General features: G+C 55.2%; 5 protein-coding genes, 1 long non-coding RNA gene and 1 other non-coding gene across 9 annotated transcripts; 1 reads left to right on the forward strand and 6 right to left on the reverse strand.

Moving 5' to 3' along the window:
* Window positions 1-1,095: 1,095 nt before the first annotated feature.
* On the reverse strand, window positions 1,096-14,594 carry MRPL21 (mitochondrial ribosomal protein L21). 2 transcript variants are annotated; one of them, XM_020884048.2, is made up of 7 exons: window positions 14,458-14,594; window positions 10,615-10,672; window positions 5,019-5,104; window positions 4,243-4,406; window positions 2,723-2,775; window positions 2,270-2,373; window positions 1,096-1,210 (listed from the first exon to the last, which is right to left on the reverse strand). In XM_020884048.2, the coding sequence occupies exons 1-7, from the start codon at window positions 14,555-14,557 to the stop codon at window positions 1,146-1,148; spliced, it is 630 nt and encodes a 209-aa protein (XP_020739707.2). In that variant the 5' UTR covers window positions 14,558-14,594; the 3' UTR covers window positions 1,096-1,145. The 2 variants fall into 2 exon arrangements, with proteins under 2 accessions (XP_020739707.2, XP_020739708.1); XM_020884049.2 differs by lacking the exon at window positions 10,615-10,672 and having other exon boundaries at window positions 14,458-14,593.
* Window positions 14,595-14,610: 16 nt separating this feature from the next.
* IGHMBP2 (immunoglobulin mu DNA binding protein 2) lies at window positions 14,611-38,593 on the forward strand. The gene is made up of 15 exons (XM_020884052.2): window positions 14,611-14,781; window positions 16,424-16,593; window positions 19,216-19,399; window positions 19,971-20,068; window positions 23,553-23,716; window positions 24,722-24,922; window positions 26,787-26,934; window positions 30,541-30,715; window positions 32,229-32,411; window positions 32,673-32,791; window positions 33,202-33,296; window positions 34,145-34,268; window positions 34,867-35,673; window positions 36,956-37,128; window positions 37,570-38,593. The coding sequence occupies exons 1-15, from the start codon at window positions 14,696-14,698 to the stop codon at window positions 37,765-37,767; spliced, it is 2,925 nt and encodes a 974-aa protein (XP_020739711.2). The 5' UTR covers window positions 14,611-14,695; the 3' UTR covers window positions 37,768-38,593.
* An 18,725-nt stretch (window positions 38,594-57,318) lies between these two features.
* On the reverse strand, window positions 57,319-60,390 carry LOC139031750 (uncharacterized). Its single transcript, XR_011484225.1, has 2 exons — window positions 60,224-60,390; window positions 57,319-57,756 (listed from the first exon to the last, which is right to left on the reverse strand). It is a non-coding gene; the product is annotated as an uncharacterized lncRNA (long non-coding RNA).
* A 31-nt stretch (window positions 60,391-60,421) lies between these two features.
* LOC139031717 (mas-related G-protein coupled receptor member D-like) lies at window positions 60,422-61,947 on the reverse strand (the record flags this gene model as incomplete). The annotated part of the gene is made up of 2 exons (XM_070457089.1): window positions 61,887-61,947; window positions 60,422-61,188 (listed from the first exon to the last, which is right to left on the reverse strand). Coding segments are annotated over exons 1-2 (828 nt in total), but the record flags the coding sequence as incomplete, so codon positions are not given.
* A 24,285-nt stretch (window positions 61,948-86,232) lies between these two features.
* LOC110131428 (mas-related G-protein coupled receptor member D) lies at window positions 86,233-87,330 on the reverse strand. Its single transcript, XM_020884051.2, has one exon. It carries the CDS (start codon window positions 87,328-87,330, stop codon window positions 86,233-86,235), a length of 1,098 nt encoding a protein of 365 aa, XP_020739710.2.
* A 14,388-nt stretch (window positions 87,331-101,718) lies between these two features.
* MRGPRF (MAS related GPR family member F) lies at window positions 101,719-111,331 on the reverse strand. 2 transcript variants are annotated; one of them, XM_070457787.1, is made up of 3 exons: window positions 111,027-111,331; window positions 107,775-107,887; window positions 101,719-103,575 (listed from the first exon to the last, which is right to left on the reverse strand). In XM_070457787.1, the coding sequence occupies exons 2-3, from the start codon at window positions 107,820-107,822 to the stop codon at window positions 102,592-102,594; spliced, it is 1,032 nt and encodes a 343-aa protein (XP_070313888.1). In that variant the 5' UTR covers window positions 107,823-107,887; window positions 111,027-111,331; the 3' UTR covers window positions 101,719-102,591. The 2 variants fall into 2 exon arrangements, with proteins under 2 accessions (XP_070313888.1, XP_070313889.1); XM_070457788.1 differs by lacking the exon at window positions 111,027-111,331 and adding an exon at window positions 108,130-109,253.
* Window positions 111,332-119,876: 8,545 nt separating this feature from the next.
* On the reverse strand, window positions 119,877-119,949 carry TRNAG-CCC (transfer RNA glycine (anticodon CCC)). The gene has a single exon. It is a non-coding gene; the product is annotated as a tRNA-Gly (tRNA).
* Between the last annotated feature and the right edge of the window lie 12,783 nt (window positions 119,950-132,732).

Raw genomic sequence — 132,732 nt, forward strand, 5'->3', positions numbered from 1 at the left:
CTCTGCACGCCGAGGTGGGCCCCCGCCCCTCCAGGACGGCAGCCTGAACCGAGAGCCAGAATCCGGGCTCTCCACACGCAGAACTGCTGCCCCCTGCTGGACAGGGCGGGCACTGCAGCAGGGGCGGTGCCGCGGCCCCCAGGGCCGAGGGTGACCAGTACCTGGAGGGGGGCAGGGAGGAGGGGGGGTCCCGAGGACGGGCCTCAGCCTTTCTCAACCCCCTACCCCTCGTCACAGGGACGACCCCCCATGGATTTGCAAGGCAATCTTGCAGAATAAAGTATTAACTACATTTGATAAAAAGGCTTTTTGTGCTGCTTGAAAGTCCTAACTTTTCTCTTGGAGGAAAGCCCGGTTTCTGTGAAGGACCCAGAACCTGGGGTCTGGACTGTCTGGGAGCCCCCTCCACAGACCCTTCCAACTGCCCTCCGCCCTGGCCCCTTTGCACAGGGGTGAGCTGCCTGCCTGACCTGCCCCCAAACCGCCTGGGCAGCCCCACCCTCCCGGGATCCCGAAAGGCCACTGACAAGACCAAGTCTGGAACTGCCCTGGGCGCTCTGCTGCGTCCTTCACGCCCAGCTCCCAGAACGCGCTGTGGCTGCTGCCCTGGGGCTCCAGGCTGCCTGCCCACCAGCACCGCGACCCTCCTTCCCTGCTGGACACAGCGGAGCCTAAGGACGAGGGTGGAGGCTCAGCGCCCAGACCCTAGTTTGAATCCTGGCTTCTCAGAAAAGCAAATCACCAGGACCAGTCATTGGATTACCCGGAGATGGCACTTTGTTCATCTTCCCCAGAAGCAGAACGCGGATGGGGTTTCTCGCAGTCAGCTCCCGGCCCGAGCTGTGCCCCACATCACACCCCTGTGTGTGTGGGGGGGGTGGCCAGTAGCACCAGCCTGTCTTTACACAAGCGTCAGGGCTCCAGCCCCAGGAGGGCCACACTTGTGATTCTTCCTGAATTCCTGGCCTCTCTGGCTCAGGGAGGCTGTTGCTTACTAAGAATAAGCTCTCAGTCAGGGCGCTCAGTCTAGACCCACCCACAACAGGATTCAGCTTTTTGTATCAGAGTTTTCTACAGCAAAACATAGAAACCTGATCTCAGAAAACAGATTTATTTTTATATTTCTATAAATATCAGCTGGACGATCAACACAGACGGGGAGCAATCTCGATGGTGTTTATCCGGAGGATGGTCTGCGGGTTCACGATGACTGAGAGAGAGAAAAGAGCCGGGGCGTCAGCACAGACCCCGACGCTGTGAACGAGCTACCGTGAGACCAGCCACCGCCCGCTCGGCCCTCGGGGGTCGGACTCAGCGTGGTCCCGCCTGGTGTGTCCCTGGGGCGTGCAGACCGCCCGCCTCACCACTGACTCCCCAAGCCCCGTCAGATGCAGCAGGGGCTGCGACACCCCGGGAGCCCGTGCCGCGGCTCCTGGCCTCGCCCCTCCACGTGCCTGGAGCCCCTGCATGGCATGGTGAGGGGGGGTGGCATCTGGTGACCCGAGGCTCTTGGAGGAGAGCTTTCCTAATGACCTGACTCCAGGAAAGCGGAAGCCACGCCTCTGGTGCGTTTTGCCACCTGTGACTGTGGACTGGACTGATGTACATCTGTAGGGGCTGGGCTCCTGAGGATTCCAGCACCCAAGGAAGCTCAAGCCCCTCACACTAGATGGTGCAGTGTCTGCGTGTAATCTACACACTCCCTCCCGTACACGCTAAACCATCTCCAGATCACATGTACGGCCTAACACTCTGTAAACGCCCATGTGAATAGGTGGAGACACAAAGGAAATTCTATGTAAGCTGTTGTGATTCTGCCGGTCCCACTCCTCTTGTAGAAACGTGCCATCATGCATGTGCGTGTCTACATGTGTGGATGCGTGTGTGCCCGGCAGCACAAAGCTGAACTCCGCCCATCTCTGAGCTGTAAGGGGCGGTCTCGCCCTCACCCTCTAAGACCGTCCCCCTGGGTGGAGGTGGGCACTCCCCGCGCTCTGGGCAACATCTACTGACAGGGCATCCTCTGCCTGCCTGTCCATTTCCTGGGGGGACGCCGGATGTGCTGTGGGGTCTCAGCAGCCGCTGATGCTCCCGGCCGCGCCTCCCAGGGCCGCGCCCTCCAGTCGCGGCCTCTTCCCACCCCTGGTCAGAGCCAGGGCAGGGCTGCGCCCACCCGCCGGTCCCGCTGGTCTCCGGGCGCCGCAGAGGGCAGGACTCGGGGCAACACCCAGAGGACGGGAGCGTGGCAGCTCCGCTTTCCCCAACTTACTTCTCTTCCTTTTATAGTTTTTCCTTTTCTGAAATCTCATGTTGACTCTTGGCCACGATTCTGTCTTTTCGATGACCGTCGCTTCTACTCGGACAAGGTCCTTTCTAGAAGACAGGGGAATGAACAGTGATGCACCTTCTTATTTTTCCATTTTCCTGGTACTTTACACGTGAGAACTTCTAAAATAAAACTTCCTTTTCTGCTGGTTATCAATGTCCACCCCCCAACCATAGACACTACACGGTGAGGAACAGGGTCGTCTCACAGCCAGGCCTAAAAGGGCCAAACCACAGTGAGGCAGTAATAGGCCAGACAGGGGTGCAGAGGTCGGGACGCTCTGCACGTGGGGCATTAAGCGCCCACGGACCGCAGCATCCGCGCGCCGAGCTTGGGGCTGACCGGGTGTGATGGAGACCCCGCCCGCCCCCTGCCCGGCCGCCATGCGCACGTTACCCGAGCAGGGGTCTGCCGAGGAGTGTGAAGTCGTCGGCCCCAACCAGCAGGACCTGGAACCAAACAGGCGCGTCACCAACAGATAACACAGCCACAGAACACACAGTTGCCGGGACACTCAGACAGAGACAGGCTGGACAGGGAGACGGGCTCACGCACTTGCCCTGCCATCTCCCTAGGGGCACAGGCCCATCTGACTGGCACAGGGGGATGTGGGACCTGGTGGCACATCCGGTCAGCAGATCATCTCCTCCGAAAACGGACTGAAACCTTCTCACTGAAGTACACACATACAGGGAAAATGCAGAAACCAGACGGTGGGGGCCTTTAAGCAGTTGACAGTCCTGCAGATTCTGTGAAGATTTAGGTTCAAGGGTGTTCTTTCAATGACTGCAAAACCCTGCCCCCCCAGGCAGCGGGAGGGAAGCCACGTGGCCAGGGGAGGCCTCAGATCCGACAGTCCTGCGACCTGAGTGCAGGGGGTCTTATTAGACGCTGGGAGACTTGTCTGGAAGTTTACAGGTCAGAAGAAAATTCGATCACACTAAACCTAAATGTTGAAAGACAGAGCCTATTTTGTAACAACATCCATGGACTATGTATGTTAGGCAATGACAAAGAACCTTGTTTCACTCACTCTCAGTCCGACATGGTCTCTATTGCTGGGTTTCCTATATTATGAAAATCATCTTTACGGGGTGGGGCTTCCTATGCTTTTGTTACTGTGAAATGTTTCAAAATAACGCCTTTTAAGAAACCCTTACAAATACACTTCTGAAGTGTCTGATTTTAGACATAAGAAGTAAACATGCTCTTGTCCGTGAGCTCGTGATGGAGCCCCGGCGTCCCCACAGAGAAGGCGCTGTGCTGGCCGTGGGCGTCCCCACAGCGCCCTCGTTCAGCTCTGAGTCAAGCGGTCCTGCTCAGACCACAGGCTGTGGGAGGACCAGCCGAGAAACGGGGGCGAAGTGCTGCCCTCGGTGTGAATACACCAAGAATCTACGATCACAAAGGAGGAGTCTTAAGTACAAAGAAAACCATTTGTCACATTACATCAACAGGATCCGGTGCGGAATCTCATAGTTCATCTACAGTAGAACAGGCAAAACCCAGGCAGGCGCCTGAACACAGGAAACAGGATCCTAAGTGGAAGCAGACGCTCATGGCTAAGCAGAGCACAGACCACGGAGCGGTTCCGGAGGCCAGAACATGACCGGCGTCCGGGGAGACGGCTCGAGACCATGGCTCACTGTCTAGGACAGCAGCGGCCGCCACACCACACGTCAGGGGAAGTGTGTGTGAGACGCTCCTCCGTGGGGAAACGCGCCGAGCGTCTCCTTGTCGGGAGGGATCCTGCTGGGTCAGGGCCACACTCGGAGGCATCTCCCCGTGCCCCCAGGCTCCCCCGCGCCCGCCCAGCCAGCCTGCGCGTCCCAGGAAGGGCGCCGGCCTTCTTCATCAGAGCCGACCCGGGGAGCAGGGACCGAGTCTCAGATACACCGAGAAGCCCATGGTCTCACCTTCTCCAGCCGAATCCTCTCTCCGCAGGCAATGTCTAACTTGTTCTCAATTAGAATCAGGTCTTCAGAGGTGACCTTCCACTGGTGGCTGGCAAAGTGCACCACGGCGAAGAGCCTGCCATACTGGCCCCTGGCGATGAGCTCGTTCACCTTCTCCACGACCTCTGCGGGGAGAAGGGCGGTCAGGGTCACAGCTCCGCCCCTGCTCGCATGCCCGACGCCCCCCACAGCTGCATGACCCTGAGCATCCGTGGACTGGCAGCAGGGCGCATGCCGGGGGCTCCTGCCTGCTCTCCTACCACTGCTGTCAACCGGATCTAAAACCAGGAAGGGTCCACGCGTTGCTATGGATTTCCAGGTTTTGGAAACCGAGGACCCTCACTGCCTCCCAGCGCTGGCCGTGGCGGGCACACTGCCCTCCTCCGGACACCCGGATGGCCTCCCAGCACCCATGCTGCGGCCGCTTCAACCGATGAGCGTGTACCTTGTTCTCTTTCCCTGAACACCCACATTTCCACCAACAGTGGGGAGACTGGGCTGCACCAAGCCCTGCCGCCACCCGTGTCAGCTGCATGCAATTCAGCTGGCGCCCCAGGAGGGTTTGCTAAGTGAACGAGGGTTCTGAATTCTGGTGTTAAGTGAACTTGAGCGTTCCTGCCGTGCCGCATCCTGTGAACCGGAGGGCCCACATCGTGCCCGTCTCAGGCACTTAGAAACGTGACGCCCTTGTTCTGTAGCTAGGAGGCCACCCCACCCCCTCGCTTCTGCCCCCTTACCTGCGTGGTGCCTGGCCTCCTCCACGGGGTCTGGCAGAACAACTTCTGGCCAAGGTGGTGAACTCAGTGAGGTTTTAGGAATGTATCTGTAAAAATATGTTTTTGCATGCAGGTCACACACACGTGAGAAGACGGTCCCAAAGCTGTGAGCCATGGCTGTGCTCAATACACCAGAAAGGACAAGGATCCAGCATGTCTCCAACACCCGAGTGGCTGGTGGGGCAGTAGCCCCAGTCGTGGGGGAGCAAAACCTGCCCCCCAAATGTCTCTTAGGTGTGTGGATTACTTCAAGCTGAAAACAATCAAGGCTGAAGACTTAGGAAGAAACTCTGGCAGGAGGCAGGCAGGCAGGCCTGGGTCTGCACACAGCTGCCTGGAGATGGCAGGCCTGTCCTGCGACAGCGTCACCAGAAAGGATGCGGGAACACGCGGGCCGAGAGGACAGGGGCTGCTCCCTGTCTCATGGTCTCTGCAGGCCCAGCAAACATTGATCCACGAAACACTTGCTTTTCCACCTCCACGTGAACTGCCTTCTCCCCCAACATCCTCTCTTGTCTAGCTGAAGGAGCCGTTTCAGCAGAGGGCTTTAGTCGTCCTGGACAATGACTCATTTCTCCCAGGTCTCTCCCGTGTGTACAGGTTACTAACCTTGGGTCTGATTTTCTCCTGTTAACCTGTCTCACGTCAACTGAGCTCTTCGACCAGCCAGAAGACCCTGGAGAACTGGGGAAAGTGCTGCTTCCAGCACAGGCCCAGGACCCCGGCACCGTCACAGCAGCTGTGCCACACACAGATGGCCCTGCTGGAGCCAGCTGGCCCCCAAGTGAGGCTGTGCGTCCCGGCCGTGCACCGCGTCCGAGGCTCAGGACCCCGGGCGGCCCAGCAGCAGCCAGCCATGACAAGGGCAAAGCTGCGAGGGGGCCGGGGCAGCAGTGACCGCTCAGAGCAGCGGTGGGGGAAATCAGCCGGGCTCACGAAAGCGGCCCCTTACGGTTTCCGCCTCCAGCCTCATCCGGGGAGCCCACTGCTCCTTCAGGGAAGCAGCAGGCCCCGGGCCCCCTGCTGCTGAGACTCTCACTGCAGGAGAGCAGGCGGCTGTACTGAGAGCTTCCCAGCGCCAGGCGCTCACTGAAGCTCTTTGTTTAAGGAGTTTCTTTATCGAGGTGGAGCGGACTTACAGCGTTGTCAGCTTCTGCTGTACAGGAAAGTGACTCAGTCACACATGCACATATACACTTCTTCTTTCCTGATGATCAGTAACAGCATACTGAATATGGTTCCCTGGGCCAGACAGAGGGACCTCACAGTGTACCCGTGCCGCCTGTCACACATGGGACCTCACAGCGTACCCGTGCCGCCTGTCACACGGCGGGACCTCACAGCGTACCCGTGCCGCCTGTCACACGGCGGGACCTCACAGCGTACCCGTGCCGCCTGTCACACATGGGACCTCACAGCATACCCGTGCCGCCTGTCACACATGGGACCTCACAGTGTACCCGTGCCGCCTGTCACACATGGGACCTCACGGCGCACCCGTGCCGCCTGTCACACGGCGGGACCTCACGGCGCACCCGTGCTGCCTGTCACACATGGGACCTCACAGCATACCCGTGCCGCCTGTCACACGGCGGGACCTCACAGCGCACCCGTGCCGCCTGTCACACATGGGACCTCACGGCGTACCCGTGCTGCCTGTCACACATGGGACCTCACGGCGTACCCGTGCCGCCTGTCACACGGCGGGACCTCACAGTGTACCCGTGCCGCCTGTCACACGGCGGGACCTCACAGCGCACCCGTGCCGCCTGTCACACATGGGACCTCACAGCGTACCCGTGCCGCCTGTCACACGGAGGGACCTCACAGTGTACCCGTGCCGCCTGTCACACGGCGGGACCTCACAGCGCACCCGTGCCGCCTGTCACACATGGGACCTCACAGCGTACCCGTGCCGCCTGTCACACATGGGACCTCACAGCGTACCCGTGCCGCCTGTCACACATGGGACCTCACAGCGTACCCGTGCCGCCTGTCACACGGCGGGACCTCACAGCGTACCCGTGCCGCCTGTCACACATGGGACCTCACAGGGTACCCGTGCCGCCTGTCACACATGGGACCTCACAGCGTACCCGTGCCGCCTGTCACACGGCGGGACCTCACGGCGTACCCGTGCCGCCTGTCACACATGGGACCTCACGGCGTACCCGTGCCGCCTGTCACACATGGGACCTCACGGCGTACCCGTGCCGCCTGTCACACATGGGACCTCACGGCGTACCCGTGCCGCCTGTCACACGGCGGGACCTCACGGCGTACCCGTGCCGCCTGTCACACGGCGGGACCTCACGGCGTACCCGTGCCGCCTGTCACACATGGGACCTCACGGCGTACCCGTGCCGCCTGTCACACATGGGACCTCACGGCGTACCCGTGCCGCCTGTCACACGGCGGGACCTCACGGCGTACCCGTGCCGCCTGTCACACATGGGACCTCACGGCGCACCCGTGCCGCCTGTCACACGGCGGGACCTCACGGCGCACCCGTGCCGCCTGTCACACATGGGACCTCACGGCGCACCCGTGCCGCCTGTCACACATGGGACCTCACGGCGCACCCGTGCCGCCTGTCACACATGGGACCTCACAGCGCACCCGTGCCGCCTGTCACACATGGGACCTCACAGCGCACCCGTGCCGCCTGTCACACGGCGGGACCTCACAGCGCACCCGTGCCGCCTGTCACACGGCGGGACCTCACAGCGCACCCGTGCCGCCTGTCACACGGCGGGACCTCACAGCGCACCCGTGCCGTCTGTCACACATGGGACCTCACAGCGCACCCGTGCCGCCTGTCACACATGGGACCTCACAGCGCACCCGTGCCGCCTGTCACACATGGGACCTCACAGCGTACCCGTGCCGCCTGTCACACGGCGGGACCTCACAGCGTACCCGTGCCGCCTGTCACACATGGGACCTCACAGCGTACCCGTGCCGCCTGTCACACATGGGACCTCACAGCGTACCCGTGCCGCCTGTCACACGGCGGGACCTCACAGCGTACCCGTGCCGCCTGTCACACGGCGGGACCTCACAGGGTACCCGTGCCGCCTGTCACACATGGGACCTCACAGCGTACCCGTGCCGCCTGTCACACGGCGGGACCTCACGGCGTACCCGTGCCGCCTGTCACACATGGGACCTCACGGCGTACCCGTGCCGCCTGTCACACATGGGACCTCACGGCGTACCCGTGCCGCCTGTCACACATGGGACCTCACGGCGTACCCGTGCCGCCTGTCACACGGCGGGACCTCACGGCGTACCCGTGCCGCCTGTCACACGGCGGGACCTCACGGCGTACCCGTGCCGCCTGTCACACATGGGACCTCACGGCGTACCCGTGCCGCCTGTCACACATGGGACCTCACGGCGTACCCGTGCCGCCTGTCACACGGCGGGACCTCACGGCGTACCCGTGCCGCCTGTCACACATGGGACCTCACGGCGCACCCGTGCCGCCTGTCACACGGCGGGACCTCACGGCGCACCCGTGCCGCCTGTCACACATGGGACCTCACGGCGCACCCGTGCCGCCTGTCACACATGGGACCTCACGGCGCACCCGTGCCGCCTGTCACACATGGGACCTCACGGCGCACCCGTGCCGCCTGTCACACATGGGACCTCACAGCGCACCCGTGCCGCCTGTCACACATGGGACCTCACAGCGCACCCGTGCCGCCTGTCACACATGGGACCTCACAGCGCACCCGTGCCGCCTGTCACACGGCGGGACCTCACAGCGCACCCGTGCCGCCTGTCACACGGCGGGACCTCACAGCGCACCCGTGCCGCCTGTCACACGGCGGGACCTCACAGCGCACCCGTGCCGCCTGTCACACATGGGACCTCACAGCGCACCCGTGCCGCCTGTCACACATGGGACCTCACAGCGTACCCGTGCCGCCTGTCACACGGCGGGACCTCACAGCGCACCCGTGCCGCCTGTCACACATGGGACCTCACAGCGCACCCGTGCCGCCTGTCACACATGGGACCTCACAGCGCACCCGTGCCGCCTGTCACACATGGGACCTCACAGCGCACCCGTGCCGCCTGTCACACATGGGACCTCACAGCGCACCCGTGCCGCCTGTCACACATGGGACCTCACAGCGCACCCGTGCCGCCTGTCACACGGCGGGACCTCACAGCGCACCCGTGCCGCCTGTCACACGGCGGGACCTCACAGCGCACCCGTGCCGCCTGTCACACGGCGGGACCTCACAGCGCACCCGTGCCGTCTGTCACACATGGGACCTCACAGCGCACCCGTGCCGCCTGTCACACATGGGACCTCACAGCGCACCCGTGCCGCCTGTCACACATGGGACCTCACAGCGTACCCGTGCCGCCTGTCACACGGCGGGACCTCACAGCGTACCCGTGCCGCCTGTCACACATGGGACCTCACAGCGTACCCGTGCCGCCTGTCACACGGCGGGACCTCACAGCGTACCCGTGCCGCCTGTCACACGGTGGGACCTCACAGCGTACCCGTGCTGCCTGTCACACATGGGACCTCACAGCGTACCCGTGCCGCCTGTCACACGGCAGGACCTCACAGCGTACCCGTGCCGCCTGTCACACATGGGACCTCACAGCGCACCCGTGCCGCCTGTCACACGGCGGGACCTCACAGCGTACCCGTGCCGCCTGTCACACATGGGACCTCACAGCGTACCCGTGCCGCCTGTCACACATGGGACCTCACAGCGTACCCGTGCCGCCTGTCACACATGGGACCTCACAGCGTACCCGTGCCGCCTGTCACACATGGGACCTCACAGCGTACCCGTGCCGCCTGTCACACATGGGACCTCACAGTGTACCCGTGCCGCCTGTCACACATGGGACCTCACAGTGTACCCGTGCCGCCTGTCACACGGCGGGACCTCACAGCGTACCCGTGCCGCCTGTCACATGGCGGGACCTCACAGCGTACCCGTGCCGCCTGTCACATGGCAGGACCTCATGCTGTACGTAAGTTTGTACCTGGTAAATCCAATCTCCTAATCAACCCCTCCTTACTCCCCGCCCTTGGCAAGTCCTTCTAACAAGCTCTCTGGATGCAGAAATTCACTCGACTTTCATGAAAACCCACTGCGATGCAGACTGATGTATGGGACCCTGCATGTTTCTATTCAAGTGTGATTTTGCTGAATTTACCTTTTTTAGTTTATGTCTTTATGTTTTTTTTAATCTAAATATACAGTTTTAACACTAAACATGCTCTTTCAAATTACATAAGGCCCTCCAGAGAGTCCGTCCTGTGATTCAACCTTCCTGGTTAGAAATTCCCAATTAGGAGTTAAAAGCTTTTCCTTAAAAAGACACAGTCATGCAAGGCCCAGAACACCATTCTCTTTGGACTCTTTGAGGTTCTGTCTGTATTTCTACATGTTAGGGTCTGAGTAAAATATGGTCAAAACAGTTGAAATTCATATTCTTAAAAACCTAAATGTTCAAAGTTTTGCCTTTAGACAGGAAAGGAAGAGAGTCTGCATAGCCCACATTTCGATATTACCCTCGCGGAGACGAAGCGCTCTGCGAACTGAACCTCCGAGACGCGGACCACAGGGAAGCTGGGGGAACAAGAGAGACGCGCGTGGTTAGTAGCAGGAAACACAGGCTGCCCCTCGTGATGCTCAATGCACAAGTGCTGGTACCCGACTCAAACCACAACATCACGACGCATTGACAGAAAAATCTAGAAAGAAAACTAAAAGACCGTCACTCATAGTCGTTGGTGATTACCCTAAGCGTCAAGGGGCGTTCATCGCACCATCGAAAAGGGCCCGAAGCCGAATCACCTACCTGCTAACTCATTCCTCGACGCCAAGGGCCCACCAAGCTGAGGCCCCATTTGGCACCCAAGTGTGGGAGCAGCCTCCAGGACACCCCTTCTGGGGTTCTCACCCCGAATCCTGCCTCCAAGGGAGTGGCTTTCAGTGACAAAGAGCATGTGGCAGGAATAACAGGCCAGCACCTCTGAGAGCAGGTGGTCAGAGGGCAGCTGCTGGCCGGGCGTCCTCTCTGAGACAGGACCACTGTGCTGTGAGCAGCGCAGGGAGGCCCCTGGGATTCCACCTTCCCAGTTCAGGTCAGTGGCTCAGTCATGTCAGACTCTCTGCAACCCCATGGACTGCAGCATGCCAGGCTTCCCTGTCCGGGGAAGCCAGGAAGCAGCTTCTGCCGGTTCCGCTGACTCTTAACCTGAAACAGCCTGACTTGAATCTAACGAGACAGGGAGCCAGCTCAGCCCTACCTGCATCCTGACCTTCAGTGATGGGGTGACATGGTACACGTTAAGTTATCTTAAGCTTCTGGGTTTGGGGTGACTCAGGACACAGCATCAGATAACACACCTAGGGACAGAGGCACCCACAGCCTGCTGAGAAGGCCCAGGACAAACGCCCCGTGCTTGGGAGCGAGCAGCAGAGGACGGGTCTCTCAGCAACTACTATTGGTTTTTTTCAACTGAGCTATAATTTATATGCCATAAAGTTCACTCTTTTAAAGCTCACTCATTAGCAGCTGTTCCCAATTCCTGGTCTCCTGAGTTAGTTTCTCTTCCCCTCCATCTTGGTGTGCTTGTGGTCTAAACCTGGGTCTTTTTGTTTAGTGCTTAGTCGTGTCTGACTCTGTGGTTCCATGGACTGCAGCCTGTCAGGCTCCTCTGTCCATGGGATTCTCCAGGCAAGAAGACTAGAGTGGGTTGCCATAAAACCTGGGTCTTACCTCGCCTTTATTTATGGCCTTTCCTCTGGGATTGCATCTGCTTGAATGGATTTCAGCATCACCTGCACACCGGTGACTCCCACGTGGACACCTGCGGCCTGGACTCGGACACGACGGGCACCGGCCTGTCTGCTCGCATCCCCTGGTTGTCACCTGTCTCAGAACCTAACATCTGCTCCTGATCTGCCCCTTTCATCTGCTTCCCCCACACCCCTCCACATCTCACACAATGGTGACTTCATCCTTCCAGTTGCTCAGGCCAAAAATCTGAGTCATTTTTTACTTTTCCCTCTCACCCCTCAGCCCCCAACCTGTCAGCAAGTCCCCTGTCTCTCTGTGAGACATCCAGGCTCTGACCACTTCAATCACCCAAGCTACCTGGCTTGTAACTGATACCCTGCTCTCACCCTTGCCTCACTGCACAGCAGCTAAAGGGATCCTGTTAAAACTGTGGGTTCCTGGTGGTCAAGTGGCTAAGACTTCATGCTTCCACTGCAGGGGGCACAGGTTCGATCCCTGGTCAGGAAACTAAGATCCCTCATACCATGCGGTGTGGCCCCAAATCCCCCCAAAACCAGAAAAACAAAGTATGAGGACAGATCAGGTTACTGTTTAGTGCAACCCTCCAAGAGCGCCCCATTTCATTCTGAGAAAAAGGTAGTCTTCACAGTGGCTAGCAGGGCAGCGGGCAGTGTGACCCCGTCTCTCCGGGCCTTGCCTCATGAGCTTCCCCTTGTTCCCTGCACACAGGCCACTCGGGTTGCCTGGCTATTCCTGGAAGATGCCAAGTACAAGTGCCTATGCCTTGACTGCTCCTCCCCAGGACAACCCTGACCCCAGGAGGTCCCCCAGGCTAATCCCCTATTTCCTCTGGGTCTCCACTCAAACACCATCTCACTAGAGAAGGCTTCCCCAACCATCCTATTTAAAACTGAACACTTTCCTCCCAACTCGTGCTTTATCTTTCTCCATAAGACTTACCAGCTTTAAATCTGCTATGTAATTTGCTTCTTCTTATGCTTCGAACATACTATGTAATTTGCTTCTTCGTAAAATTGCTCATCTCTCTGCAAACCCCTCCCCCATCAGAATGTGAGTTCTGTAAAAACAGGGGTCTGTTTTATGATTATAACTGATGCATTTGCCATCCTAGACCAGAGTTTGACTTGTGATGGATGCCCAATAAATGGTGAATGAATGAATGAAATCTCTTCTAAGCCTCAAGTGAAGCCCCTGTGGAACACCCCATAGTTGGGAACTCACGAATGGCCTCTTGAAAGCCTGGTGGCTCAGTAGTAAAGAATCTGCCTGTCAGTGCAGGAGATGCAGGAGACTCGGGTTCAGCCCCTGGGTCAAGAAGATCCCCCAGAGGAGGAAATGGCAAGCCACTATGGTATTCTTGCCCGAAAACTCCCACAGAGAAGCCTGGCGGGCTACAGTTCATGGGGTCACAAAGAGTCAGATACACGCCTGAGAGCCATTTCACTGGTGAAAGCTCAGAAACTTTCTGCACCTGATCTGCTTCCCTGTAATTCCTGCCTATGGCCTTAGCTTAGCTCCGACCCCACCGGGAACAAATGTGCACCCTCCTCTCCCCCAGGGCCACCTTTCAATCCCTGAGAACTGTGATGGTGTCCATCCCGTTCCCTTCAGTCACTCTTCAAGATCCTGCCTGTTCACCATTTTGGTCATCCTCTCTTTACTCAGCTCACTTCACCCGTGTTTCTTTCTGAAAACGGGGGGTCGGGAATTGAGCACAGCATTCTAGAGGTAGCTTTATGTTGGTAGAACAAAGTCAGTCCCACCGCTTTTATAAAAACTTCCCTGCCTGCTTAAACCCATGTTTTATTATGGAAAATGACAAGCATACTAAAGTCAAGAGAGCAGGGAGTCCTCCTGTATCTCTTCCTAGACTCAACAGTCATCAACTCATGGCCAAGCCTGACTCATTCACAATACCTCTGCTCCAACTCTGGTGTGCTTTAAAGCAACTGTCAGTGTACTTTTATGAAAGAGAAAGCATCTTAAAAACAAACATAACCACAAGATCATTATCACACCTAAAAAACGGGAAACTTCTTTACATACATAAACATTCCTTCACACGAATATACACTCCAACCATTTTGAGGAGAGGTTTATAGTGGTTTTGACCAACAAAACCTTGCTGAACTTCATGACAACCCAGTGCCTAAAATACAGGTGTAGCTTTTGCTGGGCTGGTTACCTCTGGGCAAGGACATTCACCACCGTTTTCCAGATGAAGACAAGGAAGCTTAAAGACTGGCTTGCAGCCTAGGGAGTGATGGTTAAAGCACAGGCTTTGGAGCCGGACCAAGCTATCTGATTCAGTCCGCTCCCACTTCCCTGCTGTATGGCCAAGGGCAAGTTACCTAACCATTCTAGCCTCAGTTTGCTCCCCAACTTAAATGGAGCCTATATGGAAGTTGGAGAGCTATCACCAGTGTTTAAGCTATTAACTAAAGGAACCAGGGTCTGAACCCAGGGTTTCCACGACCGATAATCACCGCATCAAAAACAGCGATTAACACCGGTGGGACGCAGACACACGTGGCAGGGCGCCCCGTGTGCCCAGCTTCCTCCGTTCACCCCGTGGGGCGGGCCTCACCGGCTCCGGGTCCCGACGCTCTCAGGACGCTGCGGCTGCATGCAGACGCCAGCCGCCCGAAGGTGACCGGCAGGGCCCAGGTCGCCACGGCCGCAGCCATCTTCCCGCAGCCTCCGCCAAAAGCGGAAGCGGAAGTGGTGCGAGCCTGGTGCTTCGACGCACCGGGTCCGGCCGGGAGCAGCGCCGCGCGCGCGACAGCCGGACCTCAGCAGCTCTGGGCCCGGGCCGGACTGCAGCCATGGCCTTGACACCTGTGGAGAGCTTCGTGACCAAGCAGTTGGAACTGCTGGAGCTCGAGAGAGACGCGGAGGTCGAGGAGCGCAGGTAGGGCCGCCGGCCCGGGCCTCTCGGGGTCGGCCCGGCGTCTCCCCCAGGGCCCCCTCCTCTCCCAGCTGAGACCCCACAGATGAAGCCTCCGGGGGCTCGGCCTGACAAGCTTAGGGCCGGGATTTGCCCTCCTGACTGTGAAGGGGGCTCGGCCGCCTCCAAGGATGGAAGCCTTTTCACTCTCCGGGGCGGCCCGTTCCGTTTTGGGGGCCCCCTCGGAAGGGTCTTCTCCCCCTGAAGTGCCCCTCTGAACTTTGCCCCGTGGGCCCAGCCTGCCTCCCCAGTCCCATCCCCGTCGTGGTCTCCGCCCTCTTCCCTCCTCGTTCCCGCGTCAGTGTTTGCGCCTGTTCCGTGCCTGGCCCCGAATGGGACGGAGTCGTTGATACGGGCCCCGGGCGTCCGGTGTGAGCGGAAGGGGCCGGTGGGGGCGCGAACGGCCCGCTTCCAGCCTGACAGGTGCTGAGCTGCGGCGCAGGTCAAGTCCTGTGGAGGGGGAGGAAGGACCGCCGACCCTGCGGAGCCTTAGTGGAGGATGGCTTCCCGGAGGCGGTGGTGCCTGAACACAGCTTGCAGAAAAATAGGTGTTAAGAAGGATGCGGGGAGGAGCTTCCTGGAGGAGATGTGGGAAAGCAGCGCACCCCTGCAGCCAGAACTGGAGCCCTGAAAATGTCGGGCTTTCGCCCATAAGGCTGAAACTGAGAGCTGACATTTATTGAGGGGTGTAAAAGCACTCCACAGGCGTCAGTCTCTTTAAACCTCAAGTCAACTCTGCGAAATCGGATACTACGGTAACCGATTCTCATCTTTTGTCTAAGGAGGCTGGAACAGAGAGGTTAAGTCACTTGCCCCAGGTAACAGAGGGTGAGCCAGGATTTGAGGTCACGCAGGCTGATGCCAGAGTTTGTACTCAACCACTGTGCTGCCTAAGTGGAGAGGATTTGATTTAGAAGTTTTTAATTATGATAATTGAGGCTTTGGAGTCCTGTTGTCCTCAGTGGAATCCAGGCTCCATCATTTATGGCTGGTGCCTTTGCAGCCTTAGTCATTTTATCTGTAAAATGAGATGATCCTTACAGCAAACCAGCGAGGTGGGAACGCAGTGATCTAAAAGTCAAGGGCTCAGCACCGTTGGGAGTACAGAGTAAGCACCCATGGAAAGATACACAGAGGTCAGATTGAGAAGGACCTGGGGAAGAAGCTTGTATTATAGTCTTTTTTGTGTGTGTGTGATGAGCTGCACGTGGGATCTTAATCCCCCAAGTGGGGATCAAACCTGTGCCTCCTGAACTGGAAGCACAGTCTTCACTGCTGAATGGCCAGAGGCGTCCCTCTTATTTTATATTCTTGTGCAGAGGATGGCCCTCGGCAGTGAGGGTGCAGGGGTGGGTTCTGGGTACAAATGGGAGGGCCCTGGTGGGACTCAGTGACTCACAGGGCCCAGGAGAGAAGGCAGAGGTGAGCGAAGCTGCTGTCTTGGGGTGCTGCGAGGAGGGCATGGGGGGGGCTGTAGGAGGAACAGGTTTGAGAGGAGGCAGGTTTGGAGTTTCCCGTGCGTTGGCCTCCTCTGTTCCTCCTGCATGTTTGGATGTAAAAACTGGTAAAATACAAATACTGAAGTTTCAACACTGGGTGTTCCCAGATCCTGGCAAGAAAATGTCTCTCTGAAGGAACTCCAGAGCCGAGGCGTCTGTTTGCTGAAGCTGCAGGTATCCAGCCAGCGGACCGGGCTGTACGGACGGCTGCTCGTCACTTTCGAGCCCAGGAGATACGTGTCTGCCGCTGTACTTCCCAGTAACAGCTTTACTTCCGGTCTGTACATTGTTGACAGGGATGTGCTTTGAATATTGCAGTCTTCAGATGTGGGCTGCAAAGATCTGGTCACATAGGACCAGCTGGAGAATAAAGCATTGCAGTGGAGAACTCTCACTTAGAATTCCAGCAGTTATGAGGCTTTCTGGTAGTTTAGATCAGCACTGTCCAGACCAGCAGACACCAGCTGAACGCCTGAAATATGGCTAGTGATTCCTGCTCATGTAAAAGGCACAAGAGATTTTGAAGATTTAGTACTAAAAAAAAAAAAAAAGTAATTTCTATGACTACCAATTATGTTTTGAAATGAACATATTTTTCATATATTGGATTAAGTAAAATTACCTGTTTCTTTTTGGTTTTTTAATGTGGCTTCCCAGGTGACTCAGTGGTAAAGAACCGGCCTGCCAATGCAGGAGACATGGGTTCGATCCCTAGGTCAGGAAGATTCCCTGGAGAAGAAAATGGCAACCCATTCCAGTATCGTTGCCTGAGAAATCCCATGAACAGAGGAGCCTGGCAGGGTACAGTCCATGGGGTTGCAAAGAGTCAGACATGACTGAGTACACACAAATAACGACACACAAATGTAGCTACTAGAAAATGTAAGGTTACACATGACTCTCATTTCTTGTTTTTTTCCCCCACAGTATCACAGTACACATATTTATTTTTTTAATTTTATTTTTATTGGAGGGTAATTGCTTTCTAATGTCATGTTGCTTTCTGCCGTACATCAGTATGAATCAGCCGTAGGTATACATATGTCCCTTCCCTCTGGCATCTCCCTCTCCGCTTACTCCCCATAACCCTGGGCCAGATGGTTTGTTGTGCATAGCTGTGTAGTCCCAGACCTTCCTTGTACTAAGAATACTTTGGCTAAACTTGTGGCAGCCATGTTGGAAAGAAGGGGCAGTTCGAAGAAGCTTCTTAACCTCACACCTGGGACTCTTGTTTTCAATCAGACCTGGAAACAGAGAGTAGCACTGCCAAGCACTGCACTTTCTCTGGAAAAGTCTCTCGGCCCTGATTTGGTGATGACAGGGTTTGTTGGTTTCATATTTTGACTTTCTGGCCTCTTTCCCCCTCGCTTGTTGGAATCCTGGCTGCAGTTTGAGGCAGATGGGAGGAGGGGAAGCTGATGGTCGGAGTCAGATCTTTCACACTGTGTTGCTGAGGGGCCGGGAGTCAGTCATCTGTCCTCTGAAGACAGTCGAGCTTTCGGCCTTACCGTCAGGATTAAGTGGGCAGGACTGAATGTCCCTGCTGGGTGTTTGTAAACTCTGAAAACCAAAGGAAAAATGTATTATGCTCAGTTAGGAAGTGCTGTGGAGTGCAGGACCTTCGAGGTTGATGAATAACTGATAAAACAGGAAGTTGGAGGAAGGCGGTCCTTCAGGCGGAAAAGCACAGATCTGAAATCTGATGTGTTGCTACAGCTCCCGATCAGACATACGTGGGGTTGTTGTTAGGTTTCCATCTTCTGAGGAGCAGTTTTAAGGCTCTGGAGCTTAGAGATGTGAACTCAGGGTGGCTGTGGGGAAGGCAAAGTGGGGTCGGAGCCCCCAGCACTCAGCCCCGTGGAGACCCCGCACCCCATGCACAGAACCAGACCTTGAGCCCAGGGGAACTGCTGCCACCTTCTCTTTATCTTTAAAAGTTGAGGAGGGAGACAGCAAAGATTCAAGGTACAGATGAAACTCATTGCCTAGAAGGAAAATGGGTTAGGGCTGAAATCATGCCTGGTGCCTGGTGGATGTGTGGCTTGGACTTTGACTCAGAATAAATGGGGTGTGAGTACGAGGGGGCCTCTGGCTGAATCTCCATGTGGACTCTTGTTTGGTCAGAACTGTTGGTGTTCAAGGGACGGAAACCCTGAGCTAGGCGGGCTTGGACGGGAAGGGGGCGCGTGGGTTGTGATAACTGGAAAGTGGCTCTGGGGCTCAGAGGGGTCGCCTGGGCCTAGTCCTCTCTGGGTCTTGGCTCTGCCCTCTTCCGGGTTGGCTCCTTCTCAGGCCCCATGTGGTGGCAGCTCCAGCCTGTCCATCCTCTCTGGTTTCTGGTCTAGCGAGGAAGAGTGAGGGCCTCCAGCTTGCTGGGGCAAAAGTCTCAGCCTCTGATTGGCCCAAGGCTCATCCCCAAGGGGCGTGTGAAGCCCTGATTCGCTTGAGTGTGGGTCGAGTGTGGGCCTGCCCTGCTTACCTGTCTCCTTGCAGAGCGGCCCGTCCCACATGCCCTGCACTGACCCTGTCCTCACTCTGCCTTCTCACTGAAGCCCTTGGCACCGCCCCTGCGAGCTTGTTGTGTTTGCTCACCTCCTCCCAAGGTGAGGGCAGGGACTGTGATTTATTCCTGATACAGACCAGTGCCCGGAACAGTGCCAGGCTCAGAGGAAGACTTTAAATGTTTTGCTGACTGTCATGTTTGTGTTAAACAGTTCATTTCGTGCAAGTGAATTTAATTATGTAATGTGAGTTAGAAGTATTTATTGTTTGCTGCTACTGACTTCATTTCTAATGAAAGTAACAGTTCCAGTAGTTGAAATGTGCTGGCATTTGTTGAATGAAGTAATTCTCATTTAACTTTGTTCAGCATTTACGTAACTGGTCTTTGCTCCTGCAGGTGACATTGTGGGTCTGTATGACGAAGGCGGTCAGCTGGCCACTGGGATCCTGACCCGCATCACCCAGAAAGCGGTCACCGTGGCCTTTGACGAGTCCCACGATTCCCAGCTGAGCTTGGACCAAGAGCATTCCTACAGACTGTTGAAGCTTGCCAACGACGTGACTTATAAGCGACTGAAAAAGTAAGTGTACGTAACTGGAAATCACACGTACTGCTGCTGCTGCTAAGTCACTTCAATCATGTCCGACTCCATGCGACCCCATAGACGGCAGCCCACCAGGCTCCCCTGTCCCTGGGATTCTCCAGGCAAGAACACTGGAGTGGGTTGCCATTGCCTTCTGTGGAAATCACACGTACATTTCCCCTAAACATATCTGATTCCTGCTGGAGAAGATGGCAAGCACCTGCAGTCTGGGGTTGGTTTCATGCCCCTTGAGGGAGATGGTGGTTTTTCCTGGCTCAGACAGTAAAGAATCTGCCAGCAATGCAGGAGGCCTGGGTTCGATCCCTGAGTTGGGAAGAGCCCCTGGAGGAGGAAATGGCAACACTCCAGTATTCTTGCCTGGAGAATCCCCATGGACAGAGGAGCCTGGCGGGCTTCAGTCCATGGGGTCATAACGAGTTGGACATGACTGAGTGACTCAGCACACAGCTCTGCTGTGGAGATGGTTGGGCGCTGGCGGCAGTGGGCCTCAGGCACTGTGTTAATCCTACTTGTCCCTAAGCTCCTCATTTTCCCTGTCCCTTGGCAGAGCTCTGATTTCCCTAAAGAAGTATCACTCTGGCCCTGCGTCCTCGCTCATAGAGGTCCTCTTCGGCGCATCAGACCTCAGTCCTCCCAGTGAGATGCGTAAGAGCTTTTGGTTTTCCTTTCCTGATTGAAGTCACTATGGGTAGTATTGTGACCGGTGTGACCATGACCAGTGTGATCTTGGGCGATTTTAACAAGAGTTTCCGAATGCTCAGGGAGAAGTTTAATTTAGTGTCTTTTTATAAACTTCTTTATGTGACTTTCTTGAAAAAGTCAATTGCCTGCACAGAGTGTCAAAGAAGTACCTCATTCCATTGTTTTTTTTTTTTTTAAATAATGCTGCTTCTAATGTATCTGAATACTTTATTTTGAAGTGGGAGGATATTTTTTCTGTGTCAGTGACCTGAGAGAACAGAGGATAGCCGATCATATTGGGTTGACCGAAAGGTTCGTTTGAGTTTTTCCATAAGGTGTTACTCATTGACTATGCTAAAGCCTTTGACTGTGTGGATCACAGCAAGCTGTGTAATAAAAATTCCCACTCTTAAAGAGATGGGAATACCAGACTACCTTACATGCCCCCTGAGAAACCTGTATGCAGGACAAGAAGCTACACTTAGAACTGGACATGGAGCAACAGACTGGTTCAAATTTGGAAATGGAATATGTCAAGGCTGTATATTGTCACCCTGCTTATTTAATTTATATGAAGAGTACATCATGCTAAATGCTGGACTAGGTGAATCACAAGCTAAAATCAAGATTGCTGGGAGAAATATTAAGAACCTCAGATATGCAGATGATACCACTTTAATGGCAGAAAGTAATGGGGAACTTTACAGCCTCTTGATGAAAGTGAAAGAAGAGAGTGAAAAAGCTGGTTAAAATTGAGCATTCAAAAAATGAAGATCATGTCATCCAGTCCCATCACTTCATGGCAAATAGATGGGAAAACAATGGAAACAGTGTCAGACTTTATTTTTGGGGGGCTCCAAAATCACTGCAGATGGTGACTACAGCCATGAAATTAAGAGAGTCTTGCTCCTTGGATGAAAAGCTATGTCAGACGTAGACAGTGTTTTATAAAACAGAGACATCACTCTGCCAACAAAGGTCCATTTAGTCAAACATGTGGTTTTCCAGTAGTCATGTATGGATGTGAGAGTTGGACCACAAAGAAAGCTGAGTGTCAAAGAATTGATGCTTTTGAACTGTGATGTTGGAGAAGACCCTTGAGAGTCCCTTGGACTGAAAGGAGATCCAACCAGTCAATCCTGAAGGAAATCAACCCTGAATATTCACTGGAAGGACTGATGCTGAAGCTGAAGCTGAAGCTGAAGCTCTAGCTCTAGTACTTTGGCCACCTGATGCAAAGAGCCGACTCATTGGAAAAGACCATGATTCATGGAAAAATTGAGGGCAAGAGGAGAAGGGGGCAACAGAGGATAGGATGGTTGGATGGCATCACTGACTCAATGGACATGAGTTTGAGGGAACTCAGGAGATAGCGGAGGACAGAGGAGCCTGGCGTGCTGCAGTTCATGGGGTCGAAAGGAGTGGGACACGACTTAGCCACTGAACAACAGCAGCAGCAGCATACGGTGTTACGGAAAACGTGACACCCACAGGCTCCACCCTGAGCTGTCCACTGCAGAGGCGACCATGCTGACTCCGTGGGCCCAGGGTGCTGACCCGGACAGATTAGACTGAAACACGCCTGCATCGGAGCCTCAGAGCCAGAGCTCCTGCGTGTGTCCTGGTCCTCCACACCGCGTCCCTGCTCCGCTGGATGCCGGCTGCAACCAGGGCACCTTGTGTTCCCTGAGACAAAGCTGAGACGGTGCTCGTTTCCGTTAACACCTATAGGATGTTACAGAAAAATCTCAACAAACCTTTTGGCCAACCCAGTGCTTTATGCTTGATAGCATTTTTTTATGATTTGAAGAATCTCAGTCCTCAATACCTCTGATTATTTTTTCTGTGTCCTTCAAATTGAGGACAGCTTATATCTGATTGTAAGTGTGACGTGTGTTCGTCACAGAACATTTGGAAATAAAGTAGCATGTAAATAAGGGGAAGGAAATCACTAAAACACCTGTCACATAGAGTTAGCCTCACTGATGGGTGTGTGTATTCAGATAGCTGTTTCTCCATGGATAGTGTGTATCCATGTAGAACAGGGTGTCTCTTTCACTTAACACCCCCTCCCCCCACACACACCCACTGTTCTCACTCATGGTGGTCTGTGCACTCTCTCATCTCCTTCAATGTCTGGGAAAACCTCATTTTGAAAGGGGTTTGTTACCTTGTCAAGCAGCTGCCCTTCACTGAACAGTTCTCCAGACGTCGGACTTGCCGGTTTATACACCATCTCTTCAGTGGTTCTAACACAAGGGCCACCTCACACCCTTTTCTGGTCACCCTTGTGCTAATACCCTGGTGGTGCTGTCTCTGAGCTCAGGGTTGCTTCCTACGGGGTTGGCCAAAAAAGTTATTCAGGTTTTTCTGTAACATCTTACAAACTTATTGGCCAGCTCGACGCTTTCTCAAATTCTGAAAGCACATTTAAATGAGATTTTGTTTCTGGGCTTCCCTGGTAGCTCAGTGGTAAAGAATCTGCCTGCCAATGCAGGGGGTCTGGGTTCGATCCCTGGGTTGGGAAGGTCCCCTGGAGAAGGGAATGGCAGCCCACTCCAGTATCCTTGCATGGAGAATTCCATGGACAGAAGTGTGGAGGGCTGCAGTCCATGGGGTTGTGAAAGAGTGGGACACAACTTAGCAAGTGAACAACAACAAGAGCTACACATACACATTACACCCTGTCAGTTTTCTCAAAGAAGGTTTTATTTCCGCCACCCAGTTACTGAGAGGCTGCTCTGAGCACCATCCTTGCTGTGTTTCAAGCTGCGTAGTGTGCCCTGGTTGTATCTGGCATCCAGGGGAGCAGGGACGCGGTGTGAAGGGCCAGGATGCATGCAGGTGCTCTGACTCACAGGTTCCCATGCTTCCTGCAAGTGTGTCTCGGTCTCACCCTGAGCCTGCACGGTCAGCCAGCATAGTCGTCTCAGCAGTGGGCTCCGTGGGGTGGAGGCTGGACCCAGCGGTACCGGCTCTGAGCACAGAGCTTACGAGGCAGACCGTTGGTCTCATGGAAGATTCAGATTAGAAATACCGTCCTGGATCTGCTAGTGATTCTTTTTCATTGTTTGCTTTTGTTGTTTTATGGGCACATGAAAAGGAACACGAGGGTGGGAACAGATATGTTCCAAGAGACATTTACTTCCCAGGAGTCCGATTCTCTGGAGCATGAGTTGGCCGACTTGGTTAGTAATGGGACAGGTGGTGGACACTCCAGGCTGTGCTGGCCGCTGCAGCGGCGAGTGGCCAGGGTGGGGCACCCTGTGGATTCCTGTCCAGGGGAAGACTTTTGAAAGCGAAGCAGGTTGACTTTGTGTTTCTGCTGACCCAGGGGAGGGCCAGCTCTCTCCCCGTCACATGGCATCCTGTATTTCCATCAGGGTGGGGATGAAGGAATGGCACTGAGTCACGGGGAGCCCGAACCTCACTGTCACTTGTCCCGCAGCCCCGCTGACCTTCTGCAACCCCGCCCTGGACGCCTCCCAGCAGGAAGCGGTCCTGTTCGCGCTGTCCCAGAAGGAACTCGCCATCATCCATGGGCCCCCGGGAACGGGAAAGACCACCACCGTGGTGGAGATCATCCTTCAAGCTGTGAAACGGGGCTCAAAGGTGGGCGTGGGCGCCGAGTCCCCGCAGACACCCATCACTCGGGTCTGCTGTGCTCGCAGGCCCCTGGAGGGCCCCAGTCTGGGTTCTAGGACTCGTGTAGGGACGTTCCCACGCGCTTCCTGACTCACCATGAGGCTGCGCCCCTGTTGGTGTCTGACAGCCCGGGGGGTCTGGGCCTGAACTCGGGGCTCTGGGTCTGGACTGGGGAGGCCTGGGGCACTGTCCGCCAGGCCACAGTCCAGGAGCCACCTGCTCAGCACCCATGCTGTGTGCTCAGGCCCTGTTGGGCATGCAGGTGGCCGGGCCCGTCTGTGCCCTTCAGGAGAGGGCCCTGTGGCCGGATGGGAGACAGAGCTTTTTTGGTTAATTCGAGGGTCCCGTTAGTTGTGCAGATGGCAGGTTCCCAGTTCCTGAGATGTGGGCTGTGACGGTGTGTGTTACTGTTCATGTAGATTGTTAATGGTTGAGAGAGGCTCTTTCAACCTCAACACGAGTCATCATGGATTCCGAGCACATGAAATGCTTGTTAAGAAACCTTTCTGGGTCATAAATGTTGGATAAGGATAAGAACTGGAGCAGTGACAGTCAACATCTGTAGGTCGACGTTCCCTGGGTCCTTCTTACGAACCAGGCACCCGTCTAAGCCTTTGCAGCGTTTGCTCCTTCAGTCCTCACAGAGACGGGTGTCCCGGCCCTGACTGACCATCCCAGGACACTTCGAGGCCTTTCCTTCTGGTTTCTAGTCAACCTTTCTGGTCTTTGGGAGCCCAGTAGTTTCTTTTGACCTGAGGTCTAGAACCCAGATGTCGTGTCCGTGTGCAGCAGCATGTCCTTCAGGCCATCTGCACCGGTCCTTACAGCTGGACGTTTACACCGTAGCGTTACTAGCTGTACACGCTCCACCCTGCTCTCTTTAACTTTAGGACTTTCCACTTGTTCTAATGTAAACTGAGGTGATTCGTTTAGGAAGGAACCCCAGGCCGAGCTTGAGCTGTGTCCCCGCAGGTTCTGTGCTGCGCGCCCTCTAACATCGCTGTGGACAATCTCGTGGAGCGGCTGGCCCAGCGGAAGCAGAGGATTCTCCGCCTTGGCCACCCGGCGCGCCTCCTGGACTCCATCCAGCAGCACTCGCTGGACGCGGTCTTAGCGCGGAGCGACAGCGCCCGGATCATGGCCGACATCAGGAGGGACATTGACCAGGCCTGGGTGAGCAGATCTCGGCCGTGTCCACTCCTCATGTGGTTCTCTGGTCTGCGGTCTTTGCCAGGAGCGAGTGGGCATCCTCTGGTGTTTCTCTGGTCTTCACCAAGTCACAGACTGGGCTGAAACATTGGGCCTGCCCGTATCTGATGGAGACCTGTGCTCAGTACTGAATGGGGACTGACTGTCTTCAGGGTAGTTTTGTGAAGAGGCGAGCAGTTGTCTTGCAGGAAACATTGCTCTTAAGGGCTCCCTGTGTCTGTCATGTTGGCTGGATAGTAATGACAAGGGAAAAAAAAGCAGCCCAAAAGTAAAAACTCAGAAAATACGTGTCCTTCCTAAATTTTTAGTCCATTAATATAAAACACGATGTAGGGGCTTCCCTGCTGGTCCAGTGGTTAAGAATCTGCCTGCCAGTGCCGGGGATGCAGGTTTGACCCCTGACCCGGGAAGACCCCACGTGCTGCGGAGCAGTAAAGCCCGTGTGCTCCACAGCTGTTGAGCCTGTGTTCTTGAGCCCGGAGCTGTGCTCTCGAGCTCCTCAGCGAGAGAAGCCACCGCAATGAAAAGCCCACGCACAGCAATGAGGACCCAGCTTAGGCAGAAAGGAAAAAGAAAGCGGAATGTAATCCTGGTGAGAAAGAGCTTGGTAGGTGACGGGTCAGTGGGAAGCGGAGTTTTTAGAACTTTCACACTCTTTGGTTCCCTAGGTTACACGTCCCCCCAGCCCCTGAATCCCTCAGTTGCATGCCCGCCCTGTGTTTGCTCACCGCCAGCCCACCTCCTTGTGTCCCGGCATCACAGGGTCTGCGAGGAGACTCGGCCTTCCCCGAGGCCCGCAGGGTAGCGGGAACACTGGGGGCAGACGGGACGCTCGCAGGGTCCCTCACGGTTAAAGACGCTGGAGGACTCTGCACTGATGGGGCTCATGCCACCGCACGTGTGGATGGATTCGTTTTCTTGGTCCTGATTTTATTTTTTAATTTTTTGGCTGAGCTGTGAGGCATGTGGGATTTAGTTCCCCAACCAGGGATCAAACCCGTGCCCCCTGCACTGAAGTGAGTGCAGAGTCTTAACCACCGGACCACCACGGACATCCCCTTTGTTCCTTTTTCAACTCGTGCTTTTTAGGGTTCTCTTCTCTGTAAGGTAGGTGTCCCACTTGTCACTCCTACCGAAATACCTTCTCCAAGTAGAAACCACAGATAAGGAAGGGGTTACGTGTCTTTCGAGTGTGGAAGTAAGTCAAGGTCTAGGTGAACATTTAGGGGCTGCGGCAGATATTTCACTCTCGGGACGAGTGTGGGAAACGGAGAGGAGCTCAGCCCCGCTTTGTGTAAACCCCCGGAACCCAGCCCCGCAGCAGCAGGCGCTCTTTCTTCCCGAGCACTTCTGACGAGTGCGGGGCGGGGCTGGCTCGCCTGGGCTGTTTACTGTCCTCGGGGCCCCTCGCTCTCCCCCTGGCCTCCCCTTGCACCGCCGACAGTGGCTTTGAGGGCCCTGAGGCCAGTCAGGACGTCGCCTACGTGGATCTGTTGCTCTTTCAGGAAAGCCTTTTGACTTTTAAAAATATATATATAATGTATTTATTTATTTGGCTGCGCTGGGTCTTAGTTGAGGTACACAGGATCTTTAGTCGTGGCATGTGGACCCTAGTTCTCCCACCAGGGATCAAACCCAGGCCTGCTATACTGGGCGCACAGAGTCCTAGCCCCTGGACCACTAGGGAAGTCCCACGAATTTGACTTTTTATCACCTTCAAAGGACCTTAGGGAAGCGGATCAATTGATGATAAATAAAAGTGCTTTGTGAATTAGACCTAAAAAAAGCAAAGTTGAGTCAGAATTATTATCTTTCCTTTTCTTTGTAGGTGAAAAACAGGAAGACCCAGGATAAGAGAGAAAAGAGTAATTTTCGAGATGAAATCAAGCTGCTGCGGAAGGAACTGAAAGACAGGGAGGAGGCAGCAATGCTGGAGAGCCTGGCGGCAGCCAGTGTCATCCTCTCAACAAACACAGGTGAGGGGCCCAGCGTCCACCACCCCGCCTGCCTCGACGCCCTGCGCAGGGTTGGGGACGTGCCCGCTTCCTCCACTTTCTGGGAGCGTTTCACAGAGTTGTCTCTAAAATCTGGTAGAAAGCACCAGTGGAGCCCTTCTCGGTCTAGTGTTTTTCTCAGGAAGTTTTTAATTGCAAATTCAGTTTCTTTAATTGTCATAGAATATTCAGGGTGTCTCTCCTTAAGTGAGCTGTGTCTTTCAAGGAATTTGTCTGTTTAATCTAAGTTGTGGAGTTCTCAAGCATAAAATTGTTCACAGTAGCCCCTTTTCATTTAAAAAAAACATCTGTAGCATCTGTGACAGTGTTACCTCTTTCACTTCTGATATTGGTAACTTGTATCCTAATTTTTTTCCTCTGATCTTCTGGCAAGAGGGATATTAATTTTACTGATCTCCTCAAAGCACCAGCTTTTGGTGTCAGCAGTTTTCTCTGTAATTTTCCTGTTTTCTGTTTCATTGATCTCGGCATTGGTTCGTATGCTCTCCGGAATTAAATTCCTCTGAAATTAAATTAAGTTTCTCATTTAATTCCTCTCTGTCTGCGCACCTGGGTTTAGTTTGCTCTTAGTTTCCCTTTTCTTTGGGTGGAAGTGGAGCTCTCTGGTTCGCATTGCTTTGAGACCGTCGTCTTCTGTGCTGTAGGCGTTTAGTGTTACAAGTGTTGCCCCATGTGTTGTTTCCATGGCTTCCCGGAACCTCTGATGTGTCATGTTTACATCTTCATTCATTGTGAAATACCGTCTCACTTCCCTCTTCTTTTTCACCCATGGTTATTTAGAAGCATGTCATTCTCTTTCCACATATTTGGGGATTTTCCAGGTATCTTCCTATGGTTGATTTCTCACTTAATTCCACGTGGGCAGAGGACATACTGTGTACAACTTGGATCATTTCATCGAGACTTGTTTCATGGTCCAGAATATGGTCTTTGTGAGTGTCCTGTGCACACCTGAATGCGTTCCTTGGTTCTGTTGAAGTTTCCTGTCATGGTTGATACTGTGGTTCAAGTCAGTATCCTTACTGATTTCCTGTCTTCTTATCCTATCACTTACTGAGAGAGGGGTGTTGAAATCAACTGTAATTGTACATCTGTTTGTTTCTTCTTGGAGTTCTTCCAGTGTTTGCCCCATGTCCTTTGTAGCTCTCTTATTAGGGGCTTGAATGTTACGTATTCTTTATTAATTAACCAATTGTCATCCTGAAACGACCTTCTTTATCTCTAGTATGTTCTTTTTTTTTTTGAAATCTTATTTAGTTGTTCAGCTGTGTCCGACTCTGCAACCCCAGGAACTGTAGCCCACCAGGCTTCTCTGTCCGTGGGATTCTCCAGGCAGGTATGCCTGAGTGGGTTGCCGTGCCCTCCTCCGGAGTATCTTCCCGACCCGGGGATCGAACTTTGGTCTCTTGTGTCTTCTGCACTGCAGCAGATCCTTTACCCCTGAGCCCCCTGGGAAGGCTTCTGAAGTCTGCTTTGGTATAAAAACAGCCACTCCAGCTGGAAACCACGTTTGGCGGCTTTAGGCCTTTCTGATGGGGCCACTTGATCCTTAAAAGTCAGCGAGTAAGAAGAGTGTTGTAGTAAGATGGGTTACAGTTTTCGGTAACGTCACCACGACCTGAACCCCCCATCACCTTGGCCGTATTCTGTTGGCTTGAAGCAAGGCCTGGGTCTGACCCACACTTCAGGGAAGGGGCTACACGGGGTGTGGCTGCTAGGAGGCCAGGGTCAGGATTGGGTGGGCGGCCTTGAGGGTCTTCTGCCGCAGCCTCTCACAGGGGCTGCTCTCAGGAACAGAGCCCAGCTGCTGATTCACTCTGTAATTATTGCTTTGTCCAGTTTCTTTTAGATCAGACGGGACGAAAACAGAATCGCACAAAGGCTGTCGCGCTGCCTATCACACCTAGCTGTGTCATTGCCTTTGTTGGGGCCTTTGCTCCTTTTGTGAATCTGTGCTCCTCTCTAGGGTCCTTCATGCCACCCTGAAAGACTCTCTTTAGCATTTCTCCAAGGGCAGGCCTCAGCTTTTCTTTATCTTGGGGTACCTTTTCTCTCCTCTGTTTCGGAGTGACTGTTTGGTTGGAGGCATTGTTCTTGGTTGACAGCGCGGGTTGTATAAACGTGCCGCCCCTGCCCTCTGCCTCCATGGTTTCTCACGAGACAGCAATATCAGTCTCTCTGAGGATCCACTGCTTTCTTTGTCTTCCGGCAGCTTGACTGTGACGAGTCTCCCGTGACTCCCTCTGGGTTAGGCACGTGGAGTTTGTTGAGTCTCCTAGGTCTGTGCACTGTTTTTGGTCAGATTTGTGAAGCTTCCCAATTCCATTATTTTCCCAATACTCTTTGGCCCCTTTCTCTCTCCTTTCCTTCTCGGGCTCCTGTGATGTGCTTGTTGGCACCCTTGACGGTGTCCTATGGGGCTCTGAGGTGCTGGGCATTGCCCTTCATTATTTTTTTGTTCAGTTTCTCCGACTGAATAATTCAGCTGGCCTGACTTCGAGTTTGCTGGTTCCTCTGCCTGTTCAAATCTGCTGTTTAGCTCTTCCAGTGAATTTCACTTATCATACTTTTCAGCTGCAGAGTGTGTGATTTTTTTTAGTGGCTTAAATCATTTATTTTTTTCTTTCTATTTTATACCAGAGTATAACTGATTTATAACGTGAGTTTTGGTTGTTTTTTTTTAAGATAATTTCTGTCCCTTTATCGATAGTCTTGGATGGACATCATTCTCAGGCAGCCCTTTATCTCGTTAGACGAGGCTTCCTTCTTCTCTTTGTACACATCTAAAGTAGCTGATGTTAAAGTGTGTGTTTGGTAAGTTCGCCATCTGGGCCTTCTCAGGAATGGTTTCTGTTGATCGCTTTTCATCCGTGAGTGGGCCATACTTCATTTCCTCGTTGTAATTTTTTGTTGGAAACTGACCATTGTAAATGGTCCCGTGTGGGACGCTGGAGGGCAGGTCATCTTCCGTCCCCTGGTTTGTTTCTGCTCTGGAGTCGTTGTCTGTCCAGTAGTTTTCCCAGGCAACCCCTTGTCCTGGGCGCCGCTGCAGACCTGCTCCCTTAGCTCATGGCAGGTGATGGTTGGACGGAGGCCCCCAGGTCCTGGGACCCCCGAACCGCTCTGTGTCCAGGAAGGAGGAACTGGGTGTGGTGGTTTTGTGTCCTTGGGTACACGGTGATTTTCGCCCAGCAGTTAATTGTTCTGTGCATCCAGGAAAGCACCTAAAAAGAGAATTAACTAAGTTCTAAATTCAGAAAATGATAGAGAAGTAGTATTTAGAATTAAGGCAGCCTTCTTTGCGGTCCCAGCCCCAGAAGGGAGATTTACTTTGGTCAGTGAAGCGTTGGGCTGGCCCATGGCCAGGGCACACCACTTCACACTTAAACACAGGGGCTAGAACCACGAGCCCCGGCACGTCTTGCTGACCCTTATTCCAAGAGGCAAACCTATCACACAAGCTTTAGTGAGCAGTCAGACTGTGAACCGGTGGCTCGTTGAGTCTCGTCCGGGGTGACTGCAGCTGCCAGCACCTCTGTGAAGGTTCACAGCTTTGGTTCCCACCAGGCGCCTCTGCGGACGGCCCGCTGAAGCTGCTGCCCGATGGTCACTTCGATGTGGTGGTCATCGACGAGTGTGCCCAGGCCCTGGAAGCCAGCTGCTGGATACCCCTGCTGAAGGCCCGGAAGTGCGTCCTGGCTGGGGACCACAAGCAGCTGCCGCCCACCATCGTCTCCCACAAGTGAGACCCCCGCCCCTCACCTGCCGCCCCCCTGTGCGTCCCTCCAAGCCCGGCTCAGAAGCCCAGGCTCACCCAGAGGCCCTGGACTAGTGGGGAAGCCCGGCCCATGGACTGAGATAAGACTGTGGGGGGCAGGTGGCGCCCTCAGCATCCGAGCCCCCACTTAGGGGAAGGAAAACCCCGGGGTCATTTTGATTGAAGGTGCAGTTTCAGTTACACCCACACAGACCAAGTAGGGTCTCACAATGTGTGACTTAGAGGCCCCGGAGGTGGGGGTTCAGTGAGCAGGGGAGGGAGGTGGCTGGCCCGGGTCAGCAGCGGGCAGGGCTGGAGGGCAGGTGGCAGACCTGTCACAGGTGGTGGGGGCAGAGGTCACTAGCCTTTCCCCGGCTTCGGGCTCTATGGGGATTGTGGAAGGGGCCCTGGGTGAAGCAGCGCAGGAGCTGGCGGTGGGACCTCTGAGCTTAGGGCTTCTCTGGACACGCGGACACTGGTGTGAGCCGGTGGTCACACCGTGACGCCCCCGGGGCCGCGACTCCGGGAACAGAGCTGTTGCTCACCCCCCGGGGGTGCCGTCCACGCGTGCGCCCATGCTCGTTCCTGCAGACGACAGCTCGGCCAGACCCTGAGCTCCTTGAGGGTGGGTCACCTGGCGCCCATCCCATGGCCTCAGCCTGGCGTGTGCCCAGGCCCCGCCTGAGTGGGCATCCCCTAAGGTGTCAGGTGAAGGTGTGAGACTTGGGCGTGTGAGCGAGGCTGTCGGTGGAGCTGGCAAGAGGGGAGTGGGGACCCCAGAGAGCTGAGGGGCGTGCAGGTCAGGGTCCCACAGGGAGAGGGCGTCCAGTCACCGGGGGCTTCAGAGTGAGGATCTGGAGGGGACTTTGGGCTGGATAAAGGGGGGATGGGAGTGTGCTTTGGAGGATTGTCCTGTGGGAGCCAGATGTCCGGGTAGGGGTGGGCATGGACGCTGTCCAGGAGGAGGGCTCGGGGGCCTCGGCTCAGCGGCTGGCTCCTGAGGAGGCCTGAGGGGTCCTGTGAAGCCGGCCTCTGCGGGCCGCGTGCCCTCGGGGAGGCGCGCGGAGCTATGTCTCTGGGGGAAGTCGGGTGATTTGGGGGGACGTGTGGGGTGGGCTCATGCTGGGTGTTTCTGGGTTTGCGATTGGGATTGGGGTCCCTTCACCCCTCACACCCACAGCCCTGCTGTTGGTAGGCGCCTGTACTGAACAGCGGTAACCCAGGGAGGTTAGGAGGGAGCGCAGGGCCTGCGGCAGGCCCGGCACTGTCCCTCGGTGGGCCGAGGATGGCTCTGCGCCCAGCTGGGTCCTGGCTCCGCGGCTCAATGGTGGATGTGGGCACTTCCGGGGGGCCGTTCCCTTAGTTCTGGGAGGGATGTGGGCTGCGGTTTGAGGCCTGCCTTCTGCCCGGCCCCTGGTTCAGGCTGCACTCGGGACTCGGGCCCCTTTGAGGCCTGCCTCCCACCCAGCCCCTGGTTCAGGCTGCTCTCCCCGGGCAGGGCTGCGCTGGCAGGGCTGTCGCTCAGCCTGATGGAGCGCCTGGCGGAGCAGCACGGGGCCGGGGCTGTGCGGATGCTGACGGTGCAGTATCGCATGCACCAGGCCATCGCGCGCTGGGCCTCAGAGGCCCTGTACCACGGTCAGCTCACCGCTCACCCTTCCGTAGCCGGGCACCTCCTGAGGTGAGTGACTCAGCTGTACCCCGCCCTGTGTCCCCTGAACCGCATTCCGTAAAGATGTGGGTGTGAAGGTTGCCTCTGAGACCGGATTTCTGGCCAGAGCGCTGGGTCGGGCTCCTCCAGGATGAGGTCCTCCAATCACGATGACTGTGCTCCCCTCCCCCTGCTGTCCAGTGTGGGGTCAGGGCTGGGGAGGGGGCGGGAAGGGCGGCGGGGCCTGCCCCTCACCCGGGCCTCCTGTGTTTGGTGTTGGCCTGTGTGCAGGGACCTCCCGGGCGTGGCGGCCACCGAGGAGACGGGCCTGCCCCTGCTGCTGGTGGACACGGCCGGCTGCGGGCTTCTGGAGCTGGAGGAGGAGGACGAGCAGTCCAAAGGGAACCCCGGTGAGCAGGCTGGCTTGGGCCCCTCTCAGCAGCCGGCGTCAGAGAGGAGCCGCGGGGGGGCAGGGGCAGGGGCCCTGAGCCGGGCGCCCTGGGAGGCGCAGCGCCGTGGGCGTGCTTGACGGGCGGGCGGGCCGGGTCAAGGCAGAGGGGCCCAGGCAGTGACGGGCCTCCCTCGGGGCAGCCAGGTGGGCAGGGGGCACAGCTGCTCCTCCCCTGAAAGAGGAAGCCCTGTCCGCGGGGGGCCCTGGGCCTCGAGCGCAGGATCCGGCGTCCCCTCCCAGGAGGCCCCCGCAGGCCGAGTGTGAGAGCCGCCTGTCATCACAGCTGGAAAAGTGCTTAGAAAACCAGCTCTGGCGACGGGCATCCGTGGAGCATGCCCCTTGTGCTGAAGGGCCGTCCATCCCCCCCAGGTGAAGTGCGCCTTGTCAGCCTGCACGTCCAGGCGCTGGTGGACGCAGGTGTCCGGGCCGCCGACATTGCCGTCATCACGCCGTACAACCTGCAGGTGCGGGTCAGGGTGGCCCCCCACCAGAGGGGCCGGCGGGGCAGGGTGACCTCAGCAAGAGCCCCTGTCCGTCGTCCGTCCGTCCCCTGGCGGTGCCTTCCCCACCCTGTCCCGGGCTTCACTGGCTCCCTGTGCCAGCTGATTCTCGGGCCTGCCCTTGGGGGCCTGGCAGCCTTGGGCTGATGTCCTGCCACGTGCTCCCGGGGTGGCCTTACGGTGTACCCGTGGGAGCCTTGCCTTCGTCTCCAGTCTGGCTTAGGTTGGCCCATACCTGAGCTGGTGGCTGTGGCCAGTTGCCAGGTTCTTGCTCCCTCTCAAGTTGGCTCTCCAGCTCATGGAACACTGCAGGGCTGGGCGTCTCTGGAGGCTGCCTGGGGAAGGTCAGGAGCGCTGCCTGGAGAAGGGTGCAGTGGTGGGCAGCAGACGCCCTAGACGTCTATTCCCTTCTCTGGGACTTTTTTCCCATCTCCCCTCTCAGGGCCCATATGCTCACGAAGCAAAGCCTGTCTCCTTTGATAGGAAGAACGCATCTGCCTCACAGATCGTGAGGTCCATGGATCAGATGCCATCCTGGTTTAGAGGCGTCAGGCCTAGGGGTGTCTGAGCCAAAGCCGTGATGGCGTGAACATCCGTGTTGGGGTGTGGGTCACCCCTGCCACGTTTGTGTGCTGCTTTGTGGTTCATGCGCACGCCCGTGGGAAGCGAGGTGCTCAGAAGCCATCACCCCGAGGCGGCTGCGGCCCCCCTGGGCCGGGCGGCTGTGCAGGCCAAGCCTCTTCCTGGTTGCAGGGCAGCGCATTGGGCCGCCCGACCTGAGCTGTGTGGCAAGGCCTGGCTTGGTGTTGCAGGTGGACCTGCTCAGACAGAGCCTCGCGCACAGGCATCCGGAGCTTGAGATAAGGTCCGTCGACGGCTTCCAGGGCCGGGAGAAGGAGGCTGTGATCCTGTCCTTCGTCAGATCCAACAGGAAAGGTGCAGGGCTGGGGCTTCCCGGTAGTCTAGTGGTTAGGACTCAGTGTTTCTGCTGCCCAGGGCCCAGGTTTGATCCCTGGTTGCGGAACTGGGATCTCACGAGCCTCTCGAGGTGGTTGTGGAGGGGGGCCCCCGAGAGCCCAGAGCTCATCTCCTGGCCCCAAGGCCAGATTAGCCTCAGGGCCTGGTTTCTGCAGCCAGGGCTTGTGGATATTCCATCAGGTAAGAATTTTTTCCCCAGAAACAGTTGTTAGTGAATGGGCTCTGTCAGGTCAAAAACAGAGAAGGAGGGGGTAAACGGAGGCCAGGAGGAGTGCGCTAGAACGTCCCTCTTGTGCTCGCTGCGGCCCGGGCTGTGTCCTGGCTCTGGGCTCTGGCAGAGGACTCTGTACTACCTTGGGGACGAGCGGCAATCGTCACTGCCCGAGCCCCAGCCAGGACTAGAGAACCGTCCTAGACAGCAGCCGGGGGAGCCTGTGGACGGGACCCCACGCGCCGGACGGACAGAGCCTGGGCGGATCTGGGGGGGGCGGCGGCTGGGGGAGCCTGCCCTCCTGTCCCTTAGTCTCTGCTCTCTGCGCCCCGGGCTTGTGTTCAGGTGAGGTGGGCTTCCTCGCCGAGGACCGGCGCGTCAACGTGGCGGTCACCCGCGCACGGCGCCACGTGGCCGTGGTCTGCGACTCCCGCACCGTCAGCAACCATGCCTTCCTGAAGGCCCTGGTGGACTACCTCACAGAACACGGGGAGGTGCGCACGGCCTTTGAGTATCTCCACGACATCGTCCCTGAGAACTACTCCCACGAGGGCGCCCAGGCAGGCGGGAAGCCCCGGGGCTCGGCTGCGACGGGCAGGAGGGCCCCTGGGGGGGCCGGGCCGGGCCGGAAGAAGCCCAGCGGAACGCCCTTGGGCTCCTCTGAGGCGCAGCCTCAGCCCAGCCTGGATGGAGGCAGCCGGGAAGGCGCTGGGAGCACAGATGGCGCAGACGGCTTCAGGGCCGCGATCACGGAATTCGTGGCGAGCGAGAAGACGCAGCTGGAGTTCCCTGCCTCCCTGAACTCGCACGACAGGCTGCGGGTCCACCAGATCGCTGAGGAGTTCGGGCTGAGGCATGACAGCACCGGGAAGGGGAGGGAGCGCTTTGTCACAGTGAGCAAGAGGGTCCCGCCCGCCCCCGCAGCTCCGGCACCCCCTGCAGGGCCCGGCGACAGAGCCCCTCTGTGTCCCGAGACCCCCAGCTCCAAGCAGCCGGAGCCCCCCATCGGGGTGCCGAGCAGCCAGGACCAGCCGGACCTGAAGGCACTGCACCTGGAGAGACTGCAGAGGGCGGGGGCCCGGGAGGGGCCCCGGGCCCCGGGCCCTGCGCCCCGGAAGTTACCGGAAAAGAAGAAGAAGAAAGACGCGAGAGGTAAGCTGGTCGGCTCGAGGGAGCACAGGCATGGCATCCCTTCCACTGGGAGTGTGAGGCCCCCCCTGCCACCGTGAGGAAGCAGGACGCCTCCCGCGGGGCCCCTGCCTGGGTCCTGCATCTTGAGCCCCAAGCCCCTGCGGGCCACGCTGGCCTCGGCGGCCTCTGTTCCCTCATGCGGGGTCCCGCCGGGCCACCGGAGCTCCTCCTGCAGGGAGATGGCCGGGGGAGCAGCCGCGGTGGGCAGGGCCCGGGGGCGCAGAGGGTCACGGCGGCCACAGGCCGCGGCGCTCCTTCCGCGGGCTCGGGGGTCCCGGGCAGGGCCGTGCGCTCCGCCATCAGGGCCGCGCTGGCCTCCGCCAGGCGCCCACGGGCTGTTCGCTTCGCCCACCTCCCACCCCCACACAGTGTCACTAGGAGGCCGAGAGTCCAGGGCAGGGCCTGGCTCTTCTGGGCCCTTGTCACAGCCGCGTCCCTCTAAGCAAGGCGGTGGGGTTAGTCCTGTTCCCCGGGCCCCCGAGCCCCTGGGAGCACAGCCCAGAGCCGCCTCTCCGCCTCGGGCTTGTGTGCGCTCGCTCCGCGTCGTGAGCGGCCACTGTGTGCCGGGCTCTGCGCTGGGGGACGGGAGACGCCGTCCCTCCTGACGGGAGTGGACACCGCACTCCTGCCTCCACCACGCTCAGAACACGTGACTGCATGGGCGTGGCCGCCTGATGGCCCTCCCTTCAGAGGAGGGTGTGGGGCGTGGCCACCTGAGAACAGTGACCCAGGGAGACGGCCCATCTCAGTGGAGCTGACGCCCGGGGCTTCTTCAGGCCGCCGGAATTAAGACGTCATTTAGGAATTATAATCGTGTCTCCTTCACCCTTCTGAGCGTTTTCCTACAACTTTAAAGGATTTCCACACAATTGTCTGCTTACAGATGTTAGGTTTCCTTACAGGACTGTGAATGAATACACTGTTTCCCTGGATGGCAGGATTAGTTCCGGGATTTGAGTTTATAGTCAGCAACGTAAAGGATATCCTCATATTTAAATGCTCTTCTGGATTTATGCCAGTGAGCCTTGAGGAGTGTGCCCTGCCTGCCCACCCTCTCTGCAATCCCCCAGCTGCACCGTCCTGTGACGGTCACTGGCTGGTGAGGGACCCGCTCACGCATGGTGGCCCCGAGGGCAGGGGTTGGGCCAGGCTGCTCGACGGGCAGTTGCGGGCCCCGCGGGGAGTTCGAGTCCAACTTCCTTGCCCTCGCCTGTTGAGGTGACTGATGCCTGTCTCCCCCCAGGACCCGCGGCCATGGAGCTGCCTGCCGAGGAGGACTTTGACGCCCTGGTCTCCGCCGCCATCAGGGCGGACAACACCTGTGGCTTCGCCAAGTGCACAGCCAGCGTCGTGACCCTGGGCCAGCTCTGCCCTCACTGTGGCCACCGCTACTGCCTCGGCCACCACCTGCCCGAGGTCTGCGCCCCCCTGGAGAGCAGCAGGCTTTGTCTCCAGATCCTGGGCGGGTGGGCTGCAGGCAAACCATGGGCCTGTATGTGTGTGTGAGAGACCCGCATACAGGCTCTGGGCCTGTGTGCACGCTCACACACAACCTGTGGGCCTGTGCATGTGTGAGTGACCCCAGGTGGATCCCTCCCTGCCGGGGAGGTGCAGGAGCCCGCCGCCCTGCACTGCCGTCTGCTTGGAGGAGGGTCTGGGCTGAGCCCAGGGCAGGGGCGCAGGAAGGGTTTGGGGCTCCAGCCACCAGCCCTGCCAGGGCGTGGACCCTTCCTCCCCCGCCACCCCACACCGGGAGCCTGTGGGTGGGGCTTTGTGGCTCCTGAGCGCTGCGTTGGCAGAACTGGGGCCTCTTCTGGTTCCACTCCCGGCCCAGCACTGCCTGTTGTGTCCCCCCAGGTCCACGGTTGTGGCGAGAGGGCTCGCGCCCATGCTCGGCAGAGGATCAGCCAGGAAGGGGTCCTCTACCCCGGCAGTGGGACCAAGGACAGGTCCCTGGACCCCGCCAAGCGGGCCCAGCTGCAGAGGAAGCTGGACAAGAAGCTGGACGAGCTGACCAGCCAGAGGCGGAGCAAGAGGAAGGAGAAGGGGAAGTGAGGCGGGCCCTGCCGCCCCCTCGGCCTCTGGGTCTGGGACCAGCGGGACCCGCAGTGCCTTTCCCTTCCTGGTGGCGGCTCCTGGCGATTGCGTGGCAGCCGGCCGTGGGGCGAGGTGCTTGCTGAGGACCCAGCAATGAGCTGCTCTGACGAGCCGGGGCAAGGCAGAGAGGCTGGGCGACCTCAGCCCAGGCTGCTTCTCATGGGTGGGAGCCCTTGTGCCCCCCCCACCCCTGCCCCCGAGGGTCTCCTGCGGGCCCGCCATCCGGGGTGCGTCGTCGGCTGCTGCTGCCGGGGTGTGCGCTCCCCTGGACTTGGACCAGCGCTTGTGACCCCTTGAAGGTAATGGCCCCAGGGTCCAGGGCAGCAGCTCCTGGCCCTTCAGGTCAGATGGGCACAGGGGACATCTCAGAGCCAGTGCTGCTCCCAAACATCCCCATTCGCGGCTCGGACCACAGTGGGGCTGTGACCTCACCGGGGCTGGTTCCCGTCTGTCTTCCCTGGGGGCCGCAGTGACCCTGTCCTGACCCTGCTGGGCAACCGAGGTGACTCTGGCTGTTCTGGTGCCCTGGAGGTCAGAGGCCATGTCTGGGTGTGGTTTAGGCAGGCTTTCTGGCTGGTGCCTGCCCGCCCGCGGCACTGTGCACGGTGAAAGAGCACTGTAGAGCCCTGGCCTAGCCGAGGCTGCGGACCTGAAGGCCCTGGAGGGCTGCTCCAGGGTCCCTTCTCGAAGAGAGCCTCAGATGGATGTTTTATTTTATTCTCAGAGCTTTATTTGTTCCAAAGGAATATAAATTATTTAAAAATTAAACGAAAACACGCACACAGCCGCAGCATGTTTGTTTCGTGTCTCTGATGAACGTTCTGTTTTTTTCACTTTGGCCTGGTTTAGATGGGTTTACACCCCCTTTCCCAAGGGGGCTGAGAGCCTGGTGAGCCTGCAGGGCCTCCGGAGGAGGTGGGGAGCCCTTTTCCCAGGCACAGCTGACGAGGAGAAACCGTTCCTGTTCTGTTGGACGTTTCTACCAACCAGGAGGGAAGTTTCAGATTGGCACGTGTAGGGGTGTAACCTGGACAGGAACACGCGGGGCCCGGCTTGGAGGAAAGAGGCGAGGAGGAGGGCGGTTTGTCTGGAGCTGTGCCTGGGGGAGGAGAGGCCAGGCCGGCTTGCGGGGCGCTGCTCTTGGCTCATCTCCCTCCCCGCTACTGACCACGCCCCCCGCCACTGACCACGCCTCCCCGCCGCTGACCACTTTCCCCCGCCACCCCTCACCCCAACCCGGGGCCTGGGAGCGGCTGGTGGTCAGGTGTCTGTTCTGACCTCCGTCACCCTAGGAAGCCCGATTTGTTCTCTTTTTGTGCCGTCGAGCCCTGGAGGCCACTTACCCAGCACCTTCATGGATCCTGACCTCCCCCCAGGCCCACATGCTTGTCTGCCCTGCTTCTGACAGTGCTGGGCCCTGCCCCCAGCCTGGCGGCCCTCTCTGTGCCACCTCCTGTGGGGATGTGCCCCCTGCCAGGGCCAACGCCTCCCAGCACACGGCCCATCCTCCCCTTTCCCATGGATGCCCACCTGCACATGGCCGCTCCCCCTCCCCTTCCGTGGATGCCCACCTGTACATGGCCCCTCCTCCCCCTTCCGTGGATGCCCACCTGCACACGGCCCCTCCCCCTCCCCCTCCCGTGGATGCCCACCTGCACACGGCCCCTCCCCCTCCCCTTCCGTGGATGCCCACCTGCACATGGCCCCTCCTCCCCCTTCCGTGGATGCCCATCAGCACACGGCCCCTCCCCCTCCCATGGATGCCCACCTGCACACAGCCCCTCCCCCTCCCGTGGATGCCCACCTGCACACGGCCCCTCCCCCTCCCGTGGATGACCACCAGCACACAGCCCCTCCTTCTCGCGTGGATGACCACCAGCACACGGCCCCTCCCCCTCCCGTGGATGACCACCAGCACACGGCCCCTCCCTCTCGCGTGGATGCCCACCTGCACACGGCCCCTCCCCCTCCCCCTCCCATGGATGACCACCTGCACATGGCCCCTCCTCCCCCTTCCGTGGATGCCCACCTGCACACGGCCCCTCCCCCTCTCGTGGATGACCACCTGCACAGGGCCCCTCCCCCTCCCGTGGATGCCTTCCTCACTTGCTCTCATCCAGTGGCTTTAGGACTTGATTTTCTGGGAAGAGGAAGGAGGGTCTCCAGGGGCCACACGTAGTCCGAGGATGATCCAGGTCAGGACAGAGAGTGCTGCTGAATGCAGAGCCACCATTTCCACTGCTCAGGCGCCCTGGCTGCCAGGAAACCTGGACAGGGAGACAGGGTCACGAGGCGTCTGCGTCAGAAGCATCCTTTTGTAGTTGCTGAGGGCCCCGTGGCAGCTCTCTCCCCACAAAGGATGCTAATCCCTGCCTCTGTGTTAACAAGCCCTCATCCTCTCGCCGCAGGGGGGCTCTGGATCCTCGGCCGGATCAGAGAACACACCCGAATGGCCGCAACAGGGCCAGGTTTGGCGACGGGTTAGAACCCAAGCAAGGTCCCCCAGGATCTGCCCCCTGGGTCCACACACAGGTGCTGAAAGAAAGATGCTGGGTCTACCACAGGCAGCCGCCCCTCCTGCCATCTTGAGGAAGCCTGTCTGCAGGACAGAAGGAGGCCAACACAGAAGCAGAGTCAAACCTGGGCATGGGGGAGTAACTGGCTCACGATGGCTGAGCACCTGGATCCAGCCATACCTGATCCCCAGCCTGTTCTCAGTGCCTCAGACTAACACGTCCCCTTTTCTAGATGAGAAGATCTGCCGTGGGTTTCCATTCCTTGCAGCTAAAAGGATCTGCACTGATCCAGTTGTGCCCACAACTGTGTATCTTACTGGGTCTGTCCAGTCCTGGCACGGAGGTGGTGCCACGTTAGGGCCCCTCCCCTCATTAGGCAAAGGGGAAGCCCTGCACCTTCATCCGTGTGCTCCCCACTGGGCCAGCCCACTAGGAAGAGTTCCAAGCAGGGGTGGTGGGAGCCCCGGGCTGCGAGCCCTGAGTGTGGATCCAGCTCCGCTGGACTTGGCTTCGGCACGTGGCTCCACTTTGAGCCCGTCTGCTCCTCCGTCGCAGGGACCGGGGAATGGGCCACCTTCCCAGCTGTGCTGAGATGCCCACAGAGAGGCGGTGGGCAGTGTACTGCTGAGGCCTAGGTCACGCTACTGGGCTCCATGGCACTAAACCCCTGGCCCCACGTGGGGTCCTCGTCTCCACCACTGCCCTCCACTCAAGCCGGGTTTGATGTGTGGTTAAAATGTCATGAGTTGAAACAGCACAGAAGGTTTCCTTTTCTCACCCCAGAGAGACTTCGTTAAGAAAGTATTTGTATCTTAAAAAGTGCGGTGCAGTCCCCTGGTGGCTCAGATGGTAAAGACTCGCCTGCAAAGCAGGAGACCTGGGTTTGACCCCTGGCTCAGAATGATCCACTGGAGAAGGGAATGGCAACCCACTCCAGTATTCTTGCCTGGAGAATCCCGTGGACAGGGGAGCCTGGCGGACTACAGCCCATGGGGTTGCAAGGAGTCAGACAAGACTGAGTGACTAACCCTCAAGCTGGAAAGGGTAGCCCAACAAAGGAGAGAACAGCCCAAACCAGAGGAGCTGGCCTGCCGGCACCTGGGGGTTCAGGTTTCCTGAAGGAGCAGCGGGCGTTGGAGCCCTTCTGAGTGGTCGTGTGTCTTCTCCTCCATGGCAGGCACCCATGTGGGGGCCCTGCTGTCTTCTTCTTTTTGGTGTCGGGGGTGATACAATACAGGATGGAGCCCCGGGTTTAGAGCATGTCAGCCCTGGGGCACACGCTCAGATCTGCCTTGTACAGGCTGTGTGGCTGTGGGCCTCAGTTTCCTCATCTGTCAAATGGGGACATAACAGGACACCCCACAGGGTTGCTGTGAAGCTTTCAGGCTTTACACTCACGAGGCCCTTGGCACAGAGCTTCTGTGCTCAGGAAGTGTCTGCTGTCCTTGACATCTTGTTGCAGAGCTGAGACGGCATAGGTAGGCTTCTCCTCCAGATTCACCAAGTGGCATCTCCTGTGCTCGGCCAAGGCCAGGGTGCCCGGGGCCCCAGGAGCTTCCAGCCGACGTCGGTGTATGTGGAGCCCCACGCCTGGGTTGGGGGCGCATCTTGGGCTTCCTTCCATGCAACAGGGCGCACCCTCCTCCCCTGCTGGTGGGCTGTGGACGGCAGCGGGGCCAGCCCTGCCCTGCCCCGCCCTGTGTTTACCTGGGTTTGTTTGGAGCGTTACCAGGGGATCAGAGAGGGTTGACGGGCACCCGGCTGCTTTTGGGATGGTTTAGGCCTGACTTACAACCTGGCATTTAACAGGAACTGTGTTCCATGCCAGGAGCATTGCAAAAGCTGCAGCCTTATTTGGTCTGGAAACTTCTCTGCTCGGAGGAGAAGTGGAGCCAGGGAGCCGATCTGGACTCACCCTGGGCGGCCAGAGCCTTAGTGATGCCAGCTTGGGCTGTCCGGTTCGTGAATTCTTCTCATCTCTCACTTCTCTCTTTGTGGTGGGCTGCCTGCCCTTCGCAGCGACGGTTCCCCCCTTTCCACCAGAACGACCGCTCAGCTCTCTCTCCTCTGCCCACAGCTGCCGATGAGTTATTTTACTGCACAGCTTTAGTGAGGTGGGATGATCATGCCATCAAATCCACCCATTGCCAACGCACAACACAATGAATTCCAGTAAATGCTCAGGACTCTGCCACCCTTTACGCTGCCCCCCACTCATGTTCCCTAATGCAGTATTAGGACAGGAAGTTCCCTTCCAGCCTTAATTTTCTGGGAATTTTTGTTGATTTATTTATAAATTTTCATTAGCGGTTTTATTTTTAAATCACGAATGGCTTTGGACTTTGTCATACGTTTTCCTTGCCTATGAGGATGACCACGTGGGATTCATCCTTTATACATAGCTCTCTGGTGGTTGTTTGTCCTTTAGCTGCTAAGTCGTGTCCGACTCCTTGCTCCCCCATGGACTGCAGAATGCCAGGCTTCCCTGTCCTTCACTATCTCCCGGAGTTTGCCCAAACTCATGTCCATTGAGTTGGTGATGCCATCCAACCATCTCACATGGTAGATGGCGTGAATTGAATTTTGAATGTTAAACCGACCTTGAATTCCTAGGGTAAATCCCACTGGTCACAGCATACAATTTTTGTATATGTTGTCAATGGGAGTATGTGATCAGAAACATTTGGAAATCACTGTTTCAGCGTCTGTTGCAAATGAGAAGCAAGTCTCCTTAGGGCAGGGTCCCCAGTCTTCTTGGCGCCAGGGAACAGTTTCATGGAAGACAGTTTTTTCACTTGTGGGGGTGGGGGATGGTTTCAGGATGATTCAAGAGCCTTACATTTTCGGACGTTTTGATCTAATGGTGCCGCTGATCTGACAGGAGGACCGGCTGGTCAGTGGTCCAGAGGCTGGGGCCCGCTGCCTTAGGGGAAGTCGTACTTGGATGCTTTTCATGAACTGAGTTAGAGATTCCAGGACCCAGAGAGGTAGAAACCCAGCAGAGGGCTGCTCATGCCCGTCTTTCCCTCTCAAACATGTTCTGAGGTTGGCATGTCGCTCGTTTTAGCCTTCAGCCCCACAGATTCAGCCGTCAGAGGGGCCTGCCCGGGGGCTGGCCCGCTCACCTTCCTCGGGGGTGGATGGAAGTGGCTTTTGGGGTGAGTTGGGGGTTGAAACCCACCTGTGCCCAGCCTAACAAGCCTGGTGAAACCAGCTGTGGCCACTCAGAGGAAGGGCGTCCCGTTTTGCCTTTTTTTTGGCCGCGCTGTGCAACATGTGGGATCTTAGTTCCCCGACTAGGAATTGAACCCAGGCTCCGGGCAGTGAAAGCACGGAGTCCTAACCACTAGACCGTCAGGGAATTCCCTTTTTTTAAAATTTGCCCAGAGATGCTGCAGAGGCTGCTGGTGACCCTGGACAGACAGAGGCTGTGAGTGGGCATGCGGGGCTGCCCAGGTCTGGCTCTCAGAGCCAGACCAGGGCAGGGAACTTCTCGTTGATCCTCTTCAGTGAACGGAGCGTCCTGGTGTTTTTTACATCCTTTCCTGGAGTGCGAGGACAGAGGTTATGGCTTGCTGGGGAGCCTGCTCCCTGGGTTCAGCACGTGGAGCCCCAGCAAGCCCCATAGGGACTTCTGCCCCCTCTGTAAATGTCCGGGGAACACCCCTCCCTGTGGGAGCCACCAGGCCCCCGATCATCTGGGAATGAACTTGTCTCTTGCTCTCCCAGAACAGACAGCCCTCTTCCGGTCCTCGGCAAGCCTGGGGACAGTGGTCGTGCCTCTCTGTTCTTTACTCCCCCTGGGGAGACCCCACAGGGGTCCCCCGGCCTCCATCGTGAAGGGCGGGAGGTACAGAGCTCAAGCTTCTGGTCAAGACAGTGTCACAAGTTGTTGCTTTGGGGCAGGATCCTCACCCCTGATCCCTGACCCGATGCTCAGCAGTCCTAATAAAATGGAAAAAGGAATTCTAAACACATGGAGCCACCCTGACCCCCCAAAGATAAACATCCCCGTGTTCCAGAAAGCAGACAGAAACTGCGCAGTCAGAGGCGGGAAGCCACGGGCCTGTTGGGCTCCTGGTCTGGTTGGGACTTTCCTGTTCGTCAGAGGCAGAAAGGCTGCTCCCGTTGCTATGGCCACATAACAAATTTACCCAAAACTCTGTGGCATAAAACCACCGTTTATCCTGCTCCCTGTTCTGGGCTCAGGAATTTGGAGAGAACTCAGCAGGACCCAGAGAGTCGAGATGCTGGTCCGTGGCTCCAGGCGGGAGGACCCCGGTGAAACCGGCTCCCCGCATGTCAGGGTCAGGCTGATGCCTGTCTCCAGCTAAGACCTTCTCTTTGCTCAGCTTCCCCTAAGCCCACCCTGCGTCCTCACTCTCTTGCCCTGAGCAGCCATTCCCTGTAAGCCAGACTCCCGAGTCCTGAATCCCCCTGTGCTTCTGGGAGACGGGGCCTGAGCCACTCGGGACCTTAATGCCAATTACATACCAATCACATGCTGATGGCTCCCAAAGGATTATCTTCTCTACAATCTTCCCTAGCTCCAAATAGAAGTCTGCTCGCATCTGCCCTTGGGTATTTAGAGGCATCCCAAACTCAATGCGTCCCAATCTGAGGGCCTGATCAGCCCCTGGGCCGTGGGCTGGATGGTGGCCCCCAAAAGCTATGCCCACATCTCGATACCCAGAGCCTACGAATGAGATATTTTTGGATAAAGGGTATTTGTAGATGTAATTAAGGATCTCACAGGGGGATCGTCCTGGTGGCTCGTGGGCCCTCAAGCCAATGACAGGTGTCCTTGTAAGAGACAAAGTAGGACAGACGGAAGGGAAGAGGGGGAGGCCACGCGGAGGATGAGGCAGAGGCTGGAGGGATGTGGCCAGAATCCAGGAACACCTGGCGCCCCGGAAGCTGGGACAGGCAGGAAGGCTTCTTCCTCCCCTAGCGCCCTGGGACTGAGCGCAGCCCTGCTGACCCCTTGATTTTGGGCTTGCAGTCTCCAGAGCCAGGAGCAAACAAGTTTCTGTGGTTTCAAGGCGTCCCAGGACATGGACACGCCTTCTAAACCTGCAGCTGTGTCTTTGAGGTCACCCGCCCTGCACCCTCACAGTCATCCTGCTCACCTCTTTCTCACCCCCGCAGAGACCAGCCAGCAAGTCCGCTGCGCTCTGCCTTCAGACCGTGCTGGAATCTGCCCGCATCTCCCCATCTTCTGTGGCCGCCCTGGCCCCCACACAGCCTGTCTGCCTTGGATCCCAGCCCAGCCTCCTCCCTGTCTGCCCTGAGCTCCACCTTGGGACCCCCACCTGTTTCACAGAGTCTTTCCCCCTCACGTCCTCTTTTCTGTACTTCATTCTGTGATGCCAGGCTGATGCTCCACGAACCACATCCTTATCCTCCGGTCCTTTCGGGGCTGGGTCCCTCCTGTTCTCCCAGTGCTGTGGGTGACAGCTAGCTGCTCATTTCCTCTGCACAGCTGGAGTCCTGTATGCGATCCTTTTTCCTGACCAGAATCCACTGGCGCACTGGACTCCCAGTGTCCAGGCTTGCATCCACGAGCTGGTCTCAACAAAGCAGTTAGAGGGTGGGGGTGAGGGGTGGTCCTGACACGTACAGACAAGGGGGCAGGTTTGCTGGAGGGGAGAGGGCTCTGGGATTCCGGGTGAAGTTTCAGAGCTTTTAGCAAAATGGATCACAGGAGGACTTCCCTGGTGGTGCAGTGGATAAGAATCTGCCTGCCACTGCAGGGGACACGGGTTCCACCCCTGGCCCGGGAGGATTCCACACGCCGAGGAGCGGCCGAGCCACAACTGCCGAGCCCGAGCCCTAGAGCCTGCGAGCTGCAGCCGCTGAAGCCCGAGGGCCCTGGAGCCTGGGCTCTGTGACAGGAGAAGCGACCGCGAAGAGCAGCCCGCACGCCGCACCTGGAGAGAAGCCTGAGGGCCCTGGAGCCTGGGGTCTGCAACAGAAGCGACCCTGAAGAGCAGCCCGCACACCGCACCGGAGAGAAGCCCGAGGGCCCTGGAGCCTGGGCTCTGTGACAAGAGAAGCGACCGCGATGAGCAGCCCGCACGCCGCACCTGGAGAGAAGCCCGAGGGCCCTGGAGCCTGGGCTCTGTGACAGAAGCGACCGCGATGAGCAGCCCGCACACCGCACCGGAGAGAAGCCTGAGGGCCCTGGAGCCTGGGCTCTGCAACAGAAGCGACCGTGATGAGCAGCCCGCACACCGCACCTGGAGAGAAGCCTGCACAAAGCTACTGCACAAAACGAAGACCCAGCACAGCTGAGAAAAAGGAAAAGGAGAACAAACCAGGCTTTACTATTCACCCTGCACTCACAGTATCTGCTCCCTCCTCCAGCTGGGTTAGTGTTTTGTTTGTTCTTTTTTTTTTTTTTTCATTTATTTTTATTAGTTGGAGGCTAATTACTTTACAATATTGTAGTGGTTTTTGTCATACATTGACATGAATCAGTTTCTTCTTTTTTTAAAATGTATTCTTATTTTTCTAAGGTAGGTTCTTGATGGTTACCTATTTTAAATATAGTGGTGTGTACATGCCAACCCCAACTTCCCAGTCTGTCCTTAACCCCGTGCTCTTCCCCACGGGTAACCATGAATTCCTTCTCTGTGTCTGAGTCCGTTTCTGTTTTGTAAGTAAGTTCATTTATATCATTTTTTAAAAAAGATTCTGCTTATAAGGGGTATCACATGTTTGTCTTCCTCTGACTTACTTCACCTCTGATGATAATCTCTGGGTCCACCCACGTTGTTGCAAATGGCGCTGCTTCACTCTTTCTAATGGTTTATACAGGAAGTCCCCTACACACGAACGTGTTTGGTTCCAAGATCGAGTTCCTAAGTCCTATTTATTCATGAGTCCAACAAAGTTAGCCTCAGTACCAACTAATGCAGTCAGCCATATGGCACTGTACTGTAATAGGTTTATGATGTGGACCATTTTCTAAAAAGTCCGTCTTGAATTTGTTACAGTTTTGTTTCCGTTTTAGGTTTTGGTTTTTTGGCCTCCAGGCATGTGGGACCTTAGCTTCCCGACCAGGGACTGAACCTGCCCCCACCCCCAGTATCAGAAGGCGAAATCTTAACCACTGGACCGCTAGGGCAGTCCTGTACGGAATAGGTTTCTAATACTTTTCACGCAAATAACACATAAAACACAGACACAAAAAATAAAACATTTTTGATCTAATAATACAGTACCTTGAAAAGTACAACGCTACCAGAGATATCACCGTTGTTTTCACGCTTGATTCCAGACACCCTGGGCTTGAAATAAAGATGTACTCTACGCAATGCTGGGCAGTACGCAAAACCACAACCACTTGTAGAGGACGCACACGCGTGACGTTGTACACCAGACACGCAACTGGACATACGAACACACATTAGCATCTTTGAAAGTTCTCAGCTTGAAGATTCATGTATAGGGGGCTTACTATATGTACTAAGCATTTTGCTTTTTTTTTTTTAATTAACTGTGGGCTACCCTGGTAGCTCAGTTCAGTCCAGTTTAGTCGTTCAGTCGTGTCCGTCTCTTTGAGACCCCATGGACTGCAGCACACCAGGCTTCCCTGTCCATCACCAACTCCCAGAGCTTACTCAAACTTTTGTCCATTGAGTCGGTGGTGCCATCCGACCATTGCATCCTCTGTCGTCCCTTTCTCCTCCCAACTTCAATCTTTCCCAGCATCAGGGTCTTTTCTAGTGAGTCAGTTCTTCCCATCATAGCTCAAGCTGGTAAAAAAAATCCGCCTGCAATGCAGGAGACACAGGTTCAACTCCTGGGTCAGGAAGATCCCCTGGAGAAGGGATGGGCTCCCCACTCAAGCATTCGTGGGCTTCCCTGGTGGCTCAGATGGTAAAGAACCTGCCTACACAGTGGGAGACCGGGGTTCGATCCCTGGGTTGGGAAAATCCTCTGGAGGAGGGCAAGGCAACCTACTCCAGTATTCTTTTTTTTTTTTTCCCCATTTATTTTATTAGTTGGAGGCTAATTACTTTACAATATTGTAGTGGTTTATGCCACACATTGACATGAATCAGCCATGGATTTACATGTGTTCCCCATCCCGAACCCCCCTCCCACCTCCCTTCCCACCCCATCCCTCTGGGTCTTCCCAGTGCACCAGCCCCGAGCACTTGTCGCATGCATCCAGCTGGGGCTGGTGATCTGTTTCACACTTGATACTATACATGTTTCGATGCTGTTCTCTCAGATCATCCCACCCTTGCCCTCTCCCACAGAGTCCAAAAGTCTGTTCTATACATCTGTGTCTCTTTTGCTGTCTTGCATACAGGGTTATCATTACCATCTTTCTAAATTCCATGTATATGTGTTAGTATACTGTATTGGTGTTTATCTTTCTGGCTTACTTCACTCTGTATAATGGGCTCCAGTTTCATCCATCTCATTAGAACTGATTCAAATGTATTATTTTTAATGGCTGAGTAATATTCAATGGTGTATATGTACCACAGCTTCCTTATCCATTCGTCTGCTGATGAGCATCTAGGTTGCTTCCATGTCCTGGCTATTATAAACAGTGCTGCGATGAACATTGGGGTGCACGTGTCTCTTTCAGATCTGGTTTCCTCAGTGTGTATGCCCAGCAGTGGGATTGCTGGGTCATAAGCAGTTCTATTTCCATTTTTTAAGGAATCTCCACACTGTTCTCCATAGTGGCTGTACTAGTTTGCATTCCCACCAACCCATTCCAGCATTCTTGCGTGGAGAATCCCCATGGACAGAGGAGCCTGGCAGGCTACAGTCCATGGGGTCACAAAGAGCGGGACACGACTGAGCAACCCAGCACAGCACAGCATTAACTGCAGGCCATATCTGAATGGTGGACTGTGAAATCAGCATGGTGAGCTGTGACCAGGGATTTTAACAAACAGTGACATGAAATAGAAAGGGCAGGATGGAGTGATCAGACTGTGACACACGCGGTCAGAGGAGACACTGTCTGATGAAACTTTGCTCAGGGCTTTGTGTGTGCGTGATTGTGATGTAAATGCATTTCTTTATGTGAGCCTTGGTTCACGGTATTTATAAGCTTCACAGAGGTGGGTCTGCACCTGTCTTGCCCCCGGGTCCACCTCCTGGGGCTTCTGATCATCTGTCCAGCGCATGACTAGGGCTCATCCCTCTGCAGCCGGGCAGAACTCTCTGATGGTTCTGCACTGGGAGGTTTTCTGAGGTCATTTTGCTGTGGATTTTCTTCTCTGTGATGTCTCTTTGCCCTTTCCCTGGAGTTCCTCTGGTGCGTAGGGCAAATCTGGACATATTTTCTATTTTTTTTTTTTAACATTTTCCATTTTCTCTCTCTTGGTCTTTTGCTTCCTTTTTATGAGCCGTTCCTCAGCCTTATTTGCCCAACCCTCCTGTTGGTATTCAGGTTTTAAAAATTCATACGGTCACATTTTCACGGTTTAAGAGTCCTTTCTTTTTTCTGCGGCTCTCTCCCCATCTCTCTCCTCCTTCCTCTCTCGGGGCGCGGATAGTGCCCTGCTCCCTGCGCCCCTCTTCCTGCTCTGGTTTTAGTCCATATTTCTGTCGTCTGCCTTTGCCGGAAGGCTCTTCTCAGATACCTGGTCCTTGTCCACTTGGATCCAGTGAGGCCTGGATGCTCAGATGCTCACGGGCTGCTTGACGTAGAGCTCTGCCGGGGAGCCAGCTGCCGGGCCCCAGAGCCGGGGGTCGGAGGTCAGTGTCTGTCTGTCCCCTTGCACTTGTCGGACCCCCGGCAGCACGGGGGCGGGTGGGCTCGCGGCATCTACTGCTCGCCTCTCCTCCTCACACCCTTCCCTCTGTGTGGGATCCCTGCCCTGACTGGGCCCCTGGCCCCAGAGCAGAGGGGCCTGTCTTACCTGCCGCAGAGACCAGACCTGCGCCGACTCTTCCCCTGGAGGGGAGGGGGCTTTGCTGAGTAGCATGTCGGATCTGATAATCAGACTGTGTCTTTTAATTAATTAATTATTTATTTTGGCTGAGCCGGGTCTTCGCAGCCTTGATGGGCTTTTCTCTGTTGGGGAGAGTGGGGCTGCTCTTCGTCGCAGTCCAGGAGCACTGACCGCCGTGGCTTCTCTTCTTGCAGAGCATGGGCTCTAGGTCTAGGCATGCAGGCTCAGTAGTTGTGGTCCACGGGCTTCATTGTTCCATAGATATGGGATCTTCCAGGATCAGGGATTGAACCTGCGTCTCCTGCACTGGCAGACAGATTCTTATCCACTGCACCCCCAGGGATGTCCCAGGTCCCTTTTCTTTTTTTAAAAAAAAATTGTGGTAAGATATACAAAACATAAAATGTACCATCTTAACCATTTTGAAGGGTACAACTCAGTGGCATTGAGTAATTTCACAATATTGTACAACCATCACCACCGTCCACTTCCAGAACTTTCTCATCTCCCCGAATGGAAATCGTGCCTGCTAAACAGTATTCCCTACCCCAGCCCCTGGTCACCTCTGCTCTACTTTCTTTTTTAAAATTATTTTTTATTTTATTCTTAAATTTTAAAAAATTTAAAAATGTTTTGATCACATCCCGCGGCATGCATCCTTGACCTGGGTTCCGTGGATTGAACCCACACCTCCTGCACTGGGAGGCAGAGTCTTAACCACTGGACCACCAGGGAATTCCTACCTCTGTTCTACTTTCTGTCTCCAAAGGGATTGCTTCTCTGAAAGGCTCTCCTACCTCCTTCTTAGTTTATTGCCTTATGCACCCCACTTCCTCAGCACCCAAGGCCCCTCACTTCCTGAGCTTCTGGTGATTCTGTGGAATCAGTCAATTTGACTCAGGAGTGGCCTTCAGTTGATGTATGCGTTTAATCTGCCATCTGATCCCTGGGTAGGGAAGATCCCCTGGAGGGGGGCATGGCAACCCACTCCAGGATTCTTGCCTGGAGCATTCCATGGACAGAGGAGCCTGGTGGGCTATGGTCCATGGGGTTACAAAGAGTCAGACACAACTGAGTGACTAATTTTCACTGCCATTTTTTACCCTAAATTTCCTCTATAATATTTAGGAATTCATCTTTTTGCAGATACTTTGTAGAAATCAAATGGTAGAATCATCTTATAACCACACTGTGTAATCATGTAATGTTCATGTTTAATGAGAAAAATGAGATGCAGAACTAGCTATTCAGTAGGCTCTGATTTACGTAAGGGCTTCCCATGTGGCACAGTGGTAAAGAGTCCATCTGCCAACAGGAGACATAAGTTTGATCCCTGGGTTGAGAAGATCCCCTGGAGGAGAAACTGGCAACCCACTCCAGTACTCTGGCCTGGAGAATTCCATGGATCGAAGACCCTGGCCAGCCACACAGTCCATGAGGTCACAAAGAGCGGGACACGACTGAGCGACTGAGCACACACGCAGTTCATGTAGAAGACACCCACGTGCAAAAAACGATGGGAAGTCGCAAGGCCAGATTGTAAACATCTCTGACCTTTGGGATTTGGTCTCATGCTTGTTATTTTATTCAGTTCTTGCACTTTTTCCATTTTAAAAGTTTTCCACAGCGCTGAGTGTAGGTCCTGTAATCAGCATGGAACAGATCCCTGCTGGGTCTGGGGTCTTCGAGTGCTTCTCCATCTTGGGCATCCTGTGGTCCTGGTTGGCTGGGAGTGGGCCTGGGTCTTACACAGGTGGGAGGAGGGGGACATCCGCCTGATTTGTATTCTAGAAAAGTCCCTCTGGGGATGGCCAAGAGGAGGAGGTGTCTTAAATGAACCAGAACTGTGCAGGAAGGGGTAGGTAGCCAGAGTCTGGAGATGTGACCAGGCAGAGAAGGGTGAGGGGCATAGCTGCTGAATATTCATGGATTAAATTATCAGAATTCGTCATCTGATCCCTGTGGGGTGAGGGGCTGGGAAGACGTCCATATTTCTGGCTTGGGTGAAGGGTGACTTAATGGTTCAGGAAGTCCCGCCCAAATGTTCTTAATAATAATTGTATTTGTCTCATTTCTAATTCACACATGCGGCCCAGAAGGTCTGCATGCCTGGCAGAGTGAGAGGGTGAGGAATTCTGGATTTTCCAGGCCTGTCAGTCAGGGCGATTGGCAGCTGCCAGCAGCATGTTCCTCTGAACCCCTGCGGGCCTGCGCAGAGCGGGAGGGGGAGGGGGCAGGGCAGGAAAACTGCAGCCCCCCACGGGGAGGGGAGTTTCCAGGGAGATCTCTGTCCTTCACAGGGGGAGGCGGCCAGCACCCTGTGTCCGGCCCTCCTCAAGCCGACTGGACGGGGTCCAAGCCCTCGCTCTCCCTGGCCCAGGGACTGTCCCGTGTAGGCATCACTGCATGTGTATCGGATGGAGGACTCCATGTTACCTATTTGTGTGCTTCTGACATCTGGGCCTGTTCTCGATGGCACCGTTCAGCTGCTGTATCCCCCCTCCCCCCACTCTGGCCAGCTCCTTCTCGACTTCTTTTTTAACGTAAAATTAACACAACGTAAAATTAACCACTTTAATTCATTGTTTTGTTTTGGCCACGTGGCCTGTGGGATCTTAGTTTCCCAACCAGGGATCAAACCCACGCCCCTTGCACCGGAAGCATGAAGGCTTAACCACTGGACTGCCAGGGAGTTCCTAAAATTAACCGTTTAAAGAGTAACTTGTTTCTGGATGTGCTGCACAGGCGTGCTCTCTGGCTGTGGGGCGAGGGATGCTCACTGCGGTGGCTTCTCGCTGCGGAGCGTGGGCTGCAGGGCACCCAGGCTGCAGCAGTTGCGGCTCCAGGGCTCTAGACCACAGGCTCAATAGTTGTAGCACGCGGGCGTGGCTGCTCCGCAGCCTGTGGGCTCCTCCTGGATCTGGGACGGAACCTGTGTCTCCTGCACGGGCAGGCAGATTCTTCACCCCTGAGCCACCAAGGGAAGCCCTAAAACCAGCCGTTTTAAAGTGAGCCGCTCAGGGCCGTTCTTAATGTTGCACAGCTATCATTTCTTGTTATTGTTGTTGAGTTGCTAAGTCAGGACGGACTCTGCGACCCCACGGACTGCAGCACGCCAGACTTTCCTGTTCTTTACTGTCTCCCCGAGTTCGCTCAAATTGATGTCCACTGAGTCAATGACGCCGTCCAACCATCTCATCCCATCTCTCACGTCTATCTGGTTCCAAAATGTTTTCATCCCTCTAGAAGGAAACCCCAGACCCACCAGCAGTCATTGCCCAGTCCCTGATTCCCAGCCCCAGGCAAGCACAAACCTCCTTTCTGTCTCTTTGGATTCGCTTACTTTGGACATTTAATGCAGATGGAATCATACAATATGTAGTCTTGAGTGTCTGGCTTTTTTCACTGAACCTTGTCAAGATTCATCCACGTGTCAGTATAAATTCCTTCTTACACCTGAACACTGTTGTATGGGATGGGCCGACCACATCTTGTTATCCATCGGGCTGGTGGACATTTGGACTTTCCCACTCTCTGGTTGCTGTGAATAGCACTGCTGGGAACATTTGAGTACGAGTCTTTACCTGGATCTGTTTTCACTTCTCTTGGAGTGGAAGTGCTGGGTCAGATGGTCACTGTGTCCCCTGGACTTCTTGAAAAGCACATGGTGGCTTGAGCCTTCTGGCCTGCCGTTGAGCCAGGCTCTTTAGGACCGGCCTCCGAGCCTCTGCACTCCGGAGGTGCCTCCTTCTGATGGAGGAGCTGGGTTAGCGCTGGTGAGGGCAGGGTGGGCCCCCATGACCCAGGCTGTTGAGGAGCAGCCTCAGAGAGCTGGCTGACCACGGGGACCCAGGGAAGAGCTGCGAGGGAGGCACCCGTGAGGCACAGTGGCTGAGCAGGCCACGGTGGGAGGAAGGCTCCGCTCAGAGCTCACCCTCCGGACTCACCCTCTCACTCTCCACTGCTCCTAGAAGAGGGAGCCGGGGCTTAGCAGTGCGTGACGACCAGAACTGGGTTCCAACCCCCAATATAGCCCAGAGTTATGATCTTGATCACTGGCTATGCTGCCTCCCCCAACCTCTGAGATTTCACTTTACCACGAATCACCCTGAGCCAAGAATTATACTGAGCCCTCTTGAAAAAAAAAATTGCAAAAACGAATGATGAAACTATCTTACTCTGCTTACCCAGCTGGGCCTTTTTAATAGTTTGCAGATTACCCTCCATATGTTTGCACATTTTTACATGGTCGCCACCCGGCTGTTCATACCCTTGTGTGTTCAGCTATTTTCCACTTGATGTGTCATAAATATTTTCCCATGTTTAAAAAATATTTGTCACAATTGTCATTCAAAACCGCTTCATCGTATTACATCATGGAGCTCCCCCAGAATTCAGTAAACCATTTTCCCGATGTTATTTGGATCAGGGGTTGTCAAACAGCTGCCCTCAGACCAAATCTGGGCCCCTGCCCCTTTCTTTGGGTACAGCCCGCAAGCTAAGAATGACTTTTACATTTAGTAGTGGTTGAAAAAACTCAGAAGACTGTTTTGTGACATACGAGACTGGTATAAAATGCAAGCGTCAGTGTCTGTTGAAGAAGCGTATTTTATTTTTCTGCATTCGTGTTTGGCTGCCCTGGGTCTTGGTTGCGTGCAAGGGCATTTCTGTAGTTGGGGTGAGCGGGGGCCGCTCTCTGGCTGCAGATCTCAGGCTTCCCACGCAGCGGCTCCTCTTGTGGAGCAGCAGGCTCTGCGGCACGCGAGCTTCGGTAGTGGTGGTGCACGGGCTTAGTTACCCCTTGGCATGTGGGATCTTCCCAGACCGGGGCTCGAACCTGTGTCCTCTGCATTGGCAGGTGGGTTCTTAACCATTGGGCCACCAGGGAAGTCTGAAATAGTTTGCCGTAGTGATTCCATTCCACTTTCACTTTTAGCAACTGTAAATATGTTACCCAGTTTAAAATACTGAAGATCTGATTCTGATCCAACTAAGAGAGAAACATGGGAAATAGGACCCTAAGTCCGTGCGAAAATGTTATTGGCTGAAAAGGTTGGGAAGTGAAGCATCTGCCATGATTCAGCTAATCAGTCTCCTTTGGGTCAATGAATGCTTTTTCTGCCAGAAGCACTCTGTAGCATCGTTCTTTAGTGATCTTTCAGGCAGCAACAGGCTAAAGTATTCCTACGAGAAGTTGCTTTTTCCTAATTAAAAAAAAAAAAAACCTCCAAGTCCACTCAGAAATTAGTCCGAATTTGTTCTGTTTTAAGATGCTAAGTTTGTGGTCATTTATTACATAAGCTACAGGAAATAAGCATGCCTAGTAAAGACTCCTCCGGCCTCTGCCCAGGAAGCTGGGCAGGGGGTGTCCCTGGGCTGTGTGTGTGCACGTGTGTGTGTATGTGCGTGCGTGTGTGTGTGCGTGCGTGTGTGTGCGCATGCATGTGTGTGTGCATGTGTGTGTGTGCGCGCATGTGTGTGTGTGTGCGCGCATGTGTGTGCATGTCTGTGTAAGTGTGCACGTGCTTAGTGCTGTTCGGCTGTTTGCAAACACCATGGACTGTAGCCTGCCCAGCTCGTCTATCCATGGGATTTTCCAGGCAAGAATACTGGAGTGGGTTGCCATGCCCTCCTCTAGGGGATCTTCCCGATCTGGGGATCAAACCTGCATCTCTTGCATCTCCTGCCTCAGCAGGCGGGTTCTTTACCGCTAGCACCACCTGGGAAACCCAGGGCGTGTATCTTCACCTTTTCTCCAGTTTTCAGAACGAGCTTCACCTCTGCTCTGTCTTGTCTGGAGTCACCGCTCCAACCCTGAGGCTGGTTTGTTTTAGGATGGAGGATACTAAGCATTCATCCATTTGTCTGTTTACTGTTAACTTGCAACTTCTTGCCAGGCTTCGGATTTGCTGAAAAGTATGGTGCTCAGACAGTGAAGAACCCACTTGCCAATGTAGGAGACCCAGGTTTGATCCCTGGGCTAGAAAGATCCTCTGGAGAAGGCCACAGCAACCCACTCCAGCATTCCTGCCTGGAGGATCCCAGGGACAGAGGAGCCTGGCGGGCTGCAGTCCCTGGGGTCACAGAGAGTCTGGCACGACTGAGTGACTGAACTGCAACAAGCGGTTGCCACGTTCTGTTTCTGGGCCAAACGGCTCTGCGTTTCGCTTCTCTCTTCTGCATCCTCCTGGCTCTCAGCCAGGCAGACCGCAGGGAGCCAGGTCTGGAAGGGCAAACGTCCCCTTGGCAAAGGGGGCTGAGAGGAGCCTCTGGGGGCACGGGGCTGGGCAGCAGAATGGACAGGAGCGGACCAAAGTGGAGCTGTCTGACCAGGGCAGAGGGAGTCATCCTGGTGGCCCCCTGCCGTCCCGGCCTCCCCGGCCATCCTGGCTCTCCTGGTCATGCCCACCTGGGTGCCCCCATCCAGCCCCCTTGGTCAGCCTCGCTGCCCTGTTTACGACCCTGGCCTGAGTGTGCCCTGGGCTCTGTGAGTCCGAAGCGGAGCTCCCGAGTCAAGGACAATTACAATTTTGACCCAGAAAATGAGGCCTAGGCGATGTAAGAGCCACATCTGTCCCGGCCTTACCTGGGATGAAAGCGCCTCCTCTGAGATCCCATGAGTCCCCATGCGGGCTGACGTCTTTTACCTGACCCTTGGTGGACACAGGGACAGGATGGAGGGGGCCTGGGGAGCCTCAGGCGAGGCTGGGCTATGCCTGCCCAGCTCTAACACACCTCGGGTCCCCTCCCCAGAAGGCCCAGGGACGACACTTCTCAGCACTCGCTGATAGATGGAGGGCAGACCAGCGCAGAGCAGCCTGGTGGGGTCGGGGAGGAGGTGGCTGTCTCCATTTTACAGAAGAGAAGACAGCTCCGTGGGGACAGAAGGCACTCAGGGAGGTGATGGCGGAGCCAAGGCTCAAAGCCAGAGCCAGTCCTTTGCCCGCCCCCGATCACTGTGGTCCCTCAGTGAGGGTGGGGCCTTCCCACCTGCTCATCCCACTTTGCCATCACCCAGGACTGACTCCTGCATGGGAGGCGGGACTCAGGAACCACAAGCCCACTCACTGCAGCGGTGGGTTTAATTCTCAAAGTTACAACTCCATCCAATTCTGAATCGTTTACAAGTAATACATCTTAACAGATAAGGATACAGAAAGTTTGAAAGTCACAGAAAGAGAAGATGCATCATGCAAACAGCAAGACAAGAAAGCTGATGGAGCTGTGATAATATCAGACAGACTGTAAAGAAGTAACACTACTCGGATTCACAAGGGCAGCTGCATATTTTACCACCAAAGCTCCAATTCCCCAGGATAGAACACCCCCAAACTCGTACACTCCTAATAACACAGCCTCGAAACAGATAAAGCAAAGAAGCAGCTCATGTGCAGGCTTGCGTGTTCATTCTGGAAGTCAGATTTTGGTGATGGACGGCAGCCTTTGCCATCAGCCTTCGGCCAGGTTGTAAAGAATCAGGCCTTCCTCTTAGGGAGTCTGCCCTACAGAGGGGAGGAAAAAAATACCACAGATGCATGAAACAGCTGAAGACCAGCAGTCAGCACCGGGTAAGGATGGTGTGGATTATGTACTATGGACTTGCCACATAGATGGACATCAACAGGCAGACACACCCATCACACACTTTTGCTCACTTGTGTCTACATGAATGCCAATGCTCACATCTGGGCATGGGGGAGGGCCCTCATGGGGTGTATCATTTGAGGGGGGCCCTCTTGGAGATGAGTATAGACTGGAGCCACCTGGGTTACCTCCCCACCCCACGATCGTGGCTGCTGTTCCCTCGGCCCCCAGGCCTGCTTGCCCAGCAGGACATTCCACAAACATATCCTGGGCCCTTCTCTGTGCTGGGCATTGTCCTAGGTGTGGAGCACAGCTGTGAGCCAAATGGGCACAGCCCCTGCTCTTGGTGAGCCTGTAGCACACAGTGGTGAGCGCACAGGGCAAGTGGAGCGGGGTGGGAGGACCAGGGGTGTGTGTGTGTGCTGTATTACTTTATGTAAGGCGGTCAGGAAAGGCCTCTCTGAAGAGCTGACACTTGAGCGGTGACCTGAAGGCGGTGAGGGAGAGAGCTCTGCGCACAGCTGGGAGAGGAGCATTCTGGGCAGAGAGAACAGCAGGTGCAAAGGCCCTGAGGCGGACTGGAGCTGGTGGGCGGGGTTGTGGGAAGGGCGGTCAGAGGATGGACTGGAGCTGGTGGGCGGGGTTATAGGAGGGGCGGGCAGAGGATGGACTGGAGCTGGTGGGCGGGGTTATAGGAGGGGCGGGCAGAGGGCGGGCTGGAGCTGGTGGGCGGGGTTGTAGGAGGGGCGGTCAGAGGGAGGGCTGGAGCTGGTGGGCGGGGTTGTAGGAGGGGCGGGCAGAGGGTGGGCTGGAGCTGGTGGGCGGGGTTATAGGAGGGGCGGGCAGAGGGCGGGCTGGAGCTGGTGGGTGGGGTTGTAGGAGGGGCGGGCAGAGGGCGGGCTGGAGCTGGTGGGCGGGGTTGTAGGAGGGGCGGACAGAGGGTGGGGTGGGCGGGGTTATAGGAGGGGCGGGCAGAGGATGGACTGGAGCTGGTGGGCGGGGTTATGGGAGGGGCAGGCAGAGGGCGGGCTGGAGCTGGTGGGCGGGGTTGTAGGAGGGGCGGGCAGAGGGTGGGCTGGAGCTGGTGGGCGGGGTTGTAGGAGGGGCAGTCAGAGGGTAGTGGAGCGGGGTTGGGGGGACCGTTGCTGCCCAGGGGACCATGCAGAGGGGGCAGAAGAGCCCCAAAGGAGGCGGGGGATGAAGCCAGGTGCACCTGTGAGCACCCCGTGAGCACTGGCACTCCACCAAACAGCTGCTGTTAAATGCCTGTTTAAATGTTAACACCACCTGTTAAATGCCTGCTGTATGCATGGCCCACGCAGGGTGCCCACCGCTGTGGAGCGTGGCTGAGCAGAAACCGCCTGCCCTTGTGTCTCCTGGTGGGCACGGACCCAGCACGGTGGCAGTCCCACCCCAGGCCTCTGTCCCGGCCTGTAGGCTTCTGGGTGAACAGGGCGCCACAGAGACCCGTGGCCTTGACGGATCACGAGGCTCCCAGGGCCGCCCCTCGCAGCCACCCCCGCACCCTGGCCTGGTCTGGGACCTTGGGAATCCCGGTGTGTCTCCCAGGTACGCGCCTCTGTCCACTCTGGACCGCCCACTCCGGCGCTGTCTCCATGCACGCCTTCTTTTGCCCACGGCCCACGGCCCACGGCCTGTCACCGCTATCTGTACTGCTCCCGTGGTGCCTGCCGGCTGCCCCCGCATCCTGTCACCCGCGCTGGCACTCAGCTGCTGCGTGTCCAATGAAGATACAAAACCACCGGGACTTCCCTGGCCGTCTGGTGGCTAAGGCTCTGCACTCGCCCTGCAGGGGGCCCGGGTTTGATCCCTGGTCAGGGAACTAGATCCCACGTGCTGCAACTAAAAAACCCCGCATGCTGCAGTGAAGATGCACACGGTGACAAAGGTTCTGCAACGGAGACTCGGGGCAGCCAAGTAAATCAGTGTTAAAAATAATGCAGACCCATCTAGATGCGATGGACCACCGGCACTCACCCTGAGCCCCCTGACCACCACCCTCCTGCCACCGTTGTCCCAGTTACCCCGCCTCTCCCGGGGCCTCTCCGATGATCCAACCACTGAAAGGTTGTCACCTGGCGGTGGGGGGCACCCGCCAAGGCTGTGGGGTGGCTAAGAGCTCCGTGCAGCTCGCCTCACTGCTGGCAAGAGTTTCTATGTCCCTGGGCCCGGGACCGCAGCTCCCTCCTCACGGCCCCGCACACTCACCCCCCCCCCGGGACCTGGCACACAGCAGCTGTTTGCCTCCGGAGTGGCCACTGGGTGCTGGGCTCGGGAAAGGGAGGGAGCAGGGCAGGAGCCGCGGGGCAGGGCTCACAGGGCTGGCATAGGGTGGGCGGCTCCGGGCGGCTCTCAGACCCTCACCTCGTCGCTGGAGTCGGTGGAGGGCGTCTCCCCCTCCTCCAGCTCGGGCTCCTCCTGCAGCACCCTGCTGAGCATGGCTCCCAGGGGCTCCCGCAGGCTCAAGTGGCCCCTGCTGCTCACCAGGAAGTAGATCATCGGTTTGGTGCTGCTGCTGACGGACAGAGAGAGGCAGGTGAGGCGGCCGAAGACAGTCTTTGCGTGCTGGGGCAGGTCCAGCCAGTAGAGCAGGAGCCAGGAGATGCCGAGGGGCAGGGCGCAGGCGAGGAACATGAAGACGCAGAGCAGGACGGCCAGGTAGAGCCGCGTGAGCGGCCGCTGCCACGGGCGTGAGCTCCTCTGCACCTGGATGCAGAGGGCCATGCCGGACAGGGCCATGACGGGCGTGGAGCTGACCAGGGTGATGAAGTGCAAGACAGTCTCCGCCCTGGATCCCGGCCACGGGTGGGGACGCTTGGCCTCGTCGTGGAAGTACCAGGCCGGCATGATCAGCAGGATGGCCAGCAGCCAGAGTGCGGCGCACACCGCAGTCGACAGGCGCAGGTGCCAGCGGCCCCGGTACCAGGTGGGGAAGAGGCCGGGGAGGCAGGACTGGGCACTGGCGGCCGTCAGCAGGCTCAGGCTCACCGTGTAGGCCAGGTACCCAGCGCTCCTCACCGCCCGGAGGCCCAGGTGGTGCACGCGGGCCCCCCAGGAGCTGGCGCTCAGGATGGTCAGCGAGGCCAAGCAGAGGAGGAAGAGGAGGTCGGCCACGGCCAGGTGGAGCAGGTAGATGCCCAGCGGGCCCCTCCGCCGCCGGGAGCCCAGCAGCCAGACCACCAGGCCGTTGCCCACGATGCCGCCCACGCAGGTGAACATGACCAGCGCGTCCAGCACCTCCTGCACTGTGTGGGGGGGCCCTGGGGTGGGGCCCACAGTGCCGGGACTGCTGCTCCTGGAGCCGCTGCTGTTGAGAGTGTTCTCCATCCCTGCCAACAGCGGGGAGAGAGCTGAGGGCCGCAGAGCTGGGGCCCCTGTGGCTCAGGCACCCCCCTACCCCCAGGGACAAGACCAGGGTGGGAGACCTCCACTCAGCCAGGCGGTAACTGGACGCCCTCTGGTTATACCACCTGCCACTCTTTGGAGCTGTCGCTGGCCACACCAGGCCACCTTCCCTCATGCCTAATTCAGGTTACGTGCTCCCGGCTCTGGGGCAGGCCAGGGTCCGTTTCTGTTGTTGGATGTGAGGGTGGCCAAGCTCGGGGCAAGCCTCAGGGCACTGGCCATCCGTGCTCAGTGCTGGCCTGGCCTCCACCCTGCTGGGGACGGGTCCCTCGGAGCCTCTGAGTGGCCAGCTCCCGGGCCTGCAGCAGTCAGCGTGGGTGGGCAGAGTGGTTGTGTATGGCTGGTCACTGTGATGTGCCCCCTGGGAGAGGTGGTGGGCACTGCTCCTCCCTGGGATCAGGGATCCCTGGGCCTGGCACCTTGCACCCCATCGTGGTGGGCGGACCAAGTGGACCACACAGCACGCTCGGTGAGCTCCCTGACCCCTGACCTTTCCAGGTGCCAGAGTCCGCCCTGGGGTCAGCACGGCCCCTCTGCACTTACTGCGGGGCTTGCCTCCCGCCAGACCCCAGAGCTCGTCGCTGTGAGCACCTGCTGGGGCCCGGGGCGCCCCAGCCCTGACGTTTGTCCACACTCTGACGGGCCTGCGCGTCCCTCCACCCGGGGCTGCCTTTCACTCCCATTGTCCCCTGCCTGCCTGGTCTGACCCCCTCACTCTCCACCCAGGCATGCGGGGCTCAGAGACGCAGGGTGGCAAAGCTCAGCGTCCTCGGGGCCTGGCTGGGACCTGGGATGGACTCCACAGCCTAGGACTGGAAGCACCACGTGCCCTTGCTCTCCTGGCCTGCAGCGCCCACCGGGGTCACGGTCCTCACACTGACCCACAGGGCTCAGCTGCCTCCTGGGAGCCCAGGCACGGAGGCAGGGTCCCTCGGGAACCCAGCTTGTTACACGTCAAGGCTCTGGGTGCGGAATCAGGGAATTGGTCCCCAGGGCAGCTGCCATTTCATTTTACAAAGGTTGTTTTTTTCCTGAACTAATGGTGTAATGGATTGTATCGCTTCTAACCAATATTCATGCATGCTCAGGCGTGTCTGACTCTTTGCGACCCCATGGACTGTAGCCTGCCAGGCTCCTGTGTCCGTATCTTCCCGACCCAGGGATGGAACCCTCATCTCTTATCGTCTCCTACATTGGCAGACGGGTTCTTTACCTCTAGCGCCACCTGGGAAGCCGCAGTGATATTCATTTTACGGGTCATGTTTATTCTCGCACTGGCTGCCGAGGCCTCCTCAGTGCCCCGTCTGGGTGAGGGTGGGGGATGGGACCTGAACGAGACCCTTTCCTGGTCCCGAGGGACCCACACCCCCTCCCACCTCCCCCCAGAGTCAGGGCTGAGAGATGCTGCTTGAGGCCGAAGGGGCTTCTGGGGGAGGGGGCGGCAGCCGTGACCCCAGGCCGTGTGCCCTTAATTTCTCCTTATAAAGGACCCTGAGTCCGCCACCTGATTGTCCTCCTGTAGATGTGTGTGGAGGACAGCGTGGGGCCTGACCGCCGAAAGCTTCGGAGGGATCAGGAGCCACGGTACGCCGCGTTCCACCGGGCGAGTCCTCCTGCCCCGCTGGACCCCGCACCTTTGGCTCAGACACTAGCACATGTACCCCCGACTGTCCAGTGCCCACCCTGGAGTCGTGACCCTCCTCCAGCCCCCTGGAGACCCCTCCCCGTCTGCTGAGATGGCCATGCAGGTCCTTTGGGCCATGGTCATCGGGTGGGGCAGGGATATCAGGGGACTCGGGGGGCCAACCGGCTGGCCTCAGCCCCCTGACAGCGATTCTCGGCTTGGATGCCCGCCCCTGGATGGCAGAGCCGGGTGCCTGGCGGGCGGGGGTCTCCCACAGTCATCTGCCAGACGAGAGGAGACGTCTGGGCCATGAGAGTCCCTCCCGTCCCCGGCAAGCTCGGTGAGGACTGTCTGTGTTCGCCTCGACCTGGGGGGCACCTGCTGGGGGCCGGACAGACGACGTCCAGGCACCCAGGGCGGGGCTGTTCCCACGCGGGGCTTATGGCACCGCTGCCCTGGGGGCCGGAGGAGCTCAGCAGACCTAAGGGCCACTCTCCCTCCCGTCTCTCCCACAAGAGAGGAGATTTAGGACCGTCCAGGCCTCGGGTCCGCCTGACCCCCGGCCCCAGAAGGAGCGGCCTTGCTCAGGGTGCGCTTGCCGTGCGGGGGGCAAGGTCTGACCTCGGGCTTGAAGTAGCGGCCTCTCACCTGGCCTGCCTGCGCTGTCCGCTCCTGGAGGAGGACCTGGCTCCCGGAGGCCTGGGCGGCTTCCTGGGGCCTGTCCTGTCGGCTTCTCTGGCTGCAGGTCCGGCTGCAGGCTCGCGGAGTCCGACGGGCTGGTCCCCGGGATCCACCCCAGGCTCTGCCTCCTCTGAGGAGGAGAGACGCCCAATCCGTCTGCGGGAAGCAGGGCCCTTGGGGGACAGGCTGCATTAGGCCTCTCCCTGCAGGAGCCTGAGGCTGCGGGCTAATGGGCCGCCCGGGAGGCCCCACAGGAGGGCGGGGCACGGAGGAGAACCGGTAGCCGGCCCCTCACTCTGGCCGGCCTCCGCAGGAAAAGTTCGGGCACTGGGCTTTGGGAGGGTCTCCAGCTGGGGGCTCTGGGGTACACTGAGAGGCCGGTGCCTCTGGGAGCCAGGAGACCACGAGGCTTGTCCTGCAGGGTTGGGGCCAGCGGAGCACCTGCATGGAAACTTCTGGATCTCTGAAGCTCCTCCCTGCAGGAGGCGGAAAGACAGACCCTCCATAGGGAACCCCCAAGAAGGTTTAAGGCCCAGTTCAACCCCGGCTGTCATGTGGCTCTGGGTGACTTCTGGCCCCTGTTCCTCCACGTGTAACAGGAAGTTTCCACAGAGGCTTCAAGGGGAGGTGTGGCAACGATGCGGGCCGGGGTCGGGGGAGGTGGCCGGTTTGCTGGGGGGAGGGGGACAAGAGAATTTCTTTGGGGCAAACCTCTGTCGGGCAGCGACCCCAGCCCCGGCCAGGAGCCCTGCCTCTCACCGGGGTTGCACAGAGGCCCGCCCTGCTCCAGAAGGGGGTTCTGTGTGTTGGGATGGGGGTGCCTGTCAGCACAGCATGTGACAGGCCCCTCCAGGGTGAGGGAGGCAGTCAGGAGCCAGCCCCACCCCCAGCTCGACACGCACCCTAGGGTGTACCTTGGCAAGCTACTGTCTGTGACGAAGTTCCCTCACGGTGGCACGTGTCCACCTCATAGAACAGTCGGTGCCTGCACGTTGCTGGAGATGCAGCGTCTGCCAAGCAGACGGACCACTTGCTATGGTTCCCAGTTGCCCAGTCTTGTCTGATTCTGCGACCCCATGGACTGCAGCACACCAGGCTCCCCTGTCCTTCACTATCTCCCAGAATTTGCTCAAATTCATGTCCACTGAGTCAGTGATGCCATCCAACCCTCTCATCCTCCGCTGCTCCCTTCTCATTTCCCTTCAATCTTTCCCAGCATCACGGGCTTTTCCAATGAGTCGGTTCTTGGAATCAGGTGGCCAAAGTACTGGAGCTTCAGCTTCAGCATCAGTCCTTCCAATGAATATTCAGGACTGATTCTTTTAGGATTGACTGGTTTGATCGCCTTGTAGTCCAAAGGACTCTCAAGAGTTTTTTCCAATACCACAGTTCAAAAGCATCAATTCTTCAGTACTCAGCCTTCGTTATGGTCCAGCTCTCACATCCGTACATGATTACTGGGAAAAATGCAGCTTTGACGGTATGGACTTTTGTCAGCAAACTGACATCTCTGCATTTTAATCTGCTGTCTAGGTTTGTCATAGCTTTCCTTCCAAGAAGCAAGCAGCAGCCTTTGAAGAACAGATGAGCGTTCTGCAGAGAAAGGGTCGGCTGTGAACCCTCATTGGGCCCAGAGAGGGTGAATCCATCCACGATGGTGCCCATCCAGTCAGAACTTTCCAGAAGTCCCTTCCTCCCACTGCTCTGAAGTGAGAATTACCATTAAGGTGAAGGCAGGAGGGGGAGAGGCCTGAGGGGAGACGCCCACCGTCCAAGAGGAGATCACCGCCCACCAGGTCTGTGACAGCAGACTTGCCGTCTCGTTTCTGAAACCGGACTTTGGTGTTTGTCCAGGGAAGTTGGGGCTTGGCCAAGTTTTCCGTCAAAGCTGGAGAAGAACTGACCCCTCTAAGTAAATATCGGAGAGTCAGAGGAGAAACAAGAAGGTGGTCTTTCTCATCACGCCCCATGGATTCCGCTTGTCACCAATCAGATGGGGCCAAGGTCCCCCTGGGGACACCCTTAACCTTAAAACTGCATGGACAGGAGAGAGGAATTTGACCCCATTTGACTTGTAATAAGGGTGTTGAAAAATCTTTCTCTTAGGAAGTGGGAGTCCTGAATGGAACCAAGTCTTCTCTAGATGACGAGGAATTCCTTGGGACTTCCCAAGCAGTCCAGTGGTTAGGACTCGGAGCGTTCACTGCCGAGGGCCCAGGTTTGATCCCAGGTCGGGGAACTAAGATCCCACAAGCCTCACAGGGTGCAAAAAAAAAAAACCTTCAATGTGAATCAGTATTGACCATATCACTTATCACATACTGAATATCAATATGTTCCGTGTTCACTCATTCATTCATCAACATGCATTTATGAGGTGCCAGCTGGCCTCCAGGGATCGAGCCCAGTGCTGAGAATCCAGCCTTGAAGCCGCTCCAGGCAATAGATGAGCAAAGAAACAAGAAGATGCTGTGTGCCGCAGGTGGTACAGTGGAGCTGAGGGTGGTACTCCTCTAGAGTGTACTGCGGAAGCCCTCCCCCCACGGGGGTCCGTGCTGAGATCTTAATGGTGCGAGCGAGCCAATTGTGCCTAACTCAGGGCAGGAAGTGAGTTCCACGCCGAGAAAACTGCAGATGAAAAGCTCTGGGTCAGAAGAGCTCTGGATGTGTTTGAGCAGCAGGATGATGCAAGGTGGGAGGGGAAGACAGAGGTGTGATAAAGGCCTGGGATGGGTCAGGCAGCTCTCAGCCGGCTCCAGCCTGGTTGCTTTCTGGGTAAGGGGGCGGGGCCTCGCTCCAGTGACACCTTCCCCCCCCCCCCCCCAGCAGCAGGGTGGGCTTCCTGGGCACCTATTCACATGGGCTTGTTTCTATAAAAAACTGAGCTCTCATTCACATACCATAAAATTCTCCCTTAAAAGTGTGACAGTTCAGTAGTTTTAGTCAATTCACAGAGTTGTGCAAACACACCATAAAATTTCAGAATATTTCATCACCCCCCAAAAACCCCATATCCAATAACAACACCCCTCCATCCCCCCTTTGTCTTAGAGGAGGTGCCTGTACTGGACATTTCATATACTCAGAGTCACATGCTATGTGGCCTTCTGTGTCTGACCTTGTGCCCTGAAAATGCTGACTTCAAGGGCCATCTACCTTGTCGCTTGTGTCAGAGGGTCATTCCCTTTTATTGGGGGTGGCGCTGTGCGGGGTCTTCACTGCTCCGTGGGCTTTTCTCTAGCTGTGGCGAGCAGGGACGACTCTCTAGTTGCAGTGCCTGGGCTTCTCACTGCCATGGCTCCTCTTGCTGTGGAGCGTGCGTTCTAGGGCCTCGGGCTCAACACTGGCGGCTCCCGAGTCCTAGAGCACAGGCTCAATAGTTGTGGTGCTCCGGCTTAGTTGCTCTGTGGCATGAGGGATCTTCAGAGATGAGGGATCAAACCCATGTCTCCTGCATTGGCAGGTGGATTCTTTGCCACTGAGCTGCCAGGGAAGCCCCAGAGTGGCATTCCTTCTTCATGGCTGAGTAATATTCCACAGTGTGGATGGACCACAGTTTATTCATAATCTAGTGACGGACACTGGTTTACAATGAACATGTGTTATGGATTTATGAATTACACATATGTAGTGTGGCTCATACAAAGCTTGCCGCTATGAATATCCATGCATGAGTTTTTGTGTGGCCGTGTTTTCAGTTCTCTCTGATGGAAGGTGAATCTTGAGCTGAATTTGACTCATCCTTCCCCCATTTTATCTTCCCTCTGCTGTCCGTGGAATCCATAGAGAACCTTCGATTGCCTTACTCTGAGGAGTGGGAAGGGCGGTTCCCTTATGAATAAGGGAATGGTGCCTGTTCTACCCACTGGGAGGCCTCCCAGGGCGTGGGTAACCCAGGGCTATTCAGTCTGCCTGCCGCGTCCCTCCTGGGCACCATGATGGGGGGTGGGCAGACTCGGAGGCCCAGGGGAGTGGGCTGGGGGACAATGCCTGGCTTTACCCTGAAGCTCTCCCTGGAGACCTGCATTCTCAATGCACAGGAGCCATCCTCCCTGGGAGCGTCCAGAAGAGATGGCTGTGCCCCCCTCAGAGGGCACCCGGATGGGCTGTGGGTGCTGCCCAGCTCCTAGGTGGCTCCTGGGATGGGGCTGGCATTGCCCCTCGGCTACACGCTCTCGTCTCTGCCTGTCCTCCCACCCTCCAGGCCTTGGATGCTCACTTTCATCCATCCAGGCCACTCCCTGGACCTCCAACTATTATTCTGTTTCTTTCCTCATGTTACATTTTTATGATGGAATTTTAAAGCCATATGCAATACAGAGATGAGTGTAGCAAGCCCTCAAGTTGCCGTCTCCCAGGTTCAACAGTTGTCACCGTTCTGCTGTTCTTGCTTAATCAGTCCCAGCACCCCCCTTTTTGTCTTCTCTTCTGGACTGTTTTAAAGTAAATCCCAGGTATCGTATCATTTCACTCCTGAATACGAAGATGCTTTTATGCACCTCTCAGTGCAGCGTACAGCCAACAGATGAATGCCAGTTCCTTCCCAGCATCCAACCCCCTGCTTCTCTGCCTGGTCCCGCTGCCCTCGGGGATGGAGCTGGGAGCCCAGCAAGGCCCAGCCTCCCCTTTGCCTGGTCCGGCTGCTCTCTGCTCTTCTCCGAGTGGTTTCCACCACCTCCAAGCACCCTTGCCTGGGTCCATTATTTCATTAGGAGCTGCAGATGGATGGTGTCTTAATCTGGTCACTCTGAATCTCTGCTTGCCATTAAATAAGAACTCCGTGCATCGCCTAAAATGTGGTGCTTACACTCTGTGGTAGAAAGTGAAGAGGAACTAAAGAGCCTTTTGATGAGGGTGAAAGAGGAGAGTGAAAAAGCTGGCTTGAAACTCACCATTCAAAACACTAAGATCATGGCATCTAGTCCCATCACTTTCTGATGAATAAATGGGGAGAAAGTGGAAACAGTGACAGATTTTCTTTTCTTGGAAAGAAAATCACTGCAGATAGTGACTGCAGCCATGAAACTTAAAAGATCCTTCCTCCTTGGAAGGAAAGCTATGATAAACCTAAACAGTGTATTAAAAAGCAGAGACATTGCTTTGATCACACCCATCAATCCTAAAGGAAATCAACCCTAAATACTCATTGGAAGGACTGAAGCTAAAGCTGAATCGGCTTTGAATACAAAGCTGATACTTTGGCCACCTGATGGGAAGAGCCGACTCATTGGAAAAAATTCTGATGTTGGGAAAGATTTAGGGCAGGAGGAGAAGAGGGTGGCAGAGGATAAGATGGTTAGATGGCATCACCGACTCAATGGACATGAATCTGAGCAAAGTCTGGGAGATAGTGGAGGATGGAGGAACCTGGTGTGTTGTAGCTCATGGGGTCACAAAGAGTTGGACACAACTTAGCAACTGAACAACAACAACAACAACAGAAAAGCTGGTTTAAATGCTCACTCTTTCCATTCCCTCATCAGTTTTCAGATAAATGAGTTGTCATACCAACCTCCAGATGTGACCAGGGAAGCATATGGCTGGGTTTTCATAAGAGACTCAGGAATTCACCCATTTCTGATGTGCTTCATCTGATCCTTGGACTGGCCAGTGGGAACCTCCCCAGATATTCCTAACATCTCACGTATGGCATAAACTTTTGGGGCTGAATTTTGAGGACTTACATTTTTTTAATCCAAAAGATCCCTACCTTGCAAATTAAAAGCTTGGGGATCACGTTTGCTACAAGAGCTGACTTCAAAACGGAATTGTGGTCCTTGCTTTGGAACCCTCCCATGAGGACAGAGCTCCAGGCTGGGGCCCCGAGGGGGACCGAGATGAGCAGGGGAGACCCTTCAAACCGTCAGGTGTCATGTGGCCTGTCATCTTCTTGGGCCTCATGGTGACAGGTGATGAGCCCTCTGTGGGCCCCGGGGTCGGACCCTCGTGGAGCTGAAGTCCTGAGGCTGGTCCTGATGTTGGTCATCACAGGTGAGGGTGGGCCCGCATGGACCTGCCGAGGACGGGATGGGTCAGAGGACTGGAGGGTGGGAGGAGCCCCATTGGGTGAGCGCCCAGAGTCCCCACGAGCTGCCATGTTACCTGGCCCTGAACTGAGAGAGGGCAGAGGATGACAGGGACCTCGGGGACGTGGGCACCCAGCCTTGTTTCTTACCCCAATGAGAAGCCCATGAAGCCCCTCCCACCTTAGTTTCCTCATCTATAACATGGACAATGCAACTTCTCACTCTGGGAGCTGAGGATTCGGCTGCTAACCAAGCTCAAGGTTGGAGCCCAGTCACAGCCCACGCGGCGTTGGCCGTCAGGGACAACGATCACCTGTTGGTGATCTAGAAGAAGTTGTAACTAGAGTCTTTGCAGATGTAACCAAGTGAAGATGAGATCATCAGGGTGGGCCCTAATCCAACACGCCTGCTGTCTCATTGTCACTCATGCCGGGGGGCCCAGAGTGATGGTGGCCTGGGTGTGACTCACGCTGGGGAACTTAGCATGCCAGAAGAAGGCTTTGGTCATCATCCTTGGGAGGCTCCTGCACGGGGGCAAGTGTCTCCTGTGCCCAGATGTGGTCATGGGAGGGGAGGCGGCCAGCGTGAGGTCACCTTGGTTCCATCCAGCCGGGCTGCTCGGCAGAGGGAGGCTGGAGGTGAGGGAGGGGTCTCGGACACAGTGTTGTCCACCCAGGAAGGTCTCGGGGACACAGAATCTGTGTTCATTGTTCCCAGGCCTGTTGAGAAGGGAGAAGGGCCAGCCTTGGAGTTCAAAGCCCGAGTCTGGGCCGAACCAGCCATGACAGGCTGCTGCGATAACCAGCGCCAGGCCCAGGCAACTTCAGGCTCCCCCAGGGTCCTGCTAGGTGTTAAATCCGCCTCAGGGAAGTCCACCGGGTAGAAAGGATTCTGTGTCCATCGTTTGCACTATTGAAGTCTCTGTGTGTGCGCTCAGTCAACTCCCTGCGATCCCAGGGACGGTAGCCCGCCAGGCACCTCTGTCCATGGGATTCTCCAGGCAAGAATACTGGGGATCTTCTGGACCAGGAATCTAACCCATGTCTCTTATGTCTCCTCCATTGGCATGTGGTTTCTTCACCACTAGTGTCACCTGGGAAAAGTGTCCATTGCTCAGTTGTGTCCGACTCTTTTTGACTCTGTGGACTGTAGTCTGTCAGGTTCCTCCGTCCATGAGATTCTCCAGGCAAGAATACTGGAGTGGGTTGCCATTTCTTCCTCCAAGGAATCTTCCCGACCCAGGGATTGAAACCATGCCTCCTGCGGCTCCTCCATTGCAGGTGAATTCTTCTACCTCTGAGCTACAATAGCAAGGTCTAAAAGGAGAACAAAAATTGCCCCAAATCAGCTTTTATCTTCATTTTTCACAAATCATTTTCCACCTGCTTTTTTTTTCTCATTAAAGTGGATGAAGGAAAAATGTACTTTTTCCACTTTGCATTTTTCCCTTTGACTAGAAGTTTATTGCATCCTCAGGATGGAAACGAACAGGTGGGGGAGGGATCCAGGCTGGCACGTCCCACACATGGGTGCCCTATATGGGACAGCTCGTCCTCAGGGATGTGGTGAGTGACTGGTTATCCCCATGGGCAGAAGAGATGCTGACAGAGGTCAAGGGAGCGGGCTGGGGTCACCCAGGGGGAAGTGGTTTGTCCAGCCTTGGAGCTGGGACTGTGGCGCCCTCTGCGAGTCCTCTCACCTGCTGCTGGCTGCAGCATCCTGTCCTTTGGGGGAGGGGGCCCAGCCCACCCATGAACTGGAACCTGGGGCCTCAGCTGCTGTTCTTGGCCTGGGACCCCCGGGCAGGGCCAGCCTGGGGGTGGTCTCCTGATGCTCCTGGAAGTCCTATCGCTAGGATGAGAATCCGTGTCCTCCAAGAGGCAGGAAGAAGACCTCAAGTACAATGTGCGGAGCTGAGAGGCAGAGGGAGGCGGGCTGTCCTGGGCCACAGCCTCACCAGCTCCTGTCCGGGGGAGGCCAGGATTTACGAGCAGGTGTCCCTGTGTCCAGGACAGCTGACCACCAAGCCCTCAAGAACATCACAAGCTGAAGCCTGGGGCGTGTGGCTGGGCTGGCAGAGGCCAAGGGCTCCTGATTGTGGATATTTCCAGTTCTCGAAATCTCTTTGAAAATCAGGTGAAAGCCGGGTCCCGGAGTGCAGAGACCAGAACTGGAGTTGGAGCCCTGGGACCACGTACCAGTTCTGCCAGTGGTCTAACCTTGGTCGGTGACCTTTCCTCATCTTCCCCTGGGTCTGACCATCACTCCCTTGGTTCTGTCACCTCCCATGAGAATCGGCGTTTGAGGTTGTACTGTGAAGCGCATTGGGAGGTGCTGGTCTGCTCAAGGTGCCTGGTCCTTCTCCTGCCTTAAGTGCCGGTCGGTCCTTGGGGATGGAGCTGGAGGAGGCAGAACCATGGCCCCAAAAAGGTCTATGTCTGTTATGGAATGAATTGTGTCCTCCCAAAGAAGGCCTCGTGGAGTCCTAACCCCAAGACCTCAGAATGTGACCTTATTTGGACTAGAGCCTTTGCAGACGCAACCAAGTGAAGATGAGATCATCAGGGTGGGCCCTAATCCAACACGACTGGTATCTCTATAAGAAGGGATAATTGGACACATGTACACAGGAGGAAGACGACGTGGAGGCAGAGGATTCATGTGATAGGGCTGCGATCATGGAATGCCAAAGTCTGCAGGGACCGCTGCAGGCTGAGGGGACACTGTCCCAGCACCTGCAGCGCGAGCACGGCCTTGGCCACGCCTGATCTCGGACTGCTGGCCTCTGGAGAGCTGTGAGATGGTTCACGTCTCCTTTTTTTAAGCACCCCAGTTTGTGGTGCTTTGTTACGGCAGCCTGAGGAAATGAATACAGAGTCCTGATTCCCAGGCCTGGGGATGTTACCTTGCGCGGTGAAAGGGACTTTGCGGGTGTTGTGGAGTCCTGCCCCCAGGCCACAGGCATGAAGCCTGACACCAAGGCCACAGAAGCGGAGCCTAGAGCCAAGGTCACCTTCGAAGCCGACCAAGCCCCTTTGTAACCGTTGCTGAAAGCCCTCCACCCCGATCACCACTAGCAGACATCCTGACCCCATATTAGGCGAAAATGCCCACTCCAGTAGTCTCCTTACAGCACCCTAGAAAGTGAATGTGGAAAGTGTTAGTCACTCCGTCATGTCCAACTCTTTTGTGACCCCACGGAGTGTAGCCCACCAGGCTCCTCTATTCATGGGATTTCCCAGGCTAGAATGGTGGAGTCGGTTGCTGTTTCCTTCTCCAGGGGATCCTCCTGACTCAGGGATCAAACCTGGGCCTCCTGCATTGCAGGCAGATTCTTTACTGTCTAAGCCACCTCCCTGGTCCTTATAGCACCCTAACCAATCACTTAGTGCCAACCTTTCAGCGGGAATTTTCTTTCTCTTGAGGCTATAAAAATTGGCTACTAACCCATGAAAATTGTTGACTCTCCTTGGTCTGTCAGGAGGTCAGCGGGCTGCATTCGCAGTTCCTTCATGATCTCTGCCCCCTGCTCTTAGTAAACTTACTCCCTTCTGAAATACGCAGTGTCTAGGAATTACTTTCCAACCCAAGCTCTGACTGCCACAACAGGTGTGATTAAGGGTTGTGAGAAACTTCCTTAGTGGTCCAGTGGCTAAGACTCTTGAGTTCCCAGTGCAGGGGGCTCAGGTTCAATTCCTGGCCAGGGAAGTAGATCCAACTTGCTGCAACTAGATATCCTGCATGCCGAGACTAAGACCCGGCACAACCAAATAAATAAATATTGAAAAAAGTTAAGAGTCATGAGATGCAGATATCAGGATGGGCCTCAAACGTAACCAGGGCTCCCCTGGTGGCTCAGATGGTAAAGAATCTGCCTGCAATGCAGTCAACCTGGATTCGATCCCTGGGTCAGGAAGATTCCCCTGGAGAAAGGAATGGCAACCCACTCCAGTATTTTTGCCTGTGGAATCCCATGGACAGAGGAGCCTGGCCGGCTGCAGCCCATGGGGTCGCAAAGAGTTGGACACAATTGAGCGACTAACACTTTCACTTTCAAATGTAACCACAAGGGTCCTTAAAAGAAGGAAGCCAGAGGGTCAGAGTCAGAGGACACGTGATGCCTGAAGCAGAGGATGATGGGATGGTGCCGGGCCACAGGCCAGGCGTCTAGAAGCTGGAATATGCAAGGCAGTGGATATCCCCCTGGGGCCTCCAGAGGGAACACAGATGTTGACTTTAGCCCTGAGGACCCCTTTCAGACATCTGATGTCCAGAATCATAAGATGATAAGTCTGAGTTGTTTTAAGCCACGAAGTTTGTGGTTACTTGTTACGGCAGCCACAGGAAACCGGAGTGTTCAACATCCTGGTATCGCTGGCTGGTGGGTGATTGAGCATCCGGTGTGAGTTCTCCTGGTTGTGGCCCCTGGCTGGAGAAGCGGCAAGCCTGGGCGGGTGGGAAGCTTGCTGACACCCGGTGGTGGTAAAAGTAAGGGTGCTGGGCATTGATGAGGAGTGCAGAGAAGGAAGAGCTGGGGCTTCTGATGATGCGGTTCCAGTAATGGGGTTCCTTGGAGACTAAGGGGCTCCCATTAACCCCAGTCACTGTAGGGAAATCAGTCAATCTTTCTTGCTCAGGACTAGTTGCTTCTTCCTCTGAGAAGACCACCTAGGTTTATCCCAACCTCTGTGTTTCAGGGGGGTTCACACGTTGACATGTGCCCCGGGCCAGCCACAGCCCATTGTACCTCCTGCCCAAGCCTGTGGTTTCGGGAGTGGGCATTGACTCAAGCTAGCCCAGGTCCCCCGTTTTCCTGGGGCATTGGGTCCTCAGGAGGAAGAAGATAGAGACTAAAAGTGCTGGTGGCAGGCTCAACCACACAGCTGGAGTCGGCCTAAAAAGAAATCCATAAAAGAAGTCAAAGGTGAAGGATGAGGAGAAACAGATTCCTGATCATGCCTAGAACCAACCATGCCAGAAGCAAGCTCGCCCTGCACATTTTGATTGGGAGTGCCCGTGAGCCTCTGGAAGGAGTGGGTTTGATCCAGTTTACACAGGTCCTACCACTGGGAACAGAAAGATTCCTAGGTGATGCAGAAACCACTCCCCAGCATTGGAATGCTCCATACGGCCAGCCTGACATATGGGGCTGGTGGGGTCTCTGTGGACCATGGGCAAGGGGCGTCTCCTAATGCCCGGTGGACAGTAGCAATCTTTGATACCAGGTGGAAAAGGGTTGTGAAAACTTTTTTGTCTCACTGTATTTATGTGTTTTCCTCACACTGTATGTGGACTGGGGATGGCGCCTGTGTGGGTTTGCCTGGGCGGCTGTAACAATAGTCTTGGAGACCAAAAGTCCGAGATCAGGGTGCCAGTGGGGCTGGATCCCTCCTGAAGCCTTTCTTCTGGGCGTGTAGATGGTTGTCTCCTCCCTGTGTCCACAGAGGGTCGTCCCTCTGTGTCTGTGTCCTGACCGCCTCTTCTTATAAGGACACTGATCCTATGGAGTTAGAGCCCCACCCTTAATATCCTCGCTTCACCTTAATTTCCTCTTAGGAGACCCTAACCCCAAATACAGTTTTATCCTGAACTGTTCAGGGTCAGAACTTTGACACATGTGGTTGTGCGGGGCACACATTTCAGCTCATCACAGAGCCTTGGAAGAATGGGTAGAAAAGGTCCGGTTTTCAGAAGCTCCTGGGGCTCCGGAGTAAAGTGTCAGACGAGTAAAACCAGGATCCTGGAAGCTGAATTATCTGGAAACGGGAATCATACAGCTGGGCAGAGAGAGGTCCTCTCTGCCAGGGGTTAGCATCAGGGCGTCCGAGAGTCACGTGAGCAGATCCCATAGGGAGCCTGACTCCTGTTCCAGCTGTGTGTGTATGTGTGTGTGCGCGTGTGTGTGCGTGCACACACACGCACACACACTCAGTCTCTCAGTCACGTCCAGCTCTTTGCAATCCCAGGTTCCTCTGTCCATGGGATTTCCATGGGGTTACTCTGCAACCCCAGGTTTCTGTGTCCATGGGATTTTCCAGGCAAGAATCCTGGAGTAGGTTGCCTTTCTCTTCTTCAGGAGATCTTCCCGACCCAGGGATCAAACCCGTGTCTCCCACATCTGCACTGGCAGGCAGAATCTTTATTGCTGTGCCACCCGGAAAGCCCATTTCAGGCCTGGGTTCCAGCACAGGCTGGGGTCCTGCCAGTTGACCAGGGAAATCCCACCGGAGAAGCTGGACGCTGTCTGGACCGTAAGGGTCATCTGTCCCATCAGCTCTGACCTGGGGGACAGGTCAGGTGGCCAGGTGAGCCCTGTTAGGGAAACAGCTGTCAGCGTCCCAAAGGAGCTCACCAACTCACAAATGCAGAATTGGTGCAGCTGGTTATTCAGCAACCACCACGTCACCCAGACGGCGGGGAGATGGCCCCGTGTCATGGATTTCGAGCTCCGTGTTCCCGGGGCGAATGCTCCGGCTGCTGTGCGTTGTCTTACGTGAGTGGACAGATGCACTTGTGTCTTAGTTGCAGTGAACTTACAGGATGGACTCAATTTTCATGATTCTTTCTCTGTCCCTCCTGCGGTTGCCTGGGCAGCACATCCATGGTGGTTTGGACGGTTTATCGCATTCCTCGGCACTCCCAGGAAGGTCAGGCTCAGTTCAGTCTCCCGCTGTGTCCCACCCCAGAATGTCACATGGTGGGGCGGAATGTCGCAGGGATTCGGCCAGAAAGCTGAGGGCTGGGGGGCTGGAGGGCATCACTGCCTGCGGTGTCATCGGAAGGACCATAGTTTGGCTTTGATTGATTGGAACATGGAGATGCTGGAATGCATGTGCTGCGTGGGGCAACCGTGCATCTCAGGGAGCTGGCGGCCGGCCCAGCCCCGAGCCAGGCCAACCAGCATCTGTGAGCTCTCGCTCCCAAAGATGAGCCCCGGGGGGTTTCAGGGGGAATTCCAACCTCACATCTGGCTCCCCATGAGTGTAATATCCTTCAGATTCAGAGAGTCAGCAGATTCCATCCCCTTGGCGACGTGATTAGTTTGGGAAAAGGTACATGAAAGACTATCCAATTTATCCTACAGGAGTCCATTCCAGGAGTTTTATGGGAAACACTGAAGAAAAGGCACTCTCCCTGTGGGGTGATGTGCAGATGGGATGGAAGTCTGAGAGGCCGGCATCAGGGAGACCCCACCCCAGGGTTCACAGCAGGTATCAGAGCCAATAGAGAAACAAGTTCTCAGCGACACCTGGATCCACCCACACCTGAAGTCATAACATTTTGGGGGCGTTTTTAGTTACAAGAGCCAACAAATTTCTTTTCCCTTTTATCCAGTTTAACCTCAGTTTCATTCACTCGCTGCCTAAAGCATCTTCACTTATGCTGTTACCTGAATGACGATACACATTTGTTCAGATTGTTCGGTTAGGATGGTCATCATCAACCCTGTCTGACTTAAGGGGAAAAGAGAAAAAAGAAAGACACGTTAGGGAGCCAAGGAATTGACTGGTGCCCAGAGATGGGGCTGGAAGGATATAAGAGCCGCTCCAGGGTCAGAAGTGGCCAAGCTGGGGACAGCTCTCTGACTTGTATGTGGAATCTAGAAAAACCTCACTCACAGAAGCAGAGAGTAGGGGACTTCTTGGTGGTCCAGTGGTTAAGACTCTGAGCTTCCAGGGTACGGGGGGTGGGTTCGATCGCTGGTTGGGGAACTAAGATCCCATATGCCATGGCCAAAAAAATAAATAAAAATTAAAAAAAGAAAGAAAAGAAGCTTAGAGTAGAATGGTGGTTGCCAGGGTCTGGGGATGGGGAAGTGGGGGGAAAATTTCTGTCACAGATGAGTAACTTCTGGGGATCTGCTGCCCAGCGTGGTGACCGGCATTAACGAAAGCACCCCGCACAAGGGTAGATATCATGTATTGCCACCACACATACCATGCAATCAGGATGTGAGGGTGTAAGCTCATTGCAGTAATCATTCCACAGAGTGTGCTGGTGTCAAATAAATCACCACGTTGTACATCTTAAAAAAAAAAATCACATTGTTCAACCTGAAGAAAAAAAAAGAGCCTGGGAGGCCACTCCTACACAGGAGTCCTGGTTCACTAGAAAGGAGACTGGGTGAGGGACCACCCCGCAGAGCAAGCCCGTGGGCACACACCCTTCTTCTGAGTCACTCGTTCCCTTCACGCCCAGCATCTTGGAATGTCCGGGCACTGCCTTCTCCCCGGGTGTCTCATGTCCTTCTGGGTCCCCTCTGGGGCCGTGGCAGGGGCAGGGTGGGACTCCCACACCAGCTTCCTGCTTTCTGCGGTCTTTGGGTCCCTCTGTCAACATTAACCCGAGGATTCTGACATCCCAGCCTGGGTGAGCTTCAGACTCAAGTTAATAGTCCTCAGACTCCCGGGATCACATCCCGCCTCGTGAGGTTTCTGTAAACACACGCTTATCGACCCGTTCCACTTGGGCTTAAGTAACTTTGTGCCCTGGACCCTATGCACGCCCCAAACCCATTCCCACAAAAGTCACCCAGATGTTTTCTCACTTGGGGTATGGAATTCCTGCTTTTCTCTCCGCCTGCCCTGGCTCGGGTGGGACCTGGTTCAAGGTAAGGAGGACTAGGGGGGCGAGGCAGGAGAGGGTCGAAAGGAGTTTCCTTAGCAGAGCTCCCTGGGGTCGTGAGCAGCTCCTCAAGGAAGGATAGGGTGGTCTCAGACAGAAGGAGGGGGGACCTTCTAGAAAGAGAAGGTGTGGATGGTTCTGGGGAGCTTGGCTCTTCAGGGTCGGCATATGCCCTGTGTCTTCTGGAACCTTCTCAATATCTCTTTCTCCATGGCCAGATGTGTAGACTCTTAGAAGCAACGCCTGGCTCACGGTAAATGATCATAAATGTTTGTTGAACGGATAACAGACCTGTGAAGTTGTGAATTCAACAGATGTTTTAATTCAGCAAATTGCAGAAGCACATTGTGAGTTCTGTTTGGTTTGTTTGTTTTCCAACTCTGTCTCAGCCTCCAGGCTACTAAAATTTCTTTTAATTTTTTAGCATTGGCATGGAAAGGGCCTGAGTTTCAGTCCAGATTTCAAAACAAAAAATCAGGGCTTTGAGTCGACTTAAGGTACCCAGTGCTGTTAGAAGCAGCCTCCCAGCACCCCCAGCTCCCAGAACCCTATCGGCAGTTCAAGGGCCCCTCCCACTCTTCAAGAGTCTCCTCCCGCTTTGTGGGGCTCCTCCCACTCTTCAAAAGGCCCCTCCCACTTTGCGGGGCTCCTCCCACTCTTCAAAAGGCCCCTCCCACTTTGTGGGGCCCCTCCCACTCTTCTCACGGGGCTCCTCCTACTGTTTATGCCTATTCATGGCAATAGTTCTGTGGTCAGTCCTCAGGCTGTCCTACGTGGACCAGGGGTCCTGCTGACCATCCCAGAAACTGAATGGGAATTCCTCTGCCTTCTATCCAGGGGCAAATTCTGTGGGGCCCAAGGTTTATCAACAAAAAGGGGCACTCTTTAAGAAAGAACTACAAAGTTATAACAGCAAAATTAGATTCAAGGAGCATTTGTTTAGGAGAAAACAAATCACAGCCAATCACCGATTTTTAAAAGCTGACAAGTACCACATATAATACAAAACAGAGGAAAACATCCGCAATGTTTTTTTCCTACCTTTTTTGGCTGCACACTTTTTGATAACCTTTTCATACGTCAATAGTTTTGATTATTTTCCATAGAGAGAGCTGAAAGATAATTCAACCTTTTTTTTTTTTTTAGCATGGTTGATCAACATTTGTTTTGTAATATTAATAGTTTGAAAATGTTTCTTAGGACTTCCCTGGTGGTCCAGTGGTTAAGAATCCACTTTCCAATTCAGGGGATGTGGGTTTGATCCCTGGACTGGGAGTTCAGATCCCACATGCTGTAGGGGATACTGAGCCTGCACGCCGAAACTATGACCTAATGCAGCCAAATAACTAAATATTTTTACAGTGTTTCTTAGCCTCGCAATTCATTATTGGTAATGTCCTGTACACTCTCAGGATTGTTATCAAATCTGGGAAAATCTCGATCAAGTTTTTTCCCATACACGAGAGAGAAGATTTCAAGGGCCTGTCAAGTTTTCTTGTACGATTGGTCTGGGAGTCTCTGAACTGATGACACTTGTGAACTGCTCTGTTTTCAGTGTCCTTGCTGTCGTGACTTATGAGTGTAAGCGGCCTTCAATGATGCCAAGTCAGCATGAAAGTTAGCTGTTTCCCAATGCGTTCTCTTTTTAAAATTATTTTATTTTATTGGTGTATAGATGCTTGGCTTTCCTGGTGGCTCAGATGGTAAAGAATCTGCCCTCAGTGCAGGAGACCTGGGTTCGATCCCTGGGTTGGGCAGATTCCCTGGAAAAGGGAATGGCAACCCGCTCCAATATTCTTGCCTGGAAAATTCCATAGACAGAGGAGCCCGGCGGGCTATAGTCCACGGGGCTGCAAAGAGTCGGACAGGATTGAGCGCCTTTCACTTTCACTTCACTGTTGCTTGGCAATGTGGTCTTAGCTTCTGCGGCACAGCGACGTGAATCAGCTGTGTGTATACACACACCCCTCTCTTTTGGATTTCCTTCCCGTGTAGGTCACCGCGGAGTGCTGAGCCGAGCCGCTGTGCCGCACGGCACGTCCTCACTAGCTGTCTGTTTTATACATCAGCAGGTCCTCACTGGCTGTCTGTTTTATACATTGGTTCAGTTCCGTTCAGTCGCTCAGTCATGTCCAACTCTTTGCGACCCCATGAACCGCAGCACGCCAGGCCTCCCTGTCCATCACCAACTCCCGGAGTTTACTCACACTCATGTCCATGGAGTCGGTGATGCCATCCAGCCATCTCACCCTCTGTCGTCCCCTTCTCCTCCTGCCCCCAGTCCCTCCCAGCATCAGGGTCTGTACATAGCAGTGTATATTTATGTCAGCCCCAATCTCCCAGTCCATCCCACGCACACCTTCCCTCCCTAGAGTCCATACGTTTGTTCTCTGCATCTGTGTCTCTATTGCTGCTCCCAGTGTGTTTTTAAGGCACATGTCCTCTTCATCAACCAGGTCATCAAAACCTAAGAGCTTTTCATTTCTTCCACTCTAAAATGGTTTCTTACCCTTAGTGAATTACTTTTAGTTATAATTCGGCTATCAATTTCAAACTAACTGACATCCACTTCATTATTTATCTTTATCCTTTGTTCCATAGTTTATTACTTTTGGGGCTTCCCTGGTGGCTCACAGTAAGGACTCTGCCTGCAATGCAGGAGACCTGTGTTTGATCCCTGGGTTGGGAAGATGCCCTGGAGAAGGGAATGAGTACCCACTCTGGTATTCCTGCCTGGAGAATTCCATGGACAAAGGAACCTGGTAGGCTACATACACCCCATGGGATGCTAAAGAGTCAGACACAACTGAGCAACTAACACTTTCACTACTTTTCATTGCTTTTAATATGAACTTAAAGAAGGTCCCTTTCATATCTATTTAAGCCATGAGGTTATAATTTTTCACTCTTTTTTGCATTGGGGTGCAAATGTTCCACATTTGAACAATCTTTTTTTTTTTTTTTTGTCATTTACCATTTGTTTTTTTCTTCCTTGTCCAGTCTTCAAAAATACATTTTGGAGTCTTGAAAATGTCACCATCCCATGACGTCAGGCTTGAACAGCTTTGCGATGGGAGCTCATCTAGGTATGGCGGCTCTTCAAGAGAAAAAGCCAGGCCGGGTCTGTGTTAAAATAGTCCATTTACAGGGTGAACTCGGAAAGAACATCTATAACCACTGGAAACACTGCAGAAGTCAGCAGCTGCGTGGGCCAGCTTTTCAACTCTGATGGGATCTAGAAGGCTTGATAGCTGTTTGCCACCTTTCAGCATCCCTGAGAACAGAGTCTTCCACTTAAAATGCTATGGATCTGATAATTGAAAGAGTCTCCCATTGCCTGCCTCTGGCTGTGCATTTCTCCTCCATCACCCAGACCGTTCATGTCCTGGCCCCAGTAAACCCATTAATCAGACTCAGGAAACATTATTACATAGAAGTGACCGTGAACTAGGCAAATGTGCGTGCTTGCATGCTGAGTTGCTTCTGTCGTGTCCGACTCTTTGCGACCCCATGGACTGTAGCTCGCCAGGCTCCTCTGTCCATGGGATTTCTCCAGGCAAGAAGACTGGAGTGGATAGTGATTCCCTTCTCTAGGGGATCTTCCCGACCTAAGGATTGAAGCCGGTTCTCCTGCATTGCAGGCAGATTCTTCACCCTCTGAGCCACCAGGTTCCCTAAAGGTCCATCAGTGGCCGCTCCAATGCCACCGCCACGAAGGGGAGAGAGACAAGGAAAGGTGGCAGCAGGGGCAATCAGATCTGGTTAAAATACACCACCCTGTAAACTCCATGAACTATGACCTCCTGGACATAGAGTGGGGCCGCCTCCGGGGGCTTACGTGGAGCCCACGGGTGGGCAGTTTTGGGCTCAGGCTTTATCAGCCTCACCCCCTCATCCAGGTCTTGGTTCTCAGTGTCCTGAGTTATCCACTGGAGGATCTGCTGCCTCTGACAGGAGTTCTCGGGTAAGTTAGTGTTCCTTGGTGCAGGCGACAAAAACTTCTTGGGGCCAGGCATTAGAGGAAATTAACTGAAAGGAGATCAGAGAGCTCGCGCAGTCAACTCCCAGACTGGAGAACTGGCTTGAAAACAGGGCAGGCAGGGGTCAAGATCTAAGTTAAATGTCAGGTTGCTGCTGTGGGAATGGATGGCTTGCAAATGCCTCTCCTGCCCCCGTCGCGATGCCATGCCCTGGGACTGAGGGACCTGGCCAGTGTAGGTGCTGGAACCAGCCCTCGAGGCTCTGGGATGGTGAGGACTTAACAGGAGGAGACTCAGGGAGCTCCTGTGTTCTCTGGAGTGGAGATCTCCTTGATTAACCAAGGTGTCCTGCCAAGAGGGACAGTAGGAAATGACAGGGTCCTCAGAACCAGACTCAGAGAAGGCAATGGCACCCACTCCAGTACTCTTGCCTGGAAAATCCCATGGACAGAGGAGCCTGGTGGGCTGCAGTCCATGGGGTCGCTAAGAGTCAGACACAACTGAGCGACTTCACTTTCATTTTTCACTTTCATGCGTTGGAGAAGGAAATGGCAACCCACTCCAGTATTCTTGCCTGGAGAATCCCAGGGATGGGGGAGCCTGGTGGGCTGCCGACTATGGGGTTGCACAGAGTCAAGACACAACTGAAGTGACTTAGCAGAAGCACCAGACTGGAGGCTGGGTGCACCCCTTCATGATCGTCCAAAATATCTGGCACATAAAAACAGTGACCACTTACTGAGTCCTCGCTGCGGGTCACATACAGCTGAACAGGGCACAGTCATCTCAATGAACCCTCTTGAACCCGTGAGACAGGCACTAGTATTGTCTCCACTTCAAGGACGTCAACAGGGAGAATTAGAGCGACTTCATGATTTGACTGGGCTTCCCTGATGGCTCAGAAGAAGCCGACTGCAGTACGGGAGACCTGGGTTTGATCCCTGGGTGGGAAGATCCCCTGGATGGGGAAATGGCAACCCACTTCAGTATTCTTGCCTGGAGAATCCCCATGGACAGAGGAGCCTGGTGGGCTACAGTCCATGAGGTCATAAAGAGTCAGACACGACTGAGCAACTAAGCATATGATTCAACCAGCGTGCACAGCCTGTGTGTGATGGGGGCCGGTTCATCCCCCACCCTGCCCGTGTGACCCTGAGCTCTTGTTCTTGGACCTTCTGTAACATTTTCTGTAGGGAAAATAGAAAGAGAACTTGGCTTTTCCTCACGATCAGATTTATTTTACAATATCGATAGCTGGGATGCACACCACATGCAGCTTCACATAGACATTTTGGCAGTGTGTGCTTTTGCTCCATAATTGTATCTACAAAAACAGGATGTCTCAGAAATTCCTTTTTAGCATGTCTCCTCTAGAGATAAATGTATAGCATATTTTACAATGATACGTGCTGCAATTTCAAGCAGATTTCTTGATGAGGGTTGTTCCGACCAGGCGTTCATGAGAACAGAACTTCCCCATAGAGTAGCTTCTGGTTATGTGTATTTCAAACCTATTTCTTCGCCACCAGTCACTACCCACTCACTTACGGTGACGTTCAGATGTCCTCACAACTCTGGGCCTGCATTTTTCTCCATGATACCAGCCAAGCTGGCACAGAGGGTAGTGGCAATACCCCTGAAAGGCATTTGTTTGCTGAGATGGCTTGGACTGATCCAACTATACGTAGAAGTGGGGGCTGTGAACCTCATAAATTCCCATGAAGCCCACACTGCAGGTGCCACCAGCCCAACCTTCCCTTAGGCAGGTCCCCTGATACCTGCAGCCATGCCAGCATCACGTGGCCTGAAATGGCAAGTGATGGAGGAAGAGTTGGCATAGAGAGCCTGTGGTCTTAACTGGTGTAGAGTACAGTAAATTTTATGGAAATATAATGGTGTGAACCATTTCTAGGGCTCCTCTTCTTCCGTATGAAGCTGAGGGGCCCGTGTTGGCCACTTACCCTGAGCGGTGAGGTCCCCTTCATCACCAACCATCTGCTCTGGACGGCCCACTTAGTCCCTGTCCAGGTCAGAGTAGGCGTGCATGGAGCATGTGGTTTGGGTCAAAAGATCAGGGTTGAATCATAGCCTTCCTTCCTTCCTTTTCTTTTTTTTTTTGGCTTCATGGTATATGGGATCTTAGTTTCCTGACCAGGGACTGACCCCATGCCCCCTTAAGTGGAAGTGTGGAGTCTTAACCATTGGACTACCAGGGAAGTCCTGAGTCATAGCCTTTCTATTCACTGGCTGTGTGACTCTGGATAAAACAGTGCCCTCTCTGAGCCCCACTGCTATGCAGCACTACACAGGTGTTGGTCATTCTTATGAGCCAAATGAGAGCTTACTAAGTGCTTACGGCATGCGAGGCCAGTACTGGTGCTGGGCGCTCCGTAAGACGCCTGGGATGACTGCTGGAGTTCCCACCCCTCATGCTCCCCTGGGACACACAGACCTGGGGATCCGAGCTGAGACGGGAAAGCAGGTGACCCAGGAATCAGAGGACATGGAGAGCACACCTGCCTCTGGGGGCTGTCCATTCCTGGCTCCTTCAGTGAGCTCCAGGGGGAGGCTGGGACGGGGGTGGGGGATGTGGGCAGGGAGGCCAGGATGGGATGGGGGATGTGGGGGAGGCCGGGATGGGCGGGGGGGCCCAGGGAAGGCTGGGATGGGATGGGGGGCCTGGGGAGGCCAGGATGGGATGAGGGACCCATGGGGGGACCAAGACAGGGTGGGGTGCTCACAGGGTGGGCCAGGACAGGGTGGGGGACCCAAAGGGAGGCCAGGATAAGTTGAGGGATTTATGGGGAGGCCAGGATGGGGTGGGGGACCCATGGGGGTGCCAGGACAGGGTGGGGTACCCAGGGGAGGCCGGGATGGGATGGGGACCCACAGGGGGGCCAGGATGATGGGCCGCAGGCCCGTGCACACTGGGGTCTTAGTTTGCGGGACTCCCAGCTGTACCGACTGGGAGGTTTGCTCCCACACTGTGCTTTTTATAGATGATCAACGAGCCTTTCTCTTCCTTTCTGAGGATCTGACCATCGTGCCAGTTGGCTCAAAGCCTCCATCTTTCAGGAGGAGCTTGGGAACAGCTTCGTAAGGAGGCCAAGAGAAAAAACGAGGTGTTCTTCCACTTCTGATGCACAGAATAGGCAGAGCCGGGGTCCTGGGAGCCAGCCTTTCCACTTCCTGTCCAGGAATCCTGGATACTGGACAGTAGCAGAGGGTGCAATGTGTGCAAAGTAAGAGAGGCATCCACTCTGGATCTGGACCCAGGAGACAGTGGAAAGAAAGAGGGAAGTGGGGAGAAGGGCACTGCCCCCCCCCCCCCAGGTTTTCCCTCTTGGCGCTTTGGGCCCAGAAAGGGGGAAGTGCTTGGGGCAAGTTGAGGGGTGCAATCAGGGTACAGACTTTCCTTCTACTGGGCACATGGGGCTCTGAGAGGCAGCTGTCTCCAGCTGCCTCCCTGCTCCTGGGGCACAGTCCCCTCAACAACTGTCCCCTCAACTCCCATGAGGCCGGGCAGGGGCTCTCCAGCGCCGGTGCGGCCTCATGGAGGAAAGCGATCAGACCCGCCGAGGGGGCAAGGTGACCAGAAGACAAAGGGCAGCGGTCAGGTACTGGCCACATGGAGGACAGGGCCACTTCATGATCGGCGGTCAGCAGTGGCAACTCAGTTGGCAGGCTTGAGGGGGTCAGCGGGACACCCAGCGGGAAGTGGACCGGGGGCATCACCCTGGGGCCAGCTGCACATGCCCAAGGACCAGCGAGGGGTCGCGAAGTCACACGAATTACATCCTACTTCCTGTACCAAGATGCCCTCTTGGAGGGAGGAGGCTGGGAGAATGCACAGTCTCACGCAATGGGATGCATGCTACCTACCTGTAGAGGCTATTTAGATAAATAGCATCAGACAGACCAGGGCTGAAAGCTCCCACCTGCCTTCTGATCAGAAGATCCTCCCTTAACAACAACAACAGAATTACTTCCTCTCCGCAACTGAGTCGCACGGTGAGGTCTTGGACATGACAGTCAGTGGGGAGCCTTGGAGGGCGGGAAAGAGACCCCCACAGGATGGGATGCAAAGAGCCTTCTGGGCTCCCAACTGCGCAGGCGGGTGTCCAGGGTGCGGGGCTCTCCGGCCCCCGGGTCGGTGGTGGCGGTGGCGATGGAGGCCGTCTCCCTCGCCTCCAGCTCCGGCTCCTCCCTCAGCGCCCTGCGCAGCACGGCCCCCAGGGGCTCCCGTAGACCGCGCCTCTTCCGCCTGCCCACCAGGAAGTAGATGACAGGGTTCGCGCTGCTGCTCAAGGCCGAGAAGAGGCGGGCAAGTAGGCCGGAGAGAGTCTTCGTCCACTGGGGCAGGTCCAGCCAGCAGATGAAGAACCAGTGGATGCCGAGGGGCAGGGCGAAGACGAGGAACACCAGGACGCAGGCCAGGATGGTCGCGTACAGCCGCGTGGGCCGCCGCCGGGTCTCCGTGGAGCTCCTCTGCACCCGCACGCAGAGGATGAGGCTGGACCCGGCCATCAGGGGCGTGAAGACCCCCACGAGGAGGATGCTGATGACCAAGTTAATCGTGAAGCAGTGCCGCTTGTCCCAGCCCCAGAATTTACTGCAGAAGAACGTGGCCAGTGTGTTGAGCAGGAGGGACAGCGCCCAGAGCAGCGCGCACACCACGGCCGACAGGTGCTCGGGCCGGTGACACTTGTACCAGATGGGGAAGAGGACGGAGAGGCAGCGCTGCATGCTGATGGCGGTCAGCAGGCTCAGGCCGGCCGTGTAGGTGAAGTACTTTCCCCTGCTCACCATCTCCAGGGCCATGTGGCCTGTAACACCCAGCCGGAAGCAATTCAGGATGACCTTGGAGGCCATGCAGAGGAGGAAGAGGAGGTCCGCCACGCCCAGGTGGAGGACATAGACACTAAAGGGGCTCCTCTGCCCCTGGGAGCCCAGCAGCCAGACCACCAGGCCATTGCCCACAACGCCACCCGCGCAGGTGAGCAGGACCATCGCGCTCAGCACCCAGCGGGCGGTGCCCAGCTCCTTCCTCTCGGGGCTGCTCTCACCATCTACCTGGCCCGGGCCCTGGGCCCCGAACCACCCCGTGGCCCAGAGCAGAGTTTCGTTCATCCTGTGGAAGGGAGATGGACCAGTGTGAGATTTTGCTTTGCTTGGAGCCCCGTACCCCAATTTTCTTTTTGCAATAGACAACAGGTGCTCACAGTGCCTCCCACCCTGCCTGGATCTGACGGCTTGTCCACCATTGCAGACTCAGAGTTGTTAGAGATGCCTTTTGTCAAGCTAAAAGGGTCTCTTCTATCTTGAGTTTAGGTTCTTTTTCATCCTGAAGAGATAAATTGACTTTTATCAAAGGCTTTTCTACATCTATTGATAGTGTCATTTTTTTTCACACATAATCTTCAAATTCTGTGAATTAAAGTTTTTTAAACTGGACCTCCAGGTACAAAGAATAGTTTAATTGTAAGCTGACTTTATGGCACACCAGGATCATCCAGCCATTGAAAAACAAATACAATCCTTTATTTCTGTTTCCCCCTTCATTCCACCCTCCCCTCCTCTCCCCCAACTCACATCTGTCCTAACCTGTTTAATCTACATCCTTGGACATCTGACTATCTTTGGGAACAGATGGCTTCCTATAAGTATTTTTAATTTACACAAATGCTGTGATTTAGAATCTGTGCTGTTTTTTTTTTTTAACTCAGCAATATGTTTTTAGGATATCCCTATTTACCAATGGGGCTGTTTTTGTGCTCTCTGTTCTCTGTGATTGGTTTGTCTGTCTCGACAACATTAACACACTGTTACTGTTTTTGAAGTATACATGGCTAGCTGAGTCTCTTCGCTATTTACCTGAAACTACCACAGCAATGTTAATCAGTTATATCCCAATACAAAATACAAAGTTTAAAGTTTGGGAGAAAATAAATACTGCTTTTGATAGAGAAAAACAACAACAGCAACACAAACTAAAGAATACTTGGTTCTGTGTGATCCCTGAGAGTTTCACCTGATAGCTGCCAGGTTCATGGGGCTTCATCCTACTCTCCCCAGTCAAGTTTTTAGCTAAGGACTCAAGGGGATTTGGGGAGTTCTTTCTCCAAGTAGCTGGTTTTCTTCTCTCTGGTACTCCCATCTCACAAATTGCAGCCACTTCTATCTCCCCAAAGTCTGACTTCTGTGTCTTTAACTCAGGGCGACCACCATGCTCTGTCTGGTTTTCCCCACATCCTGTACCGCTTTCCAGAGAGGAGCTCCAGGCAGAAAACTGGGGTGATACTAATTTTTTATTAATCAGACAAATGACCTCATTTAGTTCATCATACTTATCACTTGGTTGAATATTTTGATTGTCTATGCATCTCTCCTCATACCTCTAATGTTTTTTCATGTCTTATAGCATAGCCCAGACACCTAGTATTATGTTTAACAAAGACTGGAATCAGGCACACTTCACTTCTTCCTAATCTTAAGGATAATGTGTCTAAAGTTTCTCCATTAGATATGATGTTTGTTCTATGTTTTTGGTACTATCTTTTTCCAAGGTGAGAAAGTTCTCCTCTAGGTGTTGAAAAGTTTTTTTTTTTTTTTTTTTTGTAAATGAGTGATAGAATTTACCACAATTTTTTCTGTGATATGTACTTAATAATTTTCTCTTTTTTTCTCCTTTAGTCTATGTGGTGAATATGTATTGATACATTTTCTGGTGTTCACTCATCCTTATGTTTCTAGGATAAACCATTTTTACTTTGCTCTGTTTTTTAAATTTTTTTCCCCTTCTTGGTGCTCTCATTTTACTTAGAAAATTTTCACCCATGTTCATAAGTAAAATTGGCCCGTAATTTTCCCTTCTGGTACTATCCTTGTCTGTTTTTTATTTCAAAGAAGTAAGATTATACAGGCTTCATAAAATGACTTGGAGAAAGAGCTCTTTTTCTCTACCCTCTAGAACAATTTGTATCATGTAAGGTTTATCCTTCTTTGAAGATTTGGCAGAAGGTAAAACCATCTGGTCTGGTGATTTTTATATGAGTGTTAGTGGATACACATGGCTTTAGAAAAAAAAAAACTACAACTACAATTTATTTAATGTTTTAGGTTTATTTAGATTTTTAAGCTCTTCTTGAGTTAGGGTAAGTTATGTTATTTTTCTAGAAAATTGTTCATAGTTTCTGGTTCCACATTTATTGATATAATACTTTTCACAGTAATCTTTCAGTATTTTTAAAAACCTTAATTCTATTCACCATTTAAAATTAGTGACTTGTTCTTTTTTTCTTTATCAGTTTGCCAGAGGTCTGTTTTTGGGAACTATTTAAAAACAGATCAACTCTGTCGTTTCTTTTCTTCCCATTCCCTTAGTTTATCCTTTTATTTCTTCCACTTTCTTTGGATTTACCTTGTGATTTTTTTCAGCTTGTGTTGAATTCTTTGGTTATTAATTTTCAAATATTATTCTTTTTCTAACAGATATCCAGGGTTATAAACATGCTAGTGAGAATGTCCTTAGATGTTTCATAACTTAAGTAGTGTTTTCATTGTTGTTAATGTCTCAATATTTTGCAATTTAAAACATTTAAAATTTAACTTTCCATGAATTATTTAGAAATACATTTTACAATGCATACTTTGACTATCTTTTGATACTAATTTCTAATATCATGGTCAGATAATGTGGTCAGTTATTTGATATTTGTTGAGACTCATTTGGTAGCATGGCCAGTTTTGTTTACTCATTTAGTTTAGTACTTTATATGCTCATTTGATAAAGCTCTCAAAATTGCATTGTTTAAATGATCTTTATCGCAATTGATTTATCTTCTACAAATATTAACCAATTATGATTGTAGTTTTGTCATTTGTCTCTTTTCTTTACCTGTTTTGAAATGTTAAGTATATGTAAATCCAAGATTATTATATTATCCTGGTGAATTGTACCTTTTATGTAATGACCCTCTGCATCCTTATGACTTTTTTAGTCTTAAAGTCTATTTGATCTGATACCATTTTTTAATGAACGTTTCCTAATCTCCCTATTCGTCCCACATGTGCTTTGTAATTACAGATTTTATTCTACAGGGATGCTGTGACTTCTCATGGGAGACCCCCTGGGTTGCCAAACTTTTGCTGCCCAGATGTTTGGCGTTGGCTTTTGTTGGGCTTGCAAAGGATTTCTCTGGTCCAAGATCTGGTTTTTGCTGGATTTCTTGGCTTGGAGATTTGGTGTAAATTCAGATTCTCTGCCTGTAAATGGTAACAATTTGGGGCTTGGTTACTCAAATTGGTGCCCAGCTCTACTCACTGCCTGCCCCCTGCTGAACCTTAGGTAGAAAGAAGGTGCTGACCGCATCTGGGTAAACTTTGCTTTTGTTAAGCAGCAGCGTCCTCCCAGGTTCTGGCCTCATGGAGGTCCCCTGATCAAGTTGTTTCTTCTACTTATGCAGCTCCAAGGCTAACCTTTAGCCCCTCTCCCCTTCCTTGCCCCAGCCACGCCTAACCTCTGCCCCCAGAGCCTCTATCCATTGAATTTATCGTGGGCATCGGCTCTAGTCGCAAGTCTCCTGGGGCACCTGGAGATTTCTCTTCCTGTCCTCCATCTTTCAGCTCTGTATTCTATTTGGGCGAAAGGGAGAGGATTAAGTTTTCTCCCAGGTTTCTTTGTATCCAGGGTAGCAGATGGTACCACATCACATAGACACCAGCCTCCACAGATTCCCTGTGGCTGCAGTCAGAAGTCTTTCCTAGAGGTTCAACAGAAGTTTAAATAACTTTTATCAAGTTTATACTGTGTACTTCACATATACAATAGCATATATACGTGTATATGCACACAAAACCTAGACCTACATATATAACACACACAGTTTATATATATATGATATATGTGTGTGTGCGCTTAGTCACTCAGTCGTGTCTGACTCTTGCGACCCCATAGACTGCATGTAACCTGCCAGGCTCCTCTGTCCATGGAATTCTTCAGGCAAGAATACTGGAGTGGGTCACCATTCCCTTCTCCAGGGGATCTTCCTGATCCAGAGATCCAGGATGCAGGTCTTCTGCGTTGTAGGCAGATTCTTTACCATCTGAGCCTCCAGGGAAGCCCAATATAGCACATATATAGGCATGTATATATATGTAATAGCGTGTATACATATAGACAGAGTAAAGATACAGAGGTAAACGTAGACATATACACAGCACATGTGCATACACACACACATGCACACGCGTGTATTTAAGTGTACACAAGTGCACAAGCGGAGCCCATCCACAGCAGTGACTGATGGACAGAGCCCATCCTCACAGAACTCACAGTCGATTGGCAGAGGGGAAAATACACAATCAGACAATTGCCCCCGCCTGCCGGGCATGGTGGTGGAACAGGGGTGGGGGTGACTAACAAGATGGGGGCTCGGAGCGTGGGTGGGGCTGAGAGGTTCTGAGGTCCAAGGGGCGGCTGGGAGAGGCCAGGTGAAGAGGGCTCAGATCCCACCACCCCAGCCCCTCCCCAGCCAGCGGGACCGCTCCTCCATGCCGCCCGCCTAGGGGGCTCCGTGAACACACTTCCATTCAAACCGCACTACATGAGCTGGGTTGGGCTGCTCTCCCAGGACCACATCCTCCCCGCTGCTGAGCGGGGAGGTGGGGGGGAAATGCACACAGGGGGCAGGCCCCCACCCCACTTCCCCTGCCTGATCCGGGTCAGGGACCCTCAGAGCACCTGCTCCTTCCTAACAAACTCTGCGAACGCTGATGGAGAGCAGACGGGGCAAGCTGCTGGGGGTGCAGGGGCAAGAAGACAGACACGCGCTGCCCTCCTGGGAGGCGGCTCTGAGGGCAAGTGGTGGGTCAGCAAGGAGATCGCAGCTCCCAGTGGGCTGGCTGTCCCAGAGTCGGTGGCAGCAGTGACCCAGGAGCTTAGAACTCCCAGCTAACAGCAGGAGGAACGGCTGGAATGGGCAGGGGTGGGAGGGGCTGCTGCCCCCAGAAGACCCCTCCCCGGGGGCAGCACTCAGCCCCAGAGACCCCCAGGTGCACTGGGGAGCTGGCTGTGGGTCCAGGGAGTGTGAGTGACCTTCTGAAGGAGTTTGTCCTATTGGGTGAGAGGGTGGGGAGAAGGCGGAGAAATGAGATCTAGAGGCAGAGGTTTTATTTATTAAAAAAAAAAGATATTACTGTTTGGTAGTATGTGGATGGGAGTGATTCAGCAGGCAGGGGACAGCGGCAGGGGGGCACTGATGGTCAGGAAAGCTGCAGGAGGGCTCCTGCGGGAGATGAGAGGCCATGGGACCGGGCACTGCCCAGGGGCTGGCCTGGCCCGTCTGGGAACTGGGGTGTCAGCCCAGAGAGAAGCAGAGACTCCAGCCACGGGCAGGACACAAGATGGGAAGAAGCTGTTGCTCTTTTTCAGGCATCTTCTTTTTCAGTGAAAATGGTGGTGGTGCTGGTTTAGTTACTAAGTGGTGTCTGACTCTTTAGTGACCCTACGGACTGTAGCCCGCCAGGCTCCTCTGTCCATGGGATTTCCCAGCTGAGAATACTGGAGTGGATTGCCACTTCCATCTCCAGGGCATCTTCTGAATCCAGGGATCCAACCCCGGTCTCCTGCACTGTCCTTGCCTCAGCCACCTTTACCCACTAAGCCGGCTGGGAAGCCCCCTAGTGAGACTGGGAGGGAGGTCAAACACAGACTGAGGGAAAGCAGAGGGATTTGGAGAGAGGAGGGGCCCTTATTCCCACTGATTATGCACGGAGTTCTGTCTCCCTCAAACTCATCTGTTGAAACCCTATCCCCAGCGTGACTGTGTTTGGAGCTGGGCCTTTAACGAGGTAATTAAGGTGAAAGGAGACCTCGATCCAATAAGGTTGGTGTCCTTTTTAACAAAAGATCGATTTTATTTTTTGGCTGCAGCACTCGGCACGTGGGATCTTAGTCCCTGGACCAGGAACTGAATCTGCTCCCCTGTGTTGGGAGCACAGAGTCTTAACCGCTACCACTTAACCAAGAAGTCCCATGACTCATGTCCTCTTAAGAAGCGATGCCAGAGTTCTCTCTCCCTCCCTCGCCCCCTGCCCTCCTCTCTCTCTCTCTCTCTCTCTCTCTCTCTCTCTCTCTCTCTCTCTCTCTCTCTCTCTCTCTCACTCCCCCTCGCCATGTAGGACACAGCAGCAGCGTGCCTATTGGCAAGTCAGGAAGAGAGATCTCACCAAGCACCCAACTGGCTGGCGTCTTGATCTCAGAATTCCAGCCTCCAGAATGGTTAGAAAATAGAGCTGTTCCTTCATGCCCTCTGTTTGAGGTACTTGGTTACGGCAGACAAGCAGACTCATGCCCCAATGAAAGGAAATACTGAACCGTGACTACTTCCTAATAAAAGGAAACAGCACACACACACGGCTCGAAAATGGACCGCGTGGTGTCCACGCCTGGCTTCTCGGCAGTGAGGTTCCCAGTACAGCGGGGGGAGGTTTGGTCACCCCTGAGTCAGATCCCGGCACACAGTGTGAGCTCAGTAAATGTGAGCCTCACACACTAGGTCAGCAGGTGTATCTGCCCTCCTCCCCCAGGTTGGCCTTGGTCTGACTTGATCCCTCTCCACAGCCTCCTGGTCCCAACACAATGCCTGCAGGAGCAAATGCTCACTCACGGCTTGTTGATGGATGATGGTTTAAACTATAGAACGGGGACTACCCAGGCGGTCCAGTGGTTAAGACTCTGAGCTTCCACTGCAAGGGGCATGGGTTCCATCCCTGACCAGCAAACTATGACCCTGCATGGCGTGCAGCAAGACCAAAAATTAAATAAAATAAAGCACAAAATCTACCGAGTTAGCTGTGGTCTTCCTGTTCTTGAAAGCCTTGTTTGAATTTTTGTCTCTTCCATGAAAGGCTTATGGAAATATATTATTTCCCACAACTCTCATGACATTGTCTATTTGTCACTGCACTTTAAACATTTTTTAAGAAAATTACATAGATTAGATACCAAAGCAGTCTTACTTTTAAAGATTCAAATGGTGAAGAAAAATAAGGTGTTGCCCCGTCCTTACCCCGGGTAATACCGTTTGCTGTGTGATTGTATCCTTGAAGGTTTCTTTCCAGTGCCTAATACACTACCTGGTGGTTTCCTAAGCTGATTCTTCAAAAATCAATTGTATGTCTTTTCTTTAAGTTGGGTTTTCCAAGCATCTGCTGGTCTCGCCTTTGTCCTGATCTCGCCATTACCATTGACAGGGCATCCTGGAGGGTGACAAGAACCCGTCACCTGTTTAAGTATTTTGAAGGGAGGCTTCACGAGGTCATTTTATTTAGAAGATGAGGGCTCAGAGGGGCAGCCTGTCCTTCTGCCTCCACCCAGAGAGGAAACCAGGGGCCTCTCACCTGCTCCCCGTCGTGTGCTCAGTCCTCTGGGGAAGGCGGTGGCCCCCTCCTCGCTCTGCCGGTGCTTGGAGTCTTAGCAGTCCCCCTGGGCCCAGCCCCCAGGGTTCGCCTGCCCTCGTCCTGGCTCAGCAGGGATGCTCTGAACTGTCCGCTGCTCCCCGCCCTGGCCTCAGAGGCGCCTGGCCCCTGGAGCCCCAGGAGAACCTTCTCCTGGCTCCCTCCGACGAGCAGGAAGGGGAGCTTGAGGCATAAATGCAGAAAGGGTGCCGCCCCACCCAGTGGGGCTAATGGGCCTGGCTGGGCGTGGCTGTCCTGGCTCCCTGTCTGGGGGAAATGGAACACGAATCTGGGGCCCACGAAGACTGACGGGGGCGTCACCCCTCTCCTCCACCGTCCGGGTCATGTTCCCCTTCCTGGAGGCTTTTTGGGACAGCCACGGTGACCTCAGGGTATCGGCCAGACACTTGCGGGGGTGGGGAGGCGGTTAGGGCGGGGCTGTGGAAGTGAGAGGGCCCTTGTGGGCTGAGAGCGTGGAGAGAGCCCATTACGTCCGCGTGGAGATGCTCTGGTTGATGGGCTCGCCCAGCGCTCTCTGTGTGGAGGGCGGGGTGGGGGAGAAGGTGTGCGGGGCCTGGGCTCCAGGACCTTGTTTTCAAGTCTGAGTTCTACCGCCTGTCAGCTGGAGATGCGTGCGGTTTTAGGGGACCTCTCTGGGCATCCTGGGGGTTGACCCTGAGGGAGCCCCATGCTCTGTCCTGGGAGGCAGGTCAGCTCCGCTCCCCAGGGCTCTGAGGTCTCACGGAGGCCACTCAACTGAGGCCAGAGGGCTGGCTGGGCCTCCGGACGGTGCCCGAGGGCCAGAACATTGTGGACCTGGGTTTGGATTCAAGGAGCATGATTCAACTCAGAAGAATCCGCTGCTGGTTTCCAGCTCATGGAACTGACCAAGAGCAAAGAAACCAAACACCCTGAAGGTGTTCAGAGGGCAGCCTTGCCCAAACCAGGCAGCACTGGCTTGTCCTGGGGGGCCATCCAGAAGTGGTCTCTGGAAGTGTCTCATCTGAAGGCTCAGCTGGGGAATGACCGACTTCCAAACTGCCACAGGTGTTGGTGGGACTGAATTCCTTGCAAACCGCTGGACTGTTGCTGACCGTTAGCCAGAAGCTGCCCACAGCTCCTCACCATCGAGGTCTTCCCAGTAAGGCAGCTCCCAACGTGGCAGCTTGCGTCCTCAAAGCTAGCAAGGGGGAGAGTCTGCTGGCAAGGTGGGAATCACCAGCTCATGCCCTCCACTTCATTCTGCTGGTCAGAAGTGAGTTACCTGGTTCAGCCCACACTCAGGGGATGGGATCACACAAGCGTGTGGATACCAGAGGTAGGCTGCCAGGGGCACCTTGGATTCTGGTGGCCATGCTTATTGGCTGACCAAGAACCTCTTCCGTTGCCAGTCCTTAATACTTCCTGTCTAGCGTAGAATATATGGACCAGGACCATCGTGTGTTGTTTCTGTTTTCTCCTTTCCAGTTCAGTTCAGTTGCTCAGTTGTGTCTGACTCTTTGCAACCCCATGGACTGCAGCACGCCAGGCCTCCCTGTCCATCACCAACTCCTGGAGATTACTCAAACTCATGTCCATTAAGTTGGTGATGCCATCCAACCATCTCATCCTCTGTTGTCCCCTTCTCCTTTCCAAATGGGATTAAAAAAAAAAAACATAGTTATTCCCTTTGTCCTGTCCACTGTTAGTTGTGTGTCTTTTTTTCATATATTTACAAACACATATTTATTTGGCTGCATTGGGTCTTAGCTGCATCATGTAGGCTTAGCTGTCCTGAGGCATATGGGATCTTAGTTCTTTGACGAAGGATCGAACCTTTGTCCTCTGCATTGCAAGGTGGATTCTTAACCACTGGACAACCAGGGAAGTCCCTGAATTGTGTGTCTTGAGAGTGGTCACCATCATTTGGACGGGATGCATGGTACCCATCACTAGGACTGGGTACCAATCCTAGAGGAAGTGCCTCTGGACCTAATGGAGAGAGATGCAGAGGGTGTCTCTCCCAGATCCTGGGCTTGGTGCTGGGCAGGCGTCTCTGGGATTGACTTTAGATTGTCTCTCCTCTGGAGGGGAAAGGGGAGTGCATTTTCTGCTATGAATAATAGAGCTATGGATCTGTGATAGGAACATTATAAAACCGTATGTGGGAAAGAAGTGGGTGTGTGGGTGGTGGGATGTGGTCTGCCTTTGGCACCTTACCTGCTGGCATCTCCTGTCCATGCTTTCTGTTTGAGCTCCCCTCTTCCCTGGACTTCCCTTGTGGCTCAGCTGGTAAAGAATGCGCTTGTAGTGTGGGAGACCTGGGTTCGATCCCTTGGTTGGGAAGATCCCCTGGAGAAGGGAAAGGCTACCCACTCCAGTATTCTAGCCTGGAGAAGTCCACGGACTGTACACAAAGAGTCGCAAAGAGTCGGACACAACTGAGCGACTTTCACTCACCTCTTACCCCCTCTCAGTCTGTTGGGTTTTAGCGAGGTAGGTAGGCACCCCCTTACACCCCAGGGCCTCCCACCCAAGGGGAGGACACGCGACCGGGACCTGCCCAGGGAGCATGAGGGTCGGGACTTCGTCAGAATTATCAGCAAAGGGATGCTCTCTTTCTGCTGAGATTGCTGAATGTGTCAACTGTCAACTCCGAACCTCTAGTTACCGGCAGTTTCATTGATTCATTGAGGACAAAGGCCACATAGACCAAAGCAAAGGTGAGACGCAGAGAAGGGAAGTAACCTCAGGAACATCATTTAAGGCTTGAATCCAGCTATGTCTGAATTGAAAATCACTGTGGACCTTTGCTGGTACGTGAGTCAGTGAGTTCCTTTAAACACAAGCATATGCCCCACCTATACCACCCACCCCTCCCCCTCAGCTGATTAAACTGGGGGGTTTCTGTTGCATGCGTTCTCAGCTGCCAAGTCGTGTCCGACTATTTGTGACCCCATGGACTGTAGCCCGCCAGGCTCCTCTGTCCAGGGGATTTCCCAGGCAAGAATACCGGAGCAGGTTGCTGTTTTCTTCTCCAGGGGATCTTTCCAATCCAGGGATTGAACCCACATCTCCTCCATTGGAAGGTGGATTCTTTACCACTGAGCTACCTGGGAAGCCAGGGTTCCTGTTACTTGTCCCCGAAAGTTCTGGCTGATAAAAACTCTGCTTATGAAACTAATCGTAATCTAGAATCTACAGTTGCATAAGGCAGAGATAAGTGGTTGCCTCAGGATTGGGGCAGAGGCCGGGGATGATGGGCTGGGTGCCCTAGGGAAATTTGTGGGGCTGGTGATGGAAATGTTCTTTTGGGGGGATGGAAACATTCTGTATATTGATTTGGTGATGACGTGAGCATACACACATGTGTCAAAGATTACTGAACTCTACATTAAATGGATGCAACTTATTGTATTAATGCATCCATTAGACTGCCATTAAATAATTACGAAGATTTAAAAAAAAAATCTGCCTGAGTAGGGAAGCCTTCTCCTGCATTGCCAGGAAACTTGGAGCTGGCATTCACTGACTCACTGAAGCAGAGTTTTCCATGAGTTTTAATTTTATGGACTGTGTCCTGTTGTTTTCTCCAAACCCCTACTGGCTACTCTCCAGCCCCAACTGGCTGAGAATGTGATATTTTTGTACTCATGTTCTTGATTGTCTTGGTTCTGGAAGATTCTGCAATTGGTTTTCAGAGCTCCCTGACCTTGTAGCCAACCCGCTGAGGGATAGGCTTCCTTGGGTTGGGGCTTCTTCCCAAGCATTGAGAGGCTGGATCATGAATGGACTCATCTCTCCATCTTGCCTTCTAAAGGGAGCTCTTGGTTCTCAGGACAGAGGAATCCTCTTGGCTGAGATTTCTGAACCAAGCTTTGCAGAAAAGCTCTTGGGCTTCAGAAAATTCTGGCATAAAATACAAACCCCAATTTATCTCAAAACCACACTGGCAGGAGATAGGGGAAAGCTGGGCAGATGCTAGAGAGGCATTCCATTTCCTCTTCTTAGGATGGAAGATGAGACAGAGGCGATGTTCGCTTCCAGGCCGTTCACTGCCCCATCTGCTAAACACGCACGCCTTCGCATCCCCAGCTTCATTCCGGACATCCACAGCCTGAAATGGAGCTGAAACCCCGCCTTTGGTAACTAGTGACCGTGGAATACAAAAAAGCTAGTCCGGGTGTCCTTGGGTTGTGATGGGGTTGCTGTGTCTTGCCATCACCCCTGGACCTCAACTCCCAGTGCTTGGCCGATGGAAAACACAGAGGTTCAGAGGTCTGAGCTTCCAGGGAAACAAGAAAGCCACGGTGCCGGATGGTCACTGGGGCTCCAGAGAGGCTGTCCAGCTGGCAGGACTGACCTCCAACAGGTGACCCCATTTCCGAGCCCCGGCGTCTACAACGGCTGCTAATAGTCTGTGCCGCGGAGTCCTGTCCTGAAGACTAAAGGCGACGGATTCATGGAGCTCTCAGCCCAGGGCCAGCTGCACACAGTAGGTCCTCAATAAACGGTGGGATAGGACGAGGGGTGGGAAGGAGCCTCAAGAGTGAGGGGATATAGGTGTACTTACAGTTGATTCACACTGACTACAGCAGAAATTAATACATCACTGTGAAGCAGTTATCTTCCAATTAGAACTATAAAGAAATAAACAGCAGTCATCGCCCCGACCAGCAGGGCTGGGATTGGCTGTTCCCACGAACGTCCCTCCTTCAGTGGCTGCTGCCCTCCCCTCTGAAGTCCGTCAGTAATGCGGGGAAGCCAGGGCACCGCCCACCGAGGTCCAGCGGTTTGCGGAGGCGACCACTGCTCGTGTGTGTAGAGACAGCGGCGACAGGCAGTACTTGGAGAGGTGGAGAGGTCTGTCCTGCCCTAGACCACCCCTCCCCCTCCCTTACGGGGTGAGGGGCTTGGGGGGGGGCAGAGAGACAAGGGTTCTTGCTTTGTCCTGCCACCGAGAAGCTGCCTAGTGGGTATGGAGACCGCACTGCCCAATTCTATGACTCTGTTGACAGCAGTTGTCAGGGGAGACCCGTCAGACCTCTTGCCCCAGGCAGTTTCAGGGTGGAAATCTGTGATGCTGGGTGGACCCTCGGCTTCGTGCCTTTATGGGACACCCAGAAAGGAGGAGGCTTGGGAGGGGACTGCTGGGGGCTGGGCTGGGCTGTTTCGGGGGTGAGGATGGCTGAGGCATATCGCCCCACCGATGCAGTGGACTCTGGAGGCCCCTTTAATAATTAAACACCAAAGGAGGGAGGAGGAATGTAGTCCAGGGCTGAAGTGTCTCCTAATGGGCGCCTGTGCCTTTACCCACCATTAGCACAGAAGCGAGGTGGTCGGGGTGTGGGCAGGTTATGCACGAAAGCTTTCCAGGGTGGGGTGGCAGGGAGCTGGGGCGGCAGCGGGGCAGAGAGGCCTGGCTCCTTGGCAAGACTGTGGGGAGAAGGGGCTAGGGGCTGGGAGAGGCCTCAGTCCTGGAATTCGCACCCCACCCCCCGCACTTTTTGGCTTAGCACCTGCTAAGGGCACATGTCTGTTCAAATACACAACTGCAGCCCTGCCCTGACCTCCAGGCCCTGCTGTGGGCCAAGGTCACCTACCCACCCACCAGGCCTGGGTTCTGAACCGAGGCAGCCGCAGGGAGGCCCTGGTTGAGCTCCTGGGTGGGTTGCGGACAGCTTCCTACGGGGGACTCAGGACTGGAGGCCTGGGGTGGGGGCTCCTGAGAAGAGGTGAACTCCAGGGATGCAGTGCGCCCTGAGGAGCCAGCCCTGGTCGGCCTCCTCGGGCACCTGCAGGCCTGGAGGCCTTCCTGCCGTGTGGAGGCCTGAGCTTTCCAAGCGAAGAGTCCAAGTTCTGGCCCCGGTCCCCCCATGCAGGTTGTCAGGACCCCATCTGGTTTCTCCGGGTCCTCAGGAATGTTAGCGGTGCTGGACCCCAGCTCTGCTCTCCCGGGGTTCCGTCCGGTGTGTGGAGGGGGTGCTGGGGAGGGTGCACCCCAGGGGCTGGGACAGGGGATGCGGGCACCGGCCCCAACACCAGAGCTCCTGGAACCTTGGCCTCTGGGCCACACGGAGCAGGGGCCTTGCTGGAGAGGCAGCCGGGGCTGTGAGAACAGGGAGATCAGGGGTGGGGGCCTGAGGGGGCCGGTCCTTGGGGCCACGCGCTTGGGGGTCAGCCGGCCTGAGGGGGTGTTGTGGCCTGGGCTCCGGGGTCGCCTGGGTGAGGCAGGAGGGCATCCAGGGTCTCCGGACAGAATGCCAGCCGCCGGGCGGAACCACTCCCTTGAAAGGCAGTTCCGTCCATCGGCCGCCCTGCCCACCCCCGCCCCCGTCTCCACAGAAGGGGGCGCTCTGCTCCAAGGGGCCCCCGATGCCTCTGCCCTCGGTCTCTCCCCGGGGCCTGTGCGGTGAGCGGTTTCCTCAGATCTTCCCACAAAGGGGCGGGGGTCTCAGGTTGGATCCAAAATGGTTGTCTCCCACGGGCTGTCAGGGGTGAGGGGCAGTCAGGGAGTCGGCCGGCCCGGCCCGAGTGGAGGCCGTCTCCTGGGAGGGGCTTGAGGCTCTGGCTGGGAAGTCGGGAGGTGCCGGGCACAGGGTCGCCCGCCCGCCCCAGAGACCTCAGGACAGAGAGTTCTGGAAGGCGGGAGGGGCACGCAGCAGAAGAGGCAGCGGCCCCCCGGGGCGGGGGGTGTGGGGGGCTCCGTGTGGATACGCTGTCTTTTTCCCGGGCTGGACTGTATCAGCCAGCACAGAGCCCGGAACTCAGGAGGTGTGATGAAAGCTAAGTTTCCAGAGGGAGCAGGGGGCCGTGGGTGGGTGGGAAGGGCACGGGGGTGAGCCAACAGAGGGCAGTGTGGGGATCACGCTCCCCCCAGCAGAGCAGTGGACAGCGTCCCCGGAGAGGGGGCAGCTGGGGGTGTAGACAGGCCCGCCAGGAGCCGGGGCACGAGACCTGGGGTACGCAGCAGGCTGTGCGGGGAAGGGAGCGCGGAAGGGCAGCCCACCTGCGCCTCGGATGCCCGTGGGGTCCTCAGCGTGGGCACAAGCCCACGGTCAGGACAGAGGGCAGGAAGTCTTCCTCAGTGCAAGATAGAAAAGGTTTATTGATACACATTTACTGTCTTTCATAAAACCTCCGTTGACCAAGCTGGGCCCCCGTGCCTGCAGGTGGGCTGGGGTGGCCAGGGAGAGCCAGTGCCCGCTCTCAGACGGCCCCCCGGAGCCCCATGACGGCCTGGATGGCCCCCTAGAGCTCCGCGGGCCAGGCAGACGGTGGCTTGGATGCACCAGCCAGCAAGGAGTCAGAAAAGAGAGCAAGTCACTCAAGCCGGCTGTGGCTCCTTTCTGCATCCAGCTACCCAGCAGGACAGAAGCCCTGCCATTTGGGCCTCCAAGGGCTCCCCAGAGGCGGGAACGTCATCTGCAGAAAGACAGGACCCCGAGATGGTTAAGGGGCAGCTCTCCCTCGCAGTGCCCTTTCGTGGCCGTCTGCTCGCAGGGTCACCTTAAGAGGATGAACGGAGCCAGGAGGTGTCTTCACAGCAGGAGGAAGCTGCTGGCCCGACGGGCGATGGTGCAGGCCGAGTCCTTCTCGGGGAGGGCTGCCTCACCACGGGGTAGAAGGTGGACAGGGCTGGGTGACGACCTCCTCTCCCTTCCGGATCACCCTGGGGCCAGAAGGAGCCCCACACCCAGCTCGCGGCCTGGGGGCGACTTCTGTACTGCGGCTCAGGGAAGGAGGGGGTGGCCGGGGGAGCCTGGCAGGGTCACAGGGGGCTGTCCGTCTCGCTCCCCACTTCCCAGGGGAGCCTGTGCCCTGGGAGAAGGCGGCTCGCAGGCAGAAGCAGCTTTCTCCCTGCGCTTGGGCCCCAGGGCTGCTGTCAGCTCGCGTCCCTCTGTCAAGGGTCTCTGGAGGCCACGTGGGCCTCGCCTGCAGGCGCCCGGCCTCTCAGGAGGCGTTCCCCGAGGGACACTGCATCTCCAGGGTGACCGTGTTGGGCGTGCCGCCTCCCGCCTCCCCCGGCTCTGCCCCGTCCCGCAGGGCCCGCTGGAAGACCACCCTGAGAGGCTCCCACAGGCGCTGCGACTTGTCCCTGCCGGCCAGGAAGTAGACCACGGGCTTGGCGCAGCTGTTGATGCAGAGGCACAGGTCGGTGACGTACTCGGGGAAGGGCGCCGGGATCCGGAAGACCCAGAAGAGGAACCAGTCGATGCCCAGGTAGATGGAGGACACAAGGAACACCGAGACCACGGCCAGGGTGACGTGGTTGAGCTTGGCCGAGCGCTGGCGCCGCCGGGCCCGGCACTCCACGTGCAGGATGAGCGCTAGGCAGGGCAGCACCATGAGCGGGCAGAAGACCAGGAAGAGCAGGATGCCCAGGAAGGCGTCCATGTGCCTGCAGCCTGCCCCGGACGCCTGGCGGCCCAGGAACACGCAGAAGTAGTTGTGGACGCAGGTGACCAGCAGCGACAGGGCCCAGAGCAGGGAGCATGCCACGGCCGACAGGCGCTTGGGCCGACGGCGCCAGTACCAGGCGGGAAAGATGACCGACAGGCAGCGCTCCGAGCTGATGGCTGGCAGGAGGCTCACGCCGGTGAGGACCATGCAGAGCCCCACGATCCGGGACACTGCGCGGACGTAGTCGGCAAAGGGGCCCAGGAAGCCCCCCGTGTTCAGAATGGAGAACACAGCCTTACTAAAGAGGTAGCCGACGTCCGCGCTGGCCAGGTGCAGAAAGTAGATGGAGAAGGGGCTCCTCTTGATGGAGAAGCCGAAAAACCAGAGGACCAGCCCGTTGCCCACCAGGCCGCACAGACAGAGGAGCAGGAAGATGTAGTTCATGACGGCTGGCGGCGGCAGCATGGTGATCTGCTCGATGGTCAGGAAACCGCGGCTATAGAGCTCGGGGGCCTCGCTCACGCCGGGACACATCTGCGCAGGTGCGGAGGGGGAGGCGCAGTGAGGGGGCTGGTCTCCGCCCCCCACCCGCGCCGGCTTCCGGGCGGGCTAGGCTCCACCCCCAGGGCTCCCCGCTAGCTCGGAATCTGCCTTTAATGCAGGAGACCCAGGTTCGATCTCTGGGTGGGGAAGGTTTCCTAGAGAAGGAAATGGCAACAACCCACTCCAGCATTCTTGCCTGGGAAATCCCATGGACAGATGTGGCGGCGGGTTCATGGGGTAGCAAAGAGTCAGACAGGAGTGAGCGTCTAAGCACGCATGCGGGCTCCACCCCAAAACCCACATCTGCTTCCAGGTCTATTAGTCCTGATGACAGACTTGGCTTTGGAGCAACGAATTGGCTCCAACTGGAGCAGAAGGCACACCTGATCTACCACTCTGTGCCCGAGTCTGGAGCTGGCAGCCTACCAGAGTGATGGTGAAAACGGTGAAAATGATCAGTCCCTCATCAAGGGACCTGACATCCCACTGCCCAGAAAATGTCCATATGGTTCAAGAAAACTGAGGAGCCTTTCTACACTGAAGAAAACTAAAGAGGCATGACCAATCATGGCAGGGCTGTAAGCCTGGATTGTACTGTGGGTCTAGCCATCGCTATGGAGGCTATTACGGGAATGACTGGGGAAGTGGGAATACAAACCATGTTTAGATAATGGTATTGGACCCATGTTGCACTTTCTGAACAGAAGTGCACTGAAGATGCACTGTAGCTGCATGGGAGGGTCCTTGATCTTAAGAAGATACAGGCTGTTTGGGGGCAAAGGGCATTGTAGTCTGTAATTTACTTTCTTTTTAAAAACTTTTAAAATATTTATTTGGCTGTGCTGAGTCTTAGTTGTGGCGCATAGGATCTCCACTCTTCCTTGTGGCAAACGACATCTTTAATTGTGACAGATGATCTTAAATGTGGCATGTGGGATCTAGTTCCCTGACCAGGGATGGAACCTGGGCCCCCTGCATTGAGAGCTTGGAGTCTTAGCCACTGGATCACCAGGGAAGTCCCTGTAACTAACTTTCAAATAGCTTTAGGAAAGAAAGTATCTTCAATGCACTTTTAAAACAGAAAGAGATTCACAGACTTCCAGAATGAACTAGTGGTTGCTGGGAGAGAAGGGATAGTTAGGGAGTTTGGCATGGACATGTACACACTGCTACATTTAAAATGTATAACTAACAATAGAGCACATGGAACTCTGCTCAATGTTATGCAGCAGCCTGGATGAGAAGGGAGTTCGGGGGAGAACAGATACTTGTACGTGTATATGTATATGTAAGGCTGACTCCTTTCCGCTGCTCACCTGAAACTATCACAACATTAGTTTGTGGCTATACCCCCATACAAAATAAAAAGCTTTAAAAAAAAGATACTAGATAGAAAGTAAAAGTGACAACAGGCTAACAGAGTCGATAAAGGTTTAGGCAAATTTACAAAACTTGCAATGCTTCATACTAAAACATGAAAACATTTATTTAGAAGAGCAAAATCACTTGCAAGTTACTGAAACAAAAGTGAACCGTGACCCACAGTGGGATCAGAGAGACCTGGGGAATCAGGGTGGTCCCCTGCTGGGTCTGGGTGACCCTTTGGCTTTCTGGATCATGAGGGACCTGGGTCTGGCCAGGGGGTCCCTGGAGGGGGAGACGCTGGAGGCAGCGGCTATTTATAGAGCTGTGGGGGAGTGCTTCCGTGGTTTGACACTTGGTCTGGCTGTGTGAGTCCATCTGGCTAAATGTCAGTCTTGGCTGCAGGGTCTGGGCTGGCGGAGAAATGCATGAAGGTGGGCCAGGTGCAAGAAACCAGCGAGTGGGGGGACGATGGCAAATGGGAGGGCACCTGTCCTGAGCAAGTGGGCAGCCGCTCTGCTCCAGCCGGGGGGCTCCAGTGGGGACTGGCGGACTGTGACGGATCATCTTTCCCCCACTCCCCAGAGAAGGCAGAACTCGAGACTGTAAGCTCTGTGCTCAGTCATGTTGGACTCTTTGTAACCCCATCAACTCCAGCTCCCAGGCTCCTCTGTCCATGGAATTCTCCAGGTAAGAATGCTGGAGTGGGTTGCCATTTCCTTCTCCAGGGGATCTTCCCAACCCAGGGATCCAACCCGCATCTGTTGTGTCTTCTATATCAGCAGGTGGATTCTTTACCACTGAGCCATCTAGGAAGCCCTAATGTAAACTACCCTGATCTTTAAACATTCACATCTAAAAAAAAACACTGGGCCAAGCACAACACGTCTTTAGAAGCTGATTCTGTTCTCAGGCTATCGATTTTGACCTCTCGTCCCAAGTGGCCGAGGCTGCCCAGAACACTGTCACTCCCCTGCCACACCCCGGCAGACATCACTCATCCTTCCCAGCGCTCTCTCCCACAGAGCCTGAACCTCATCTCCCTCTAAATGCCTGCTGGGTATCAGTTCCCACTGCTCGTGACTCTCCCTCCAAAACAAAAGCAAAACAAACAAACACACAAACAAGACCCAGAAGGCTGTCAGATCAAGCCCACTCTGCTGCCTTCCACATGACCCCCCAGCTCTGGCAGAAAGCTGGGTCCTGAAAGATGGCTTTCTGGGCCTGACGCCCCATAACAGAAGGAGAGCACTTTTGGCCCGGCTCTGGTCAAGGGGCATCTGCAAGCAGGGACTGGAGGGTGCTGGTGAACTTTGGGTTGACCCTGTGAGCTCAGGGCATGGGGTCCTAGCCACTACCCAGCATTCTCTAAATACATTTACTGATGAATCCACATCTGTCTGTCTGTCAGCTCTCAAACCCTTTGTGCTGTGTGTGTGTGTGTGCGGTCATGTCTGACTCTTTGCGACCTCAGGGACTGCAGCCCGTCATGTCTCCTCTGTCTATGAGGTTTTCCAGGCAAGAATACTGGAGTGGGTTGCCATTTCCTCCTCCAAGGGATCTTCCTGACCCAGGGATCGAACCTGCATCTCGTATTGGCCAGCAGATTCTTCACCACTGTACCACATGGGAAGCCCATCAAATGCCTTAGCTTGCTCTAATCTCAGCCTTTCCTGTTGGTGGTTCTGACTACTCCAAGCCACAGAGTGGCCTCCTAAGAACCTCCTCTTAGCTGGGGAAGAGAGGCATAATCTACAAGACCATTGACTGAAGCAGTCGGTGGAGGACCAGCTCTGCGCCCAAGGGAACAGGGCAGCAGGTGCTGCAGCTGACAGACCAGATCACTCAGAGCCTCTCGCAGGCTGGAAAAAATCTGCAATCCTCTCTGCAGAGTCAGAGCGGGAGGGCCGGTGAGTCACTGGGCGTGAGCTGCCATCCCGGCCACACACCACCTTGTAAAATGCCTGCCTGGAGCCTGGTCCCCTCCCTGGGCTCTGCCTCTTCTCTGGGGGTTTCTGGAGACTCCGGAGCTGGTCCCATCTCTGCTTCCCGAGGCGGCCACCCCACAGCAGTCACCATCAGAAGCAGGAAGGGGCTGCAGGCGTGGCGGGGAGGTGCCTGCGGCTATGGCTCAGGTCCTGGGCAGTCCGGGCTCTGCTGGGCCTCTGGACTCACCCCTGTTGAGTCACTACACTGGCGTGAGCCTCGGTTTCCTCAAACGTTGTACCCGCTAAACTCAAGAGGTCCTTCCAACTTGAGAGGGTTTTGCCCAGGATTCAGAAAAGAACTCCAGAGTTTCCAACGGTCTCAGAGAAGTAGGGACCAGAGGGGCAAGGGCAGAAGGGGTGGGTCAGCCTGATGGACTGTCAGTCTCAGCTGCAGGATGGTGCCTGCAGCGGGGAGGTAAGCTGTGGCGGCCGGACCCTGGGTGACACTGGTGGGGTGGGCCAGAGCCCCATGGAGCATGTGACCTCAGGGCCCCTTTGCAGTCAGTTTTGCAGGGCCTCCTGGCAGGGCCTAACCATGAGAAATAGCTGACTGCCCCATCCCCACAGGGAAGAGAGAATGAGACCTCTGGAGGTTGGTAACACAGGACAGGATTTGAGGGTGTCCAGTGATGAAGGCACTGGGGATCCGAGGGACCTGGTAAGCAGTGCCAGGCCACACAGCCCAGAGGGGCCCTGTCTGTCCCGAGCTAGATGATGGGTTCTGGATGGCAGAGTGTGTGTGAGCAGGACATACCGGGGCGGCGTGCCCCTCCCATCACACCCATCCCGCAGACCCCGGCAGAGGAGCCCCCTCTGAGCGGAGCTGATGGAGGCACTTGCCTTGTTCCAGTTGGTGGGGTGGGCCTCCCAGGAGCAGTTTCCGGCCATCTCCAGGCCTGGCCAGTCCACGTTCCTCAAGGCTCCGCTCACAGCTCACCGGCCTGCACAACCCACTGTGCGCGGCAGAAAGGGTCGCATCAGGGGGGCGGTGTCCTCCACGCCCGGGCAGACCCCTCCCCAGGCCCGTAGGGCTGTCCCCTTGGAGGGCAGGTTCATGAGCCATCCCCTGGTTCCCCAGAGGCAGGGCCTTGTGGGAGGCACGGGGCTTCCTGCTGAGTCCAGAGCAGGTGGCATCTGTGTGCACTGCCCCCTCCTTCCCCGGGGAGGGGTTCCTCATTCACCCTGCTGCTGATACCTTAGTGACACCTCCTGGGGAAGAAGTCCTTCTCCTTCCCAGCTCTGTCTGACATTTCTGGAGCCAGATGGTGTCTGGGGATACGTTTACACACATTTCTTGGACACCACCTTTGTGTCCAGCCAGGGGTGGGACAGGGCTTCCGGGCAGTTAGTTCCAGGAGGGAGCGTGGGAGAGAAAATATCATTTCTGGCAGGAAGACTTCCTGGAGGAGGAGGCTTTCCCCTGGGCCTTGTGTCTGTATGGCATCACCAACTCAATGGACATGAGTTTGGGTAAACTCCAGGAGCTGGTGACAGACAGGGAGGCCTGGCATGCTGCAATTCATGGGGTCGCAGAGTCGGACACGACTGAGCAACTGAACTGAACTGAAGGTGTCTGGTCTTTCCCGTACACGTGCCTGGAAGGCAGGGCAGCATCAGCATCTCTGTCATCACCCGCCATCAACCCCGGGTCGGTGAGAGCCTGCTCACGGACACCCGTCCTCCTGTCTGGTCCTGGGTTCCAGCGAGGAGGCAGGTGTAGTCACGCCGCTGTGATGAGGGCAGGGAGGTGAGGTCACCTCCCTGCGGGGGTTGGGGGGCACTACGGCTTTGCAGATTTGTGTCTGCAGAGCCTGGACGGGCTGAAGAGGCAGGGAGGCTGGAGAAGCCAGCCCTAAAGTCACTATGGTGGCCCTAGCTCCAGGCGGGAGGAGGAGCAGCTGGACTCGGCCAGGACTTCAGGTCGGGGCTGGGGGTGGGGGGCGGCTGGGAGAAGCGAGGGGTGGCCTGAGACTTCTCCATCTTGGCCGGGCAGAGCTCATCGGTGGACTTGCCACGAGTTCACTCGAATTGACCGCGGTCCCCAACTTGAGCTCAGCCCCAACTTGTCAAGCACCTATCCCTTCCACCGTGCAGGTGGGAAACTGAGGCTGTGAGTGGAGGAGGGGCTTTGCGGGGGGGCCCAGCCGGGCGGCGGGGCGCTGGGCCCCTCCTCCTCCTCCTGACTCCCCCGGAATTCCAACCCAGCCACAGCCAGTCGAGGCCGCCACGCGCCCCTCCGCCCCGGGCCGGGAGGGTGGGCCCGGGCGGGCGCCGGTCATTGGCTGCGCGGAGAGGCGGTTCTTGCGAGCCGCCCGCCCTCTTTAACCACCGGCCTCCCGGAGACCCCGGCGCGGAGTCGCCTGGAGGGGCCACCGGCGGGGCCGGCGCGGACGGCGGGATTTGCAGACGCTGGCTGCGCGCGGGGTGGGAGCCCTTTTGCGTGATCCAGCTCGTGAGGCCTGAGCAGTGTGGGTCTGCGAAGGAGCGGGGCAGGGAATGGGTCGCAGGCGTGCATATAACTGTGCCCCCCACCCCCGCCCCCGTGGCGGTCTTGACTCTCGTTGGACCCCTGTCCCCGTTGCCATGGACAGATCTCAACCTCCTTCACACGCTGGGACTTGTTGAAACTCTCCGGGTGCCTGCAGCCCTCAAACTGCCCGCCTCAGCCCATCTTCTGGGGAGTAGCTGCCCTTCCACCCTCTTCTTCCTCCAACGAGCCTACTCTTCTGCTCATCCTTCCAGACCCACACCACCCGGAGGCCTGGGCCCCAGGCTAGGGGCCCAGGCTCGATGTCCTGACTTGGAGGGCCTCCCCTGTTCCCCTCCTGCCAGGCTAGACGCCCCCCCCCCCCTCCCAGCACACAGATGCCCCCCAGGATTGCTGGCTGGGACCTGCCCGCAGTGGGGCTGGGCACGCAGTGTTGACTCGAGGGGTGGCTGCCACTGTGTGTGTCTGAGCCCTCGCTGCCCTGCCATGGGCCATCGGAAAAGCTGTTGCACTCGTATGGAGGGACCTGAGAGCCGAGCTGAACCCCACGTGGGCCGTGGAAGGACATCTGTGTGACATGTGTGAGGGTGGATGCGCCTGAGTGTGTGTGCTCCTCACACTGGGATCCGGCCTATGACAGGGCTAGCTTGCGCTAACACAGACAAAAGAAAATCTGGCAGCTCAGCTCACCGTGGACCCTCCCCTCAAAGCAGGAGCCCAGGGATGGGCCTCCAGCCACCTGTCTGCCTCCCAGGGCCCCAGGAAGCCCCGCATCGCTCACTTCCACCCACCACGCCTGGGGCTCTGAGCCCGGCCCAGCCGGCTGTGCAGGGCTTTGCTCCAGGGGGCCTGGCTTGGAGGGAGCCAGCAGTCTCCAGTTCTGCCGGCCCCTGGTCTCCTTGGCTGGGGGGCTGCCGCCTCGGCTGGGTCTGAGACAGCTGGCTGTGGGGTGGGCTTGCGGCTGTCCCTCCCCGCCCCCCCCAACCCCGGACACAGGGGAGACCTTTCGGAATGCCTCAGGAACAGACAGCTTCGCCCAGCGCCAACACCCCACCAGGCACCGCCCGCCTGGGAGAAGGTGGGACGCAGCTGCCCAGCTTCCGTGGCTGAATAGCCTCCTTCGAGGCTTATTCCTCGCTGTCTACCCCAGGGCTGGCCCCGAGCTGCCGGAAGCGCAGTCTGCTTGCGTGACAGCAGTGGGATGCTGCCTGCTGGGTGTTCCCCTTCCTGCCCTTCCAGAAAACTCACTTGGACGGCTGGAGACTGGCAAGAGTAGGGGAGGCGGGGAGGGGGAGCCCCCACCCCCCGGAGGACAGAGCAGGAGCTGGAAGCCCAGGACAGACGGCTTGGGGGTCGGAGTGCCAGGGCCTGCTGCACAAGACGGGGGCTCTCAAGTGGCCCTGTGTCCTCGGGGCTCCTGGGGCCTCGGATGCTGACAGCACTGCTCTGGGGGGCTCCGGGGGGCTCCTGCTGGGAGCCATGTGATTTCCAGGGGCTGCCAGCCTCGAAGGTGCCCACGTCTCTCCCTTTCCCTGCCCAGGCCTTCACCCTGCAGCCCCGGCTGCTGAGATGCCCTCCCCTGGGCCCCGGGCATGTGCCACTACCTGCAGCTTCGGGCCTGATCCTCGGAGGCCTCCCCTTGGCGGAAGGCTCCTCCCGCGATGCCCACCTCTGGTCCTGAACCACTGGGGCGGGCAGGCCAGCCTGGGGCACTGCCTGGAGGCTCAGGAAAGGCGAGCTCGGAGTGCAGGAGAGCCTCGCCTGCCTGCCTGCTGGAGGAGACGGCTTTGGAAGTGTAACCCGCCCCAAACCCAATTCCAGGCCCGGCAGGAGGGGCGGGCGGGGTCGGGGAGGAGAAGGAGGGGCCGAGCTGGGATGAGGCTTTGGGAAGGAATGCCCCGCTCCGGACCCCCCCCCCCCAACCCCACTCCCACCCCGAGCCCCACTGGGAACTCAGCTCGCCGCCTGGTGACGTCACGTTGGCCCGAGCACCGCGGCCCGAGTCCAGCTGTGAATCTGCAGCGCCGAGGGGCTGCCTGCTGCAGGCGGAGAGGGAGCGCCAGGCTCTCCGCTTGCCCGGTGCCTTCTCTTGGCCCCTCCCTGGGCATCTCTGGGCGTGCAGGCCTGGGGTGGAGGTGGGGGGGTGGAGTGAGCCCCCACCGGTGCCCAGGCACTGATAACGGAGCGGCCAAGGAGGCAGAGGGCGAGGGCTCCATGGTGGGGCCGCGCTCGGCCTTCGGAGAGGCCCACCTGGTGACTGCACAGCAGGGCCACGCAGGCGGTACCCCACAGCCCCTTCCACCCCAGAATCTGCCCAGGGCCCCCCTGCGGGCTCCTGGAGCCAGGAATTCCCTTTCCCCAGCCCTAATAGCAATCAGATGGCGCAAGTGGAAAATCACAGCGCTCGCCTGGGGCCGGACAGAGCGGGGAAACGGGCGGGGCTGCGGTGCCTGGTGCGTGCGCCGCTCGGCGGGAGGATGAGTCCGCCTCCCCCCAGCCGGGCGAGCCCCCCGCGGGGTCCTGGGGCACCGAGCCAAAGCCTAGGGGTGGGGTCGGCAGCGCAGAGGCCAGAGGGGGGTGGCCTTGAGGACGCGGAGGGTGAGGAGCGGCTTTCCCAGGCAGCCACCAGGGAAGGCTCCGCTGCCCTGGACCGACTTTCTCATGGCCCCGCGGAGCCCGGGGGAATTCTGAGCACAGCCTCTGCGGAACACACGGTGCCCAGGCTGGGGGCTGCCTCGGCGGGCCTCGACTCGGCAAGAGAACCCAGACACGGAGCTCTCCTGCACCTGCCCTAGGCCTGCAGCACCTCCGCGCCCAGAGGAGCACGAAGTCCCTGCCGCCTGTCAACCTCCGAGGGGGCGCGGATTTTTCCCTACTGGGTCCGGCAGGCATGGGGTGGGGGGGCCTTTGCTTTTAGGGAGGGGTGGGGGGAGGAGTCGAGGATGCTGCAGTTTCACGGCCACGCCCGAGGAGGAGGGGGAGGAGAGCCTGGGGACCCTCCCCTTCTCTCCCAGGCCGGCCAGCTGGGGCCCAGCTGGGCCTCTTGTTTACACGCGGAGGCCAGGGGGTGGGGGTGGGGGGCCAATCCCAGCAAGTTCCAAGTGTAATTGCGTTTGGACTCTTAAAAGGAATTGTGTGAAGTGGGCAGCGGCTCTGAAGTCCACCGCCTTATTTGGTATGGAAATCTGTTTCTCTCAAAACTAAGAGAGGTGCTTGTAAATGGGAAAGCCATCCTTTGCCTGGGTGTGCTGCGTCCCACTGCCACCCAGCATCCTCTGGCCTGGAGGCCGGGCTCCCGCAGGGACTTGGAGGGAACCCCGGCCGCACGTGGGGCTCCCCTGGCTGCCTCCAGTCTTGGGTGACCCTGGGCCTCCTGGGAAAAATAACGACTCCTGGAGTTGCGGTGAGGAGGGAATCAGGGTGCTGGTGACCCCAGCAACATGTGTCATTCATCCCCCTCCCCCTTCAGCGAGGCCTCTCCCCCTTCAGCGAAGCTTAGGAAGACTTGGAGATGACTGGCCCAGTGCTGGGCACCTGGAGACTGAGACACGGTCCTGACACTTCCAACCCTCCTCTTCTGTCCTCACACTCTGAACAAGCCGCCACCCTGCCAGCCAATGTTCTCCGCCCTTCCCGGGAGAACAGGACTTAGTTTCAGTGGTCGTGTGCTGTGGGCCTCAGGTGTCACACCTGCCCTAGCCCCCTACCAGGGTGCAGGCAGGACCTCCTCTGCTAGGCCCTCCTGTGGTCCCTCACTGCCAGATGCTCCCTGGATGGGAGATCGGCCCCTCCGGGACCACGGGGAAGGTGCAGAGACCCCAGGCAGGCCCGCACACCCATCAGAGCGCCTGCCGGGCACCAGGCACTGTGTTGTGAGCTGATGAGCCGGCAGGAGCTGCTGTCGAGCTGGGAGGCAGACCAGAATCGGAGGACCCAAACCTGTGTAAAACCACCCGTGGACAGAAGGCCCTGGGGCTGGGCATGCCAGCGAAATTAGGATGACTTCTCGGAGGAGGTGATGATGGCGCCCATGGGGAAAGTTGGGAAGGAGTGACTCAGGTGAGAATGGAGGAAGGCATCTCCGGCAGAGAAAACTGCATGGGCAAAGGCCCTGGGGCAGGGATGCGAGCTGCATGAGTGACGGGGCTGGGTGAGGCCAGGGGGAGGAAGGGAGGGCAGAGGCGTGGATGAGACCCCCAGGCCAGGCCACTCTGAATGGCCCTTCCCATCTGCTCAGGGGACAAAGGCAGTGATGATGATGACAGTTACAGCTGGTCTGCTGAGCCAAGTGGAATGACTTCATCCTCACAGCACGCCCTTTCGACATGCTCGGGCAACACACATTTACTGAGCACCTACTATGTTCTAAAACCTGGGAATCCACTGAGGAAGGAACAGATAAAGACCCCTGTGTATAAGGTGCCCAGATTCTGGAAATGAGGAAACTCAGACCCAGGGAGCATCTCTGTGTAGCTCCTGGAGCACCCCCTCCCACCACGCCCCATCCAATGTCAGGACTTGAGCTGGGGCGCTGGGAGCCCTCTGTATCTACAGCTCCAGCACTGGGCACGGAGGTGTCCAGGTGGGAGGGGAGCTCCAGAGGCCCATGTTCTGGTCCTGCCCTGCCTCTGATGAGCCAAGAGATGATGAGCCTCTTTCCCAGGGGTACCATGGAGGAAGGTGGTAGGGTTTGAGACGCCCTGTCCCCACCTTCTGCTCCAGCTCTGATAGGTTAGCGCTTCTCTTTTCTCAGCAGGTCTTTTGAGATACACTTCATACACCAAATGATGTTGTTCAATCGCTCAGTCGTGTCTGGCTCTTTGTGACCCCATGGACTGCAGCACACCAGGCTCCTCTGTCCTCCACTATCTCCCAGGGTTTGCTCAAATTCATGTTCATTGAGTCGGTGAGGCCATCCAACCATTTCATCCTCTCCTGTCCTCTTCTCCTTTTGCCTTCAATCTTTCCCCGCATCAGGGTCTTTTCCAATGAGTCAGCTCTTGGCATCAGGTGGCCCAAGTATTGGAGCTTCAGCTTCAGCATCAGTCCTTCCAATGAATATTCAGGGTTGATTTCCTTTAGGATTGACTGGGTTGATCTCCTTGTAGGCCAAGGGACTCTCCAGAGTCTTCTCCAGCACCACAATTTGAAAGCATAATTCTTCGTCAGTCGGGCTTTCTTATGGTCCACCTGTTATATCCATACGTGACTACTGGAAGAACCAAAGCTTTGACTATACGGATCTTTGCTGAACAAATGATGTCTCTGCTTTTTAATATGCTGTCTAGATTTGTCATTACTTTTCTTCCAGGGAGCAAGCGTCTTCTAACTTTATGGCTGCAGTCACCAGACAATTCACATCTTTAAAGTCTATGATTCAGTGGTTTCACTGGATTCACAGAGTTGTGAACCATGACTGCAGTCTAATTACAGAACATTGTTGTCAATGTTCAGAAGAACAGAAGAACCTCATGCTCATTAGCAGTCTTTCCAGCCACCCACACCCCAGACCCTGGTCACCACTCATCTAATCTCTGTAAAGTTACCCGTTCTGGACATGTTGTAGAAATAGAATCACACAGGTCTTTTGTGTCTCGATTCTTTCACGCAGTGTAAAGTTCTCAAGGTTTTTACATGTTGTGGATTCACGTATCAGTGCTACATTCCTCTTGCTGGTGACAGGCTGGCTTTTCAGGGTCTAGGCCCCCCCCTTCTCTTGGCTAAGCTCCTCTAGGAGATGAGGCAAATGTGTGCATGGTCTGGGTCTCCCAGGTTAGTTCCTGAGGCCCTTTGGTTTCAACCCTTGAGATTGAAAAAGTCTCTCCAAGATCTAGCTGGTTTTCCCGATGGGAAGAGAGAGGAGGACACTTCCTCCCTCCTCTCGCCCCTTCTCCAGCTAGAGCATCCGTGATGGAATGTGCATGTGGGGAATCTCTGTAGAAACCTGCATTCTCCTGTGTCCTACGTGTGAAAGACTAATCATTTGTTCATTCATGCATTCATCATCCTATCTGTTCATCCATCCATCATCCATCAACCACCCATCCATCATCCATCTTACATCCACCCATCACTCATTCATCCATCACCCATCCACCCATCATCCATTTATCCATACATGCATCCACCATCCATCCATCCATCCATCCATCCATTATCCATTCACCCATCCATGCATACATCATCTGTCCATCCATCATCCATCCATCCATTCTTACCTTCATTCAACACATATTGACTGAACACCAACAATGTTGGCGTTGGGGAAACAACTGTGGAGAAATCAGACATGAAGGGAGAGAAGAACAGGTGACAAACAGAAACATGTGAACTCAAGAATTCCAACTGGAATCAGTGCAGGTAGGATAATGAACAGGTGTGGTGATAGAAAATGATGTGGTAGGAGAAGATAAGGTGTGATGTAGTCTGAATAATGCCCCCCTAAAGATGCTGACATATGTCCTAATCCCCAGATCCTGAGACTAGAGGAACTTACATAGCAAAAGAGACTTTGCAGATATGATGAAGCTAAGGATACTGAGATGGGAAGCTTACCCAGGGTTATCTGGGTGGGCCCTGTATAATCTCAAGGGTCCTCATAGGAGGGAGACGGTAGGGTCAGCGTGAGATGTGATGACAGGAGCCAGGCAGGATATCAGGCAGGAGATGTGATGAGCAAAGAAAAGAAGTTGGAGGGATGTCAGAAAGGGGCCATGGGGCAAGGATGCATTAGCCTCTAGAAGCTGAAAGAGGCAGGGAAATGGATTGTCCCCTAGGGTCTCCAACTCTGCCCACACTTTGATTTTAGGCTTCTGATCTCTAGAACTACAAGAGAACAAATGTGTGGAGACATCCCTGGTGCTCCCACTGCAGTGGGTTCAATCCCACAGGCCCTGTGGCAGCCAAAATAAAAAAGAGAGAGAAAATAAGTGTGTGTTGTCTTAAGGCACCCAGTTTGTGGTTACAGCCACCCACTGGTTACAACAGCTATAGGAAGCTAGGGCAGGATGGTAGAAAGGCCTTTTCATCAAGGCCAGGCTGGAAGCTCTTTCTGCTCGAGCCAAGGCCGGAGGAGGGGAGGGAGAGGAGCTAGTTACTCCCTGGAGTTCACAGGAACAGTCTGGGATCAAGAACAGCAGGTGCAAAGGCCCTGAGGCTGGAAGAAATTTGCTGTTGTGGAAGAATGGCAAGCGCGGTAGGAGGCAGGAGGGGGAGGGGTGTATGATGAGGCTGGGGAGGTGGCTGGGGCCTCCAGACCCCCCGCAAGCCCAGCGCAGAACCCCTTCCTGAGATCTGAGATGGGGTGTCCCGGGAGTGGGGCCTTGGCTGTCTCCCGTCCTCCTAGTTTGAGACTCTCTGCCCAGTTCATCACTTTCCTGCTGCCCAGACATTTCCTACCTGTGTCCACTTCCCTCTCTCTGTGTGGCCACTGCCCCAGGACAGGCCCGTGGTGTGTCCCACTCGGACTCCTTGCTGGTACCGCACCCTCCCACCATCACAGTGTGCGTTCTGCTCATTCATCAAACTCCCGAATGTGGGCTAGCCCGTGGGGACCCTCAGCATCGTCACGCTTGCCTGCCTCAAACTCCTTGGCCAGTCTCGACACCAGCTCTGGTCCCCCTCTGCTCATCTATACCCCTGTTCCCCTCCCTCCACACCTGTATCCTGGGAGCAAACCCCAGTCATCACATCATTTGATCTGTGGCCATTTCAGCACGGGATTGAAAAATAAGGAAACCTTTAAAAGACCACATTTTCATTTTAAAAGTCTACCACGATCATTTCTAAAAGTCATGAAGGATAATTCCTTAAAATCAACAAATATCCAGTGTCCACGTTTATTGATTTATTGACAGAATTGTGTGTGTGAATCAGAATCCAACTGGATGCACGGGTTGATCTGCTTCTTTTTCCTGTTTTAAGTTATAGGTTCCATTGCTGTGTGACTTTCCTGTTGGTGCATTGATAAAGAGTCCACCTGCCAATGCAGGAAACGTGAGTTCAATCCCTGGATTGGGAAGATCCCCCGGAGAAGGAAATAGCAACCCACTCCAGTATGCTTGCCTGGGAAACTCCATGGACCGAGGAGCCTGGCAGGCTGCAGTCCACGGGGTCGCAAAGAGTCAGACATGAGTGAGCAACTGGACAGCAACAGTCCCCTGCAGGATTTCTCTCTCTGTTTCTCTGTCTCTGAGTTAGATCAGGAAACAAACACATCACATGATCTGGGAAATAATCAGGGGTTTCATACAGGAAAGTGGGTGGGGCTGGACCATGGACATCTCGAAGGCTGGGACCACAGGCTGTGGGAAGCAGTCACTGCCCGTCTGGACCCCGGTCACTCACCCACTGGTGTGGGTGCAGACACTGGGGAAGCGCTTGATCCATTGTCACCCAGGGAGGATGCAGTGGGGTGGGGCAGACGGCCCAGCACAGCCCACCCCACCCCTTTAACTATGCTTAACTTCTTGGGGGAGCCGCAAGTAGTTTGTGTGAGAGGTGGTCCCAGGAAGCACTACCCAGAGATGGGGAAGTGAGACAGAAAGGAAAAGACCCTTGAGAATTCGCTTCTGCCTGGCTTTGAGCCGTCTGGTCCTCAGCTTGCCAGCCCCCAACCTCCATGGGTTACCATGACAACAGCAAGATGTTTGCAGTTGCCCCAGAGAGGGTGACTTGAGGGGGAGGGGACAGGCTGGCAGTCGGGGTGTGGGAGGGTTGGTGTAAACCCACTCTTGACTTGGAGAGGGGGGCAGGAGGGAGGCAGGCGAGGAATGACGTTGCTCTAAGTACCGGGGTCACTTCCTGCATTTCCGCTGGGCCCGCTATTGGTGCAAGTGGACACACAAGACAAAAATATGCCTTGATCCCCACATGGAATTAGTCACAGTTTTCCATGGGTCTAGTGCAGAATTGGGGAGTTGTTCTCCAGTCTGAGTGCTCTGTTGTCTCCTCTTTGTGGGAGTCCATGTTTCTGAAACTTTCTGGCAGAAGTAGCTGTTTTCCAGATAACACTCAGAATTGTTTAGCTCCTCGTAGAGCTGTTCAATCTGGAATTTCCCCCCCGAGGCCTGAGCCAGCTGAACAGATCATGCTGATTGGTACGTGTGTGTATTTCAAGTCATTAAAAATTGAAGAAATAAAGTTCCAGTATCTTTTAAAATAAATGATATAAAATGCATCTAACAGAAAACGTGACATTTTAATTGTGGTTTGTTTTTTTTTAAATACATTTTTAAAGTTTTGCCGTCCCGGGTCTTTGTTGCTTTGAGTGGGCTTTCTCCAGTCGCGGTGTGCAGGCTTCGCATTGCGGTGACCTCTCTCATCGCTGCCGAGCAGGGGCTTTAGGCGCGCGGGCCTCAGTAGTTGCAGCCCGTGGGCTTGGTAGTTGTGGCGCGTGGACTTAGCTGCTCTGCGGCACGTGGAATCCTCCCGGACCTGGGATCGAACCTGTCCACGTCCCCTGCATTGGCAGGTAGATTCTTACCCACTGGATCACCAGGGAAGACCCCATTTTAACCACTTTTAAGCGTACAGTTCTGTGGCCTTAAGTACATTCAACGGTGCTGGGCAGCCATCTGCTCCATCATCTCCCAAACTCTTTATCTAGTAAAACTGGAACTCCGTCCCCATTAAACATGATCTCCCCATCCCCTTCCCCAGTCCCTGGCCCCCACCATCTTATTTTCTGTCTCATGAATGTGACGACTCTACGGACCTCATATGAGTGGAGTTGTGCGGCATTGGTCCTTTTGGGGCTGGCTTATTTCACTTCGCATTACGTGCTTGAGGTTCATCCATGTGGTGCATGTGTCAGAACTTCCTTCCTCTTTAAGGCAGAACGACATTCCATTGTACGGATGGACCATATTTTGTTTATCCATTCATCTGTCGATGGACACTTGGATTGTTTCCATGTTTGGTTTGCAAATACCTGTTTGAGAGCTTGCTTTCCATTCTCTTGGGGAAATACCCAGAATCAGAGTTGCTGGATCACGTGATCATTTTATTTCTAATTTTTTGGAGGGACCATTTCGCTCCCCATCTTACATTCCCACAAACACTGCACAAAGCTTCCAATTATGCCACAGCCTCACCAACACCGGTTATTTCCTATGCTTTTTTTCACAGTAACCATTCTAATGGGCGTGAGGGGATCTCTTAATTTAACTTTTGAATACAGAAAATAATATCTTTCTACCTAACAGAACCCCATTGTCCCCTGTAGAATCAAAGACATACTAATTCTCCGTCCAAAAAAGCAGATGCAAAGGTCCACCTCCGGGCAGAGTTTTCTAGCTGAGCTGCAATCCCCTTCTATATCTTGTGACTTAAAATCCTAGATATTGGTTGAACCAGTGTATTTTTTAAAATTAAAAGCATTTATTTAATCATTCAGTTGTTCTGGGTCTTGCTTGCTATACTCAGGGTCTTCAGTTTTGACATGTAGGATTTAGTTCCCTGACCAGGGACTGAACCTGGACCCCCTGCATTGGGAGTGCAGCGTCTTAGCCACTGGACCACCAGGGAAGTCCCTTGAGCTGTTATTAACCTACTTTTTAGTCGTTGGACTATCAACTGGATCTGGGGAGAAGACACAGACAGCTTTAGTCCTGTAATTCCAGCTAGGTGGATACACCTTCTTTTTCCTCTATTCATTCTATACCCAGTCCCTTTGCCCCATCTCAGCTCATCCTGGTTCTTTGCCTGGTGGGGTGCCCAACACTTCATTCCTGAAGGATCTATGCCCTTCATGGGTCATTTAGGCTTCCCCTAGGTTTGTACTGCAGGACATGAGAGTTCTCAGGGATGCCCCAGAGAATCTTCTGGACTCCAGGCGTAGGCTCTCTGTGGCGTTCCCCCTTGGAGCCAGGACCAATCATACCTGCTGGTACAGTAACCCCCTACTTCATCTCTTCTTTAGGAGCATAAACGGTATTCTGAAAACAGCAAAGCGTCATCACTCAGACAGTGAAGGGCCATCCCTTTGTTCAGTGATGCTTAGGACGATGGGGAATGTGGTGAGTTAGAGGCGCCAGTGGGCTTAACCCTGATGATGCCCTTCATTTGTGGAGAAGTGAGTTTCTTGATGAGAAGCAGTGTGTGTTGTGGGCGTATAATAATGGTCAAGGAGCTTCCAGATATCCACAGATGGAGGTTTCCTCAGAAAACTTGCTGGTAGGGAAGGCACATTCCTGTTCAGAGCAAGTGGTTATTCCAGGAAAATCAAATCGGTGCCCTTTCCATGATAGAAGTGGTCCAGTCAAATCAACCCGCCGCCAGTTGGCTGGTAGTCCCCTGGGGAATGATGTCCTCCTATGGGGTAGCTGGGCATATGGCAAAGGTTGGGGGGTTTGCTGGTCAGTTTTGGTGCAGAGAAGCTTAGGTTGCTGGGCAAAGCAGGGTGGCTGGGGACACAGGCTGGCTGATGCCATCAGACAGACCATCTTGTCCCTCTGATGACAGACAGCCTCCTCCGTGAAGATGGCCTCTGGTCAGCACTTACATGGGACACAGACACCTGTCCAGCTGCCTTGCGCCCACTCTGAGAGGTTCTTTCTCTGGCCTCTTCTCCTGACCTCCTGTGACTAATCGTCCAATCTTGTTCCTTCGGAGTCACTCACCATCCATTCAGCCCTGCTGATAAGTCAGTGTGGACGCACATCTCTGACCTTCTCTCCTTACAAATAAAAGGAACAACCAGGTGCATGTCTGAAATTCTGTCCCCACTCCCTTCAAGACCACCTCCCTGGAGCTGCAGAGTTTCAGCTGTCTACTCTCAGGTGATACCGGCATATCATTCAAGCCTGAAGTCTTTCTTCCTGGTGCTCTGTTCATTTTTATAAGGGGATTGGGGGAGATGGAAACATGATAGCATCACTGTTCCATCTTCCCCAAACTGCCTTCGAGTCCACTTGAAATAGAAGTGGTACTGAAGAACTGATGCTTTCAAACTGTGATGCTGGAGAAGACTCTTGACCTTGGACAGCAAGGAGATCAAACCAGTCAATGCTAAATAAAGGAAATCAACCTTGAATATTCACTGTAAGGACTGATGCTGAAGCTGAAGCTCCAGTCCTTTGGCTGCCTGATGCGAAGGGCCGATTCACTGGAAAAGACCCTGATGCTGAGAAAGATTGAAGGTGAAAGGAGAATGGAGAGGCAGAGGGTGAGATGATTGGATAGCCTCACCGACTCAATGGACATGAATTTGAGCAAACTCTGGGAGATGGTGAAGGACGGAGAAGCCTGGCGTGCTGCAGTCCATGGGGTTGCAAAGAATCGGACACAACTTAGCGAGTGAAAAACAACAGCAGCAGAAGCATCTGTTCTGAAAGTCCTGGGTTGCTAGCAGCTTGAGGCAGGCTCTTCAGCAGAAACGAGCAGTGCTACAGAGCAGAGCAGGAGACCCGCAGGGACCTGAGTCTTTCCGGCCCCCCCTGACCGGCTGCCAGACCCAGGGGGAGAGCTGTGGGCAGGGCCGCCAGCACAGCCCGCGGTGCACTTGACTGGGAGGGCGAGCGGGGCTGGGTTCCAGCTCCCGCCTGAGCCCTGGGCCCCGTGCTGGTGCTGCTGCCCTCCCCGCTTCTGTGCCGGCGGGCTCGCTGACCACGGGGAGGGCGAGACGGCCAGTCTCGAAGGCCTTTCTCTGCGGTGGGATTCCCTACCAGGGGGTCTGCAAAGGGGCCTCTCCCTGAGATGGATAGAGCCATCCCAGGCGAATGCTTGCCCTCCTGGCTCTGAACCACCCCAAATCCCTCCCAGCAGAAATTCGGGGTTCCCTTACCTCTGTGGTCACCGATACCACCTGCAGCCTCGTGTGGGGAAGGGCCTCGGGGAGCGGAGGCAGGTGGCCAAGCAGAGCCAGGAGAGTCAAAGGGATGTAGCCAGTTATGGAGCTGCTGGCCTATCCTAGCTCAGCCCAGCTGGAGTGGCCTCCTGGTAGAGAGACCCCAGGGTGATGACCCTCTTGGAGGAGTCCCCCCAACCTTCCAACCTCCGCCCCAGACATAGGCTGCTCAGTTCCCCGATTGATACAGGCCTTTTCCAACATCTGTGCTCATGAGTTCTCCCAACCTGCTGGTCCCTGGAGGAGTTCCACCATATTCAGGGTCCCTTTTAAATGTCACCTCCTCCAGCAGCCCTGCCAGGATAGGGCACCCGTCCTGGAGCCACTCGATGCGAGATGAATGGGTTCAGTTCGGCTCCCTCAGCCAGCTCTGAGGGCAGTGAAATTCCCTTCCCAGATCTGGGACATTGCCGGCTCTCCGAGAAACTCACATGTTCCTGAGTGGTGTGGGGACTTCCCCTCCACCCACAGAACAGACCTTGACCGTGACCTGCCAGGTCCGCTGGCCTGGCTTAGATCCCTGGCAGGACCCGCCGTCCTCAGCCTGGATGCCTTCCAGTCCCTCCCTGTCCAGGGACCAGTTCCCTGGTCCTGGCGGCCTCTGTGCCTTGGGCCCACGCCCCAAGAGGAGCCTGGGCAGCCGGGCTGGCAGCAAGTTCAAAGTCCGGGCTGCTTCCAGGCGGCTGGGGGGTCTGCTCCGTCCCTGCCCCGCAGTCTCCCGCTCACCTTGCCTGAGGCCTGAGGCCACCTCCCGCTCAGCCCTTGTTCGTTCTTTCTTTTCTCTCGCTCTGTTTTGATATTTACTTGTTTGTTTGGCTGCCTCGGCTCTCAGTGGCTGCACGCGGGCTCTCCCGCTGACCCTGCTCCAGCGGGCGGACTCTCCAGTCGCACTGGGGGCTTAGTTGCCCTTTGGCGTGTGGGATCTCAGTTTCCCGACCAAGGGTCAGACCCGAGTCCCCTGCATTGCAAGGACTCAGCCCCTGGACCACTAGCCCCTTTTCTGTGCTGTGCCTTCCCTTTCTCCATTCATCATCTGAGGGCAAAGGGGCCTTTCAGATACCGGAGGGGTAGTTTTGCCTCAACCTCTGACACTCTGCTTGCCCTTGGGTAACTTGCTGATGTGTGAAGAAGCGTGTTTCAGTTCATACAAGTTTCTAAGGGCAACTTCTCCCAAGAGGATCAAGCCTATTGGGTCTCCCTGGGCTGTGCGGTAGTAGTTGGCACTCTTGGAGACCATGTTGGCAAAGGTTTAGGCAAAGTCATCCCTGACCTTCGACTAGTATCACTATGGACGGTGTGGAGGTGACTTTCGGGACAGGGATTCTATCTGGAGTGAACGAGGCCTGTCTACTGTGTATCATGTGCATCGCCTACGATATTGCCCAGGCCCGTCTGAAGTATCTGCAGAAGCTGAAGTTCAGCTTTAAGACGGTGGTGAGCCGTGAAGCATGCAGCCTGGGAACTGGTGTGAACTCACCCGATGTGCTTTGCTGGGACTGAGCAGGTGGAAACCTCGGCTGAGTTGCTGAGGCATAGTGGCTTCACTCAATCTCCTTAGAAAGGATTTTATGTGAACGCTTGGTCACATGTTCAGTGATTTTCGCAACTTTTCAAATCCCTTGCCTGCCATAACCCTGGCAGGTACAACTGACAATAGAGGAAAAGTTGGGGAGGGTCTTATTGTGTCTAGACTGGTCCAATAAAAGAGTCTTGCAGCCCACATTAGAACGTCTGCCTTACTGGTTCCCCCTGGGAAGGAAAAAATGATCTTCTACCCTTGTTTCTAAGTGTTCATCTTTAGTTTTGGAAAAACGTTAAGCATTTATTTTGAAGTCAAAATAAAAACTAATTTCATACTAAAACAAAAAAAAAAAAATACTGCAGGATACAAATGGAGCCAGGTGACCCCACCCACAGCCCCTTTTAAGGCATGGGGTTGAGACATATTTGCACTGCGTCACCTCCAGTCCCAAGGGATTCCCAGGGGGCATCTGGTCTCCTGTGGGGAGGAGGTGTCTGCCTCCTCCCCCTCTAATCCACTGCCCCAACCACCACACTTGAAAAGAAGAAATCTCATCGTGTTTCTCTCCCGAGCTTCAGACCCTCCAGATGCACCCTGTTGCTCTCAGAAGAAGCTACCCCTTAGCTTGGATGCCAAACTCTGTGGGGTCTGCTGCTGCCATCTCATTCTACCCCGGCCCCTCCCCTCCAGCTCACTGTCCTCAGCCTGCTCTCTCTCCCCTTAAATGCCATGTCCCCTCCTGCCCTGACCCTCATCCTGGCCAACTCCTCCTCATCCTTCAGACCCCAGCTAAAATGTCACCTCCTCCCAGAAGCCCTCCCAGACCATCTCACGTAAAGATGGTCTCTCTGCGTAGGTTTTTTAGAGTCGAGATTTTTGTTTGTTTTGCTTTATTAAGTTTTAAGTAATTGATTTATTGAGTTGAGCTGGGCCTTAGTTTAGGTATGTGGGATCTTCAGTCTTTGTGGTGGCATGCAGGATCTTTTAGCTGTGACATGCAAACTCAGTTGTGGCTTGTGGGATCTAGTTCCCTGACCTGGCATCGAACCCCCTAAGAGCACAGAGTCTTAGTCACTGGCCTACCAGGGAAGTCCCTAGAATTCAGATTTAACGAATTTTCTTACCATAAAAATCCCATGTACAGAGGAGCCTGGCAGACTACAGTTCATGGGGTTGAAAAGAGTCAGACATGACTGACCACACACACACACATACACACACACACCCACCCATAAAACTCACCCTTTTAAAGTATACAATTCAGTGGCTTTTAGTATGTTCATAAGGTTGTGCAACCACCATCACCCTCTAATTTCAGAACACTCTCATCACCCACAAAAGAAACCTCCTATCCATCAGCACTCACTCCCCATCCTCCCTTGCCCCAGGCCCTGGCAATCACCAACCTGCCAGTCTCTTCTCTGTGGGTTTACCTCTCTTGGACATCTCATATGAATGGAATCCTACAAGACAAAATCTTATGCATCTGATTCTTCCACTTAGCATAATTATTGTCAGGAGTCAGCACTTCATTCTTTTTTATGGCTAAATAATGTGCCCTTGTGGGGGCTTTCCAGCTGGGGCAGTGGTAAAGAATCTGCTTGCCAATGCAGGAGATGAAGGAGACCTGGATTTGATCCCTGGGTCAGGAATATCCCCTGGAGGAAAAAACAGCAACCCATTCCAGTACTCTTGCCTGGAAAATCCCGTGGACAGAGAAGCCTGGCAGGCTACAGTCCACGGGGTCCAAGAGTCAGACACAACTGAGCAACTAAGAACACAACATGCTCACCAACTCCCAGAGTTTACTCGAACTCATGTCCATCGAGTCGGTGATGTCATCTAACCATCTCATTCTCTGTCGTCCCCTTCTCCTCCCACCATCAATCTTTCCCAGCATCAGGGTCTTTTCCAATGAGTCAGTTCTTCCCATCAGGTGGCCAAAGTATTGGAGTTTCAACTTCAGCATCAGTCCTTCCAATGAATATTCAGGATTGATTTCCTTTAGGATGGACTGGTTGGATCTCCTTGCAGTCCAAGGGACTCTCAAGAGTCTTCTCCAGCACCACAGTACAAAAGCATCATCGTCTCAACCCACCACCCAAACCCTGTCTCCAGCTCCCAGCCCAGGGGGACCTGGGTGTGCCACCTGCCCTGGAAAGGCCTCGGATTCCTCTCAGCTTGACATGGCCCCCCCATCTCCCAGGCTCTCATTTGGGCTCCCCACGGGCCTTCTCTCCAGCCTTCTGGGCTCTGCCCTCCTGCCCTCGCTCTGCCGACCTCCATCACCCACAACCCTTCCCTTGGCCGCCATCCCAAGCCTCTCGGCTCCCAATGCGACCAATGACCCGGGTCTCCCCAGATTCCTGCTGTTCGTATCATGTGTGGGAGAACTCAAAATAGCCCATGCAGCCTATGCCCAGCCTGGGAAGTAGATGGCTTTCCCAGGGGCTGGTCCCCAGGGCACACATGAGGTCTTGCTCACCAATGCCCCAGCTTTTGGCCCCATGCTCAGCTGACATACTCCCTTCCCAGGCTCGGGCAGGCTTCATGTCCATTGAGTCCCTCACTCACTGTGTGGCTGTAGACAAAGCATGTGGCCTCTCTGAGCCTGAGTTTCCCCAAGTGCAAAGGTAGGATCGTTGCTTTGCTAATCTTGGTGGTCATTTCAGGACTGAAGTGCAACAAGGGCCGTGAGAATTCTTTCTGATCTTAAAACACTCGGTTACATTTCTCGCAGAGACGGTGGAGGAGGGAGCCAGGGGAGGAGCAGGAGCAGGGTCTGAGGCCCCTTGTGTGTCCCTTGTCTCTGCAAATGGGCGCGGCCACTCTTGGTTCCATTTTATGGAAATAGAGACTGAGGCTTGGCAAGGGGGTGGGGCTGCCTGAGCTCAGGACAGTGGTTGTGGACACGGATATGAATTCAGAGCTGATTTCCCCTTTGAGGACAGGTTATTTAAATGTTTCTTTACATGCTTTTTTTGTTTTTGGTGTTGTCTTACTTGCATATGGGATCTTAGTTTCCTGAACAGGAATTGAACCCGTGTCCCCTGCTTTGGAAGTGCTGAGTCTTAACCACTGCACCACCAGGGAAGCCCTTTCTCTGTGCTTTTAGAAATCATTTGTTCTCAAGAGCAGCTTTTGTCTTATTCAATCAACAAGAAATGATTCCTGGCATGCAGAAGGCACTCAATAGATGCATGGATGAAAGAGCGACTAAATGAATTAAGCCATAAAGCTATGTTGGCTTTATGGGCACATAAACCATGGACAGAGGAGCCTGTCAGGCTACAGTCCGTGGCGTCATGAAGAGTGGGACGTGACTGAGTGGCTGAGCACACATATACACGCATGCACAAACCATGGGTGTCTGCTTTCCGCTCCTGCAGTTGACAGGGGAGACCCAGCCCCTTGGTGAGCATTGGCCCGGTGCATCCAGGAGGGAAATGGATGTGGCCAAGCAGTGTCAGGAGCAGGCCCAGGTGCTGGTCATGGCCCCAGGCTGGGAGGGCGTCTGGGCCCCTCTTGGGTCTCCTACATGTCCTGGCAGCCTCCCCAGGGCAGCTCCATCTGTTGTTGTCCAGTCGCTCGGCCGTGTCCGACTCTTTGCGACCCCATGGACTGCAGCACTCCAGGCTTCCCTATCCTTCACTGTCTTCCGGAGTTTGCTCAAACTCATGTCCATTGAGTCGGTGACGCCATGCAACCATCTCATCCTCTGTCGTCCCCTTCTCCTGCCCTCAACCTTTCCCAGCATCAGGGTCTTTTCCAAAGAGTCAGCTCTTCGCATCAGGCTGCCAAAGTATTGGAGCTTTAACTTCACTAGGGCAGAGGTTCCATTATTTCCCTGTAAAACAATGTGGGAATGAGACAGGGAGCTCGTTGCCCAAAATAACATGACTACAAACATGCATTTGGAAGCCCGGGGGCATTTCTGTCATTCAAACCAAGTTTGGCGTGACCTGCGCGAGAGAAAGTTCTCTGTTGACAGTGTGAGCCTCCAACAGTGGCCCTGATACAGTGTGAAGGATGCCCAGGCTGACCCAAAGTCGCTCTCTCCACCAAGAGGACGCCTTCTTCCACTGCAGGTTCCAAGAGATGCAGACGACAAGAACCACAGTGGAAGGGCAGCTTTGGATGGCGGGTGGGCTCCTCATTCATTTATGGTGTGTGTGGGGAGGGGTGGTTGGAGACAGGACACTGGCCCCTGATGCTTCTCATGTCTGTTTTCTTGCCTGGGGGCAGGGCAGGAAATGGAATTTATGACAAGGATGCTCTTTCTTGTCTGCTCTGAAAACCAGGGATTCTGTGACTGCCTGTGGCTTCTTCTGGGTTGGCTTTGTTTTCAGGGGAAAAGTTGCTGCTTTGTGGCTTTGGAGGGTCACCCGAGCCCATGCCAAGGCCCCCTTGGCCCTGCCCCAGGCCTGGTCTGATGTGGCCTGTCCTCTTGGGCGGCCTGACTCTCTGGTCTGCATTCTATCCTGAGTGGGTCTTGCACTCCTGGACTCAGGTGGGCTGGATCTGGTGACTCGTTCTAACCAACAGAACACAGTAGGAGTGATGGGTGTTGCTTCTGAGATTAGGTTCTAGAAGACGGTGATTTCCATCGTGTGAGTCCTCTCTGACTTTTCTCACTTTCTTGTTCTGATGAGGCCGGCTGCCCTGTCATTGGCAGCCCTATGGAGAGGCCGTCAGCCAGGGAACTGAGACCCTGGGTCCATCAGCTGGTGAGGAACTGAACGCAGCCTGTGGCCACCGAGTGAGCCGGGCCCCTGCAGACATCCGCAGCCTCTGCACACCTCGATCACAGCCTGCAAGAGATGCAGGGAGGCCGCCGCTGAGCTGCCTTCAGGTTCCAGTCTTGGAAAAGCTGGGAGACAACAGGCAAGGTTCTAAAATGTGACATTTCGGGGTTATTTGTTACGCAGCTGTAGATAGCCATTGCACGTATTTCACTGAATGTGTCTTACGAAACACAGAAGCAGCATGTGAAATCGGGACATTCATTGCCTGCCGTTGTTTAGTCACTAAATCGCGCCGACTCTTTGTGACCCCATGGACTGAGGAGCCTGGTGGGATTTCCCAGGCAAGAACACTGGAGTGGGTTGCCATTTCCTTCTCCAGAGAATCTTCCTGACCCAGGGATCAAACCTGTGTCTTCTGCGGATTCTTTACCTCTGAGCCACCAGGGAAGGCCGTAAGCAGCACAGGAAATTGGGACATTTGTTGCTTGCAGTGACTCTGAGCAGGGAAAAAGCAACCCATTTAAATCAATTTGAAGAGACCTGTAGGATAAATAAGCATACAGAAGGGTGTGGGATGGCAGGACGTGGGAGGAGGCTGACGGTGACTGAAGTTGGGTGAGCACTGAGATGTTGACAGGGTGGTCACGGATGCCACAGCAGGCGTGTTCAGTGTAAGGGGTAACTCCAGGCTGTGTCTGGGGGCAGCAAGGGCTGCCTCTTCCCTGGCTGAGTTCCGCTCCGCTGAGCGGGTGGGGATGCATCCAGGTTATCACCCCTCCCTGGCTTCTCCCCACATCACAGCCTACAGGGAAACAGTATCCCTTAGTTGGGATGGGGGGGCTGACTCTGTGGCCTCTTGGCTCTGGCCCAGTGTCCAGTGTTTGAGGGGCCCAAGGATCTGAGAACCCTGGTTCTAGGGCAGCTTCTCAATTGGCAGAGTACCTCCCTTTTGTGGGCTTGTTGCCAAAACCTTGGCTCTCTGAGCACCAAGGCCAAACAGGAATATGGAGACGAGTCACGGAGGGGAAGGGAAGAGTGTCTTGTCATGCAAAGTGGGGGCACAGTAGGCTAGCACCCCAAGACCTGTGCCCGCCTCCCTGGTGAGTAGGGGGAGGTGAAACAGTCAGGCAGGGGGATGTGATAAGGTGCTGACAAGATTAGGGTGTGTGCAGGGTCTCAGGTAATCTTGAGGAATCTCTCTGGTCCTTTAGTTTTGCCTCAGGTGGTTTCGCTGGTCTTCTCCTTTGATTCCTAACTGTTCTGCCCTTTGGAACTCAGGTAGCGGAGGCTGGAGTCTTGCCTATAAGAAATGGGGGATGAAAAGACCTCCGTGCCCAGGAGACCCACATAGCCCTGCTCAGCATCAGGCTGAGGATGAGGGCCAGCAGGTCCGTGGCAGGAAGAGGAAGGAGAGAGGAAAATGGGGGTAGGGGTGTCAGCTGACACCCCGGGTCTCCTGCAGGCTTGCTTCCCAGTCTGAGGCACCAGAAGGACCCACGGACAGAGCTGGTAAGAAGCCCGGTGACCTCTTACAACCTCACCCACAGACAGCAGGAGACCCTGGCAGAGCTTTGTCACCTCTGGCCTCAGTTTCCCCACCCCATGGCCTTTTGCGGGGGGTGTGGAGAGAGCCCACTGAGTCTGCCTCCCTCCCTCCAAGTTTGGGGAATGCCATCAGCACCCTTTTTTCCTTTTCTGTTGGCCTCCTCCACTGGACGGACAGACGGAGCTCAGAGGGCCGGCGGGCCCGTGTCACTGAGGGCCTCCCTCTGTCCAGCGCCTGACACGTGTCACCTTGCTTGAACCTTCTCAAGAGTCACGTGTGTATGACAGTCGCTCAGTCGTGTCCAACTCTTTGTGATCCCAAGGACTGTGTCCCTCCAGGCTCCTCTGTCCATGGGATTCTCCAGGCAAGAATACTGGAGTGGATTGCCATTTTCTTCTCCAGGGGATCTTCCCGACACAGGGATTGAATTCCGGTTTCCTGCGTTGGAGGCGAATTCTTTACCATCTGAGCCACCAGGGGAGTCTTAGAGCCTTGTGAGCCTGCTGTAAGTCTCTCCCCACTTTATAGATGGGGAGCCAGGCAGACGGGGGTGTGACATGCCCTCAGATGGTCTAGCAGCAGAGGCAGCAGTCAGAATGTCCGCGTCCCAAGCACCTGTTTTGTTCACTGCTGTATCCCAGCACCCAGCCTGGTGTCTTGGCACAGTAGGTGCTCAGTACACTTGCTGGACAGAACTGGCTGAGTGGTGGCTCCTGGTCAACCTCACAGAGTGGCTGGGCTTGGAGGAGGCAGCTCACCCAAGGACTGGACCTCAGCCAAGGTGACATTGCCTTTGACGGGTGGGGGTGGGGTGGGGAACTGTGAGTGCCCAGAGACTCCTGAGGGTCAGTGCAATCCCCTTCAAGCTTCACAACTGTCTGGGTTTTGTTTTGATCCTATTTCACAGAAGAGGAAACTGAGGCACCCAGAAGGGCCATGACTTGCCTGAAGCAGTCACATCAAGACCAGGCTGGTGTCTCTCTGGTTTCACTCTCGGGCCAGCACTGCTCCCTTGACCCTGCCCCTCTTAGCCGGGACCCCGGGTCCCAGGAGGTCCACACATGGGACCACCAGCCTACCCAGAGGACCCTCCCAGGCTTTACTCTCCCCACAGTCACTTCGAAGCATAAGGCTGACCAACTAACTGAAAGCTAGTAATGGACATGGCCCAGAGGCCATCTGTCTGCGCCCCAGGGACAGTTTGGTTGTACCAAGGACACACATTGGCATCTGAGAAGCCTCGTTGCTGCCTCTCCTTTTGCTAGAGCTCCTTCTGTTAACCCTGTGTTCAGCATCCAAACCAGCCTTGCTTGCACCAAAAAGTCCACGTAAATGCTTACTCAGCACTGCATTCCACTCTGGCCTCGTGAGTTTGTACAAACATCAAAGGAATTCTTTAATTGCAATAAAGACGAGTCCTTGGGGGATGGGCCATTTTTGTAAAGTGTTAGTTGCTTAGTTGAGTCTGACTCTTTGCAACTCCATGGTCTGTAGCCCACCAGGCTCCTCTGTCCATGGGATTCTCCAGGCAAGAATACTGGAGTGGGTTGCCATGCCCTTCTCCAGGGGCTCTTCCTGACCCAGGGAACAAACCTGGGTCTCCTGCACTGTAGGCAGATTTTTTACTGTCTGACCCAACAGGGAAGCCCAGAGCTGTGTGCATCTATTATTTGCCTTTTCAGAATAAAAATATCTTACTTTCCCCCAGATTTGAAGATACAAACTGATTAAAAAAGAAAAACAACCCCAAACCAAACCCACAAACACATCCTGCAATTTCTCTCTACCATCCTGGGATAACCACAGTCTTGTCTGCCAGGGCTGTATCATCTTTAAAATACTTGCCAAGTGATGGGCTCACTGATTTCATTGTTATTGCAATTTGTGTATCTTTATTTTGATAAGGTGGAGCTTTGCTTCAAGCACTCATTATTCATATTTCTTCTTTCGTGAGCTTCTGGTTCTTATCCTTTGACCCTTTCCCATGACCCTGATGCTGGGAAAGATTGAGGGCAGGAAAAGTGTGGGACAGAAGATGAGATGGTTGGATGGCATTACCGACTTCAATGGACAGGAATTTGAGCAAACTCTAGATAATGAAGGACAGGGAAGCCTGGTGTGTTGCAGTCCATGGGGTCACAAAGCATCAGATATGACTTAGCGACAGAACACCACCACCTATGGGGAATTTAATCTTCTTCTTATTGATCTTTCAGAACTCTGTGGGAGGCAGAATTTTAGGTCCCATGACCTCTTCCTCCCCATCATGCTTGTGGTTGTGGTGGGTTAGATGGCAAAAGAGATTTTGCTGATGTAATTAAGGATACTAATCAGATATTATTCAGTTGTGTCCAGCTTTTTGGAACCCTATGGACTGCAGCACGCCAGGCTTCCCTGTCCATCACCAACTCCCAGAGCCTATTCAAGCTCATCTCTGTTGAGTCGTGATGCCACCCAACCATCTCATCCTCTGCCCTCCCCTTCTCCCACCTTCAATCTTTCCCAGCATCAGGGTTTTTTCCAATGAGTCAGTTCTTGGCATCAGGTGGCCAAAGTACTGGAGTTTCAGCTTCAGCAGGAGTCCTTCCAATGAAAGCGGGTCGAGCTGGCCCAAGAATGAGCATTCCTAACCCGTGCCCACATGGGGCGG

This window comes from Odocoileus virginianus, chromosome 28 (assembly GCF_023699985.2).
Source record: "Odocoileus virginianus isolate 20LAN1187 ecotype Illinois chromosome 28, Ovbor_1.2, whole genome shotgun sequence".
NCBI lineage: Eukaryota > Metazoa > Chordata > Mammalia > Artiodactyla > Cervidae > Odocoileus > Odocoileus virginianus.

What these genes read in the sequence shown, in the direction of transcription:
- MRGPRF (XM_070457787.1), bottom strand. Translation starts at nt 107,822, where the DNA reads ATGGCCGGAAACTGCTCCTGGGAGGCCCACCCCACCAACTGGAACAAG. An exon ending in ACCCCACCAACTGGAACAAG is followed by an intron (nt 103,576 to 107,774) that starts GCAAGTGCCTCC and finishes GCACCTGCGCAG; the next exon opens with ATGTGTCCCGGCGTGAGCGA.
- MRPL21 (XM_020884048.2), bottom strand. Translation starts at nt 14,557, where the DNA reads ATGGCTGCGGCCGTGGCGACCTGGGCCCTGCCGGTCACCTTCGGGCGG. An exon ending in GGAGGCCAGGCACCACGCAG is followed by an intron (nt 4,407 to 5,018) that starts GTAAGGGGGCAG and finishes TTCTCCCCGCAG; the next exon opens with AGGTCGTGGAGAAGGTGAAC. An exon ending in CTCGGCAGACCCCTGCTCGG is followed by an intron (nt 2,374 to 2,722) that starts GTAACGTGCGCA and finishes CCTGTCTTCTAG; the next exon opens with AAAGGACCTTGTCCGAGTAG.
- LOC110131428 (XM_020884051.2), bottom strand. Translation starts at nt 87,330, where the DNA reads ATGAACGAAACTCTGCTCTGGGCCACGGGGTGGTTCGGGGCCCAGGGC.
- IGHMBP2 (XM_020884052.2), top strand. Translation starts at nt 14,696, where the DNA reads ATGGCCTTGACACCTGTGGAGAGCTTCGTGACCAAGCAGTTGGAACTG. An exon ending in CATCCTCTCAACAAACACAG is followed by an intron (nt 26,935 to 30,540) that starts GTGAGGGGCCCA and finishes GGTTCCCACCAG; the next exon opens with GCGCCTCTGCGGACGGCCCG. An exon ending in TCGGCCACCACCTGCCCGAG is followed by an intron (nt 37,129 to 37,569) that starts GTCTGCGCCCCC and finishes GTGTCCCCCCAG; the next exon opens with GTCCACGGTTGTGGCGAGAG.